General features: G+C 47.0%; 2 protein-coding genes and 1 non-coding gene across 9 annotated transcripts; all 3 read right to left on the bottom strand.

The window, feature by feature from the left end:
- Positions 1-1,936: 1,936 nt before the first annotated feature.
- On the bottom strand, positions 1,937-36,634 carry POLR3E (RNA polymerase III subunit E). Of its 6 annotated transcripts, none has more exons than XM_055561591.1 (21): positions 35,520-36,634; positions 27,124-27,197; positions 25,999-26,049; positions 22,550-22,627; positions 21,730-21,845; positions 21,220-21,302; positions 18,156-18,263; positions 17,778-17,824; positions 17,375-17,494; positions 16,185-16,270; positions 15,876-15,920; positions 15,692-15,783; positions 14,694-14,814; positions 11,740-11,821; positions 10,476-10,535; positions 10,212-10,369; positions 9,672-9,733; positions 8,570-9,096; positions 6,219-6,296; positions 3,864-3,989; positions 1,937-2,743 (listed from the first exon to the last, which is right to left on the bottom strand). In XM_055561591.1, exons 2-21 carry the CDS (start codon positions 27,157-27,159, stop codon positions 2,687-2,689), a joined length of 2,133 nt encoding a protein of 710 aa, XP_055417566.1. In that variant the 5' UTR covers positions 27,160-27,197; positions 35,520-36,634; the 3' UTR covers positions 1,937-2,686. The 6 variants fall into 6 exon arrangements, with proteins under 6 accessions (XP_055417566.1, XP_055417565.1, XP_055417567.1 ...); XM_055561590.1 differs by having other exon boundaries at positions 17,778-17,827; positions 35,520-36,633; XM_055561592.1 differs by lacking the exon at positions 18,156-18,263 and having other exon boundaries at positions 17,778-17,827.
- On the bottom strand, positions 35,836-35,917 carry TRNAL-AAG (transfer RNA leucine (anticodon AAG)). The gene has a single exon. It is a non-coding gene; the product is annotated as a tRNA-Leu (tRNA).
- An 11,394-nt stretch (positions 36,635-48,028) lies between the features above and the next one.
- On the bottom strand, positions 48,029-119,026 carry EEF2K (eukaryotic elongation factor 2 kinase). Of its 2 annotated transcripts, none has more exons than XM_055562453.1 (18): positions 118,692-119,026; positions 101,385-101,700; positions 85,242-85,342; positions 82,321-82,381; positions 81,370-81,407; positions 80,873-81,044; positions 74,892-75,041; positions 74,529-74,661; positions 74,178-74,305; positions 73,284-73,485; positions 71,246-71,313; positions 66,572-66,649; positions 65,691-65,753; positions 64,238-64,372; positions 63,937-64,125; positions 57,549-57,673; positions 52,631-52,809; positions 48,029-51,345 (listed from the first exon to the last, which is right to left on the bottom strand). In XM_055562453.1, exons 2-18 carry the CDS (start codon positions 101,622-101,624, stop codon positions 51,236-51,238), a joined length of 2,172 nt encoding a protein of 723 aa, XP_055418428.1. In that variant the 5' UTR covers positions 101,625-101,700; positions 118,692-119,026; the 3' UTR covers positions 48,029-51,235. The 2 variants fall into 2 exon arrangements, with proteins under 2 accessions (XP_055418428.1, XP_055418429.1); XM_055562454.1 differs by lacking the exon at positions 118,692-119,026 and adding an exon at positions 117,934-118,660 and having other exon boundaries at positions 51,100-51,345.
- Between the last annotated feature and the right edge of the window lie 9,443 nt (positions 119,027-128,469).

Raw genomic sequence — 128,469 nt, 5'->3', positions numbered from 1 at the left:
GAGTCTGCTCCACAAGAGAAGCCTGTGCACCGCAACTAGAGAAAAGCCCATGCAACAACAAAGACCCGGCATAGCCAAATGCATTTCTACATGCTAACAATACAAAGGAAATAAAAACAATTTGTGTTGACTTTGTATTCTGCTACTTTGCTTAACTCATCCAGACTTTTTTTGTGAAATATTTAGTTTTCTACATACAAGATCATATCATCTGCAAACATATTACTTCCTTTCCAGTTTTTTTCTTACCTAATTGCTCTAGCTAGTACTTCCAGTACTATGCTAAACAGAAGTAATTATGGTAGGCATCCTTACCTTGTTCCTGATCTCAGAGGATATGCCCTGCCTGATATCACCCTTGCATAGACATGAAAAGCTGAGTCACTGTCATGTCCAACTCTTTGCGATACAGTCCATGGAATTCTCCAGGCCAGAATACTGGAGCGGGTAGCCTTTCCCTTCTCCAGGGGATCTTCCCAACCCAGGGATCAAACCCAGGTCTCCAGCATCGTGGGCGGATTTTTTACCAGCTGAGCCACAAAGGAAGCCCAAGAATACTGGAGTGAGTAGCCTATCTCTTCTCCAAGGGTTCTTCCTGACCCAGGAATCAAACCAGTCTCCTGGATTGCAGGCAGATCCTTTACCAACTGAGCCATTAAGGAAGCCCTTGCATAGGCCTGGTTGACTTCATTCTTTACAAGGTACTGGAATCCACTGCTTATCCTTTTTATTTATATGCTACCTTTGTCAGACGTTAAGATCAATGCTTTGATAAGAATCTGGGGGACCATCACATGCTGTTACATCATAAAGATTTTATATAATTCAACTGTGATAATCCCTGGCCCTTTTCCTCTCTAGTAATTGCTCTGTTGCAATTTCTTTCCAACCACTTTTAGTAATTTATGTTTTAGTTATAAATCATCTGATTCCTTTAAACTTTCCCCATCTCATTGTCTATACAAGCATGTGTCATTTTCCTTCATTGATAGCTATTGGTGTATCTTAATTTACATTTTTACCTCAATTTTTATTTTTAAATATTTCCTTCTCTGTTCTTATTTTCCTAGCTGTTTGAATTCAGTGTTTAACTCATTTCTCTTTATTAGTGTTTAAGGCTTTGACTCCTCCAAGCCCCACCAGTTCCAGTCTGCTCAGTCTTTGCTTTACCACAAGGGGCCTCCCCTTGAGTAGAGCTATATGATAGCTGGACACACTCCAGAAAGATTTTAGGTTTTTACTCTTCAGCCTCATGTATGTTAACAATTAGAACCAAGAACATAATATACAATCAACCTGTTAAACTTTCATTACCAAATATTGTAGCTCTTTTTTTGTGGGGGGAGGGCAGAGTACATACACAGACACCATCATCTACATCTTCAGAGAGGAGTGGCTCTACCGCCCAACAGACCACAGCGAAAGTCTTATTTTAGCGAAATTTCCTGTCTCACCCAATCTAGCTTAATTCTTTAATTTTTCACAGTCCTCCAAGAGCTGACTACCACTGGTCACTATGGGCTAGCCACATGTGGCAACCGAGCACTCAAACTGTAGCTACTCCAAACTGCGAGTGTGATAAGTATTAAGATGAAAAGTGAAAGTGAAAGTTGCTCAGTCGTGTCAGACTCTCTGCGACCCCATGGACTACACAGTGTATAGGATACCAGATAGTAAAAACTTGGTACCAAAAAATTTAATATTTTTATTACATGTTGATATTTTAGCTATATTAGGCTACGTAAAATACATAAAAATGTAACAAGTTTCTTTGTACTATCTTTAATATGTGTACTAGAAAATTTTACAATTACACACGTGACTGTACAGTCCCACCAGGCAGTGCTGCTGGCTGCCGTCCCCCGATGTACATACAAGGCTGAGAGCAGACAGCACTGCCTTCTTGCAACCATTTGAAGACAGCAGCACCATGATGCGGGTTAGTGTTAGCATTTATTTTAAAAATACACAAAATATAAATTTTTTACATCAAAGTGTGATGACCTCACTTATACATTGTTCCATACTTACCTCGTTTTATTTGCATCCATATGCAAACATTGAGAGTAAATGTATTTGATTCTGATTTTTTGCTGTGGTTCATGTAAACAGTTGAGACTGCGACTTTTAAAGTAGGTTGTTTTAAAAGGTAAAATTGCCACAGGAAACCAACAGTGAAACAATTCGGTTTGGTTTGTTTAATGAAGTTGGCAGAAGTCTTAGCAGATAGGTAATTGAAGACTTAATATTGGCTTCCAGGCATTTTAAATATTAAAAACCTCGAGGTTTTCTTCATCTTGTAAACATAATTCAGATCTTGTTGGCATTAAGTTTGAAAGTAAAATATTAAACCATGATTTTCATCATCCTGCCGGTGACAGTGTACACTCTCTTTATTATGAGAATGAAACCAAATAATAAGCAAAATACATCACGAATTTCAAACTGTACTGCAAAGAAGGTCCCAGCTGGTCTCTTCTGGGAGCCATCTACCTTAAGGTGACCCTGCCACTGGCTGAGTATGATCCCCTCTGTCCATTGGACAGTGCGAGGCCCCAGGCCGAGAGATGGTCAGTTCCTCCTGCTCCGAGTCTTCTGAAGCAACCGAAACCCTACTTCCGCCTCTGCTGGCTCTGCCGTCCGTCCCTGGGCTTGGATTCACCGGGTTAGTGATTTGCAACTGTTGTCAAGACTGTACCGTCCCTTTAAGGTACCACATGCCACCGTAGCTTACACAGCAGTCCTGTGAATAAAGAAACATGATTTCCAGACATCAGCAGGAAAGGGACCACATTCTGTGCAGAATATCAAAACTTGATTTACGATTCATGGAGAGAACACAAACAGGAGATCAAGACCTGCCTGACACTCTGGTCATCACCACCCAGCCTCCTCCATGCGTGGGTCCTGACCCCATCTTTCCCCAGGGGTGTCTTAAGAGTGAGGGACTATAAATGAATGTGCTTTATAAACACAAGATACAAAAGATGTGAATAAGCTAACCAAAGAAAAGGTGCTTCACAAATTGCCTCAGCATCTATGGACCTGGAATATAAGAATACTAGAATATAGGGAATCTGTCAGCAGTTTTCAGTAAAACTGAATGCTAAATGCTAAAACTAAATGCTTCTGCGAGTATGGTATTTGTGCCACACAGTCAATTCAAAGACATTATGAAAAAAGTGTTAAGTCACTCAGTTGTGTCTGACTCTTCACAACCCCACGGACTGTAGCCCACCAGGCTCCTCTGTCCATGGAATCCTCCAGGCAGGAGTACTGGAATGGGTGGCCATTCCCTACTCCAGGGGATCTTCCTGACACAGGGATCAAAGCCAGGTCTCCTGCAGTGCATGCACATTCTTTACCATCTGAGCCACAGGGAAGCCAGTGCCTAATAGGAATTAAGTATTTTTATTTCTTTTTAAATTTGATTTAAAAATTGTTCTACTAAAAGCAAGGAGCACAAGAGTTAGTATGGGGTTACAGGGAAAAAAAAAGGGGTACACAATTCAAAGGAGGAGTCGGGGTACAGATTCTAATGTAGGCCCTGTCACTGTAAAGGATGATGACCCGCTAGACTATGAGTGGAGTTTACATCTTATTCAATTTCGTCCTTTTGCATAAACCCACCAAACCAATGCCAATTATCTGTTGCTGAAGACCCAGCAGGCTGGGGAGGGGTGCAGAGGAAGCCTGATGAGTAAACAGAGCCACAGGAAGGGTACCAGACGAGATCCGCTTCCACACAGTCAGTCTCCGCCTAAGACAGGCAGGAGCCAGCTGTGGGCGGCGTGGTTCTTAGTAGGCTCATGGTCAGAATGGAAGCTCAGAGCCTCTGCTTATTATACCAAAAATGGATGTACCTTTAGCACTTTATCCACCTCCTGTTTACTCAGATCTTCTCCACACTCTTGAGTCAGCCGAGCCTGGATCATGTTCCGGCGCACCCGGTAATTTTTGGAAAAAATTTCAAGCAAAACCTGTCGATGCTTTAGTAGCAAAAAAATGTTATTACGGGAATTATCTAAAACAGAAACATCAATAAATAAGAAATTTAGAGCTAAGGACCCAACTCCACACCGTAGTCTGTGATCAAAGTCCTTGCTTAGGACTTCTGTTAAAGACAAACACGTGTGGCCAGTTCGTCATCTCCTGAGAGAAACCTCAATAAAATGAAGAAATGAAGATATATGCACACAAGGACAAAAATGCCAGTGAAGCCATTAGCAGAGGAGCAGTTTTTAGACATACTTTTGTGGGACAGAAAAACAAGAGGGTAACTGAGCAGGCAGGGGAGCCACAACCTTGACTGCGTGAAGGCAGGACAGGATGAGGAGGGAGTGGCTTAAAGTCCTGATGCATACGTAAGACAGGATGCCATGAAAAGCATCGTGTCCCAGAGAAAAATAGGAAGGAGAGAGGACTGTCAAATCCCCCCACAAGAACAAAAGGTGTTGTATGAGAAAAGATTTGATGCACTATGTCTTAACGTGTGACCTAAGCATTCCAAAAGAATAGAGAAAAAACAGGTAAAGAGATTTCGGAACTTCGTAAGGATGACTCAACCGTCCGGCACAGTAATAACCCACACAAGGGCACATCTGGAGACGCACTGATGCGCTATATGCAGAATAAGAATAAAACCTGAAGCATGGTTTAAGGGAAGGATGTGGATCAGACTGAAAAGCCCGAGAAAAAGAGGGCCAAGGAACTGGACGACAACTCTGAAAGCTTGAATACGATGGAACAGTATGTTAAATTCAGAGGAAAATGCTTTGCCCTCCAAAACCCTAGTCCCAGACAAATAATACTTGAGGACAAAAGAAAGACATGGAAGAATGCAGACAATCCCTCTGGTCCCCTTAGAAGCTAAGATTAAGCAACAAGGAAGACACAAGATTGCAAACCAGCAAAAGACATGGAGCTGGTCCCACTGAAGAGGCGTCTGGGACTCAAGAACAGTACTCCTGATGGTGTGTCTATGTGTTCAGAAAACCATGCAAGTGAAAACAAGAAAAGAAGTATAAAAAAGAAATGGACATGGTAAACTACTGATATTTGTCTCCACAATGAACACATTTCTAGTCTAGCACTGATATGTGATGTAACTAAAAAAATACATCCCACACCTGTCCATTCTCCCAACATAGCTGAAAACTAAATCCTCAACCAATGCAACCAGAAACCCATTGAAAGTAACAAGGTGAGACACCAAATAGCAGAAGTACAATTTGTGTATATTTGTGTGTGTGTATATATAAAATGATACCTTGTAATTAAAAAGTGATTGCCTCTGAGGAGTGGGAATCAGGTCTGGCAAAGCAGGAGACCAGTTTCCCATACAGCTTTCAGTCTTATTTGTTTTGAAGAATACGCACTTACTACCTTTTTTTCCTTTTAATTACTGGACTAGTTCAAGAGGAGGAAACCCAGATGCCATCCACTCTGGCCAAAAGCACAAAGACCTGTTCGATGTCTCTCCACCACAGAAGGCCCTGCCCCTCTGGTGTTCTCAGCCTGCCTGTCAGTCTCCTTCTAAGAGGCAAAAGGGGACACAGACCTTAGTGGGGGTTTTTGCTCACTCCCTCTCTCCCAGTTCCTAAGGACAAGACCTGGAAAAGGACAGATCTATTGGAGTCTAGCAATTAAATCTTAAATCTTTAAAATTCAGGCAAGCTCATGATTTAAGGAAAACTTCTGGACCTCAGATCCTGCTGGTTGAATTCATATTCTGTTCATTCCTGTCCAGGTGTGATTAGAGGCAAAAGGACTGATTTTTCTGACATCTGATCCGACACCCGAGATTGATAAGAAATCCTTTTGATTCCTACCACCATCAGTCATCTGAGAAATGTGGTCCATCACCAGTCCACAAGCCTGGCTGGGCAGCAGAATCATCTAGAAGGCTTTGTAGAAACTTAAATACCTAGGACCCTACCCCATTCCTATAGAACTAAACTGAATATCTGGGGGTCAGTCCTCTACTTTTTAAAAGGTGTTTCTGATGCAGCCAGTCCAGTCTGACATTTGGGAACTACTGCTTTTGGCTCACACCACTGGCACATCCAGTATGTTTTGAAATATACGGAGACACAGAGACAGAATATTTAAAACCGGGAGTGGCTGGAAAATTTGAAATGGATACGACTACACTTTGGGTCTCCCCCCTGCAGAACACCGCCCTGCTCCCTCCAGGGGAGACGGGAAGGTCACCTCACCTGGTCACTAATGTCTCCAGACTCCCAGAGGGCGAACACCTTCTGCTCATCCGGGGAAGCAGCCGTCTGTGGGGGAAACTGACCAAGGCCCAGGTGTGAGTTGGCTGCTTGGCTCTAACACACGAAGCCACCCGCCTTGGTCCTGTCGGCCTGCACCCGCCCGTTCTGGGAACGGAGTTCTAGTCCTAGCCTCTGCCTCTCAGTAGCCGTGGGCAGCTGCAAACCTGCTGCTGCCGCTCCCTCCTCCCCAGCCGCGCGCGGAGACCGCTTCCATGAGGAGCGGACAAGCCCGGCCCGGAGCCACAGACGTGCTCAGGAAGGCGGGGAGGCGGCGTCTGTTTCCCATCAGCCTGCCACTAGCTCTCCCTTCTGCTTTAACATCCTCTGTCCTCCCACCCTCAACCAACCCTCAGATGTGTCTAAGCAGCACTCCCTCCCCCATAACGCCTTAGGAATATCGCGGGATCCCTTTTAATCCCTCCTACAAAAGCCGTGTCAACATGGGTTAGAGGCCCTGATCCACCTTAAGCAGCCCGTGCCACGTGGCTCAGCAGAGTCTGAAGATGGACCACAGAGAGGGCAGCCCAGGCTCCTGGTGCCTGGGAAAGGGGACGGTGGAAAGGGCACCTGGCAGAGTGGATTCCAGTCCTGGCGCCACAACCCAAGTAACAGTAACAATTCCTACCACGTATAGTCCCAGGTGGGCTTTAAATCTCATTTGCTACCAGAGAGGGAGCCACTCTCCACGAGGGAGGTCCATGCAGAGAGGTTTACTTAGTGTTCATGGTCACACCACGAATAAGCAGTAGCACTAGGAGCTGAGTCTTAGCGCGTATATTCGCTCTCCCTGGAACTCAGCTCCCTTGTGTAAAAAAAACGAGGCTGGACAGGTCTGAGGAATCTCCCACCTTGGACATGACTAAGACACAGAGGGAAGTCAGCAAGAGAGCTGGAAGAGAAGGCCAGGGTCTTCTCAGTAGGAATGCCGACCCTACTGAGAAGTGTAGGATGAGCAGGTCCTGGGGGTGGCCACTCATGTCCCTTGTCCTCTATCCTCTCCAAAAACCCAAGATGGCCTGGCTAACATCAGGCAGACACCCCTGCCTTGCCTGGCTCTGTCAGAGAAAGGCGAGTCTGCAGGTAACTGAACCCATTTGCTGGGTGGACAAGGGAGGCTCCAAATAGGGCAGGGCGCCCAAACCCCAGGTACCTTCTAGAGAGACCTCACCAAGGAGGCCCCTTGCCATGAGGGCCAGATCCCTCGGGACACGCCAGCCAGCCTGGGACCCAGGGCCTCTTGCCCTAGTTTCTGCTCCTCACATACACAGGGATGGGCCTTTGCCTCAGATCACCCGAGGCTGCACATGCTTCTGACCTTACGCTGCAGACGGCAGTGCTCCCTTGTTAAGAGGCAGACACAGCCCACTTCACCCAACTTGCTGATAGGTCTGGACAGAGCCTGGGAGGAGAATGAAGAGCGCACCCAGCCGGGAACCCTTGTACCCTGAGCTCAGAGAGGTGGTCTCCAAAGATCCTTCTGCTCCTGTATTTCCTCCCCTCTAGGACCCCTTCCAATGACAGGACAAGACAAGGAGCCCGGGGTGGAGGGGACCCACCCTGCAGCTGCAGGCCTGGCACCAGAAATGCTCACTGAAAAGCCACAGAGCTCGTGCTGGCCAGCCAGCTCTAGGACAGGGAGGCCCGCCGGGACCCAGGCGCAGCTGAGGGCTCTGGTGAGAGGTCAGCTCATCTCAGCTGCAGCAGAAAGAATTTAAGACTTGCAGCCACTGTACTGAGGTTCAACGTCCGGCTCTATCACTTCCTGGGTAAATGCATTTTATTTCTTTGAAACTCAGTTTCTTCATCTGCGGTTACAAGAACATCAAATGACACTAGAAGTGAAATCATCTTAAAAAATGGCAAAGCTGGCAGGAATGGGTGGGGTGCTGGCACAGGAAGGGGCTAGACCCCAGGACGGGGAGCTGGCATGGCCAAAGCCCTCCTGTGTGCCAGGCAACAGGTGATGGCCTACAGGCACCCACTCAGCCTTCATCAAAGCCCATGACACAAAACTTAACATTCACCCACTTCAGATGAGGGTGCAGGGCTGGGAGGCTGACCAGCCCCATGTCGTACACAGCAACCACGTGGGAACCTACATTTACCCCGAGGCCAACAGTCTCTCAAGCGCCCCTGCCCCATGCACCCTACCAACAGCTGTTTCCCCAAAGCCAGAGGGCTCAGGCCAGTCTGGTTGCCAGCCTCTCTCCCACAGCCACTTTCTCCTGGACAGGCGTGCGTGCCCAGGAGCCTTCCACGAAGCCTCGTCTGCTGCCGGGGACGCTACTTACAGGCACCAGTATCTGCTTGCAGCCGGCGGCCAGCACCGTGTCCTGCAGCATGCGGTCCGAGATGCCGCTGAACAGCATGTGGCCGGGGGGCAGGCTGGCCAAGTGCAGGTTGAAGAGGCGCTTGAGTTCGCTCAGGGTGAGCACAAACTGTTTCTGAAAGGTGGCCTGCACAAAGGCCCTGAGTTCCCGGGCCACGGGGGTGCTGGCAGAGCCAGAGGGCGGGTGCCCATTAAAGCTGTCCCCGCCTGCTGCCCGCCCAGCAGGCAGCCCGTTGGCCAGCCCACCGTGGAGGCCACCACTGGGCGAGGTGTCCATGGGCTCCTCTTCGTCCTCCGCCTCCCGCTCTTCTTCGTCCTCCCCTTCCTCACTCATGGGCTCCTCCTTGATCCGCACGCCGGGCAGGACCGCGGATGCCTGCAGCTGCTCCTTCCTCCTCTGCAGCTCCCGCTCCAGCAGCGCGTGGTTCTGCTGCGCCTGTCTTTTGGCGACTTGGACTCTCTGGTCCCCAGAGACCAGCCCCACAGGCCCTGGGAGAAGACACAGGGCTGCTCAGGACGGTAGAGACGGTGCAGGGAAGGACCTGGGGAGAGGCCCATGGCCCCTCTGCTCCACGGACACTCCCTGCTGTCCTGATGCGGACACTCTGCTGACCAGAGGAGGGGGACAGGAAAAATGCAAACCAGCTGGTGCAGAGCAAGTGGCCCAGTCTGGCCTCTCACCACCACCTTACCCAGAAGGGATTTGGCTACCCCAACCATGAGGGAAGAAACAGAACCAGAAAAATCAGATTTCCACATTCAGAGACCCAGTAGGTTACAGCTGAGTCCCTGCCAGTGGCCACCCTGCCAACCTGAGGGTGAGAAGTCTCCAGGCCTGGAACCCAGACACCGCCCTGAAGTCCAGAAGCCTCAGTCCCTGAGGCAAGGCTTTGCCACTAGACAAGCCTTCAGCTGAGGTCTGTGGGGAAGGGGAAGAGGCACAGAAGGGCGGCCACCACTGAGCCCCACACCCGCTCCAGGCAGAGCCCCAACAAGCCCTAGAAAAGGAGCCCTTCTGGAGCCAGTGTTAGGATGAGGGCCCGCCCAGCCAACGCCCTCCACACCTGATTGTCCATCCGGCTTCTTCGGCATGGCTTCCTTCACAAGATTATAAACTTTTTCTAATCTGAAAAGAAGAACAAACCCTCTTAACTGTAAATCATGTCCCTGGTCATCTGCCTCCCCAGAGAAACGTCCCCACAAGACGCCACACATGAGGAGCTTTGGTGGTCCCTGCCTGCAGCTTGGAGCCAAATGGTGGGGGTGTGCAGTGGCACCCACCCTCCCTTCCTCAGCCAGCCTCCCGCCAGCCTGTCTTGGGCCACACAAGCCTGGGACCTTGCTCCTGAGTGCTTTCTCTTTCCTCCCTGACCCCTCAGAATAGAGGCCAGTCAGGTTAGATCAGCAGGAGGGGCTGTGCCAGGCCTCTGCCAGGGGGGTTCTGGGATCACGCAGCAAAGTCCACCTGAGTGGAGGAGGGGTGAGCACAGCTCCAAACTGGCATTCATCATCCCAGCTGCACCAGGCTGTGCTCCCCACTGGAGGCAGGGTGGCTGGGGACAACGTGATAGTCCTTTCCCCTCGTCTGCCCGACAGGCTCTTACTTGGCCTGGATGCCTGTCCACAGCATGTGCTGCCGCTGCACCACGTCTGGATGCTTCTTGATGAACTCCCCGTCATAGGGCAGGATGAACTCCCAGCCCTTGTTGATCCTCACTACAGCCATGTGCTCCAGAAAGTCCTTCACGTCTTCCGTGCAGAGCTGCGGGAAGGGGGCCAGGTGAGGCACGCCCAGCCCGAAAGCCCCACTCAGCCCCCGCCCCTGCAGTAATGGGATCAGGCCTCAGATCAAGCAGGACATCACCTACCTTGGTCACCGCTGCCACCTCTTTCCTTACCACCCACCGGCTCTGTGTGAACTTCCACATCTGAGGGAGAAAAAGAGGTCTGTTTCCAGGACTCCTAGGACTGTCCCCCAAGCTCCTGCTGTTGTCCTGGGAGCCTGGGATGAGGGTGCAGAGCAGAGGCTCCTAGCCAGTCACTTTCACTCTAAGCCTCCATCTCCTGCTTTGTGAAGAAGCTCCAGGGCCACCACCTCCAGGAGGGCAGCTGGACCCACTCCACACCACAGACGCTTCCTGGGGTGGGGGATGCCTTGCCCGTATGTCACCGACAACAACTCAGATCTGACAAGACCCTCTCCCAGACAACACACGTGACAGTGTCTGCATGAACAGAGAAGAGCTGACAGGCGGCTGGGGTGAGCCGCGCAGGTGTGCCATGAGTGAGCGTGGAGTCGGTGCCGCTGCACCCTGATCCCCAGAGATGAAAGTAAACCACACGGGCATCTAGATGCTCAGTACCCCAAGGAGCCAGGACACCCGGGTGAGAAAAGAGAAAATGGAGACACTCTCCTAAACAGCTTAGGGCTGCCTGGTGTGATCAGACCTGTGCATGAGCTCACCAAGGTCACCACAGACAGCTCCAAGGCAACACTGCTGCAAACTCAAAGCCCACTGCCAAGGTCAAGGGAGGCAGTGCAGGCCACAGCAGCTCAGAGCCCAAGCCCTGAGGAGGGATGCCTTGGCTGGGACTTCAGCTCTGGATAAGCGCGGGGGTGGGGTGGGGGGGAGGACAGGGTGAGGGGTGAGGGATGAGCCAGCTCAGGAGTTGCTAAAGCCCACAGCCACAGTGCAGGGAACAGCATGCCAGGAACTGTGGTGAACGGGGAGTGTCAGCCGTGTTCCAATGGCTGCTGTTTGGGGGTTAGTGATACCAGACTGTCCAATTATTTATGACAAGGTAGAAATCTAGCATGAGGTCTGATTGCTTTTTGTAAAAATAGACAGCAAGTCAGTATTTTAAAAATACCACTCAGGTCAAATGGCTCCCAGGTCAGAATCTACCTATGGGCTTCTAGGCTAAGAACTCAAAGGTTCTTATGAAACTGAAGACTCCAGGGTCCAAGAGGAGGGAGGAGCAAGGCAGAGTCCAGAGCCCTCTACTCCCCACTGCCCCACCGGGCCCCAGGCTCCTGCCCTTTGCCCGCTGCCTGGGCAAAGGTCCGGGACTCTGTGCAGCCCCCATCCACCCCCCACGCTCTGCTGGGAAGCCAGAGAGCTGAGCACTTACCACAAAGTCTCGGCCCCTGCAGAGCACCTCGGCCGGCACACCGCTGTGAGGGCTGGAGGAGTCCTTGGGGTACAGGATGTCACTGCCAAGGGGACAGGGTGGCCGGTCAGGCCCTGTCCTCACCCCTCCTGCCTCCCACTCCCTCAAGCTCCAAGTGGAAGCCCAGGCCTCTTTCCCATGTGGGCCCCAAGGGCTCCCATCACCCCCGTTCTCCCTGGGAGCCTGGCTCCCTGAACCCGCATGGAGGAAAGCAGCAGCCTCCCCTACAGACCCGAGTTCCTCTCCCACCCCCTTCCCAATGCCTCCCTCACAGGGGCCCAGCCCCAAGGCCCCTGCGTGGTCGGAGGGTCAGGGGCTCAGAGACAGACAGGCTGAGCCCAGGACTCTGGAGGACAGTGAGCCCCACACGTAAAGCAGGTGAGACGCCAAGGGAGGCCAGCAATGAAGCAGCACCCAAGGCCTTACCCCTGGCCCGAAGGGAAGGAATAGGCAGTGTGAGTTGAGGCAGGAGGGGTCGGGGTTGGGATCAGACAGACCCCAAGCATGGGTGAGGTTGAAGCCCTTGGGGAGAATGGGACCAGCACTCAAGGCTCAGGGACCTTCAAGGGCAAATGACAGGCGCCAAAGCTTTAAAGCATTTCCACAGCAAAACCCTGACCCCACATCCAGACGCAGACCCTGCTGCCCAGGGACACGTACTCCTTTGCTCTCCTTGCCCCGCCTGCCCCGTCAAGCCCACCTGGCACCCACCTACTACTTTCCTTCAAGGCTGAGCTGTGCCCACCTTCCCACGAAAGCCCTACAGGACAGGGCCCTGGCCTGGGCTGTCCATCTCTGCCACACGGAAAGCAGGTGCCCACTAGTGAGTCAACGTGGTCCATGCGCTGGACTGTAATGGTGCCCACCCCACCCCTAGACCCCAGGCCTCGCCCCAATTTCCTAAGGACAAGTCAGCTCAGGGCAGGGCCCAGAACAACCATCCAGACACACTGCCTCAACAGGTGGGACTGCTCCCTATCGCAGCCTCACAGGGACACAGAAGGACGGGGCATGGAAAGACCACTACCCACAGGGCTGGCAGCAAGGCCAAAGCACCGAGCAGACGGAACACAGGAGTGCCCGCTTTCAAGTCACAGGAACGACAGGCCACGCGCAGAACGGGGCACGTGCGGCGCTGGGCCAGCGTGAGCCCCGGCTCTGAGGCTGCCTGGCTGCCCGGCGTCTGGCAAGTCTCTGTGCCTCCCGTGGGCGCGCAGCCTCCGGGCTCTGGTGGCGCGGCCTCTCCTGGCTTTCATCCACCCACAGCACAAACACACAGGCGAGGTCCCGTTAACAAGTGGCGTGCCATCCCAAAGGCCCTCATAATCAGACGCGTGCCACCCAGGACAGCAGCGCGAGGCCCCACAAAGCGCACCGCGCACGTCTGTCCTCCAGGGAAAGGCTGCCCCCATGCGGTTCTAACGTGAATACACTCTGCAGTTTTCTTGGCCAACCAACTGCGAAATGATGGACTTTTCGCAATGAACAACTTTTTAAAAAATCTAGAACAATTTACACTTTGACAGATTGCTCACTTTGTATCACATTCCTAAACAGTGAGTATTCAATGTGTTCTACCCTATACAATTTAGAAACAATATAATTCAAGCATGCATTAAATGTAGTCAGGTTTACCAAGGGTTGGCCATGTGCCAGCCATGACACCCAGCACCAGGGAAAAAGGGAGTCAAGACAGTCCCTGCCCCCTAGAAACTGACAGTCTAGGGAGGAGGCAGAGTCTGGAAAAGGAATCATGGAAGAGAAACTACTAAAAGGCAGCAAGCCACAAACCCAGGACCTACGCAGCCCGACAGGACACGTAAGAAATTCCCACTTAGGCACATCTTAATGAGCTGTGCAAAACCAAAACCAAAACGAGAAAATCTTGAACGCAGCCAGAGAGAAACAAAGAAATGTATGTTAGACAGTGGAACATACATTGGATAGACAATAAAAACAATGAAGGTCAGAATACAATGAAATTTTATCAGAGTGCGGAAGGAAAATAACCAAATTAAAACTCTATACTCAATAAAAAAATATCCCTAATATTGTAAATCAGCCATGCCATGCCATGTCATGCCATGCTAAGTCGCTTCAGTCGTGTCCGACTCTGTGCGACCCCACAGACAGCAGCCCACCAGGCTCCCCCGTCCCTGGGATTCTCCAGGCAAGAACACTGGAGTGGGTTGCCATTTCCTTCTCCAATGCATGAAAGTGAAAAGTGAAAGTGAAGTCACTCAGTCGTGCCAGACTCTTAGCGACCCCATGGACTGCAGCCTACCAGGCTCCTCCATCCATGGGATTCTCCAGGCAAGAGTACTGGAGTGGGGTGCCAAATCAGCCATACTTCAATAAAATTAAAAACAAAAATAACTTTTAAGAACAAAGGTGAAACAGACATTTTCAAACAAAGCGGAAACAAATTTATGACCTGTAGACCTCACTTTCACAGAATGAAGTCATGTTTAGGAACTCAGAGATACAGAAAGAAATGATGAGCAAAATAAAATTTTAAAGAATATTAACTGGATAACAATGTCTTTCAGGGTTTAAAACAGAATTAAAATATACAAATGTAATGACAAATGAGTTGAAAGGAAGATCAACATAAAATATCCTAAAGGTTGTTGAATTGACATGCATGAGGGTAAAAAGTTATTAATATTAAACTGAGAATCCGTAGGGTAATCACTGAAAGAGTCGAGAAAGCTAACTTCCAAGTTACTGGTGAAAACAGTAACAAGAAAAGAAGGTAAAAATGAATATAAAATGCAACGTAAGCAGGACAAACAGAAAGCACTAAGGTAGATTTAAGCCCAAAACTTAAGATTTTTTGTCAGTCAGTAAATCAGTACTTACATTCAATTTAACTGGGTTCAGCCCTCCCAACTAAGGGACTAGAAGGAACTTACCTCTTCACCACCCAGTTTCCTTGGACCAACATCGCCACCTTCTGGATGCCACGCAGAACAGCCACGGAGTCGACAGAGGGGCCCAGGAGGCTCATCAAGTTGGCAAAAGGCATGACCTTCACTGAGGAGGACACAGGAGGCATCAGACAAGCGGAGAGGGGCCTGGGCTCATGCAAAAAGTCCAGCAGGACAGTGGTAACCTAACAGCTGCCGTCACTGGTTTCTCACTCTGGGCAGGCACCCGCCTCTCACTGAGCCCTGGAGGAGTACCCAAGGAGGAAGGCAGGAGTGCCTCATGAGGAAGACCCAGCCCAAGAAGGTTTCAAAATTCACCCATGATCACTTGGCTAGTAAGTGACAGAGCCAGGACTTGAACCCAGGCCATCTGGGTCCAAAGTTCACACACTTGATCACTGTGGTCCGCTGTCCCCACCTCCCCACCCCCAGTGAGCAGCGGCAGGGCCTGGGGAGGCCCATGTGTTCTGGAGCAAGGCCAGCAGCCTGGACCCCGGGGAGCTCCCCTCTCCACTCTGGCCCCGCAGCCTTGGTGCTGGCATCTCAGAGAGGCCTCAGGCCTGAGACACAGCTCTGAGGTTCTAGGCTCACGTCCACTCTGATGGGTCTGGCCTCAGAGTCCTCACTGTGGGGAGCCTGGTGAGGGACCACAAAGCGGTGCAAGGGACACACTTCACTGTGACAAAGAACACAGCTCATGCTCACACGCAAGGCTCTGCACAATCCTTTAAGAAGCCTCACCTCTGAACCTTCACCTCAGCCCCGTAGCTACCTTAGTGCCTCTTCATAAATAAACAACACATCCCAGGAAGGCCAGTGGCCTGCCCAGGCTCACAGGGACCTGCGGCCCCGCTGACGTGGCCTGTAACCAGCTTCAGTGCACTTTCCAAAGGCCCTGGGCCTCGCTCCTTAGGTCTGTCCCAACTCCACTTCCCCAGGAGGTGGCAAGGCTGGGACCCCCCAGGGCAGGGCTGCCCACTCACCATTTTTCATCAGGATCTTGATCTGATCAGCAAGGGGCAGGGTGCGCAGCTGGGCCATGGACAGGACATTGCTGGGGGCCACGGGTTTGTCTCTATTGAAAACCAACGCCAAGGGTTAGGAGGCCGGGGCAGGTTAGCGGGTGGGAAGGGGCAGTGGGGAAAGGCGTCCGGCCCCTCTACTCACTTCTCCTCCTCCTGGCTGGGGGGCATCAGCATCATGAGGTACTCACTGTCGGGGGAGAGAACGGGTCAGCAGCTCGCAGGGCTCTGTCCTTGCCCCACCCCGGCCCCCAACCAGGTTGTATCCAAGCCAGCCCCCCCAAGTCCAACACGCCCTCCTGGCCCTCTCCAGAGGACGATGGACCCCTCCACATCTCCCCACTGTGTTACAGAAGGGGCCACAGTCTCAAGGCAGGACCCATGAGAGAGGGATGCTCCCGGGGCCAGTGTCAGGCTCAGTAGCCCTCCACAGCCCTGGCCTGGCTGATCTCACCTGGGGGACTTGACAAGCTCCGTGTTCTCAACCCCACTGGAGCCCTGGCACAGCAGGTACTGGCGCTCGTGCTCAGAGCGACTGTCCTGTGGGGGAGGAACAGGGAGTCAGAGGAACCTCAGCCAACATTCCAGGCCTCCCCCTGTAATCCGGTTCTCAGCCTTGTATCATGTTCTGCTCCAGGCACCCACTGTCCGGCTAGGCCGGCCACAGGACCACCCCAACTTCCTGAACAGAGCACTCAAGGCCTCTGCATGTGGCCTCAACCTCATCCCTTCCTGCCTTTCTGGCTGCACAGTCCCAGCGCACCTATGCCTCAGTGCCCTGTCTGATGCAGGAACACAGACAGCAATGATAAAAATAAAAACTAGCGTTCACTGAGCACCAACTGTGCACGCGCCAGGCTGTTCCTATGGCTGCACACATACCCCAACTCATCCCATCCCCAAAATAACATGAGGTTAGGTACCATTATTATTATTCCCATTGTATAGGTAAGGAAAGTGAGGTTCAGAGAGATTAAGTAACTTGCCGAAGGTTACACACTAGGAAACAGGAGAGCTTTTGGAAGTCTGACTGACCCAAAGTCTAAGGCTCTGTCAACACAAAAATCTCTTTCAGCAAGGTTCCAGAAGTTGCTCTACCTCGACAAAAATGTTGGGGATACAGAGCCTATGGTGTCTTTGTGAGCTAATAATTCAATTGCTTCCCTTACTCAATATAGTTCCAAGGACCGGGCTCTAAGTCAAGTACAGTAAAAATCACCCTTGAAGGGAGAGGTGCACAGCTAACTCAGCCATAGGCCAGATGGCTGCTTCTCCATGGAGCACCTGATGGGGCATCTGGTCTTCATTCAGGGCCCACGATGCATAAAGGTATGTAACCAAACACCAGCCTCACTGAGCCCAACAAGATGCTCACACTCAGCAAGAGCCCAGGGGCCACCACTGCCGCCAGTGACATGGTCACTCACTCCCCGGGGGCGCATAGGCAGGAAAGCGGGAACACAGGACAAACTGCCCCCAGAACCTAACCTCTCTCCTTGTAGCACTACCAAGTGGCTACAACTCAATCTGAGAGAAAGGGGAAGTGAGACAACGAGGCCACAGGTAACACTTCCGGGCACTGGGGCTTCTCTCCCAGAAGCCCACCGAGGCCAGTGTCCGCGCCGCCCAGGGACCTCGGCTCACCCTCAGGCCGTAGTAGTGCAGGTGGACCCAGGGCTCCTCGGCATGCTTCTTCTGCAGGAACTCGTACGACTGCACGCGGCGCTGGCGGGCCTGCTCCGACTCAGGCCGGGAGAACCGCACCTGGGGTGGGGGCCAGGACCTCAGGCCTGGGGCCCATGCTGTCATCCAGAGCCCACCCGGAGGCCAGAGAACCTGACACCTGGGGCATTTCCCACTCCCAGCCACCTCATGCCCGGCAGATTAGCCCTCCAGGTAGTCCAGCAAGAAGGTTCTAAGGGATGGACTCCGTTTCACCCCCAGAACCCATGCTCCACGCAGACCCGCCCACCCTTGCTGCCTCCAGACAGCCCAGTACAAAGCTGGCCCCACTGCCTCCCGGCGCGCTCTCAGAGCCTGGGCTCACCGTGATCTGCTTCACATCTTCCTCTGCCTCATCCTGGGAAGAGTCTCCTGCTGCAAAAGCAAAGGCCCTGCTCGCAGCCTCTGCGGAGGCTCTCCACCCCACCCACCAGGCAGGCCTCAAGCAGTCATGTCTGAATTCTCCTCCTAGACAGAGGTAGCTGCCTAAGTCAGTGGTTTTCAATTTCCCCAGGAGACTCTAGGAAATTCAGAGACCTTTTTGGTGGTCAAAATCGTGGGGGCGGGTGCTACCGGCATCAGGGGGTAGAGGCCAGGGATGCTGCTAAGGACCCTGTAATCCAGCCCTTCAGTACTTTTCCCACGACCGACCTCGCCCACTAACACGTACAGAGAGACGCAGGGCTGGGGGTCCCGAGCTCACCCTCATTGGCTGCCTCCCTCTCACGGTGCTTGGCATCTGCCTTATCCAGGTAGGAGAAGCTGGGCCGCAGCTGCAGGATGCCATGTAAAGGTGTCAGGTGGAGCTCACCTGGCAGAGGAAGAAGGGCTTGGACCTGACGCTAGGAGCTGAGGCTGACCCACCCAGCTTGGCTCACGGGAGTCACCAAGGGCCCCAGATTCCCTGAAAGGCCTCAGCTCACTGCCCAACTGCCTCCAGCCTCTGCTCCAGCCCCCAGTCCTAGAGCCTTGGGATCATCAGGCTGACTGCCATTCACAACCCAATCTGGCTGTGTTGGACACAGCAAGCACATAAACCAGACCAAGACGTGAACCCAGACTCTTGCTCAAAGTTGCTTTCTTAAGGCTTACCTGCAAACCCTCCTCCACCAACATTCAAGGGCCTCTCAACCCCGGCCCCCACTCCCCTCCCTGCAAATTGCTTGTTCTGGCCCCAAAGGCCACTCAGCAAACACACCCCACTCTCCCTGGCCCCCACCCAGGCCTCTGCCAGACCAACCTCACTGCCTCCCTAACCCCACAACCTCCAACCTGTCTCCCTGTCGAATCCCACCCATCTTTTAAGAAGCTGGCTAGTGCCGGGATTTCCCTGGTGGCATAATCGATAAAATTCCACCTGCCAATGCAGAGGTAACAGGTTCGCTCCCTGGTCTGGGAAGGTCCCACGTGCCGCGGAGCAACTAAGCCCATGCGACACAATTACTGAGTCTGCGCTCTAGAGAAGCTACGGTAACGAGAGGTCTGCGTGCTGCAACTAGAGAAAAGCCGGAGCAGCAACAGAGACCCAGCGCAGCCCACAAATAAACAAAAGGAAAATAGCCAACAATTGGCTCCTACAAACGGGCTGGAGAGAGGCCTGGCGGAGCCGGGTACAAGAGCGTCTACACGCCTCTGACTCAGATCCTAACTCTTCCTTGGGCCTCAGACCTGCGCACTGGGAGGCGGTGCAAAGATAATCAGTTTCAACCGAGTCAATGTAGGCTTGGAGATCAGACAGACACGGGGCTCGGTGGAGGTTCTCTGCGACACCAGAGGGAGCAGAGTGCTCGAGATGAGGAGTAAATACGTGACTAGGCAGAGGAAGGAATGTGGCTTTAAAGACTTCCCTGGCATCCCAGTGGTTAAGACTCCGTGTTCCCAAGGCAGGGGCCCTGGGTTCGATCCCTAGTAGGGGAACTAGCTCCCACAAGCTGCACACGACTAAGACCCAGCACAGCCAAATAAATAAAATTTAAAAAAAAGGGAATGTGGCTTTAAAGAATTATATCCTTGAGATATGAGTTCAAATCAGATGAGTATAGCTATTTGATATTACTTTTATTCTACCCCAGTTTATCACCTAAGTGTTCAAATTTCTTTATTGCTTTATAAACTCTAAATACTTATAGTAAGCTTGTACTTTTTAACAGCTTTACTGAGATAATTCACATAACATATAATTCACCCATTTCAAGCACACAATTCAATGTATTTTAACATATTCACAAAGCAATACATCCAGTACCACAATCAACTTTAGAACATCTCATCACCCCAAAAAGAAACCCTGTTCCCATTCCACTCTCCTCCCAGCCTCTGGGAACCAATAATCTACTGACACTTTGTGTCTCCATGGGTTTGCCTGTCCTGGACATTTCATACGCATGGCATCACGTAACGTGTGGCCCTTTGTGCCTGGCTTCTTGCATTCAGCTTAATGTTTTCAAGGCTCACGCATGTTGGAGTACATATCAGTACTTCTTTCCTTATTACGGCTCAATAATATTCAAATGTATGGCTATACCATACTTTGTAATCCATATATCAGCTTGATGGACACGTGGATCATTTCCACTTTTCTCTACCATGAATAATGCTGCTGCTGTGAACACCTATGTACAAGTTTTTGTGTGGCTATGTTTCATTTCTCTCGCATAGATGCTTTCTAGGAATGGAATTGTTGGGTCATAAATACCTTGTATTTAAGACAAAATTCTACTCCAGCCTCAAAGGTCATGCTGTGTGTGTGTGTGTGTGTGTGTGTGTGTGTGTGTGTGTGTGTGTCTGTGTCCCAGGAGGATGACCTTGGAGCCCCACCCCATCAGGTTTGGCAGTAACTGTACAAGTCCTTGGAGGTGGCAAACCCCAGTCCTCTGACAGCCTGGCCTCTGTGGCTGAGAGTGCAACAGACAGGAAGGCCAGGGGTCTCCAAACGGAGGAAACAGGCTGCACGTGTCCGATGTTTTTCTCTCTCTCTTAAGCAGCAGGAGGAAATAAACTGCAAGTGTCAGATGTTTTTTTCCTTCTCTATACAAATTTAAAAGGAGGTTTCTCTTACAATTCTGGGTTGCCATAATGGCACCTGGCTCCACCTGAACTTAACTTTTCTCAAACCTTGAGCTAACCAACGCGTTTTTCTTATGGAAATGTTTTTCTTAAGCTATGTTAATGAACTATGCATTTACCCTAGATTCTGTCTTTCTACAAGACGGTTCGCATTAGGACTCAGGGCTGGTAAGGGCTCAACAAACCAGTATGTTTTACTCATACATTGTTCTCCTAATCTATGTTAACGAAACTATATTTACTTGGAAACCTATCTTTCTTCAAGATTCATGTCAATGTTTTACGGCCCGGGATGACTCACCTTGTGCCCATGTTATCTCAAACTGCATGTTGGGGGTGAGGGGCCTGGTGCCAGGCTCTGAGTTCTGAGACATTCCCTTTCTCTAACTGGCAGCCTGTAGCTACACAACATCCGGCTGAACACTAGCAGGGGTGCACTCTTTCTTCCCCTTCTGATGTCTATGTCAGAAGCTTTCTCTCTTATACTTTAATAAAATTTTATTACACAAAAGCTCTGAGCAATCAAGCCTGTCACTGACCCTGAATGAATTCCTCTCCCCCAGAGGCCAAGAATCCTGGCGTCTTTCACGGCTCAGCAACAACCTTTCAGAGGCAGCCTTCAGGGCGTCCTCTCCTGGCCCCAGCCCTCACCCTGCTTCCCTCCCACCCACTCAGCCCTCGCAGCAGCCCAGAGTGGGTACCTTGCCTGTAGAGCGCAGCAGCATAACGGGACGTGTTACTGGTAGTCTGGGAAGAGCAGAACGTCTGCTTGTCCATCAGCTTCCTAGAAGCACAGGGAGAACGAGGGTCAAGGGGAAGGAAGCTCAGGCCTGGGCCTGGAGGCACAGCCCCCTCCACCCCGACACCTGAACTCCAACAGCCAGAGACCAAGGCCGCACGTGCCGCAGGAGGGGCGCTGGGATGAGGAAACTCAACTGTGGCCCGAGAGACACGCAGTAGATGGGAGCTCCCTCTCCCATCAAGGGGCCAGCTTTCCTCTCGGCCCAGTTAGAACTTGGTCAGAGGAGCCATCTCAGGAGGGAAGACAACTTCCCCGGCGGCCGAGCCCGTGCCAGGCCTAGTCATGCAAAGATGAGCCACTGGTGGGGAGCCTAGCTGCAGGGCACAGGGCCTCGGTGTCGCTGAGGGCCGTGGAAGGCTCATATTTGAAGAAAGCGAAGCTAGGCACCCTCGGGTCCTAGGACACTCACGAGGAATACGTGCTGGTCTCGTCAGCGCAGGCCCCATCCACGTTCAGCGCGATCTGCTCCCCTTTGCTGCGGCAATAGTTGGGATTCAGCGTGTCGATGGCCATCTCAAGCTCTACCTGGAGGCACCAAGCACCCCCACCAGCTATGGGGACCCCGAGGCACAGCGCTCAGGGGATACCCCAGCCCGACCACACCCACCTCCTAACCTCAGTCTCAGGACTGACCCCATCCCTCCCCGAAGGCCCCTGGACTTCAGTCCACACAAAGGCTACAGACCCACATTCCAAGAGAAGGGCCTGAGTGCTTTTTTTGGAGGGGGTTCATGTAGTTTTGCTTGCCGCCACATTCCACTCCCCAAAGTCTACATTAGGTACCCACATTTAAACATCAAGAGCTTTTCTCTTTTCCTTATTTCCAACTTCCTTTCAAATGTCAGCAGAATTGGCAATGCTGGTGTAGCTTTTTACATGACGACAGGGCTTAGAGCTGCAGCTGCCTGAGGACATGCGTCTCCTGGTCCCTGTCACCCCAGCCCTGAGAGGCATGAGATTCCCCATACCGGGCCCTCTTCACATTGGCCCTGCCCTGTGAACTTGAGTCCACCCCATCCCGTGTTCTAATTCAACTCAGGCCTTACTCCTGCCTGGCCTCTCTGGAGCTGCCCAACCCCTTTCTTTCTGGAAGTTTCCTTCTGCAGCTCTCAAGGCCCTGCAAGTTGCTGGCTTTCTTCCTTACTCTCCAATCACTCCTCTGGGCTTCTTCAGCTCCCACTCTATCACCTCTCCCATCCCTCCTCCTCTGCCCAGGAGGCCAATCCCACCTTCTGCTGCTTGGGCTTGATCTTGGCTGAGAGGTGCGGAATGTCATCATACGTCATCGAGGCTGGACGCACTGGGTACTGGGGAAGGGAACGGAGCCGTCAGTCCACCCCGCCCAGCCCTGCCCAGAGCTGGGCTCTAGGGGCGCTGGCCAAGAATCAATAGCTACTCTTCACTCCCACCCCAGACTGGAGGCCCCCGCTGGTCTCCTGCATCCCATCTCACTGGCTCCAGCGAGCCTCCTTCCAAAGAGCCACTTTTACACATCCGAGGGACATGCCCGAGCATTAGGAACCACAACAGGCCCCAGCACGCACGGCCCTACGGCCCCTAGGAACCCAGCATAATACCAAGGGAGTCAAGAGTAAGGGTCCAAAGTCTTAACTGCTCATTTACAGGCCACCCAGGTGGAGAAGGACAAGTAAAATGAGACCACAGGAAACAAAAAGAGAAAACAAAAACTGCTCGCTGCAGAAGCAACTGCCACAAAGGATGCTGTGGCCTTCAAACCCTCTGCCCCTGCAGCCACTCCCCCTACAGGGCACCCTAAGGGCATTCAGGAAGGAGAAAACAGGGTACCCAACAGTTAAGGTGCAGAACAAAGGAGCGATTTCAAAGAGCCCAGGCTGTTCCCACTTCCCACACACAGAGAAGCTGTTTGTATGCAAAAACTCCTATCTACCCTCTCCTCCCTTATCTCTTCAAAATAGTCCCGCAGGGCTGTCTGAGAGGCTCTCTCTGGGCTTTCCTCTTCAGTACATCAGCTGAACCAAATATAATTCTCATTCAACTGTTAGGTTGTGCTTTTTTTTTTTTTCCTCAGTCAATAAATCTATGGGAATCGCTATCCCATTCTCTCTCCTTCTGCTGATGGGCGGTGGTGGTGGTGAGTTAGTCGCTAAGTCATGTCCAACGACCCCATGGACGGTAACCTGCTAGGCTCCTCTATCATGGGATTCTCCAGGCAAGAATACTGGAGTGGGTTGCCATTTCCTTCACCAGGGGATCTTCCTGACTCCAGAATCAAACCCGGGTCTCCTGTGTGCAGGCAGATTCTTTACAGGCTGCAGGCTGATGCGTGGGCTTTTCCATAACGTTGGAAGGGAGTCGGTCTGCCAACTGACCTGCTCAGAGAGGCCTCTCTGGGCCCCCGTGTCATCAAGTATGAAGTTATTTTGTATCACACATGAGTGTACTGCTCTCAAATCGCTTCTTTTGCTCTGAACAAAGAAGACCGTGGTAACACCCTTCCTCACAGACCCACTTTTCCTTTATTTCTCCCGTGCTGTACGTACACCGCTGGGGGGATGGATGGATGAGTCACAGTTTGGACTCACTCTCAAAAGACTGTGGCCAACGCTGTGAGAAGCACAACAGCCTCCAGAAGGAGCCGGGCAGAGGTGTGGCACTGCGTAAAGTAAACCCTCCTTTGGAGGCCATCTGAGATCAGTTAGCTATATTCTAGCCCAAGGAAACGGCTGTTCCCTAAAAGCTCTCTTAAATAGCAATAGAGTGACTCCTCCCTGCTTCCTGGGCTGGAGCTCAGGTCCAGAAGCAGCCTGGAGCACAACTGGTCTGGACTGGGCCTGGAGCTGGGACAGACTTGCCCATGACAGCCTGGGAGGGCCCCTGGTCTGCGAAAATCCAGGGCAGCCCTGTGACCTCCTGACCGCTGGGAAGGGTGGTGGGGGAGGGAGCGGATCTGGAATCAGACAGTCCTCACTCTGCCACTTACTCCTCAAGTGCTCAGACAAGCTCCTTGCCTCCCAGGACCACCAGGAACAGGGAATGAGGCAAACGAAGCCAAGGCCCAGCACGGGGCCTGGCGCACCAGGAACTGTCACCGCCACCGGGTCCAGCACTCTGCAGTCAGTCGAGGAAGCAGGCGCAGAAAGCCCCGAACAACAGCCCCCAGCCCCCTGGGCCCAACGCCGGGTGTCTTCCCAGCACACCGGCATGTGCCAGGAGGGAGCTGCCGCCCTGTCCCAGGCCCCTTGTGTGAGATCCTACCCTCCCTGGGCCTTTTTCTCACATGCAACACGTGGACAAAAATACTGGGTTGGCCAAAAAGTTCGTTTGGGTTTTTCCATAAGACCTTATGGGGAAAACCTGAACTAATTTTTTGACCAACCCAATACTTAATAATCTTATTGCTGGGAATATAAATTTCCTCAAAATATTAAACATAGCTTCCACAGGTTCCAGCAATTTCAAGACAAATGAAAACCTCTCCACGCAAACACCTGGGACAGGAATGTTCATAGCAGCATTATGCATGATAGCCAAAACATGACAACAACCCAGATACTCATCGGCTGATGCACAGAGAAATAACATGTGGTACACATGTCCATACAATGGGGTATGTTCATCCATAAAAAGAAATGAGGTACTCATACACATTCTATCAAGAGAGAATCTTAAAAATATCTCGCTAAACAAAGGAGCCAGGCACAAAGGTCACATATTACATGACTCCATCTATATGAAATGTCCAGAAAAAGCAAATCTATAGACAGAAAATAGGTTAATGGTTGCCTAGGACTGGGGGGATGGGACGACAAACACTTCCTAAAATAGACTGGTGCTGGTGGTACACCTCTGTGAACAGACTAAAATTCACTGCATTTACACTAAAATGGGGGAATTGCATGGGTGTGAATCAGATCTCAAGAATTACATGTATTAAATTACAATAGCAATAACCACTACAGGCAACTATGGGATGAGATGAGTTAACATATGTAAAGTGCTTTGAATGATTCCTGCAGACAGTCTAGGGTTACAAGGAGGAGTGACCAGGATTAAACTACCGGCCCAGGGGCTTCCCTGGTGGTCCAGTGGTTAAGACTCTACATTTCCAGTATAGGGGGCCAGGGTTCGATCCCTGGTCTGGGAACTAGATCCCCATTCCCCAACTAAGACCTGGCACAAGCAAATAAAAAACTACTGGCCCAGCAAAGAGGGGAGGGGTTGGCTGATGCGGCCCTGGAGCTGCCGCAGAAAGCCCCTTCCTGAGTCTCAACTACGGCGGCAGCATCATTCGTGGTGCTAATGTTGTACCAGGCAGCGTTCTAAGCACTTTAATAAGGACACACTTGATTCCCATGAGGACCCTATCAGGCAGGTATTATTATCACCACTGTGCAATTGAAGAAACTGAGGCACAGACAGTTTTTTTAATGAACTTGCCCAAGGACTCACAACCGAGCCTCACTACCAGCAGGCTGTCCCCAGGCCCAAGCTTCATCCAATATGCTGTTCTCTTAGGGTTGTCTTGGTTTTCCCATCTTTGAAATTAGAGACTATTACTGATCCATCCATGAAAGCAAAGAGACTGTCTTAGCACACCCTTTGTGCCAAGAATTCTAAGCAACTGGAGGTTCCACATGGTTCCTTGTCTATCACTTACTGTGTCTCCCCCCCCCTTACCTTTATGTCTCATAATTACCTGAAACAGATAGAGCTTCTCTGCCAGACTTTTGGCCAAGTACACGTCGATCTAGGAACAAGAGAAAAAGACTTAACCAGGAGACAGAACTCAATGCCCAACCTGCCCTGGGCACATGCCTGCTCCTCAGATTTCAGCAAGAGTGGCCCTGAGGCAGTCTGGGGGAAGAAGAAATAGCTCAACTGATGCTAAAAGCAAAGGGGACCACATCTCCAACCTGGGTATGTCCCCCGCCCAGTTCACTATACCCCAGTGAAAATGTATTCCCTGAGGGTGCCCAGATCAGGTGCATCCTAGAGGAACCAATGAAATGCTTTTCTGACACAGGGGAGGGCCTCCCCCGTGCCCTCCACCTCCCGTCCTGGGCTGGCCTGTCTTAAGGTGGTCTGACTGGCCCTACTTTCTTTTCAACCCTCACTGCCCCTGCCGCACCTGGCAGTTTACCTTCCAGCTCCCTAGCTCTTCCTATGAACCATGGCCTCGCCCACCTCCAGGCCTTAAGGACAAGAGAAGGCTCATCAGGCACGGGGAGGCACACGTGGAGGAAACGGCATGTGCAAAGGCCCAGTGGCTCTAGGATGTGTCTTAGGCTGGGCCGACTCTGGAACCACCCCTTCCTTACCAAGTCTTACAGACCCTAAGCTTCCCGCGGGAGGGAGCACTGCCTGGCTCCCTGTTGTCACAGTCCCCAGCACGGAACGGATTCAGCGAACAACTGCTAAATGACCGAATCTGGGTAAGCCCATGCATTCAATAGTCGCTGAGTATTAGTTGCCAGGCACTGAACTTGGCTTTGCAGACACAGTGGTGAACAGAACAAAATCCCTGTCCTGAAGAGGCTTACACTCTAGCAGAAAAAGACTTATGTGTAGGGGCTGAGAAGTGCTGTGGCCAAACGCAAGACATGGCCAAAGTAAAGGGCTACGGAGGGCGTGCACGAGAACGTCACGTGAGGCAGGCTGGTCAGGGAATCCTCTCTGACAAGGTGATGCTGGATCAGACACCTAAAGGAAGTGAGGGGGTCAGCCAGGCAGGTATGAGGAAGCGGGTTCCAGGTAGAGAGGAAGCCAACAAGTCCTTGGCTGGCCTGAGGATGGATGGAAGGGACCCTGCCCTGGCAGTTACCTCCTGTACGACTGGGTCATCCTCTTCATTGGCCATACTAGGGGGGAGCCAGCCACGTGGTCCTCGGACTTGATCTGCAAGGATAGCAAGAGGCTTGTCAGTCATTCAACCAACACACCTGGACACCCATTCTGTAACCAGTCCGTCCTGCTCTGGGAAGGAGAAGCCTGAGGCAATCAGAAACAGATCTTATTCCTGTATCTCTCATGCAGTCAGAAGTGGACAGCCCACATCATTTTTGCTGATATACCCCATCAATCAAAACGATAAAAAGTAACAACAACAACAACAAAGCAGGCAGAAGGCACTAAGCAGTGGGTGCAAACCGGTGGACTCAAGACATCACACGTGAATTACACCCACGAGAAAGGGTAAATGACTAGCCTCAGGGGTTTTCTGACCAACTGACAAAGAAGAATTCACCACCAGGCAGGAAGATGGTGGCTGCCTGGTCCACAGCCACAAAGAAAACCCTTGGAAAGTAATCAGGTGCCGTGGGGAACCTTTAGAGAGCCCAATGTGCAGCAGGAAGAGCAGACAATCCCAAGGCCTGGATCCCAGGGTGACTCCGTCTCTGATAGCTGATTTTCAAGCTGACTTTAAACCCAACCCCAAGTGAGATGACCTCCTTTCTGTGATTTTCTCTGTGTGTGTGTGTATGTCTAAAAATGACCCTCTTCACGTACATACTCTTCTCTCACCTGTCCCCATTTAATCACAAAGAGATTGGAACTCAGACACTATTTTGTGTTTTACCAAAGCCACACAGGAAGCAAGAGGACCAAGAAGACATCAACACCACCCAACTTCAGGTCTCAGTTACAGTTCGGGGAGTTCGGGGGAGGGAAGGGGAGTTTGGGCTGGGTCTTGAAGGACAGAAGGATTTGGACAAGCCAGGACAGCAGAGGGGAAGAGGGACTCCAGGCAACAGGAAGCATTTCAGGTATCTGGAGGAGAGAAGGTAGGTCTTCATGGTGGAGGGTGAGTCCACTGTCCCTCAGTATCGATTGGGGAAGGGGTGAGCGGTCGGGTAGGGGGGAATACTGGGGGAATATCTTACAGAAGATGGCATAGCACTTGGATATAACCTAAGCATATATCCTATACTTTAAATCATCTTTGTGCTTACTCACTCAGTTGTGGCCGACTCTGAGACCCCATGGACTGTAGCCCACCAGGCTCCTCTGTCTGGGGATTCTCCAGGCAAGAATATAGGACTGGGTTGCCACGCCCTCCTCCAGGGGATCTTCCCAATCCAGGGACTGAACCCAGGTCTCCTGCCTGGCCAGTGCATTCTTTATCAGCTGAGCCACCAGGGAAGCTCTAAATCACCTCTCGGTTACTTATCTTACCTAATACAATGTAAATGTTATGTAAAACGTCATAAATACAATGTAAATACTATGTAAATAGTTGCCAGGGGCAAGGCAAATGTACTTTCTGAGGTTAGCTGAATCCAGGAACCTGGAGGTCTGACTATAATTCACCTTCATATTCCTAAAGGAAGTATATGCTCAGTTAGAAAGGCATCTGGGCAGACTTTCCTGGTGTTCCAATGGTTAAGAAACTGCCTGCCAAGGCAGGGGACATGGGTTCCATCCCTGCTCTGGGAACTAAGGTCCCTCGTGCCAAGAGGCAGCTGAGCGCGTGCGCACCACACCTACTGAGCCCGAACACCTAAACTACTGAAGCCCACATACCCTAGAGCTGGTGCTCTGCAAGAGAGGCCTCGCCTGGCACTGCAACTAGAAAGCTGCTTCTAGTAGCCACAACTAGACAAAGCCCGCAGGCAGCAACAAAGACCTAGGGCAGACCAAAAATAAATAAATAAGGCACCTGGACAGCCTCTGATCTCAGCCTTTCCCAGACCTCTTTCTTTTGGTAAGCCCAGCTCAATTTTTGTCTAATCCACTTAACATTGGAATGGTTTAATATTTAAAAGAGCATCCATACTTTCACCACGGGATTCAATGGCATCTAGGCCCCTGTCCTAGCCACCATGCAAAGTCATCTTGCTTATTCCAGATACACATTCCAGACACTAACAAGGCTCAGGCTGAAGCACTGGCATCATCCTCGACGTTTCTCTTCCTCTCATCCCACACCAGCAAATCCTGTAAGCTCCACCTTCAAAGTATGCCAAGCATCTGGGCACTCCCACTGCCACCTCCAGCTCCTGCCCGCTTTAGAGCAGCAGCCTCCTAACTGGCCTCCCTGCTTCCACCTTGAACTCATTGCTAGCGATCACACTACTCCTCCCCCTTAAGTCTCACCAGAAATAAAAGCCAACATCACTTCCATCCCATGCGAGGCCCTAAACAACCCTTCCCCGACCCTCTTCGTTTCAGATCTTATCTTCCACAGGCCTCCCCCCTTCCCCAATCCCACCTCTGGGTCTGTCACTGCTCCACTGGCCCCCATAACCTCACAGCGCCCTCCTTCACCTCTTTCAAGTTTTTGCTCAGACTCTACCTCATGGCTGAGGCTTTCCCTGCCCACCCAGTTAAAACCACAATATCCCCCCAGCCAGCTCCTTCTCCACAGCACGTATCACCACGTGACAGTTTACAGCTTCGTGTTAATCATCCATCCCCACCCCCACTGCCACACAGTGGTAAACTAGACAGAGGCAGAGATTTTCACCTATTGTGTCCCTTGCGGTACCTGCAGAACAGCAACCAGAGGTCAAATTGCCAACGTTCATTGGATAATAGAGAAAGCAAGGGAATTCCAGAAAATATCTACTACTGCTTCATTAACTATGCTAAAGCCTTTGATTGTGTGGATCAGAGCAAACTGTTTAAAATTCTTAAGAGATGGAAATACCAGACCACCTTACCTGCCTCCTGGGAAGCCTGTATGCAGAACAAGAAGCAACAGTTAGAACCTCACAAGGAACAACCGACTGGTCCAAAATTGGGAAAGGAGTACGTCAAGGCTGTATATTGTCACTCTATTTATTTAACTTCTATGCAAAGTACATCATACAAAATGCCAGGCTGGATGAATCACAAGCTGGAATCAAGACTGCAGGCAGAAATAGTACAGCTTCAGATATGCAGATGATACCACTCTAATGGCAGAAAGTGAAAAGGAACTAACGACCTTCTTTCTTTATGAGGGTGAAAGAGGGTAAAAAAGTTGGCTTAAAACTCTATATTCAAAAAATGATCATGGCATCTTGTCCCATCACTTTCTGGCAAATAGAAGGTGAAAAAGTGGAAGCAGTGAGATTTTCTTTTCTTGGGCTCCAAAATCTCTGAGGATGGTGACTGCAGCCATGAAATTCGAAGACCCTTGCTCCTTGGAAGGAAAGCTATCATTCCCCCACTCAAAACTCTTCAGCTGTTGTACAGGATAAAATCCAAATTCCTTTCCATGGCCCCAGAGTCCCATATGATCTTGCTGGGCCTCCAACAAGCTAAGCCCCAGCCAGTCTCAGGAACTTTGCACATCATCTATTTTCCTCAGGTCTTTTCAAAAAAAAAGCTGGCTCCTTTTCACTAGGTATCACCATCCCACCCCCTCCAGGAACAGACAAGTTTCCCTGACCAGGTTCTCAGATCAGATCAGATCAGTCGCGTCCGACTCTTTGCGACCCCATGAATCGCAGCACGCCAGGCCTCCCTGTCCATCACCAACTCCCAGAGTTCACTCAGACTCATGTCCATTGAGTCAGTGATGCCATCCAGCCATCTCATGCTCTGTCATCCCCTTCTCCTCTTGCCCCCAATCCCTCCCAGCATCAGAGTCTTTTCCAGTGAGTCAACTCTTCGCATGAGGTGGCCAAAGTACTGGAGTTTCAGCTTTAGCATCATTCCTTCCAAAGAAATCCCAGGGCTGATCTCCTTCAGAATGGACTGGTTGGATCTCCTTGCAGTCCAAGGGACTCTCAAGAGTCTTCTCCAACACCACAGTTCAAAAGCATCAATTTCTCGGCGCTCAGCCTTCTTCACAGTCCAACTCTCACATCCATACATGACCACAGGAAAAACCATAGCCTTGACTAGATGGACTTTTGTTGGCAAAGTAATGTCTCTGCTTTTGAATATGCTATCTAGGTTGGTCATAACTTTCCTTCCAAGGAGTAAGTGTCTTGTAATTTCATGGCTGCAGTCACCATCTGTAGTGATTTTGGAGCCCAGAAAAATAAAGTCTGACACTGTTTCCACTGTTTCCCCATCTATTTCCCATGAAGTGGTGGGACCGGATGCCATGATCTTTGTTTTCTGAATGTTGAGCTTTAAGCCAACTTTTTCACTCTCCACTTTCATCAAGAGGCTTTTGAGTTCCTCTTCACTTTCTGCCATACGAGTGGTGTCATCTGCATATCTGAGGTTATTGATATTTCTCCCGGCAATCTTGATTCCAGCTTGTGTTTCTTCCAGTCCAGCGTTTCTCATGATGTACTCTGCATAAAAGTTAAATAAACAGGGTGACAATATACAGCCTTGATGTACTCCTTTTCCTATTTGGAACCAGTCTGTTGTTCCATGTCCAGTTCTAACTGTTGCTTCCTGACCTGCATACAGATTTCTCAAGAGGCAGGTCAGGTGGTCTGGTATTCCCATCTCTTTCAGAATTTTCCACAGTTGATTGTGATCCACACAGTCAAAGGCTTTGGCATAGTCAGTAAAGCAGAAATAGATGTTTTTCTGGAACTCTCTTGCTTTTTCCATGATCCAGCGGATGTTGGCAATTTGATCTCTGGTTCCTTTGCCTTTTCTAAAACCAGCTTAAACATCAGGAAGTTCACGGTTCACATATTGCTGAAGCCTGGCTTAGAGAATTTTAAGCATTACTTTACTAGCGTGTGAGATGAGTGCAATTGTGCGGTAGTTTGAGCATTCTTTGGCATTGCCTTTCTTTGGGATTGGAATGAAAACTGACCTTTTCCACCCGGTTCTAGTCACTACCAAATCCTTGTTTTACTTCTTTCAAGGTTCTTATCATAACTTGGAATTACCTAGTCTATTATGTGTTGTGTGTCTTCTGCACTAGAATGTATGCTCCATGAGTGCCCTCAGTGCTTTAACTATAAAACAGAGATGATTTAATTTACTTTGCAGAGTTGATACGGGCATTATTATCTTTTTAAAAAATGCATGCTGTTCTCCCAATATCTAGAACAGTGAAGTAAACACTTGATATAGTACAAAGACTAACTGGGTAAATGAGTGCATGAGATCAGGCAGTGACAGACCCTTTACCCGGTGATCCTAACTCAGCCCCATCCAGGGACTGGTGGCCTCACGGTTTGGGCCTCCTGGACACTTGAGGACAGGGGTGTGGTCTGTACTTCCAGGCCACCACCACAAGGCAGCAGTGACCACCTTGACCTCAGCAGGGTTTCCTGTGACCACAAAGGTCTGTGGCAGTGGCTCTAAGGCACTGGGCACAGAAAACATCCCCACCAGGGGGCTGCTCAACAAATGGAAAGGGGACAAGGTAAAATCTAAGGGAGGGTCCAGAGCAGAGGAGATGCCTGAAGGCCATAGCTGGGTCACACAGGAATCTAACCTGTAGGCCAATCAGAACTACCGCACAACTACACTCATCTCACATGGTAGTAAAGTAATGCTTAAAATTCTCCAAGCCAGGCTTCAGCAATATGTGAACCGTGAACTTCCTGATGTTCAACCTGGTTTTAGAAAAGGCAGAGGAACCAGAGATCAAATTGCCAACATCCGCTGGATCATGGAAAAAGCAAGAGAGTTCCAGAAAAACATCTATTTCTGCTTTACTGACTATGCCAAAGCCTTTGACTGTGTGGATCACAATCAACTGTGGAAAATTCTGAAAGAGATGGGAATACCAGACCACCTGACCTGCCTCTTGAGAAATTTGTATGCAGGTCAGGAAGCAACAGTTAGAACTGGACATGGAACAACAGACTGGTTCCAAATAGGAAAAGGAGTACATCAAGGCTGTATATTGTCACCCTGTTTATTTAACTTTTATGCAGAGTACATCATGAGAAACGCTGGACTGGAAGAAGCACAAGCTGGAATCAGGATTGCCAGGAGAAATATCAATAACCTCAGATATGCAGATGACACCACCCTTATGGCAGAAAGTGAAGAGGAACTCAAAAGCCTCTTGATGAAAGTGAAAGTGGAGAGTGAAAAAGTTGGCTTAAAGCTCAACATTCAGAAAACGAAGATCATGGCATCCGGTCCCACCACTTCATGGGAAATAGATGGGGAAACAGTGGAAACAGTGTCAGACTTTATTTTTCTGGGCTCCAAAATCACTACAGATGGTGACTGCAGCCACGAAATTACAAGACGCTTACTCCTTGGAAGGAAAGTTATGACCAACCTAGATAGCATATTCAAAAGTAGAGACATTACTTTGCCAACAAAGGTTCATCTAGTCAAGGCTATGGTTTTTCCTGTGGTCATGTATGGATGTGAGAGTTGGACTGTGAAGAAGGCTGAGCGCCGAGAAATTGATGCTTTTGAACTGTGGTGTTGGAGAAGACTCTTGAGAGTCCCTTGGACTGCAAGGAGATCCAACCAGTCCATTCTGAAGGAGATCAGCCCTGGGATTTCTTTGGAAGGAATGATGCTAAAGCTGAAACTCCAGTACTTTGGCCACCTCATGCGAAGAGTCGACTCATTGGAAAAGGCTCTGATGCTGGGAGGGATTGGGGGCAGGAGGAGAAGGGGACGACAGAGGATGAGATGGCTGGATGGCATCACTGACTCAATGGACATGAGTCTGAGTGAACTCCGGGAGTTGGTGATGGACAGGGAGGCCTAGCGTGCTGCAATTCATGGGGTCGCAAAGAGTCGGACACGACTGAGTGACTGATCTGATCTGAGGCCAATCATTAAAACAGGCAAACAGAAAAACAGTCTCCAGCTACTGGAAGGAGAGAGACAACACAAAACTGAATTAAGGGGTAAGGCGCCCAGCGTAAACAGTCAAAGTCTGGATTCTTATTGGCTGTGTGCCCCTTCAACAAGGCATCTCCCCTTTTTGAGTCACTTCAGTTTCCACCTCAATGAAAGGAGAGAGGTGGCCTAGAGGCAAAAAGAATTAATTCTTAACTCATAAGCCCCTCCCTTCTCTAAGGATTAATACATTCATCCTCATGTAATCTGTAGCTCTATAAGTAAGCATGTATTGATACCATTCCCAATTAACCAAAGAGGAAACTCAAGTTCAGAGAGTAACTTACCCAAGGTCACAGTGCCAGAGAAAGGCAGAGCTAAGCCACAAACCTGGGTCTAGCTGATGTCAAATAGCCTTATTCTCATTCTTAACGACTATGCTGCTGGATCCTTTAGTTGGAAGGCAGGATGGTGTAGTGGGTAAAAGCCTGGACTCCGGAGTAAAACTGCACAGGTTCAAATCCCAAGTCTGCCGTCTGGTACCCCTAGCCCGTCTAGCATCGTTTGATCTTCACTATTTTCACCCCAAAAATGGGTATCAACAAAAGTACCGACTCAGAAAACTGTGAAGATTAAGTAAAGTAGAAACATAATCCCCGGGAAGGTTTGCTACTTACTCGGCACAACGTTTTCTTCCAATCTAAAAGGGCAGGAGACACAGCCACGAAACAAGCGCACAACCTGGAGCTTCTCCGGTTTTACCCTTAATTTAGCTCTCATCACCACCCTAGGAGGTGGGGGAATTCTCTTATCCCCAATTCACAGATGAAGAAAACGGTGACAACTGCTTTAAGATCTCCTTTTTCTGCCCCCCAAGGATTCTAAAGCTAACACAACAAAACGACCTTCTTTATTTACTGGTTTACTTGACGTGCTTACTGACACCTCGTCTCATCAAACCTTCAGGGCCGGCCCCATCGGCCGCACGTCGCTGGCTCCCAATTAGCACTGAAGGGTGGCTGGAATAAATGAATGGAGAATTCCGGGCCTAGCCGGACGCCAGCTGATCCGGTTCGGCGGCGAGGAGGGGGCCCCGGACACCCTCCCCCTGCCCATCGGGGCGGGCCGCCTGCCCCGCGCCACACTGTCCAATGGGTTTCGCCTGCCTCGCGGGTGGTCAGGCCCCCTTCTCACGCCCACCACAGAGCCACTGCCACGAGCCGCCACGCCGGCAGGACACCGGCTGCCTTCGGACAGGTGCTCCCGCAGGAGGCCCGCCTGAGCCGGGTGGGGCAAGGCGGCGGGACCCTGAGTCACCGCCGGTAGCCTCGGCCTTGGCGTCACCGACTGCCGGGCCGAGGCGAGGTCCGAGCCTGCGGCCGGCCCGGGTCTCCTGGGGCAGGCTGCCCGTCCTTCCCGCCGGAGTCCCAAAAGGCCCCCAGCCCCTAGGCACCGCGCGGCGCGGGCCTCCCGGCCTACTCAGCAGCCCCGCCCAGGCCCACCTCGTGAGTACGGCCCGGCTCCAGCCCGGGTAGGTACTGCCAAGACGGCACTCACCTCTCCGCGGCGCCCGCGCGCGGGCGGCAGCAACGGCCCAGGTACCCGCGGGCTGCAGAGGAGGCAGTGGCCAGACTCTCCTCTCAGGCAGCGGCCATGTTGCCGGTGGAGAAACTCGGGCGGACACGTGGGGGGGAGCGAGAGGGGCGGGCCCTAGCGCTTCCTTTTACCCACAATGCCCCGCCCCGGCGCGCGCGGACCCGCCCCCTCCGCCGCTCCATTCATGCGGGCGGCCAGCCCTGGCCTGGCAGCAGGGGGCGCTGATGCAGTAGCAAAACAGCTGGCGAGGAGGTAGCAAGGGGCAAAAAACAGACTCTGGCAGCGGTGGGATTCGAACCCACGCCCCCGAAGAGACTGGAGCCTTAATCCAGCGCCTTAGACCGCTCGGCCACGCTACCCAGTTGTGACTGTGGTTTTCCAGGAAGCTATTTAATACATTTACATGCACGTACATTTCTGTTTCTTTGTTTGATGTATGTTTTACTTCATCCCTATAGAACTATTTTAGAACGTGTCGGCTACTAAAAAGAAAATATTTGCTCCAATAGTTAGACCCACACTTCTTCCGAACAGATCTTAGAACGAAACGCAGTTTAGGAATCTGTTTTCTGAGTAGGACGTTTAACACGTTAAGCAGGTTAACCCACACCGGAGTAAATGATGGGCTTCAGCAGTAACCCGCACCAGGGGTTCCGAAAGCCAAACCCGTGGACTGGTGTAGGCAGTTTTCTCTACAATTATGTGTTTTAATTTTTAGTTACACAGATAATATGTGAATTATTGCAAAATATGAAAACGTTGTAGATAAAGTACTAATGTTCTTTTACCTTTGGTATCTAAGTCCCTTCCGCAGAGGTAACCATTATACAGCTTAGTATACTGCATATCCTTCTGGATCTTCTATTATGAATTTATGTGACTATATGTGGATATATTCATATGACCATATATATGATAGATATATCCATAGAAATAGGTGTTTTGTTTTTATTGTTATGGATTTTACATAAATATAAATATTAATCATACTAGTAGTATTTATTGCAACTGACTTTTTTCACCTGTTTTTTTAGTATCTATCTATATTGATATATATGTAGATATTTTAAAATATAGAAAAAATACAAAAAAAATCATCCATATTCCCACTACATAATATCGTGGCATTTTACTTCCAATTCTTTTCTTATGTATATGCTTTTCATTAAAAGTGTGAATGTGATCCTTTTAAAAATCCAGTAAAAATATATAGTGTGATCTTGCTTTTTATTTACATAATCCTTACTACATTGTACCAATATTATTCTGCAACTTGCTTTTCTACTCCAATATTACACTTTTTATTTATTCTGATATATATGGATCTAATTTATTCCATGCTATGAAGATGGACATTTAAGTGGTTTATATTAAGTTGTTATATTCAAGTTTCTGGTTAATATCCAGTTGGCACACACCCTGATATTTGGACATTCCATATTCCTCTGTCTCTTCAATTCCTCCTTAATGCATATTTTTTTCTCCATCTACCTTTAAAATAAGTATTGATGTACAAAGATTTTCATTGTAGTGGGAGAGTTTGTTACTTTTAAAGCAAGCTTTAATACATACAGAAGCAGCCATCTATCTTGGCCATCTATCTTGTGAGAGGATCAAAATCAAGTGAGGAATAGTCCTTGCAATCAATAGAAACCTTGACCTGCTCATGGTGTTTTAGTACCAGGAGGAACTGTAGTTGTTTGTGAGTTATGTGCTGGATTTTCCAAAAGGAAATATCCCTATGAAGAAGAATAATTGCTGGAATCTCTGCCTAATTCTACTTTTCTAGTAATTGCCTGACCAGCCCAGAGAGTGAGTCTCTGGCGGTCACCTTCCCCCCACCGTGGCCAGTGGGCTCTATGGTAAACACAGGACAGAGGTCAGACCAATCACGAGACATGGTGAGTTCCTGATTTGTTATTTTGACTGTACTAAGTGTTGGGGTCAGTCTCTGAGACCGACTGACTGAACTGGGATTTGGGGTGGCCAGATTCTGTGAGATGGACTGGAGAAGAAGAGAAAGCCAGTGAATGGAAAAATAATAATAAAATGAGAGGAAGCGTAGAGAGTCACAGAGAAATTCTGATGGTTTTGTGGCTCCCAGCTTAAGACTTTTCCAGAGCCCAGTGGCATTCACATTCTTGCAGACATCCCTTTATCACTGTAATAAATTCCTCTTTTCTGCTAAAGCTAGGGGTATCTGTTAACTTTAACAAATGAGCCCCGCCCTGCCTAGTGTGGAAAGTGCTCAAATAGAGGTAAAGATATTTCTGCCAGAACATTCTGCAGCAATTCACATCTGTCCCTACCAATATTGACTAAACAAGATGCCTAACAGGAATGCCAGCTGATCCAGGAAGGCAGAGCCCAGGGCCTCCTTTGGGCGTTTCTTGCAGACCTGCGGTGCCATCACACAGCTGTCTTGTGACTGTCAGATGTGAAACTAATAAGCAGGAGAGGCAGAATGCTGCACCGGAACTCGGACCCGCTGGGTCCCAGCAACTTTATGTAAGGGGAGAGAGGAAAGGGCTAACCCCCCACTGTCCTATGGCGTGTCTGCTCTGTCCCTTGGCTAATGGGGCGGATGGCCAGGACAAAGGGCAAGCACCACAGATGAAACATTGCCTCTGGCCCCCACCCCCTGTCTAGAAACTGTCAAGTAAAGGGTGTCTGTCTCCAGATCATAGCCCCTTCGGCTGGGGACAGAGGGATGGACAAGGTGGCTTAGTCCTGGATCCCCTGCAGTCTTCACTCCCTTGCCCCTGCAAAAGGAAATGCATCCCAAACCTGGTCTGAGACCAAACCGTACAGCCTGAACCTCCTTCTGGGAATTAACATTCCCAGTAAAATATTTAACCATGTTTCTTATGAAATTTACTAGCATTAAAATTTGTACTAGGAAACTAGTTTTATATCCATCCACCACTTGTTTGCCAGTCATGAGAGTAGTGAACTTTAATGAAACATCCCTGCCCCATCTTCCCGAATCTGACAATGATTGTGTAACCATTCTCTTGTCCTATAAAATGTCTTTACCAGAATAGAAGTCAGAAGAATGGTCACCCTTGTGTGAGTTGGGGTGGGATGTAATGCCAGAGGTGGGCGGGGGGGGGGGGGGGGGGGGGCGTGTCTCTGAGGGAGCTTTCTAGAGTGTGCAAATGTTCTAAAATTCATCAAGCTCTACACTTAAGATTGTACACTTTATGTAGGCGGTACTGTAATAAAAGGTAATTTTTTTTTTAAATGTCCCTACCAAATATGGATCTTTGAACTAGCCTCCCTGAGGATTTACACTTTCAGGAAGACTGTAATAAAATTTTAGCGTAGGCTTGCAACAAAACAATCGGAAAAGTTTTTTTTTTTTTTTAACATTTTCCTCTACTCTTCAGGGCCCTTTTCTTCTTCCTCCCCAAAGGGAATACTCTCTCTGGGTGGGAATGTGTTGTTTGTGCCTTCCCAGAATCCTTCCCCCCACTCTTCTGTTTCCAATACTGATTTTCCTTTGAGGAAACACTCCTCCCTGTGGTCTTTTTTTCCAGTTAGTTTTTATTGGAGTACAGTTGATTTACAATGTGGTGTTACTTTCTGCTGTACAGCAAAGTGAATCAGTGATACATATATTCACTCCTTTTTAGATCCTTTCCCCTTATATGTCATTACAGAGTAGTGAGTAGAGTTCCCTGTGCCATACAGTAGGTTCTTATTAGTTACCTATTTTATATACGGTAGTGTGTATATGTCAATCCGAGCTCCCAATGTATCCCTCCCCAGTTCCTCCCTGTGGTCTTGAAGGAACTGTCAATCAAAGCACCAGGATCCAAATTAGGCCAATCAGATGCTTCATCCTGGAAATCTGAATCTGGATACTAGAGCCAATTTAGCTCACTAGTGGCCCAGGGAAGGAAACTTTTCGACTGTTACCTTCTGCTAGATCCCCACACTTGCCCTGGGACCTCCTTTCTGAGGCCTGATTAATTCCCTTTTACCTTCCAAAGTGTAAGTTACCTCCTTCTCAAAAAAAAAAAAAAAAAAAAAGCTTTGCTAATGCTGCTGCTGCTAAGTTACTTCAGTCATGTCCAACTCTGTGAGACCCCATAGACGGCAGCCCATCAGGCTTCTCCATCCCTGGGATTCTCCAGGCAAGAACACTGGAGTGGGGTGCCAGTTCCTTCTCCAATGCATGAAAGTGAAAAGTGAAAGTGAAGTCGCTCAGTTGTGTCCGACTCTAGTGACCCCATGGACTGCAGCCCACCAGGCTCCTCCGTCCATGGGATTTTCCAGGCAAGAGTACTGGAGTGGGGTGCCATTGCCTTCTCCGTTGCTAATGTTGGTTGGTGTTAATTTCTATCACCTGCAACTAAGGATCCCCCAATCACCTAGGCCTTCCCAAGAGGAACCCTGTTTTTGCAGAGAAGACACTTTAGTTGCATGCAGGGTGATCAGAGCATTTCTGTCTAGAACAAATGCTTAATTAGAAGGAAAACTGGGACACAGGCATGAACTAGGACTCTCCTTGGCAGACTGGGACAGGCAGTCATCTTACACCTTGACCACTTAAAGGTCCACCCAAACTGAGAGACCTGGGAGAGGTTTCCTGTATTGAGTCAAGTTAAGCTGAAGACGCCACTACTCCTGGCACCCTCCCTCCAATACCTTTAAGTTTCAGCTTTGCAAACGCACTCCTGTGTCCCATGCTGGAGGTCATAGGAATGAGGCGGCAGCAGCAGCTGCAGGTGACATCATTTCTGCTGCAACTATGATGATATTTGAGCCTCAAACCTCCAACTTTCCTTCCTGATGGATGGAAACATTCTTATCAAATGTTTTTGCTGTGTCATACCTTTAAGCCTCATTTTTCTCATCTGTAAAACGTTCACAGTAATACTGAAGTTGGTTGCAGGGTTAGAGGTGACTGTGTATGTCCAGCCTAATGCCTGACAGGCCATGTATCATTATTTCTAAGACACGTTTTTTGTTTGTTTTTTTTTTTCACATTTTAATATCTCTAAAATTGGCCTGCATCTTATGATCCATGGCATACAGTTTATTTTCAGTGTTATTTTTTTCTCATTAATACAGAAAATAATGGTGGGTCTTAAGATCAATGATGTCTTAAGAGTCAACAAAACATAGTAGTGGATGTTCAATACATAAATTATCATGATGAATTTTTAACTTAGCAAATTTAATTTAGCATTTTTAGCTTAGTTAGTAAACATTTTAAATTGTTACTTTGAACTCTGCATGCCATCAGTCTCCAGAGAGGAAACAGGGCTAATGCCGCCTGCAAATTTCTCTTGTGGTTTCTCTTCACTGGACATGGTGGGAAGGGAATTTTGGAAAATGCAGTTTAGTTTAGCCCAGTCGACATCTAATAACCACCATAGGCCATTACTGAAAGCCTACTGAATGCAGGCTCTGTGTGTCTGTGTGCTGGTTGCTTAGTCATGTCTGACTCTTTGCAACCCCATAGACTGTAGCCCACCAGGCCCCTCTGTCCATGGGGTTCTCCAGCCAAGAACACTGGAGTGGGTTGCCATTTCCTTCTCCAAAAGGAACTACAGAAAGAAAGAAAGGGAAGTCGCTCAGTTGTGTCCGACTCTTTGCGACCCCATGGACTGTAGCCTGCCAGGCTCCTCCATCCATGGAATTTTCCAGGCAAGAGTACTGGAGTGGGGTGCCATTTCCTTCTCCATGGGGGCTCTAGCCTATGTGATCAGGCATTAGAGATGGAAGTCAACATAACTGATAGATTGTATCAATTTTCTAACAGCCTAGGAAGAAAAACAGACATAAAATGCAACAGGAAGCTGTGTTACTCCAAAAGTATCACAGCATCAGAACACCTGAAAACCTTCATGGAACTTTAGACTATGACACCATTCACATCTGGACAAGTACAATGAAGCAAACATCAAATTTACTAAAGGGAAGATAGCTTGCTTGATGCTCTGTAAGACTCAAGGTAGTATAAAACATGGCCTTTCTCATGACTGATCTTACCATTTCATTGACGAGCTAAGACACATGCTAGTGAAAAATTAAATTTAAAGAAATTTTAAATTCTTCAGTTCAGTTCAGTCACTCAGTCATGTCCGACTCTTTGTGACCCCATGAACCGCAGCATGCCAGGCCTCCCTGTCCATCACCAACTCCCGGAATTCACCCAGACTCACGTCCATCGAGTCAGTGATGCCATCCAGCAATCTCATCCTCTGTCGTCCCCTTCTCCTCCTGCCCTCAATCTTTCCCAGCATCAGGGTCTTTTCAAATGAGTCAGTTCTTCGCAGCAGGTGGCCAAAGTATTAGAGTTTCAGCTTCAACATCAGTCCTTCCAATGAACACTCAGGACTGATATCCCTTAGGAAGGACTGGTTGGATCTCCTTGCAGTGCAAGGGACTCTCAAGAGTCCCTTGAGACTCTCCAACTGGTTGGATCCAACTGGTTGGATCTGCTTGCAGTGCAAGGGACTCTCAAGAGTTCCAACACCACAGTTCAAAAGCATCAATTCTTCGGCGCTCAGCTTTCTTCATAGTCCAACTCTCACATCCATACATGACCACTGGAAAAACCATAGCCTTGACTAGACGGACCTTTGTTGGCAAAGTGATGTCTCTGCTTTTTAATATTCTGTCTAGGTTGGTCATAACTTTCCTTCCAAGGAGCAAGCGTCTTTTAATTTCATGGCATAAATTCTTACTTTGATAATTTTACCAAAGTTGTATATGATATTAATTCTATAAGGCATGTTATCAAAATGAATAGTATGCCTACCCCTTCCACTCCAGGCAACCACCCTCAACTTTTAGCTGATTCTTGTGTTTATCTCCATATGTCTAAACAACGTACTTGTATTGCTGCTTTTTTTTGTTTGTTTTAGGCATTTCCTATTGACGACTGAACTGACTGACTGACTGATTGACTTCCTACTAAGGAAGATAAGAATTTAACCTTAATCACCCGACTTCTGCCATCACAAACACCTCAACCCTCCTGAAAGAATCATACTACAATTTCATTTGAACAATAATCAGTACATGCTACTCATTTAAGCTTAAGCTTAACTATGTTCTCAACTATGATTATTTTTCCTCTTCTGGAAAATATTGTTTATCTTATTCTTTACTTAATAACTGCCTTTAAAAAAATTTACCTTTCTATGAATTCATCCATAACTCAACTTCAAACTGTCCATCCTTGTCACATAGAATCAAGAGGTGTTCTATTGCTTCAACTTTTTGAAGACATTTCTCCCACAGCCTCCTGAGAGATGCCCTAAACTCTGGCTCTTCACCCTCATGTAGGGACTGACTTTGCCTCATTCTTAGTCTGGAACCCATGCCTTTCTTATTTCCCCCAAAGTGGCTCTCTTTTGATAGAACAACTCTTCCAGTGTCTTCTGGAGAAAGAGTACTCAAGAGATTACTTTTTTGTGAATTTACACATCTGAAATATCTTTATTTGACCTTTATGCTTGCTTAATAGTTTGGGCATATGATTCTTCATTAAAGAATATTTTCCCCACAATTTAAAAGGCATCAACTTCCAACTTCCAGTGTTTCTATTGAGTTGTCTGATGTTTTTCTGATTCTCAGTCATTTGTATGAAACTTTCTCTTTCCCTCCGGAAATTTCCAGTATCTTTTCCTTGCCCTCAATGTTCTGAAATTTCAGGAAGATGAATCTTGGAATAGGTCTAATTTTATCCATTGTGTTAGATACTTAACGGGGCCTCTTGTTCTGGAGACACATCCTTCAGTCCCAAGGAATGTTCTCAACATTTAAAAAAGATTCTCTCAGGGATTTAATTCCCTGGCAGTCCTGTGGTTAAGACTCTGCACTTCCACTGCAGGGGCAAGGGTTTGCTCTCTGGTCAGGGAACTAAGATCCCGCAAGCTGTGTGGCTGAAATTTGGTGTTGGATAAGACTCTTGAGAGTCTCTTGGACTGCAAGGAGATCAAACCAGTCAATCCTAAATGAAATCAGTCCTAAATATTCTTTGGAAGGACTGATGCTGAAGCTGAAGTCCACCTGATGTGAAGAACTGACTCATTAGAAAAGACCTTGATGCTGGGAAAGACTGAAGGCAGGAGGAGAAGGAGATGACAGAGGATGAGATGGTTGGATGGCATCACCAACTCAATGGATCTGAGTTTGAGCAAGCTCCAGGAGTTGGTGATGGACAGGGAGGCCTGGCATGCTGCAGTGCAGAGGTCAGACACGACTGAGCCAGTGAACTGAACTGAACTGATGCTGCATGGTGTAGCCCAAAAAGACTCTGTCCTCTCTACTGTCTCTGCTCTAACTTGGTCTCCTAAAGTATCTTCTTTTTTTTTTCTTTTTTTTTAAGCCAGGCCACGTGGGAGCGTAATTCCCTGACCAGGGATCAAACCTGTGTCCCCTGCATTAGAAGCTCAGAGTCTTAAACACTGGATTGCCAGGGAAATCCTATATTTTGTTTTATTTTAATGAAGACTACATTTATTTTTTCCAATAGATACTATTAGTATTACTCTTTGGAATTAATTTCATTTATAATTGAGAAAACTAAAACTGTGCATGAAGTCAGAAAGAAAGATATGTATGTAGGGAGAAAAACAGATGGATTCCTCAGATGACTCATAAAAGGAGAGGGGGGGAAACACACCCAGTCATAACCAGACTTTGGAGTTCCTTTCAGTGATACTTTCTTTTTTTGGTGATCTTAAATACTAATAAGTATGTCCGTTACTGAGTCCAAGCTCACCAATGAGTTGGAGATGAGGTGTTGAGGCAAGGAACCCAACTTTATTCAGGAAGCCAGCAGCCTGAGAAGATGGCAAACTATTGTCTCAAAGTAACCATCTTGCTGCGGTCTGGATGCCAGGTTATTTTATAGAACAGAGATGGGGGGAGGTGAGGAAGAAAAATAAAAGGCCATTAATCTTGCAAGTATCTCCTGGAATGGCTAGCCTTGGGGAGGAAATGTGTTCATTTCTTCCTTCCTGTAGCCATCCACAGATGGACCTTGTCCTGAACAGAGGCACTCTGGTTCAGTATTCAGGCAGAGGAGCAGGGGTCCCAGAGGCAGGCCATTTCATATAAACAGTGTTGTTTTAGTGAACAAAAGCAATGGGAAGCAAAGGTTAAAGCAAAAGAAACAGATCCAACGTGGAGTCAGTTCTTTCCAGTAACGTGTCAAGATAGAAGAGAAACCAGATCTTTTTGGAAACTTCATGGTATTACAGAGAAAGCAATTTCTCACTTCTAAATGATTTGCATATTGGTAGGACCGAGTTAAACTTCTTTACATTTTAATCTACATACTGAACATAATTCAGTAAAAATGATATTTATATCTACATGTATGCTTAATTTCTATTAAAAGTCTATATGAAATTTTTAGCTATGAAACTAGGATCCTAGAATCCTGTCCCCAAATTTTAAAAAGCCAAGGAAAGATCCTCAAAAGGTTACACATACATAATCTCAGACTGTTCTTAGCTGGTTTATCCACAAAGCAAAAATGGTTAACAATTATAACTGTTTCACTGAGGAATAGTTTTGCAGCCCAGAATGCCTGTTCCTCTGGCTTCTAGAATTTCCTCTCCTATTCTTCAGCATTTTTATTCTTTTGTTTCACTTTCTGGGAAATTTCCTCTACTTCATTTTCCAGACGTTCTGTTAAGTTACTCATTTCTGTAAGTTATATTCAGTTTACAAGAGCCCTTTTACTATGTGAATTCTTAGAATCGCATCTTTTTCTTTTGGCATGGATACAATATTTTGTCTAAGGATATTGATAGCTTTTTATTAAAGTTTTCTTCTCTAGCCATATTGTTTCCTCAAAGATGCTGTTTTCTGTTGGTTCTGTTTGTTGTATGAAATACCTTCCGTATGTATGGATCTTTGGGTGGCTGTTCAAGTTTAAGAATGGGGCTCTAATATGTTGTCTGGGAATTTGTCTGTGTGGTTGTGGGTGGGACTTGATGGGTGAGACTTTTTTTGTGAGGTGCTCTGGCCAGCCCGTTTTGTTAGGGGGAAGTACTTTAAGTCTTTTATCTTAGGCTGCTAAGATTTACAAGAAATTTTTCCAGTTGTCTGCCCTCCACGAGGAGGGACAAAGTCAGCTGCCAGCGTGCCTGGGAGCACAGGGGCAAAGAAGGCTGGTGGACACTCTACAACAATACAGAAACTTCCACAACCCTCCTTTCAGGACAGTAGCCTTGATAGGGCCAGAGTAAATGGACAAAGTAGGTAATTAAATAGTTAATCCCACTAGAGAATTGTAAGTAAAGAAAAAGTATGGGGAGACCCCTGTAAGTTAATGATCACTAAGAAAGTACCGGAGAAGGCGATGGCACCCCACTCCAGTACTCTTGCCTGGAAAATCCCATGGATGGAGGGGCCTGGTGGGCTGCAGTCCATGGGGTCGTTAGGAGTTGGACACGACTGAGCGACTTCACTTTCACTTTTCACTTTCATGCATTGGAGAAGGAAATGGCAACCCACTCCAGTGTTCTTGCCTGGAGAATCCCAGGGACGGTGGAGCCTAGTGGGCTGCCGTCTATGGGGTCGCACAGAGTTGGACACGACTGAAGCGACTTAGCAGCAGCAAGAAAGTAGGCGTGCTTACCCACAAAACCAAGCAGGCTTGCTTAGCAACAAAATCATGCAGGAGAAGTATGAGACATGCCCCAAAACAATGTAACAACGGGTACATGAGACCAACATCCTGCCCGCTGGAGCTCAGTTAAGTTAATGAACCCTAGGACATGCTCTCTACACACATAAAAAATGTTTGGGCCTTCCCTGGTGGTCTAGTGGTTGAGAGTGCCTGCCAGTGCAGGGGACACAGGTTTGACCCCTGGTCAGGGAAGATACCACATGCCGTGGAGCAACTAAGCCCAAACACCACAACTACTGAGCCAACGGTCTAGAGCCCATGAGCCACAACCACTGAGCCCACATGCCCCAACTGCTGAAGCCTGCATACCTATGCTCTGCAACAAAAGAAGTCAGGACGATGAGAAGCTGGTGTACCACAAAGAAGAGTAGTCCCTGCTCATCACAACTAGAGAAAGCCTGTGTGCAGCAACAAAAACCCAGCATAGTTAAAAATAAATCAATCTTAAAAATAAAAAAGCCAATGATTTATGGAAATGTGACATTTCAAAGTAAAGACCCTCATTGTGCTGAGACCTGAAATAATTTTTCCATAATGCTATGCTAGTCCCAGCTTGACCACATAGGGATAAGAAAACTCCTCTGCCCAAGCTGGAGGAGGGGCTGATGATGGAAGAATGAGGAAGAAGGTGGTCTTTTTCCCCTCCCCGCTTTTTCCTTTGATTATGAAACTGTAGCCCACTGAGTTCTCAGGGTGGTGCTCTCTTGCCTGCCTGCTTATCAGCCTCACAGGCATCCTATTTGAATGTCACTTTCTATCACTTTGCCTCTCACTGAATTCTTTCGGTGCTGAGACACAAAGGCCTGGAGCTCCTCGGAGCTCCCCCAAAGTGCCACCTAGCAGTTCAGCCTCACGCTCTACCCTGCCTGGTGTCCTAAGCTTCTGCAGGGTGATGAAGGAGCAGCTGACTGGCTGAGTGAGTGGGTCTAGAGGTCTGATGCTTTGTCTTTCAACTGAACCTACCTTTTTAGCACCATTTCACTCCCACCTTCCAGAGGCTCCTGGTACCTATGGCTTATCATTTTGGGGGTGTCTTCAATGATGAACACATGGTTCTCAGATTTCTCTGCAGCTGATCTAGGATCCAGCTTTCTTGGGGCTGCTCATTCACAGTCTATCTCCTTTCCAGCATCCAGGATTTTGTTGTTGTTGATGTCTCCTCTTCATCCTCATGGGCTTATGCCATTAAGAAAATTTCTTTCCTGTCATTTTAGTTGGGACTTAAGAGCAAATGGACCAAAAAAATGTGTCCTCAATATACCATGTAGAGTTATGCTAATGTTCAAATTTCTTAATATTCTTAAAATTTTTAAAGAAATTCTCATTGAATTTCCTAAAAAGCAATTAGCTTGAAACCAAATGATCATGCAAATAAGCAACATTTTTTCAAGTTTTAGATCACAAAACATCTATTACATGCATTTTCTTTGAAACTGATGACAACTCTATTGGTAAAAATTATTGTTTTCTAGGTCAGAAAAACCAAAAAAAAAAGAGAGAGAGGGGTACATCCTTCATACAAAGCAAATGGAAAACATATGTGCCAAATCTGGAAGGTTTTTGTTAAGAATTTATTAGAAATATTAAAAATTGAGAAAACTTGCATTAAAAAATCAAATTTTCAGCAGTTTGAAAAACTGGAAAATGGGGCAACATTGAGCCCACACTCCCCATGGGGACAATCATCTGGAGCTGAATCTGAGCTGCTGCTCTCAGGTGGGACTAAGGCCTCCAATCCACTCTGTCTCCACTCACCTCCTTCACTCATCTGTAACCAGAAGACACTTGAATTTGAGACCAGAAAGAAAGAAAGAAATCACTTTATTTGGAAAGGCAAAATTGAACAATACATATGCAAAAATAAATCTATAATACAAGCCACTTCTCTGGGTCCCACCCAGTGTCCACCTTGTCCAGGTTAAATGGTTACCTCAGAGATTAGAAAAAATGAGTAGCAGGCACAATTGCAGAGAATATGCATATTTTGTCTCCTTCGCCCCCCCCCCCCCCACAAGCCGCACATACTTGTGTAAACATTTTGTTGATTTGTAACACATGTCTAGTACTGCAGACAAATGTGCTGGGATGAAAGGAAAGGAAGTCATTAAAATAGCAACAACAGTAGTTACCTGGCTTGATTCATCAAGGTTGCATTTGATGATAAATTCCCACAGGGCCTCAGGTGAGGAGGGAATAAGGACATCCAGCTGCACTGGGGGCTAGGGATTTTTTTTTCCTACTTCCATCCATAAAGCCTGATTTTTCTTTTTCTTTTTAAACCTATAGCAAAACTGAGAGACATTACACTTCAGTTCACTGCAGTTTAATTTTAAATTTTATTCCCAGGATCCTCTAACTAAGAGTAGCTGTCAGATCCTGGCTTCAGCTTAGCCTCTAACCAGCAGGATATTTGGAAAGAGTCTACCTTTCAGAACCTTGGATTTTCCATCTGTGATTGAAGATACTGATTATATCTTTGACTCCGATAATCTCCTGGACCTTCACCTGCTTCTTGTACTTGAAGATAGTCTCTGATGTCTTCCCAGTTGGGCTGGAATGTCCTGAGGTTTTTTTGCTTTTTGGATGCCCAGCATTTGTGGAAAAAGAAGATGCCCTAGCCAATTTTAGAAGGCACAGAACTATCTTTTGAAGGTGGAGTTAAGTTCTAACTAAGCTAACTAAGTTAGCTCAGAAGGATTTGTGTCTTACAGATCACTTTGCTCTCACTGATCCTTAAAGAAGCATTTGATTAGCTGTAGTACATCCAGGCCATTCCAGTCTCCTACAGGAGAAGGGGACCACCTGGTGACATTAAAGCCATATGGATGGATGGAATAGCACAGGTGACCAAGCCATTCCAGACAGGCTGGAGGAACTAGAGCCACAAACACTCCATTTTTTATGAATTTACTGAGTGCTTACTCAGTGCCAAGGCACTGTGTTTTTAAGCACTAGAGATTGAAGAAAAATTGAGTTAACATGCAGCTTCAGGGTTTAATATAGTAACTCTTCGTCAGGATTAGAGCAGGGGCTGGCAAACTATAGCCCAGGCAGGCTGTTTTTGTCAATAAAGTTTTATTGGAACACCAGCTGCACCCATTCATTTAGGTATCATTCACCAGTGTTTCTGCACTACAATGGCAAGGCTGAGTAGTTGCAAGAGGCCATAAGGCCCACAAAGCCTAAAATGTTTACTATCTGGCCCTTTAGAAAAAAGTTGCCGATCCCTGTGTTACAGAAAAGCACTGACATGTAACTAGGAAATGAGACAGGTGGTCAGGGAATATAAATGATTTGCATAATAAAATCTCAGAGTGAGGAGACTGGTGGAACTGACAACAGCAACAACAAAAGCATCAGTTAATGAGGTTTGATAACTTTGAAAAGTCAAAATAAAGTTGCTTCTAGCTTACATTTAACAAATGCAAATTAACTATATGCACTGGTTTAAAACACACAAACAACTTAAGGCAAGCCAACTACTTGATTTGTGCAAACAGCAAAAGGGTAATTAGTTCCAGCTTTTGGAGTAAACTGGTTATGGTGAGTCCAAATACAAAAACAGGGGTACCCGTCATTTATAGGTGATCCAAAGGACATTTCAAGGGTAATTTTGACTCTGCTTGATTTTTCCTTTAGGGCACACTCTTAACTTTGGAACCGAATACATGCAGAGGGTCATGACTCCACAGTACTTAACACTAACATGCTGAAGGACCTGTCTTAATGAACTGGTTTGTATGTTACACTCTGTTTTTTTTTTAATGTTTTGATTTTTAAACAAAGAGATGTTGCTTTAGCACTTGGGGTTGATCAAAGCAGTCTGTTTTCTTTGCTATTTGAAACATCAGTTGAAATCACACTGATGTTAAATCTGAAATCCTTCTAAAAAGAACACTTATTAAATACAGATAGCCATAGCCTGGCCCTGGGGAAACCACTGGAATTAATGAGTGTTTATAGTTCTTGCCCTCTCATTCTCCAACAGCTTAAACAAATCTCAAGGGACTGCTGCTGAAAGCATCCTACTGCAAATGACAAGAAAATCAGCCAAGCTTCAAGCAGAAAATGCCAAGGATGGGGGTTGGGAGCAGATTCTTCGTAAGGATGTCAGATGCTAAGAAAATATAGAGGAATACTGTACAAGGGGTACTTCAGTCATATTGTGGATGCTGCTACTGAGATGCAGAGTACATGTCTGTTTGGAGGAAAGGCTTCAACCTTCCAAGCCACAGCCCTTGCATATAAAAGCTTTGAGGTGCACCCACTTCCACACGAGCTGAGGCAGGAATTAGAGGTAGTAAAAGTGTGCATATAGAAATCAAACCTGTTTTGTAAAGCCCACTGTGGAAAACACACTTCAGAATGTAATTTGGTTGTATTCCACAAAATCAGTTGCATTTCAGGAAGGAAATTAAAAGATAAGAAAAGTGTGTGGGCCCTCCCCCATGGCAGAAGGGGTCCTGGGAGATGTACAGTCTCACACACACCAAAAAATGCCACACACATTCTTCCAAATGCTCTGAGAAAGACGGCTTTGCTCTAAGACAGACATGACAATACACACCTCGTGGAAAGTTAACACGCAGCTCTGCTCTTTCCTACCTCATCCTGACTCAGGAAACACAGGCTCTGTGGGCCTGAGATTTCAGCCCAGCCTGAAAAGGCTTGAGCTTTAATATTTTCCATCCAGAGCAGAAAAGATACATTTTCTTACATCTCATGACAAACAACAACAATAACCACAACAAAACACAGAAAAAGAACCTCAGAAAGATACATTGGTTCATTAGGCTGCTTTTTCAATCCCCAGTGCCCTAGGGGACAGCTGCAGTGTCTCCACTGGTAGCAAAGACATATTCAAGAGTCAAAAAATAACATACAAAAGTTGATTTACTAAAAACATCTGCCCCCTCCAGCCCCCAAACAACCCTCAATAAGAAGTCTTTTTCTTCCCCTTTCTCCTAGCCCTGTAACTTGGGGCTGGCTGGCAGTGGTTTTTTCCAGCAAGTTATTCCTCCATCTGGGCCCAGGCCTCCTCTGCTTTCTCGTAGTACTGGTTGGCCAGCCGGCCCTTCATGGCTTCCATCGCTGCCTCGGCTGCCTGGGTGTACAAGTCGCCTGAAAGAAAGCAAAGTAGGGCACAGAGAGGTGAAGAGCCTGTTGTTTTTGCTGCCTGGTATCCCTGACCCCTCTCCAGGAAGATCACCCTGAGGTTACTCCTTCTGGCCTATCCCTGCACATAACCTGGATGGGGCTCTGAGTATGCACGTGATCCAAGCCGGGTCAATCAAAGCACCTTCCCTGTTCTTCACCAGGCCACAGGGATTGGTCAGGACTTAGGCACAGCCACCCAGAGTCAGCCATCCCAGTAAGCACAGTGATTGGTTTAGGGGCCGTGGGTGATTCCAACTGAATCACTGAGAATCAGGCTGAGGATTTCTATTGAACAAATTGGGGCTGTATGAAAGTGGAAGGGATAAAGTGTCTAGACGGGTTTGGCCACCAAATGAATTTGTGGAGAACATATAAAAACACTTGGTTTTCAGTGCTTTTGGATTTAGAAGTTTCAAATAAAAGATTATAGAATTACAGTATTAGTTGCTTGATTTTGTTATACTACCTTAAAAAAAAAAACTTTTAAACTTAGCCTCATCCTATACCTGTGAAACCAGGAGTTCAGTATGTCTATCATGTTATTTAATATATATAATATGCATTAACTGATGAGTGAATAAACAAAATGTAGTATCTATAAAACGGAATATTATTCAGCAATAACAAGGAATGAAGTACTGACACATGCTACAACATGAATGAACCCTGAAAGAAGGAAGACACAAAAGGTCACATACTGTGATCCCAGTTATATGAAATGACCAGAACAGGTAAATCTATAAAGACGGAAAGTAGGTTAGTGGTCGCCAGGAACAGCAGGAAGGGGAAATAGGGAGTCACTGCTAATAGGTACCAGGTTTCTTTCTGGTGTGATGAAAATGTTCTGGAATTAGGTAGTGGTGATGATGGCATAACACTGTGAACATAAAAACCACAGAACTATACACTTTATTTTTTTTATTTATTTTTTTTGAACTATACACTTTAAAATGGTAAATTTTATGAAAATGTCAGCTCAATTTTTGAATTGCAAACAAACCTCCCAAATTTCTAATATGTGACTATTAAAAAGGTTCATCTGCATACCAACTTCATAAAGCCCCTTTCTAAGCATCATATGGGTATCCAGCCTTGCAAAATACAGGACCAGTATGAATCTTTCTCCCAACCAGAATGGAAAGAAGAGACTCAGTCTTACATCTTGTTGTGATTCCCAGTGAGACAGGAATTATGTCTCTTTCACTATCCAGCCCTGTCCCACCCCAGGGGCAGGTCTGCCAGGCCCTACCTGATCTCTGTGGGTCCTTCTCCAGCCCGCAGCCGCCTGTGAACAGCATCTCCGCCTCCCTGGCCAGCAGCATGTACCGGGGTTCGTCTTGCATCCCATCATACTCCCCACCCTCATCACAGTCAGTTGTCTCCAGGGCAGTGTTGTACCAGTGGAGGGCCTCTGGCCAGCTCTGGGACCTTGCCAGGAGATACAGAGGAAAAGAGGAAGTTACCATGGCAACAGGGCAGGAAGGAGGAGGCCCATCAGCAGGAGAGGCAAGTCAGGGATCGCAGTGCGGCCACTACCTATGCTTCAAGACCCAAAGTATCCAATGCCACCACATCTAAGGGCTGTCATTCACATTGTGCTGCTGCTGCTGCTGCTAAGTCTCTTCAGTCGTGTCCGACTCTGTGCGACCCCATAGACGGCAGCCCACCAGGCTCCCCCGTCCCTGGGATTCTCCAGGCAAGAACACTGGAGTGGGTTGCCATTGCCTTCTCCATTGTGTGAAAGTGAAAAGTGAAAGTGAAGTCGCTCAGTCGCATCCGACTTGTAGCGATCCCATGGACTGCAGCCTACTAGGCTCCTCCATCCATGGGATTTTCTAGGCAAGAGTACTGGAGTGGCTTGCCATTGCCTTCTCCGCATTCACACTGTAGATCTATATATTTATTACAATAGCAGTAAAGTTGTTTTCCCTAACAAAACTGGTATAGTACAATAATTTTCCAACAGATGGAAGTCGAGCATCTTGAGGAAGGGGAACATTTTTCTAGTCTCCATAAAATCACCCTACAGGAATTCCCTGGCAGTCCCAGTTAGGACTTGGTGCTTTCACTGCCATGGCCTGGGTTCAATCCCTGGTTGGGGAACTAAGATCCCACAAGCTGCACAGGGTGGCCAAAAAAAACCACACAAAAAAACTCCCCAAACCAAAAAAACTACCCTATGGGTTTGCATTAGCAGTGAGTGGTATCTCAACCAATTTGCCCTGTAACTCATGCAGGAGAAGAGGTGGGTGGGTACCCTTCAGCAAAGCGCCCAGAACCTTCTGACAGCAATCATTCAGCCCTTTCTTTCTCTGCCTCTGCTGGCCAGCTCTGGCTTTCCTCCAGAAAATGGAGGGCTTACTCCAGAACAGCTGACTTCCCCCTTCTGACTCTGCCCTTCACTCTCAACTCTTTCTCCTACGGCCGCACAGTGGCCAAACCCGCAAGGGCAGACACAAATTCCAACCCAATCTGAGCAAAACAAAATAAAGAGTAAACAGGGCAGGGGGGCTCTTTTCCTTGGGGTGTAGTAATGCATATTACCAAACACGTGAGTAACTACAGGACATCAGGAAAGAGCAAAGAGAGACACAGATAAGAAGGTCTACGTGCCTCATGAAATGTTCCTGGAGCTACAGCTGTATATATATATACACATATACATGGACCCGGCTTCACCCTCCAGTCTTAGCTCCTGTCAGCCGTGCCAGACTCTCTGGGTCACTTTCTCTTCCTTGAACGTGCCAGCTCCTGTCCGCCCTTTGGCTTTTGCACCTGCTGCTCCCTTTGCTTAGAACATCCTTCCTTTAACTCTTCCCATACCTGGCTCCTCATCTCTCCAACCTCAGCTGAGCTTCTTCAGAGATGCTGGCCCCAAATACTCTATTTGTTACCATTACCTCAAACTGTAATTCTCCTGTTTACTTATTCACTTGTTTATTGTTTTTCCTGGCTAGAATGTAAGCTCTAGGAAGGCAGGGACCGTGTCTGTTTTATTCACTGCTGCATTCCCAGGGCCTGGCAGACAGCACAGACTCTATAAATGTCTGCTGAAGTGGCTGGCTGGGATGGTGTCAGGAGATAATCTTGACTCCATTTTATTTTATAAAGAATGGAAGTTATTTGAAAATTATTTGTGGCACATCCAGAAGACTGGGGTTTGAACAGTGGATTGGAAACCACTAAACTAGTTGATCTCAATTCTTTCAGCTTTGGCCCTCTCTGGTCTTGAAAGGCAAGGCAGAACTGCTCTCAACACATTAAATGTAAAAGAAGGGAAAGGGCCTGCTCTCTCCCCACCCACCCCACCCAACTCCGCACCCAGTGGTTAGTATGTCCACCCTGCCTTGAAATTTCCAATGACTCTTCCTTCTCCTATGAGACGGTAACTTCTGGGTGGGGGTCAAAACCCCCTAAATGAAAATAGCTGACTCTCATTAATGCTCCCTGAATGGAAGAGGCTGGGGCTGCTTGGAACAAGGAAGAAGAGTAAGAGAAAGACTTTGGAAGATGTTACGGAAGAAAATCTTGATTGATTTAACTACACAGATATTAAAAACCAGCAAGTCCCCAGACCCAATAGTCAATGGGCATTGTGTGGCATCTGTTCTCCCTGCTGCCCCAAATCTATGGTAGCCATCTCTGAAAAAAGGTTTTAAGTCAACTCATATACCAAAGAGCTAATAGCCTTAAGAAAATAAAAATTTTTACAGGGAATTCCCTGATGGTTCACTGAGTAGGACTCTATGCTTCCACTGCAAAGGGCATGGGTCTGATCCCTGATTGGGGAACTAAGATCCCACATTCCACAAGGCCAAAATATATATGTGTGCTGTGCTTAGTCCTCAGTTGTGTCCGACTTTTTGAGACCCCATGGACTCTAGCCCTTCAGGCTCCTCTTTCCCTGGGGATTCTCCAGGCAAGAATACTAGAGTAGGTTGCCATGCCCTCCTCCAGGGGTTCTTCCCAACCCAGGTATCAAACCCATATCTCCTGCATTGCCAGGCAGATTCTTTACTGTCTGAGCCACCAGGGAAGCCCATGAATACTGGGAGTGGGTAGCCCATCCCTTCTCCAGGGGATCATCCCAACCCAGGAAATGAACTGGGGTCTCCTGCATTGCAGGCAGATTCTTTACCAGCTAAGCTACAAGGGAAGCCCATATATATATGTACCATTATTAACAAATCAACAACAAGAAACCGATCATCTCAAATAAAAAAGAGAAAGTAGACAGAGAACATAAAGAGAAAACACAGATAGTCAAGATTTTTTAAGAGCCTCAGATACAGATATTCAATGCCTAGTACCAGCTCTTCACGCCCACATGGTCGTTCCCCACTGCACTCAATGGGCATTGTGTGTGTGTGTTAGTCGCTCAGTTGTGTCTGACTCTTTGCAACCCCAAGGACTATAGCCTGCCAGGCTTCTCTGTCCATGGGATTCTCCAGGCAAGATTACTGGAGTGGGTTGCCCTTCCCTTCTCCAGAGGATATTCCAGACCCAGGGACTGAACCCTGGTCTTTTGCATTGCAGGCAGATTCCTTACCATTTGAGCTACAGGGAAGTCTCAATGGGCATCATTGATGTTGGCATTTGATTTCAGACAAAATCATTTCATGTTTGTTTTGTTTACCTCCCCTCCATGCCAGTGATTCTGAGCCTCCCAAGAAGCAGGCTAATATACAGTCCACTGGAGAACAGATGAGAAGACCTAAGTTTTGGCCCTGCTACTTACTGGCTACTTAACTGCAGACAAGCCCCTTCACTTCTTAGAACCACACATCCATAAAATAAGCCCCTAAATGCTACCCAGTCTGTGTCAAAGAGATGTGTTGATTCTTTCATTCAAACAACTACTGAGCCAGGCCCTGTGCTGAGCACTGGTACTGAAGAGATGCAGGAAACCCAATTCTAGTTCTCAGTGAAGTAAAATCAGATATGAAAGTGCACCCAAATACAAGGGGCATTACAGTCACACAGCAGGTAGCTGACAAACGTTTGCATGATATGTAATTCAGACATTTTAGACCCTGAGAGCTTGACATGACAGAGCCACAGTCTTGACTTTGCTTCTAAACTCAGTGAGAGGGAGATGAAAACACGACCCACATAGGAGGGAAGTGTCACGCTGCCCCAATCCTGGCAGTTTGGACACGGTCTCTTCCAGAAAGCCACAGGTGCCTGAGAACAAACGGGGAGGCTGAGATCCACTGGGAGCCAGTGAGCAACAGGTCCCACTAAGAGCTGAATTCCCTCGACCGTTCTCTGCTCCTGGACTTCTGGGACCTCCCACCAGCCAAGCCAAAGACCCAAGATGAAGCTGCCATTCTCCTCTCTTGCCACCAGACAATCCAATCCTGGCATCTCTGCCAGAGGCATAAGGGAAAAGCTGTTAACACCTGTAGGGTTGTAGCCGTCAGAGATTTAAAAAAAGTGAGGGAAAAAAAAAAAAGAGTGAAACTGTTAGTTGCTCAGTCTTGTCTGACTCTTTGCGACCCCATGGACTGCAGTCCGCCAGGCTTCTCTGTCCATGGAATTCTCCAGGCAAGGATACTGGAGTGGGTAGCCATTCCCTTCTCCAGGGGATTTTCCTGACCCAGGGACTGAACCTGGGTTTCCTGCATTGCAGGCAGATTCTTTACCATCTGAGCCACCAGGGAAGCCCAAATCACTCTGGAAAACTCACACCAGGACTGAACTCCCCTGGAGCTCATTTCTGTCCCTCCACTCCCTCTTAGAAGTGAAAACAGTAAAAACAAAAATAGGAAGAGTCAATTAAAATCACTCCTAATCCCATCATCTAGAGACAACTGGCTCTGGACCTGATGCTACATATCCCTTCAGACTCTTTCTCAGACAAATCTACATAAAATGGCTAAGATGCCATTTCTCTCTCTCTATTTGCCAGTGAAATTACAGGCATCATCTCATCTAACCCTCACACAACCACACACTCCCGCCCTAGCGTGCAGGTTCTATGGGTATTCTGACTTGACACGATGGAAGAAACTGAGGTCAGGGAGGTAAACCTACTTGCCCACGGTCACGGGGCTGGTACTCGGGGGAGGCACACCTGGAACCCAGGTCTGTTCTGATTCCAGAGGGGAGGCTCCCACCTGCATCCCAGGTTCCCACCAGCTCCACCTGAGGCACAGCCACAGTACCTGTCAGGGCTGAGGTTCTGGCCAGTGTCAAAGGCTCGTGCCACCAGAATCATGCACTGTCTGTCCCCAGCTTCGGCTGCCTTCAGTAAGTAATCAAATCCTTTGGTTTTGTTCTCTTCTGTCTCCTGTTAATACAAACCAAAGAAGGGGAGAGAAAAAAATGAGCTGTGAGGGGCTGCCACAATCTCATACGTCAATCTTTACCCTGTTTCTTGAATTGAGAGCTTCAGGTTGGGGCTGCTGAAGAACTGCATATTGTGAGAAAGAGAACAGGGCTTACCCTGATGCAAAGAGCTCCCTGGGGGTTCCCATCAGGCAGGGAGAAATGGAAGCTTAGTCCACTCCCACCTCTATCTGATGTGATTCTGCCCGAGACCACATCATCTATCCACTTCCAACAGGGGCTCCCGGCTTCCAATTCTTTTAAATTTTTTAGCAACTTTATCGAGATATAATTCATATAACTCATTCATTTAAAGTGTACAACTCAGTAGTTTTTAGTATATTTACAGATTGTACAACCATCACCATAATCAATTTCAGAATATTTTCATTAAGTCAAAAAGAAATCAAAACACCATACCCTTTAACTATTACCTCCCAATTGCTCCCCATCCACCCCCACCCAGCCCTGGACAACTGCTGATCTACATTCTGTTTCTAGAGATTTCCCTATTCTGCGCATTTTATATAAATACAATCATATAATAAGTAGTCTTTTGTGCGTGGCTTTTTCCACTTGGCGTAAGGTTTTCAAAGTTCATTTCATACAGCTTCTATCAGTGTTTCATTCTTACTTATGGCCAAAAAACATTCCATTGTATGAAGATACCAAAATTTGTTTATCTTGTTCATAAGTCATCAGGTGATGGACATTTGGGTTGCTTTCATTTTATAGCTATTCTCTATGAACACCTGTGTACAAACTTTTGTGTGGATGTATGTATCTATTTTGGGGGGTTATATACCCAGGAGTGGGCTTCCTGGTGGCTCAGTTGGTAAGGAATCTGCCTGCAATGTGGGAGATCTGGGTTCATGCCCTGGGTTGGGAAGATCCCCTGGAGGAGGGTACGGCAACCCACTCCAGTATTCTTGCCTGGACAATCTCCGCGGACAGAGGAACCTGGCGGGGTACAGTCCATGGGGTCGCAGAGGGGAACATGACTGAGGGACTAAGCACACATACCAGGGAGTGGGGAAGCCCAGGTGGCACAGAAGTAAAGAATCTGCCTGCCAATGTAGGAGGCACAAGAGATGCAGGTTTCATTCCTCGATTGGTAAGATCCCCCGAGGTGGGAAATGGCATCTGACTCCAGTATTCTTGCCTAGAAAATTCCATGAACAGAGAAGCCTGGCAGGCTCCAGACCAGAGGGTTGCAAAGAGTTGGACACAACTGAGCAAGTGGGCATGCACACACAAGCCTAGGAGTAGAGCTTTTGGGTCACATCCAACTCTGTGTCTAGCCTCTTGAGGAGCTGACTGTTTCCCACAGTGGCTACACCAGTGTATATCCCCATCTGCTTTTATTATGCTTCTCCAAGATCTATCCAGAGAGAGATTTTAAGCTCAAGTCGGTCATACTACTCTATCAAAGCTGCTCTTATCTCACTTGGAGACAAATACAAAGCTCTCATATCAGTCTATGAGGCCCTTCTCAACCGTCAGGCTTCAAGAAGTGTGGCAGGGACTACCAGTTGCCCCCCATATCCATTCAGTTCAGTTCAGTCGTGTCCGACTCTTTGTGACCCCATGAATCACAGCACGCCAGGCCTCCCTGTCCATCACCATCTCCCGGAGTTCACTCAAACTCATGTCCATCGAGTCGGTGATGCCATCCAGCCATCTCATCCTCTGTCGTCCCCTTTTCCTCCTGCCCCTAATCCATATCCATTATCCCCTGCCATATTTTTGCTGGCACATGGCTGACCAGCTAAAAACTACATTTCCCAGCCTCCCTTGTGCCTGGAATCAGTCTCTTAATAACAAGCGGCCTATTCATAGAGACTTCCCTAGCAGTCTGGTGGTTAAGACTCTGTGTTTCACTGCAGAGGGGGACAGGTTCAGTCAGGGAGTCAGTCAGTTCAGTTGCTCAGTCGTGTCTCCACAGACTTCAGCATGTCAGGCTTTCCTGTCCATCACCAGCTCCTGGAGCTTGCTCAAACTCATGTCCATGGAGTCAGTGATGCCAGGATGTTCAGTCAGGGAACTAACATCCAAGAAAGGAGGCCTATCCAGTTACTCATTCCCTGTCATATTATCCCATCTCTCACTTAAGAACAATGCTTGGCACAGGAAGTACTCAATAAAGGTCAGTTATTTTTACTTCTGTTGGAAATATTTTCATTTGTTAATTATTACCTGTATTTATATTCTTTTCCATCTGAAAGGTTTGCTGTGGTCAATAATAACCTAGGACACTGCCCAGAGGGTAGGAGCGCTCAACAATATGTGCTGGATGGGTGGGCTTTCCAGGTGGTGCTAGTGGTAAAGAACCCTCCCGCCACCATGGGTAGACATAAGAGTCGTGGGTTCGATCCCTGGGTCGGGAAGATCCCCTGGAGGAGGGCATGGCAACCCACTCTGGTATTGCCTGGAGAATTCTATGGACAGAGGAGCCTGGAGGGCTGCAGTACATAAGGTCACACAGAGATGGACATGACTGAAGCAACTCAGCATGCACTTAGCATGGATGAGTGAATGTCTTAGCAAGATAACACGAAAAGGTCCAAACAATGGGGGCTGTGGGGAAAGTGGGAGATGGGTGAGCAGCTTTTCAGGGCACTTGCCCATGTTTTTTTGGCTGCCAGAGCTGGTCCTAGAGAGAAAGGCCTTTGAGATGCCTTCAGATAAGAAAACTGAAATAGCTTCTACATCCCTTTACAAAGGGGCTTGGGTGTGACTGGTGTAAATAGCCTGAGATCATAAGAAGAGTTAGCAGGGAGTCTCAGAGAGAAGGTGTCCCCAGTCCTGGCCCCTCACCACTCATTCTGGGCCTCGGCATTCCTTTATTTAGGCCTCAGACACTTCTACATGTCCTCTCTGCGCCAGATGCTGGGAGAATAGGCCAAATGTGGCAGGAATACTGGAGCTGGCTCTACAAGTTTGTGAAAAATGATGTGAAAGCAAACCAGTCATAAAACACAGTTGCTGCTGCTGCTATTAAGTCACTTCAGTCGTGTCCGACTCTGTGCGACCCCATAGACGGCAGCCCACCAGGCTCCGCCATCCCTGGGATTCTCCAGGCAAGAACACTGGAGTGGGTTGCCATTTCCGTCTCCAATGCATGAAAGTGAAAAGTGAAAGGGAAGTCGCTCAGTTGTGTCCAACCTTCAGCAACCCCATGGTCTGCAGCCTACCAGGCTCCTCTGTCCATGGGATTTTCCAGGCAAGAGTACTGGAGTGGGTTCATAAAACACAGACTTTATTAAAAATTAAATTATGTTAACTTACAGTTAAATGAAAGGTAACAAACACCCAAAGCTCATCACTTCCTAATTATTTTACTGTGCTTTAGTGTTATCTATGCTCTTGAGGTTATTAATATCCATTGCAGGGCTTCTCAAACTCAGCACTAATGACATTTTAGACAAGATAATTCCGTTGTGTGGGGACTGGCCTATGTGCTGTAGATATTTGGCAGCATCCCTGGTCTCTGTCCACTAGAAGCCAGCTGAACTCCCAGAGCTGTGACAACCAAAGGTATCTCCTGACACTGCTAAGCATTCCATGGAAAAGCAGGAAGCAAAGATGCCTGCTTGAGAGCCACTGGCCTACGGAATCTGCATAGTGGAAATGCTATATAATGGGAATGCCATGCATTCCTTCCAACTCCGTGCTCAGTGATGTCATGTTACTACCCGGACACTGGCCACAGTGGGAGCATTTACACCAAGAGATGGCAAAAATATTAATAGTGCAGATTCATTTAAAAGTATGCTGTGTCTGTAGCCATTACATTGTGATGAGGGCAAGAAACTGGAGTCTCTTCGGTATTTAAAACTATCATCTGATTCAGCAAAGGAGTCTTGCTCATGTCAGCAGCAAATAAATGAAGCTCCAACTCTGACAAAGAGCTTGCTTACTGCATTTCCATTTTACTCACTAAAGTAAGTAAAATTATCAACCAGTATCCACGTCACAACTTTACTCCTTCATCAACCACAACCAGAGGGAGGCTACAGATATGAGCACCACAAAAATTAGCGAAAGAATCCTATGAGGATAAATTGACCATATGGAATTCACAACAGAATAGTTTTATTATTGTTTGTAAACTGTATGCTCCACTTTCTTTTATCACTAAACGTCTAATAAGCTTACATACATATATGAACAAACATTCCCTCCCCACCTGCAAGAACCAGTCATTAAGTATTTGCCAGCATACCACTGGCTAAATGAGATATATTCAATCCACCCTCAGGGAGCATGGAGACTAGAGAATGAGGGACAATTCATCTACCTGTCAAAACCCGCTCCCCCCAACCAAACTTGCTCTTTCACCATCTAAAACAGGAAATAAAAATGGGTGTAGGGGCTTCCTTGGTGATCCAGTAGTTAAGAATCTGCCTTGCAATGGAAGGGACACTCGTTCAATCTCTGGTCAAGGAAGATTCCACATGCCACAGAGCAACTAAGGCTGAAACCCACAACTACTAAGCCCACGTGTCGTACTACTGAAGCCCGCACGCCCTAGAGCCTGTGCTCCACAACGAGAGAAGCCACCACAACGAGAAGCCTGCACACCCCAAAGAAGAGTAGCCCCCGTTCACCGCAGGTAGAGAAAGCCCGCGTGCAGCAATGAAGACCCACCAGAGCCAAAAAATAAAACAAAGAAATAAATGTATCTTTTAAAAAGGCTTTGGGTTATCCCTGTGCGTGCATGCTCAGTTGTTCAGTCGTGGCCAACTCTTTGCAACTCTCTGGACTGTAGCATGCAGGGTCTTAGCAAATAGACAGATTTAATTAGTTAAGATGACATCATACTGGAGTAGGGTGGGCCCTAAACTCCACAGGACTGTCATCTTCATAAGAAAAGAGACACAGAGATACAGACACACAGACAGAAGGCCATGTGAAGATGGAAACAGACTGGAGTGATGCGCCCACAGACCAAGGAACACCCCGGACTGCCTCTACTCACCAGAAGCTAGAAAATCATGGGTATGTCGACACCTGATTTTGGACTTTGGCATCTAGAACCGTGAGAGAATGAATTTCTGTTGTTTTAGGCCACCCAGTCGGTGGTTATCCCTTATGGCAGTTCTAGGAAATGAATACCCTCTTGGAATTACATGTGAGGATGAGAAGATGGAGGAAAAGATAGGAGAGGCTTTTTTACTGTAAACTTTTCTATATTAAAAAAAAAAAGCTTTTTAGCCACGGGGCTGTCGGGTGTCTTCCCATACCCTCTTCCAGTCTGAGACCCATGACCCTCTGGGCCATGGCCAGGCCCACAGAGAGGGCCTGGTACCCTGTGCCCATGACACGCCCAGCCTCATCCAGCCACAAGCCTGGCCTACATGACAGAGAGGATGGGGACAGATAGCTGGGAGCACACGCAAACCAAGGGCCCCTCACCTTCTCCAAGGACAGAATCACACTCCCTAGGCCTGGTCAGTCCTGTCCACTGTGCCCACAGAGCAGGGAGACCAAGAGGGAGAAGACACCCTCACGGATTCCTATCACACCCATCCTGTCTGGGCCCCCTCTCCGGCCTCATCTCCTCACCTCCTCCTCAACACCCCATGCTCCAGTACACTGATGGCCTCCTGTCCTTCAAACCCCACCCTGGCTGTCTCCCCAGGACCTAGACCCACACTGTTCCCTCTGTGCACACTGCTCCTCCCACCCTGTGCCTGGCTGACTCCACTGGGTCTTCAGGTCTACCTTTGGGATCACTTCTTTCATTCGCTCCACAAATGAATGCTGAATATGGAGTCTGTGCCAGGTCTGTTCTAGCCACCAGGGAATGACAATCAGGAAACCCCAGCTAAGGCCCTTCCCTCATTTGTTTGCAGCAGCATCTTCTGCTTCTCCCATCGCACCCTATTGTAATTGCCTGGGAACATGACTGTCATCTCCAATTCTATCGGTGTCAGTTAACTTGGAAGTGCCCGGCCCCAAAGTGACGCTCAGGAAATTTCTCGGGCATAAACCCAGGGAGGGAAGGATGATGGGTTGACTAAGCTCCTCGGTCCATGGGATTCTGCAGAGGAGAATATTGGAGTGGGTTGCCATTTCCTTCTCCAGTGGATCTTCCCGACCCAGGGATCAAACCTGGATCTCCTGCACTGCAGGCAGATTCTTTACCATCTGAGCCACCAGGGAAGCTCACAAACCCAGAGAAGGGCGGATGATGGGTTGACTGAGCCCCCACCTGCTCACCTTCAGAGAGACATCTGCCAGGATGTGGTGGGGAAGCTGCGAGTACATGAGTCCCAGGCCCACAATGGCCTCCAGCTCGCCCAGGTCGGCTGCGTGCTCCAGGTGGAAGACCGCCGACTCCCGGTCCCACTCCTCGTCCTTCTCGCAGAAGCGGCCAGCCTCGTGGTAGCGCACCATGGCCAGATGGACCTGCCGCACAGACGGCAGGTGGGCCTGGCTGCCTGCAGGTCGCAGCCACAGCCCAGGGCCCCCCTGCCAGCTGGGGAAGCTCCGGGTTAGTGCAGAGAGGGCATCATCATACCTTCCCCAAAATGGACTTCCCGATTTTCTTCTCGAGGTCCAGAGCGTTGAGCCTCTGCACTTCCAGGGCCACAGCCGAAGGTCTTGGCAGGTGGAGGCGGGAGGAGTTGAAGAGATTCCACTTCTCCACACAGACCTGGGGAGGACCGAGCACTTACAGGCCAGAGAAGCGAGGGGCTGGGGATGGACCCACCCTCCCAGCTACAAAAGCCGGCCTGGCAAGACAGGGGGCATGGACCCGTGTGGTGTCAAGTTTTCTTGGACAAACGGGGTCTACTTCCACCCTCCCGAATGATGCCAGCTTGTGGGCACTGAGGCAAAGCTGAAGCAATAGGACGCAGAGGCTAGCACCACACACTGAGCAGTGTGGAGAAGGGTCCCCTCACTTAACCATCTGAGTCGGTCGGGTAGGTTCGACCCTGCTCCCCACACAAGGTTCCAGAAGAGCCTGACTACAGAGCCGGCAGCAAATCCACTGTGGTTTCTCTGCACAAGCCCAGGGTGCTTCTGCTGTTGGGCTGAGAAAACACGCCATGTCTCCCAGCTAAAGACACCCTTGTCCCAAGTTCTCACAGGACAGAGCCAGGCTGCCTGCTGTGTGCATACATGAGTGTGTGTGCACGCATGTGCTAAATATTATACAGTGCCCAGGGCAGCCCCCACAACAAAGAATGACCTAGCCCAGAGTATCAGTGGTGCTGTGGTTGAACAACCACTGACTCCACACCATGCTGTGGCCTTGACCTGATTGACAGATACCTCGTGGTATTGCATGGTAAGTAAATGCCACGTGATAAATAATCTGTGTTCTGGAAGCAGCAAGAGTCAAGCCTGCCCTGGTTATCAGGGAAGGCCCCTGGGGGAGGTGCCACGGGGGTCCAGCCTGGGAGAGCAGACAGGCTTTGAGGAGATATAACCATGGAGGAGGAAGGACCTTGCAGCCTTAGTAAAAGCTGGAGGGCCAGAGGTTCAAAGTGTGACTCAGAGTCAGCTAGAGAAGAGGGTTCCCAAAGCTGGTCTTTCCCACACTTGCCTGATGATAATCACCTGAGCTGCTGCTTAGAGCTATTAGCCAGGTAACCTGGGGAGAGTTGCTTAAGACCCTCATTTTCTCATATGTCAAAAGGGGATGAATAGGGTTAGCCTGTCTCAATGGGTGGCCACAAGAAGTATTCATAAATTAATGTACACTGGAAGGAGCTGAGGGCATGGCCTCCAGGACGGGCCATCCTAATCTCCTTTAATCCTCCCTGCTGATCCCTCAGCACCTCACCCAGGGCAGAAGCTCGAAAAGTATTTGCCAAAGGGATTGGCTCCTTTGCAAAATCTTCTTTTAGGAGATGTATGAATTGCCCGGGCAGGCAGAAATGATGTGACATGAAGGGGGAGAAACAGAAAGAGAGCCTGGAAAAGATAAGCAGCAGCCATGACGAGGATTCCTGGGCGTGCATTACCCGTCCAGAGCTGCCCAGGCTGTCTTCATCCGACTCGTACCTCCGGTTACCGTTTGAGTGGCCCTGATGGAGGCAGAGATTAGAGTGATCCAAAGAGCGGCCCTTCCTTCCCACAGCCGCCTCCTGGGGAACTGGCCCAGCCCTCCCAGGGGCCCTCCTCAAGGAACTGGCTCGGCTCCCCCCCAAGGAAGCTGGCACATTTGCCAAGCAGAGAGGATGCTGGGAGACAGGCGGGACTGATGTGCTGGTCTCACATGTGCATAGATGGAATGGATTCAAAGGCATAGGATCCTGGTAGGTAGGCACTGAGAAAACTGGGCCAAGTGCTTCTTCCCTTAGCCAAAGCTCCCATCACTGGTCTATATTCACGGTATCAAAGCTGAGACCAGAGGCTCCCAGAAGGCTACCTTGAAGGCATGCTCCATTTTGGCACTGGGCAAAACTTAAGCAGCTGATACTACCTAAAATGGCCCTCACCTGAATGCTGCTGGGAAGACAACTTAGGGCAGTCTCCATCCTCCGGAGCCCTCCCGAGGGACTGCCGGAATCCTGTGCCTTTGAGCTGGGCCCGCCCACCTATACCAGCACCATTCTGGCCCACTGCCCAGCATCCTCTCTGCTTAGCAACCAGAGGTCCCAGCTTCACCATGCGATGTGTCCGCCATTTTCAACCTTGTGTCTAATCCCCCATGCTTGTCCCCTTACTAAACCTACTAGTCCCCATTACCTGTTTTATCTTTCGCCCTGCATTTATCTGAAATGATTTATATATTAATTTACTTTATGCTCTTAAGATGCACTCACATACCACCCTAGTTCTCTATCCTTCTGGACAACTAGGCAACAGGGGACTCTGTTCTCATTTCCTGGGGGTTCCTTACATGTTCTCTGGGCTCTGGGTCATCCAGGTCACCCCGCTTCTCACTGGGGTATCCACTGTCCCCACCGTTCTCAGAGTCCTGTGGAGAGAAGATGGTCCTACGGTCTCAGAGGTCTTCTGAATATCTGGTGTTGATACCTGGAACCTCATCCATTTGCTCTCTCTCCTTTGCCCCATCTCCTCACTTAACATTCTCTTTCTCCTACTCATGTTGGCTGGGTAACAAGGCAGCAGTAAGAAAGAGTGGTGAAGAACGTGGGCTTTAGACGCAGACTGCCTAGGCTCAAATCCAAGCTTTGTAACTTGCCAGTTGTGACCCTGGACAGTTGTTCAGCCTCTCTTGAGCTTGGTTTCCTGAGCTGTGGGGATTCATTATAGCACCTATATCAAGGGGCTCTGAGGATGAAATGAGGTGTCACACTCAGAGTGTGGATCATAATAAGTGCTATTATTAAGTGACTCACCCATTTCACAGGCAGAAAAACAAAGGCTGGTTTAAAGGATAAGATCCAAGGATAAATCCAAAGAATGCTCAAGCTACCGCACAGTTGTACTCATCTCACACGCTAATAAAGTAATGCTTAAAATTCTCCAAGCCAGGCTTCAGCAATATGTGAACCGTGAACTTCAAGATGTTCAAGCTGGTTTTAGAAAAGGCAGAGGAACCAGAGATCAAATTGCCAACATCCACTGGATCATTGAAAAAGCAAGAGAGTTCCAGAAAAACATCTATTTCTGCTTTATTGACTATGCCAAAGCCTTTGACAGTGTGGATCACAATCAACTGGGGAAAATTCTGAAAGAGATGGGCATACCAGACCACCTGACCTCTTGAGAAACCTGTATGCAGGTCAGGAAGCAAAAGTTAGAACTGGACATGGAACAACAGACTGGTTCCAAATAGGAAAAGGAGTTCGTCAAGGCTGTATACTGTCACCCTGCTTATTTAACTTATATGCAGAGTACATCATGAGAAACGCTGGGCTGGAAGAAGCACAAGCTGGAATCAAAATTGCTGGGAGAAATATCAATAACCTCAGATATGCAGATGACACCACCCTTATGGCAGAAAGTGAAGAAGAACTAAAGAGCTTCTTAATGAAAGTGAAAGAGCAGAGTGAAAAAGTTGGCTTAAAGCTCAACATTCAGAAAACGAAGATCATGGCATCTGGTCCCATCACTTCATGGAAAATAGATGGGGAAACAGTGGAAACAGTGTCAGACTTTATTTTTCTGGGCTCCAAAATCACTGGAGATGGTGATTGCAGCCATGCAGACGCTTACTCCTTGGGAGGAAAGTTATGACCAACCTAGAGAGCATATTAAAAAGCAGAGACATTATTTTGCCAACAAAGGTCCGTCTAGTCAAGGCTATGTTTTTCCCAGTGGTCATGTATGGATGTGAGAGTTAGACTATAAAGAAAGCTGAGCACCGAAGAATTGATGCTTTTGAACTGTGGTGTTGGAGAAGACTCTTGAGAGTCCCTTAGACTGCAAGGGGATCCAACCAGTCCATCCTAAAGGAGATCAGTCCTGGGTGTTCATTGGTAGGACTGATGTTGAAGCTGAAACTCCAATACTTTCACCACCTGATGCGAAGAGCTGACTCATCTGAAAAGACCCTGATGCTGGGAAAGATTGAGGGCAGGAGGAGAAGTGGGTGACAGAGGATGAGATGGTTGGATGGCATCACTGACTCAATGGACATGTGTTTGGGTGGATTCTGGGAGTTGGTGATGGATAGGGAGGCCTGGCGTGCTGGGGTTCATGGGGTCGCAAAGAGTCGGACACAACTGAGCAACTGAACTGAGCTGAACTGAAAGCCCTCTGCCAAAACTGCACAGATCAGTTCGGCATATTTTTTATTCTTCTACATCTGAATTCTGCTGTAAAAAGGAATCTGGTATAATTTAGAATTTCTAAAGCTTCAGTCATTTGTCTATCACTGTTGAGTTGTGGTCATATCTGCATGTCACCTGCACCACTATTGAGCTAAAACGTTTATTTTTTTCCTTATAAATTCCACTTAGAGACATTTCAAATGCACCAATAAGAACAGACAATTCTAAAATGAACTCCTGTGCCCCTGTTGCTAAGTTCCAACAGCTCTTAACACTAAGCCTTAGTTACTTTAGATCTTTTATTTCTAAAAGGAATTGAAACATTTCTGTTAAAATGAAGACTTCTTATGAGTCTCCTCCTGACTCCATTCTCTTCTTCCTTGAAATAAAACTCCTCTCACGAGTTCATACTTCTCTTTTATTATTTTTCCATAAATAAACCATTTTATTTTACTTAATATATTTTTAAAAGCAGCTTGGTATCACTACCATGAATGTAAAACTTGGATCAGTCTCCTAGACAGATGGGAGCCATGGGACACACACAATGGAATCCTTGGCTTCTGGTCTGGCCAGGAATCTGCTCCACCCCAAGGAGCTGTGTTACCCTAAAAAGGCCTCTGCCCTGGTTTCTAGACGCACCCCAGGCTTCCCACTGCCCTCCCCCAGGCCTTGCTCTCTGTGAGTCAAATAGCTATTCTATGTTTTTAAACTATTTCAATTTTAAAAATTGAGATGTAACTTACAGACAGCTAAAGTGAAGTGTTCAGTGTGCTGAATGAAAGGCTATTTTTGAAATCAGATCACAGGCTATACTCAAAAGCTCCAGACAGCCCCCTCCTCGCACCTACTCTCTGCAAGACCTTGGGCTACATGTCCCATCCTTGGTAACCACCCCCAAGCGAGGCAACAGAGTGCCTCACTCAAACCCCAGCCCTGCACTTGCCAGCTCTGGGACCCTGGACAAGGCAGCTAACCTCTCCGAAACACAGTGTTCTCGTCTGAGAAATGGTGGAGAATAACATGAGGGATGGCAGTACGCAGAGGGTTCAAGGCCAGATGGCCTGGGTTTGAATGCTGGCTCCATCACTGATTGACCAGGAGCAAGGAGCTTACCTTTCTGTGCCCCGGTTTCCCCATCACTAAATCAGGGATAATGAGAGCACTGCCCAAGCAGAGCTGGGGACAAGCAAGTGGCTGAGGCAACAGGTGGGAGGGAGACTTTTCACCTTACTAACTGAACCTTTTCCTTTTCGACCTACTCTGAATTTCTAAAATTCATCCTGATTCTAGAAAGAAAAGTGAAAGTCGCTCAGTCGTGTCTGACTCTTTGCGACCCCATAGACTATACAGTCCCTGGAATTCTCCAGGCCTGAATACTGGAGTGGGTAGCTGTTCCCTTCTCCAGGGGATCTTCCCAACCCAGGGATCACATCCAGGTCTCCCATATTGCAGGTGGATTCTTTACCAGCTGAGCCACAAGGGAAGCTCTGATCCTAATTCTAGTTCTAGAGTAAAAAAACATAAAAGCTATTCTGAGAGGAGTAGAAACTATTATCTACCTCGCAAGTTATCTGAGAATTAAATAAGAATTATCTACCAGACTCTTAAAACTGTCTGCCCAAGTGACCATTCCATATGTGCAGCTCTTCCTCCTTTTTTCTGTCACTCGGGAACTCTGCAAAGCAGTCAGGAGTGAAGCTGAACCTTCGGAGCTGAGAGGGCAGCTTAAGGTGCTATTGGCCTGTGCAAGTGAGACTTCTGCAAAGTCTGTTTAAAAAATGCTGATGAACTTTTTTCACATAACTTCTTTTTTTCTTATGTCACATAACAACAGGCATATGTGAATTTACTCTTTCAACTGTAAATTCTATGAACTCCAAATGCAGAGTAAGTATTTCTGATGAAAATAAAGGGTTTAGATTGAGATATGCTGCTGCTGCTAAGTCGCTTCAGTCGTGTCCGACTCTGTGCGACCCCATAGACGGCAGCCCACCAGGCCCCCCGTCCCTGGGATTCTCCAGGCAAGAACACTGGGGTGGGTTGCCATTTCCTTCTCCAATGCAGGAAAGTGAAAGTGAAGTCGCTCAGTCGTGCCCGACTCTTCGCGACCCCATGGACTGCAGCCTACCAGGCTCCTCCGTCCATGGGATTTTCCAGGCAAGAGTACTGGAGTGGGTTGCCACTGCCTTCTCTGTGAGATATGCTAGTAAGTATAAATTATTCAATGGATTTCAAAGCCTTAAGAAAAAACACACACACTTTTATTTTGGCCCCACCATGCAGCACATGGGGTCTTAGTTTCCCAACTAGGGATGGAACCCATGTCCCCTACGGTAGGGGTGTGGAGTCTTAACCACTGGACTGCCAGGGAAGTCCCTCTAATGAATTTTTAATTTGACACTATAACATATGTTCCTCTGAATGCAAATATGTCATCTGCAGTGTCTTACAGCTGAATCACGAAGAGGCTGTAGGAAACCTGTTCTGCTCATCCGACCTGGGAGCATCACAGCTGCGTGTGCTGCGCGTTACACACTGGACACCCAGCATAGCCCCTTCTGCCCCAAGACACACACACATGGCAAATCAAACCCAGGCCCGAGCCCAGCATGCACCAGAAGGTCACACTGTGGCTGATTTGGATTCTCTGCTCTAACCACCTCCGGAAACTGAAATGGACCCTGCTCTTCCCAGAGGCTTCTGCCTGTGCCCTCCTGCCAGTGCCCCAAGCAGACCTGGGCTGCCACCTCTGAATCTGTGGACTCACCCTCAGTTCCCAGAGGAGGGCGTCCACTCCTACCCACCCCCGCTCCCCCAACCCCTCCACTCACCCGGTGGTTGTCCAGAGGGTCCTGGTCTCGCAGTGCCATGTTATCGAGGTCGCTGAACACAGGCCAATCTGGGCAGGGAGAAAACAGAGCAAGGCAGCAGTTCCACAGCTGGAACAGGTCACAAGGTCCATCTAAGCTGCCACCAAACCTCTCTTATTTTAAATTTATATTTATTTTTGGGGCCACACCATATGGCTTGCAAGATCTTAGTTCCCCAACCAGAGATGAAACCCAGGCCCTCGGCAGTGAAAGCACAGAATCCTGCAGAAGGCATCATTGAAAGCACCAATGGGCCACTAGGGAGTTTCCAAGCCTTTTTTATTTGACATTTATAAAGTACAAAAACGGGAGAAGAATGTTGTTGGCACCTGAGAGGCCACAGTTCTTCTTTGAGAATTTACCTAGACTCTCTACTTGCCAGCTGTCTGTACTTGTCCTGATGAGCAACTAGCTTAGCTGCTGCGCTGCCTTGGGGTTTCCATAAGGCAAATAGTGATACGATTGTGTAACGTACTGATTAGCATCATGTGCTTGACCTATGGTCAGCCGTCAATGAGGTGCAGTTGTGAATGAAAAAAGAGGCATTTGTCCATTTGGGGTACAAATGGGAGGTAGCTACAAACGGGAGAAGTCTTAAGATGGTTTAAAACCCAACAATTTCCTGGCAGATTCCAGTCTTTATCTCCTGTACCAAACTCCCACTAACCAAATCTGGCTTGTCTGCTGTTTTTATGCTTATTTTAAATAATCTTTTTTTTTTAATATGTATTTATTTATGTTTGGCTGTGCTGGGTCTGTGGCCGTGTGCGGGCTCTTTCTCTAGTTGCTACAAGCGGGGGCTACTCTCTGGTTGTAGAGGGAGGGCTTCTCCCTGCAGTGGTTTCTCTTGCTGTGGAGCAGGACCTGTAGGGCAATCAGGCTTCAGTAGCTGTGGTGTGGGGCTCAGCAGTGGCGGCTAGCAGTACTGAGCCTTCTGGTGCACAGGCTCAGCTGCCCCGGGGCATGTGGGATCTTCCTGGACAGGGATCAAACCGGCTTCCCCCGCATTGCAAGGTGGGCTCTCAACTACGGGACCACCAGGGAAGCCCTCTTAGATAGTTTTCAAGAAAGTTTTTCATATTTTTAAATGGTTGGAAAAAATCAAACCTACTTTGTAACATGTGAAAATTACATGAAATTTAAAATTCAGCAACCATACAGTTTTTTTGGAACACAGCCACACTGATTTGTTTTAAATATTGTCAATGGTCGTGTTTATGTTGCCCACAAAGAATAAAATATTTACTCTCTGGCCTTTTAAGAAGGAGTTTGTCAACTCCTGCTCCAGACTATTCCCAAGGCCTTTTGGTGGTGATCTACAGGCTTCGTTAAAAGAGCGTCCTCTCCTGCTCCCCTGGGGCTTCTTTCAGCTGAATAACTGACCACAGAGTCCTGCCAGTTCTTCAGCTCAGAACCATGGAGTCAGTCTTGCCTCTCCTTTTTCCTGCAGTTCCCACATTCATATCATAAGTAAAGTCTGTCCATAACATGAGTAAACTCTGTCACTTCAGCTTCAGAAATAATGATTGCTGTTTTTCTTGTGACCTAATCACATGATACTAATTGGTTTCTGAATTCTGAACAACCTTCAGATTCCTGCAAAAGCCCTCTTTGGCTGTGACAGACTTTCTTTTAAGATACTAGTCTTTATTTGCTAATACCTTATTTAGAATTTTTGCCTTGTATATTTATAAGTGAGGTTTGGATAAAAGTTTTCTTTTTTGGTGTTTTGTCAAATTTTGGTGTAAAACTTTTTGCAAATTTCAATCACCCTGAAAAATGTTACCTTGTTTTCTACAATACAGGTGGTTTTTATGGCATTTGGATGACTGGATCTTGAAAGTTTATTAAAAGAACTTATCTATAAAGCCATCTGGGCCATCAGTCTCTTTGGTTGGCATGTCTGATTTTCTAACAGAAGTGAAAGCCAGTTTAGCCCTGTTCTACCTGGTCCTTGCCCTCTCCAATCACAATAACCAGGGGCCAAACCGTTACTCACGGAGGTGGTCCAGTTTCTGGCTGTGTGGTGTGGCTGAAGATGGAGAGGAAGGGAGAGAGTCAAAGGTCACGTCGCTCATGTTGTCATCTCCGGAGTTCTCTGAGAGGCGAAGGAGCAGTGGGGGCCGGCTCCCTGAGAGGGTCCTCACACGGGGGCTCCCGCACTTTTCCTCTGTCCCCCTTAAGATGGTCTTGGCTGATTGCTGGAGAATTAACAGGGACATGCACATCACATAGGCACCTTTTGGGAACAAGAGGTTCTTCCTGTTGCCTGTTGGTCCCTCAAAACTTGAGGCCCTTTCAGCCACAGAGGCCTTAGGGACTCGCAGAAAATCTAAAAAAATAAGTGGGGGATTAACCCGAAGGCCTCTAAGAAGGGGCATCTGGAACAGGAGCTCAGAGTGCCAGCACTCCCAAGGCGATGGCCACCATTCATGGCCCTGAGCTGGGGGATGGCCTGTAGAATCCCAAGCTGGTCTTTGCCAACATGGTCTTATAGCTGGTCCACGTACTGGGGGTGGTAATGGGGGTACAACAGGGACACAGAGAGGTGCTCAGTGAGCCAAGTCCAAGCCTCATTTGTCAACACAACAGACAAACCACATACCACACACCCCACTCACTTATCTGTACACACCTGGTCTCCTCACTGTGGGCAAAAATGGGCCCAACTCAAGCAGACCCCAATTCCTCTATTAGTGGGGATACTCAGGAGGGCTGTGTACACTGGTTCAAAAGGGGTAAGGGACACAGATGGGACTAAGATTCTTCCAGCCACAATACTCTTCAATTAAGCATCGCAGGGCCTGGGCCACCAGCATACAGGAAGCACAGTTTTCTGGTCCTGCAGCAGAAGGCCCCTGCCAGTCCACATGTGCTCATACTGGGTACCTACCAGCAGCTTGGTGTTCTGATTCACTGCATCCCTCTCTCTTGGGGACAGGTCAAAGGGAGCGAGGCCCATGCTCTTGCAAATCCGGTTGCAGGCATGCGAGTGGAAGAAGAGAGCCATCCCGCGAACACCTGAAGAGAGTTGGGGGTCTGGAGCATTGCTCTGCTTTGGGATGGGGGCAGGGCAGCGCTGAGCACCCTAAAGATGGCATGGGCCAGACATCCCAGGCTCCCATCTCCACAGTCTAGGGCAGGCCCATATACCACCTTGGCCTGCTTGCCCGGGTGAACAAAAAGCCTGGAGATTTTGCAAGGAAGCGTGGTCGCCGGGGCCATGCTGGCTTTCCCAGCCTACCTAGGTTTCCATCTCCAAAGTCAGTGCCCCTCTCAGTGTGGATCTGTGGGTCGGTGTAGAGGTCACCCACGCCCTGGATGTCCACCACAATCAGCTGGTGGCCGGAACGCTCAAATGTGAAGTGGCTGAAGGCCTGTGGGGCGAGAAGAAGGAAAAGGTGACCGCAGAGACCAGGCTGTGGGCTGCGTGGACATCAGCAGGCACTGCTCTGACGGGCTGCGGTACTCCAGCTCTGCCCACGTTGGGGGCCTTTCTCTGCAGGGAGGAGTGTACAGAGGCAAGGACAAAAGAAGGAGCCCTATTTTAATTTGGAGGGGCCCAAGGTCTGCTGAGATGGGACACGGGGCTCTGCAGGGGCCTCACCTGTGGCGTCAGGCGCACGTTGTCATCGCGGACGAAGCCTGAGTTGGAGTTGTACTTGATGTACTTGCCCTCGATGTAATGTTCCAGGTGGAACAGCGGCCGGCCCGGTCTCTCCTTCAGCTCTATGACGCACATCTGCATGATGTCCACCTGGCGGGAGGGCAGGAGGAGTCAGGGGAAGGGCAGGGCCCAGGCGGCACCCTCCTCTGATAAGAGGCTGGAGCAGAAAGGCTGAAACTGCTGATCGTCCCCAGAATCCATCCCCCTTTTTCTTTAGACTGAAAACCCCTGCTATGGCGTGAATGGATCCCTCCAAATTTCATCTCAAGGCTTAAAATCTCAAGGCTCACAGGTGATGGTATTAAGGAGGTGAGGCCTTTGGGAGGTGATAAGGTCAGGAGAGAAAAGCTCTTGTGAATGGGATTAGTGCCCTGAAAAAAAGAGACCTCAGAGAGCTCCCTCACTCCACACACACTGTGAGGACACAGCAAGAAGGTGCCAGCATGAACCTATAAACCTGTTCTCCTGTATTTTGTTACAGCAGCCCAAATGGACTAAGATAACCTGAGTTGTAACACGATGCACAGCCATCCAGCAGCGATGACATGGCTTGGCTTCCCTTGCAGCTAGATGTGGCCATGTGACTAAGCCCAGCCAATAGGAAGCAAGCAGCAGGGATGATGCAACTCCAGCCTGCCCTCTCCTTCTCTGGCCTTCCTGAGGCTGTAAGGTGGACATCTGCCAATGAACCAGAACTGACCATGCAGTCCAGGGCAACTCCTGGCAGATGGCAAACAATAAGACAGAAGGAACCAGGCCTCTGGATGACAAGGAGGTGAAGCAGCAGCCCACCCTGAGCCCCATCTAAGAGGCTATTCGATGAGATGGAAGGAAACCATTTTGAGTTAGCACACAGCTGTGAGTCTGCCTGCTAAGCAACTTAGCCTACGCCTCGTGCTAATACAGAGAACTTGAGCAAGTTATTTCCCCAGTTTGTGCCTCAGTTTCCTCACCCGTGGAATGGGTAAAAGGGTGAACTCTGTTGGTGCAGGAAGCAGTCTACCAGTGTCTGCTGATGTCATTATTATTAGCAGACACAAATTCTCGAGTGATACACACCAAACCATAACAGTGGTTCTTTCCCTACAAAGGGGAATCACAGGGAACTCAGACATTCCCTGCTAAATTTTGCACCAAGCGTATGTTTAATTTTGTACTCAGAAGAAACTGAGTAAGTACTGTGTACGTTTGTAACATAGGATAGGGAAGACCACACCCATGGTACCCTGGCCCCACCGAAGCCACCCACAACAGGGGTCAGGTCTGGGTTTCCCAAGGAAATGACCACCCAGGAAACTGTTTGGCTGAGTCAAGGAAGACAACAGCTGCAGAGGCCAAAGGGGTCCAGAGCTGGGAGCTGAGAACCTCCCCAAATGTGGCTTCAGTTCTGAGAACCAGCCAGAGGGGAAGGAGCAGCTGGTTCCCAGCAGATTCCTGTCCCCAAAACTGGCTCTATCCCTACAAGGAAGCATGCAGCAGGGCCACTGGCTTGGCCAGGAGGCAACTGGGAGAGGGTCAGTGGCAGAGACACATCCTCAAGGCGACAGCCAGTTCCTCCTCAAACAGCCACATTCCTCTCCCTTCATCAATTCAACCACCTTATTATTCACTGAGCACCTAGGCACTGGGATACAGCAAACAAGACAGATAAAATCCTTGTCCTCAGGGGAGAGAGGCAACCGAAGTATACATGAATAAATACATGAATAACACTCTTTCAGATACTGCCAGCTGCTCTGGAAAAAAGAAACCAAAACAAACAAAGTGACATGTCAGAGGGTGCAGCAGTGGAAGGGTTACTTCATCTTCATTTAGGATGGTCTAGCACAGCCTCATAGCTCAGTCAATGAAGAATCTGCCTGCAATGCAGGAGACCTGGGTTCAAATTGTAAGTCGGGAAGATACCCTGTAGAAGCAAACGGCAATCCACTCCAGTATTCTTACGTGGAAAATTCCACGGACAGAGGAGCCTGGTGGGCTACGGTTCATGGGGTCGCAGGAGTCGGACATGACTTAGCAACTAAACCACCACCACCAGCACAGCCTAGCTGAGGAGGTGACATGAGCTGAAACCTGAAATCTAAGGACTGAGGGGATCCAATGATGCAGCCTTGGGGCACAGCCAGTTCAAAGGTCCTGAGGCAGAAACAAGCTTAGGGAAGAAGGGAAAAGTGGCCAGGCCTGAGTACATGGAGTCACAGCCCCTGAGCGTGGGAATGTGGCTTCCTGTGTTCACACCAAGTATGCTTAATCAAGAGCTCTGCAAACACTAGGCACTCAATAAATTCTGCTGTTTGCCTGAAAATGCGGCTCTCCTGAGGCACTCAGACGATGGTACCTTATAGCTAGCAGGTACACCAACAGTAGGAGAGCTGAGCTGTGAATTCAGGCAGAGCAAAGGCCTAGCTCTATTTTCTAGCTATTTCCTCAAATGCATGCAGGCAACAGGAAATTCTGCTTGGCCTCAGGTCACCAATACCCTGGGGGCTCAAGTGAAGAAGCCAAGAGCAGGGGCTTGGAAAGTCTGAGCTTTCCAGGAATAAGTCCTGGCTCCATCCCTGCCTGTTTGGGCAAGAAACTTTACCCCTTTATGCCCTAGGTTCCCCAGGGACAGATAAAGAATCCATTCCCTATGCCCTCTCCTGCTTTTTCTTGGGAGACACCAATCTCAGCCCAGCTAGTCTAAGAGGAAGAACCCATAACCCTGGCTCTAAGGGAGGGTACAAGGCTCAGGCCTGCCCAATCTGCATATTCCCACCTCCTGGCCATCATGATTGGCTCAGTGATAGGCATCTAACCTAATCAAGCCAATGAAATCCAGTTCTGAGACTTTGATAGAAACTTATGGAAAAACATGTCATTCCATCAAGGTTGCTAAGAAATTTAAAGGGAGCCTGCAGCTACTGGGGTCAACATGTCACTGCAAGTTGAAAAGTTGCCTAAGTGATGCCAACACAGAAGAACATTGAGGCTAGAGCTGGAGGAAGACTTCCAACAACCTCAATTTGGTCCTGGATCCAGCTGTGTCTGTGTGTATGCATGCTAAGTCACTTCAGTTCAGTTCAGTTCATTTGCTCAGTTGTGTCCGACTCTTTGCGACCCCATGAATCGCAGCACGCCAGGCCTTCCTGTCCATCACACTCCCGGAGTCCACCCAAACCCATGTCCATCAAGTCAGTGATGCCATCCAACCACCTCATCCTCTGTTGTCCCCTTCTCCTCCTGCCCTCAATCTTTCCCAGCATTAGGGTCTTTTCAAATGAGTCAGCTCTTCGCATCAGGTGGGCCAAGTACTGGAGTTTCAGCTTCAACATCAGTCCTTCCAATGAACACCCAGAGCTGATCTCCTTTAGAATGGACTGGTTGGATCTTCTTGCAGTCCAAGGGCCTCTCAAGAGTCTTCTCCAACACCACAGTTCAAAAGCATCAATTCTTCAGCACTCAGCTTTCTTTATAGTCCAACTCTCACATCCATACATGACCATTGGAAAAACCATAGCCTTGACTAGACGGACCTTTGTTGGCAAAGTAATGTCTCTGCTTTTGAATATGCTATCTAGGTTGGTCATAACTTTCCTTCCAAGGAGTAAGTCACTTCCGTCATGTCCAATTCTTTGTGACCCTATGGACTATAGCCCACCAGGCTCCTCTGTCCATGGGATTCTCCAGGCAAGAATACTGGAGTGGGATGCCATGTCCTCGTCCAGGGGATCTTCCCGACCCAGGGATTGAAGCTGGGCCTCTTACGTCTCCTGATGTAGGTTCTTTACAACTAGTGTCACCTGGGAAGCCTCAGCTGTACCTGCTGCTGCTGCTGCTGCTAAGTCACTTCAGTCGTGTCTGACTCTGAGCAACCCCATAGACGGCAGCCCACTAGGCTCCTCCGTCCCTGGGATTCTCCAGGCAAGAACACTGGAGTGGGTTGCCATTTCCTTCTCCAATGCATGAAAGTGAAAAGTCAAAGTGAAGTCACTCAGTCGTGCCCGACTCTTAGCGACCCCATGGACTGCAGCCTACCAGGCACCTCAGTCCATGGGATTCTCCAGGCAAGAGTACTGGAGTGGGGTGCCATTGCCTTCTCCACAGCTGTGCCTGCAGTCAGCCCTATTTCTCAATTATAGGAAGCAATCCATTCCCCTTTTGGTTTAAGCCTGTTTGAATGGATTTCTGTCACTTGCAAACAAAAATCCTGATGAATAGACCCCATGTGTAAATGAAATAAAAACATTCCAACTTCCACCAACCTCAGAGCTCTGTTTTTTTTTATTTTCTTTTTCTCCTATTTTTTGGCCAAACTGTGCAAGCATCCAGGATCTTAGTTCCCCAACCAGGGTTTGAACTCATGGCCACTGCAGTGGAAGCATGGTGTTTTAACCACTGGGCCACCAGGGAAGTTCCAGAGTTCTGTTTTTAAGAATAAATAACTTTTGGTATACAGAGCACTTTTCATACTGTTCAAAGAATGCTCAAACTACCACACAATTGCACTCATCTCACATGGTAGTAAAGTAATGCTTAAAATTCTCCAAGCCAGGCTTCAGCAATATGTGAACCGTAAACTTCCTGATGTTCAAGCTGGTTTTAGAAAAGGCAGAGGAACCAGAGATCAAATTGCCAACATCCGCTGGATCATGGAAAAAGCAAGAGAGTTCCAGAAAAACATCTATTTCTGCTTTACTGACTATGCCAAAGCCTTTGACTGTGTGGATCACAATCAACTGTGGAAAATTCTGAAAGAGATGGGAATACCAGACCACCTGACCTGCCTCTTGAGAAATCTGTATGCAGGTCAGGAAGCAACAGTTAGAACTGGACATGGAACAACAGACTGGTTCCAAATAGGAAAAGGAGTACGTCAAGGCTGTATATTGTCACCCTGTTTGTTTAACTTATATGCAGAGTACATCATGAGAAACGCTGGACTGGAAGAAGCACAAGCTGGAATCAAGATTGCCGGGAGAAATATCAATAACCTCAGATATGCAGATGACACCACCCTTATGGCAGAAAGTGAAGAGGAACTCAAAAGCCTCTTGATGAGAGTGAAAGTGGAGAGTGAAAAAGTTGGCTTAAAGCTCAACATTCAGAAAACAAAGATCATGGCATCCAGTCCCACCACTTCATGGGAAATAGATGGGGAAACAGTGGAAACAGTGTCAGACTTTATTTTTCTGGGCTCCAAAATCACTGCAGATGGTGACTGCAGCCATGAAATTAAAAGACACTTACTCCTTGGAAGGAAAGTTATGACCAACCTAGATAGCATATTGAAAAGCAGAGACATTACTTTGCCAACAGAAGTTCGTCTAGTCAAGGCTATGGTTTTTCCTGTGGTCATGTATGGATATGAGAGTTGGACTGTGAAGAAGGCTGAGCTCTGAAGAATTGATGCTTTTGAACTGTGGTGTTGGAGAAGACTCTTTCGAGTCCCTTGGACTGCAAGGAGATCCAACCAGTCCATTCTGAAGGAGATCAGCCCTGGGATTTCTTTGGGAGGACTGATGCTAAAGCTGAAACTCCAGTACTTTGGCCACCTCATGTGAAGAGCTGACTCATTGGAAAAGACTCTGATGCTGGGAGGGATTGGGGGCAAGAGGAGAAGGGGACGACAGAGGATGAGATGGCTGGATGGCATCACTGACTTGATGGACATGAATCTGAGTGAACTCTGGGATGGACAGGGAGGCCTGGCGTGCTGCGATTCATGGGGTCGCAAAGAGTCGGACACGACTGAGCAACTGATCTGATACAGAGCACTTGACCTGTCAGGCTCCATAAACGATGGGTTTTATTAGCCGCTGCTAAGACAGCAAAGAAGGGGACCTGTGACCAGCACTGCCATCGCCCTCAGCTCCAGATCTGGGCTACGCTGCCCTGGGCTGCACTGGTGTGGGAATGTGGAAGGCAGGGGTGCCACACACCTGCTTGGGGGGCTTGTGCCGATTATACTCCTCTCCCCAGAGCTTGGCCTCCATCTGTAGACGCACGTCCTCGAAGTACACATCCCTGTCCACGGACTCGATGTAGCGCTTTGCCACATAGTTGGAGGCCCCCTTCCACTGCTGGGTGTGCAGGAAGTTGGAGAGCTTCTTCCTGAGGGGAGAGGCATCAGGGAGCCTGCCCAATGCTCTGGGGCTCACTGGGACCCCAGCCCTAGTCCTCAGGATGGGGATACCCTGCCTGATCTGACTGACAGAGTCAGGAATAAAATGCAGGAGGTGGGAGGGGCTTCCCTACCCCGCAGCATCCTTCAGAGATCTGGGAAGGGGGGTCAAGGGACAGACTGCCTGTTCTGCCCACTCCCATCCCTACAGCCTGGCCCAATGTGCGGTCCAAGAAGAGAATGTCACAGAGCCCCTGCTCTCAGGAGCCTGAGGGCATCGGGGCAGGATCCCCAGAGGCAGGCTGAGTCACTTACGTCCTGAAGCACTCCCTCATTGCTCCCCGGCCGAAGGGCTGAAAGACATGACATAGATATGTACAAACCTCATGGACAAAACAGTGAACTATGCATGCACTGCATGTGTATGGAGCTCCATTTATACGGAGTACAAAAATAGGGAAACCAATCTCAGGTGATAGAATTCAAGGCAGTGCCTACCCTTGGGAATAAAGGAGTAGTAACTGGGGCTGAGAGGGTCTTCTGGGGGTGCCGGTGATTTTCAGTGTCTTGATCTGGGTACTGGTTACACATGTGTTTACTTGGTGAAACTCATCAAGCCATACACTTTTCTGAGTGTGCAACACACTACAAAATGCTTCACAAATCGACCCTGCTGCTTCCTATGCAGGAACTGCTCTATTTTCTAGTTGATTCTTTTTTTTTTTTTTTGCAACCCACTGAGTTCATCTTGTTAGATGAACAGTATTAAGTGGTGACTTGCAATTTTTGAAAACTGATAAACATGTTCACAGTTCATTGATTTTCAACAAGAGTGTCAAGAAGAATCTTTTAATATATATGATCAATATAGGAAATGTCCAGAATAGGTAAATAAACAGAGACAGAAGTTAAATTAGTGGTTGCCCAGGGCTGGGGAAGAGGAGGGAATTGGAGCCTGATTGCTAATGGGTATGTATGAGGTTTCTTCTAGAGATGGTGAAAATGTTCTGGGACTGATCGGGGTGATGGTTGCACAACTCTTGACTGTACTAAAAACCACTGAGCTGTACACTTTAAATAGGTATGTGGTATGGTGTGTAAATTATATTCAATAAGGCTGTTATAAAAGATAAAATAAATACACATCAGAGAATTCCCTAAAGCTTAAAAAAAAAAAAAAAAAAGAAAGAAAGAGGACGTGGAGGAGAGGGAGCGGGCATTGCAGCTGGTCAGCCTGGACCGCACTGGGCTCGAGGCTCTGCTTACCTGGGATGCCATCTTGATTAGGACTTCATCCTCCACCCACTCGCCGGTGACAGCGTTGTACCTGCAGAGACCAGAACCCACCCCAGGGCGCAGTGTCCATCACCTGATCCTGTCACTCACTGGCTAAAAGCAGAAGACTTTTCTGGGCTTCCTGCTGCTCTCAGGATCAAGTCCACTCTCTACCTACAGGCCCAGCTGACCTCCTGGGTTCGGTCTGTGGACACGCTCCCTCCTTCCCAGGCTCCCACCACACTGGCCTCCTTCCCTTTCTTCAAAGGCAGCTGTTCCTTCACCATGTCCCCCACCCAACCCCATGCTACTGCTGTGCTGTGGGTAGGCTATGGTTCCCCACTGGACTGTAACTCCACAAAGACAAGCCATGTCTGTGCTGTGTATTGTAGGGCCTGGTACTGGGGTTTCTTAATAAATGCATGCTGGATGAACAACTGAATAAATAAATTTCTTTATTATAACTGGTCTAGATAACGTGTCCCAGGAAGGAAGGTGGCAGCACCCTCGGTCTTGCCAGTGTGAGGCCCAGCCCAGGTTGCTAGGCCAGTCTCCTGAAGCCTGTCCCAGTACAGAGAGCAGTGGTGGAGGGTCCCACCTCTGAGTCCAGCCAGGAAAGGGGCTGCTGGCTACACACCCAAGACAGAGAGGCATGGAGAGGGTTCCAGAACATTTCCATCTCTCTCTTTCCCAGGGATCCTCTTTCCCAGAGCAAATCTGCCCCTAGGCCTGGCTGGGCCTTAACAGGTTTGTCTGGTAGAAAGCTCTTCAGCTCAGTAAATCCCGAAAATCTAAAACCTCCCCCAGGGCTGAGGTGTTCTCAGCTCTAGCAGATGCCTCCCTGGTCCACCCTCAGTGGGGACAGACTCCAGAACCTCCCAGCTCATGAGAACAGCCTCCTCAGAGCCTGAAACCTCTACCAGGACAAACAAGCAGAGGCTTGGCAGGTAAGCTGCCCCAGGCCTGGAGCGTGGGTTGGGGGAGGAAGGCTTGTCAGAGCCGCGCACCTGCTGGCAACAAGCTCATGGCAAGTATTGTCGTCAATAAATAATGGCCATCATTATTATTAATTTTATTACCATGTAGGTGCCAAGGTAAACGAAACAGTCTTCCCTCACTTCCAAGTAGACTGAAAGCTGAGAGGCACCCAGAAGGTAGGGGAGGGTGGAGACATGCAACACGGGAAGGAGCTTAGCTGTCCCTCACAACCACTGACCTCATAGAGGACAGAGGCGCTCTAAGTTCACTGAGCATTCACTGTATGCTGAGTGCTTACACGGAACTCCTCAAGAACCACCACTCAGCCCAGTGAGATCCAAACAAATACTGTGTTCATTTTCCAGATGGAAGAACTGAGGTTCAGAAAGGTGAAATAACCTTCCTGAGAGCCAAGATTCAAACCCAGATCAGTTTCAATTTGACCTTTGCGCTTAACCAGTCTGGGGACAACTCACATGAATAGGAAATCTGTCTCAATAACGGGCCAGCTTGCAGCAGAGCTCTCTAAAGACCAGGAGTGGAGGAGGAAGCCTCCAATCTAGAAATCTCTGGTCATTCTGAGCATCAATGTCTGACCTCCCTCTGCTGGTCGTCAGAGCAGTTGAAATCAGCAAGTTTAGTTAGGAAATCAACACAGTTTGGTGTGGCCCCTGGTCCCTGTTCCTCGGGAGCTCTGGGATTCACAGAACTAGCCCAGCATGTGAGTCCTGCTTCCCAAGGGCCTCCCTGTTGGCCTGGTGTCCTCAGCCTGGAAATCGCATGTCACCAACCAGTCACCACACTGCCCTTACAGGCAGGAAGAAACAGAGTTCCCATCCTGGCCTTCTGGGGCACCCACAATGCTCAGCTGCTGGAACAGACCCCAGAGCCTGCTAGGTCACCCTCCAAAATGGGGAAGGGGTGCACGCCAGGCTCTAAGCCATCTCCTCACAAGGTGTGAGCAGGAGTATGTTGCAGAAAGGTGGAGAGGGCTCCACTGTTTCTGCCTGCCCAGCATCCACTCTTCTTTCTTCTGGTAACAGCACTCCAATTTTCCTTTGGGGAACCACCATCCACCATTCTCAGAACGTATGGACTGGGTGGAGCTGATCCCCCAGCACTTTCTGGTGTGTGGTATGTGATCTAGACTTGGCTAATCAAAGCAAAGCTCCTGGCACAATGACTGGTTTAGTGGTGGGCCTATAACCAAAGCCAGCCCAATGAGATTCAAATGTTAAAAACTGAGTAAGATTCTTTTCCATTTGGTGAGATGAATCATGGGGCTCCCAGGGGCCATCAGTACCATTAATGCAAGAGAGTCTATCTGGTGAAGCCAAAAGCATCCTTGGAGCACCTGGAATAAGCTATACCTGAAGTCCACATAGATAGGTCAACCATTCCTCTTTGCTTAAGCCACTGTGAATTGGCTTCTGTCACTTGCATTTGGGCTATTTGTTACTGCAGCGGAGCTCACCCTAGCCTGTTGAATACTGTCTTATAGGAACACTGTGAGGATTAAATGAGATAATGCACAGTGCTTGTCTCTGTATGTGTGTTAGTTGCTCAGTTATGTCCCGACTCTGCAACCCCACGGACTGTAGGCCACCAGGCTCCTCTGTCCATGGTATTCTCCAGGCAAGAATACTAGAGTGGGTTGCCATTTCCTCCTCCAGAGGATCTTCTCAATCCAGAGAATGAACTCAGGTCTGCTTCATTGCAGGGGGGTTCTTTACCATTTGAGCCTCCAGGGAAGCCCCGCATGGTGCCTAAACATGCGTAAATACTCAAATATTGACCGATATTATTATTATATTCCCTTTTCCTTGATCTCCAGGGGTACTTAAGCCTCACTGATTACAAGCAGAAAAAGGACCCAACCCCCAAGGACCCCTAGAGAACGGGGGTCATACAGCACTTGCAGACAAGGAGCTGACCTGTGGCGTGTGGCGCATTCCGTGGCAACGTCTTCCAGGTGGAACTCAGCCCAGGGGTCAGGCATGTGCTTGGCTTTCTCGATTGCATGCTTCCAAGCTTCCTGCAGAAGCAAAGGGGAGTGTTAGGCTTCTGGGACAGTGCAGGCCAATTCCTACCGCCATGCGATTTCCCAAGTGTGTCCAGCCTCTTGGGAGGCAGACAGCATTATTCAGTCAGAATTATAATCACCTATTATCCTTGTAGGAACACAGTTCCCAAAAGACCTCACAAGGACATAGCTTTCCCACGGCCAGAAGTGACCTGCCTCAACTATAAAACTGAAGAAAACGTAAGACGCATAGAAAACACATACTGCTTTGCTTGTTACCAAAGAGTTGAGAATGAAAATATTATTCCCCACCCCTTTGTTCAGACTGGAAGACGTTTTAACAGCTGGTAACCAGGAGTCTGACCAGGATGTGGGAAAATGAGTTCTCAGATACCGTCAGTGGGTATAAACCTTTTCTAATGGTGGCCTGGCAATGTACTAAAATGGGGAAAAAATGTATTCCTTTATTTTTTTAATTAATTAATTTTTACTTTTGACTGTGCTGGGTCTCTGTTGCTGCAAGCAGGGGCTACTCTCCAGTCGTGGTGCGTGGGCTCCTCATTGCAGTGAGTTTTCTTGTTGTAGAGCACATGCTCAGTACTTATGGTGCTCAGGCTTAGTTGCCCTGCAGCATGTGGGATCTTCCCAGACCAGGGATCGAACCCCTGTCCCCTGCACTGGCACACAGATGCTTCACCACTGGGCCACCAGGAGAAGTCCCTATATTCCTTTATTTTGATCCAGCAATCCTATATCTAGGAATGTACCATATAGGAAAACAAACACAGGGACTTCTCTGGTGGCCCAGTGGTTAAGAATCAAATCTGCCTTCCAATGCAAGGGACCGGCTGGGGAACTAAGACTCTACATGCCACAGGGCAACCAAGCCTGAACATCACAACTAGAGAAAGCCTACGCACCACAAGGAAGAGTGCACATGCTGCAACAAAGGCCCAGATAATACAAAAAAAGAGAAAGAAATACAAACGTAAGTGTCCACACTTGTGTACGAGGGGTATTGTGATTGTACCAAACTGAATTCAACCCAAATGTCTGTCTGTGGAGACTGGTTAATACACTTTGACTATATTCATTTAAAATGTGAAATAGCCCTGTGGTGAGAACTCTGGACTCTTACCAGGTCCAATGTCACTTTTTTATAAATATTCTATAAATCATAAATACACCCCATTTTACTGCCCCCAAGGAAATTTATAGACAATATAAGCTTCTCAATCTCAAGAGTGTATCAAACTATGCAAAATATACATTGCCTTTTACATTAACAAAAGGCTAAATTCTCAGTTAATTACGAACAGATTCCCAGGAGACATTCCAAGGTCCTGGGGTTCAGGACCACTTCTTGTGCAGACCTGCTCTTCCGTTCCGGGGCTTAGCATCCCTGCCCTCCACCCATCCAGTGCCTCAGTGCCCGCCACTGTTGTGCTGCCCCAAAACACGTGCCCCCAAATATTCAAACCCTGTTGAGAACTGGGCCTCTTGAGCACTAACTGGGAAAGATGACCAAGGCATGTGATGGAGAGAACTCACTGAGTATCAAAAGCATCACCGTATGGTCCCACTTTTTTTTTGTTTTAAAAAGCTCATTTTACTGCTTTTATAATCCCAAGGTGGAATCCTTACCTTTCCCCTCCAAACAAACACTCTGACACTCAAACTGATAGTTATCCCCTCTCCATCTTTTCCTAGAGCCTGAACTTCTGCCTGATAGCCTCTACAGAATCCATGAGACCAAAACTCCCTTCCAGGCCACAGGTCTGAGCCACAGGAAGGGGCTGGCTACTGTCCGGGCCAGACAGATTCTAGACCTCCTCTTCCCACAACAGCCTCCCTCAGCCTCCCCGGCCAGCTCTTAGGAGCTCTTCCACAGACTTGGGTTCAAACAGGACAGCTCCCCAGCCATGGCCCTGCCTAAGCTCCACCCCTGGGAGCTGCTCAGAGGACAGGAGGTAGAGGGGCTGAGCTCATCAAGAAACTCACACAGAGGACTTTACTGGGGGTCCAGTGGCTAAGAACCCGCCTTGCAATGCAGGGGATACAGTTTGATCCCTGATAGGGGAACTAAGATCCAACATGCCTCAGAGCAACTAAGCACGTGAGCCCTAACAAAGATCCCAAGTTAAGATCCAACACAGCCAAATAAATAAACATTAAAAAAAAAAAAAAAAGAAACTCACACATACAAGTACACACACACACATAGCCCAGGGCCCCCTTACTGTGGCTTTGTAATCTCTGCAAAGTCTAAAAACTTGGAAGCTTAATAATTCACACTTAATAAAGACTCTTGGGAAATACAGAAGACAAACAAAATTCAAATTTGCCACAGGCCATCCATTCAGAGCAACTGTTAACATCATCGATGCTTTGGAAATTAGTTCTTTTCCAGATCCCTTATGTACATTTTTAAATAAAATTGGAATCACACTGCAGCTACAATTTACAGCCTTTCAGGAGAGTGTTCTGCATCCTCCTGTGCAAAGTGTTCTCCACTTTGCATAGGATCTTGGATCCAGTCTTTCCATGTCATACGTGCAGACAGGCTGGGCTGACCCCATTTCCTTTCCTTGGTTGTAGGATATAATATAATTGTACAAATGTACCTTAAGGGAGGGCTTCCCTTGTGGCTCAGCTGGTAAAGAATTCGCCTGCAATGCAGGAGACCTTAAGGTATTTCTCAGATCTCAGTTGATAGCTATTCGGATTCTCTCCAATGATCTCTAGTATAAACAGTGCTGAAGAGAACATTCCCTTATCTATATCTCCGTGCGCTTGTGCAAGAGCTCAGTAGGACATATTTCATTGGAATGTAATTGCGAGATCACATTTAAAAATTAGAAGTTTGGAGTTCTTGTCCAAAAAGATTCTCCTAGGTTACACTCCAAGAAGCGGAGAACAAACCACTCAAATTTTTTGACACAAACATTACATCATGAATTTACAAGTTAGCTGTAACAGCTGCATAGTAATCCACTGCATGGCTTTATCATTATTGACTTAACTGTTCACTCACCTGTGGTTCTCTGCAGTGAGACTGAGCTTGTCACTGATTTTCCCCTATTATACATAACCCTGCAGCAGACATGCGTACAAGGAAACCAGTTTCTGGATTTCTGTAATTTAAAAATGTGCCACAGTCCCCTCTTGTATTCCAGCCGCTGTGAATGGCAGTAACAGCCTTCTGATCCCCGCAGCTGCCAAGAAGCCCGCAGAGTTCTGTGTAGTCTGCAGGCCACCCTTCTGGGTACGTCAGGTGCCCTGTCCTCTGCCTGAGACACACAACTTTCCAAATGTACTTCTCTCAACCAGTGACTAAGACATGCCCTAAGCCACCTAACCGAGAAGGCAGTGGCACCCCACTCCAGTACTCTTGCCTGGAAAATCCCATGGATGGAGGAGCCTGGTAGGCTGCAGTCCATGGGGTCACTAAGAGTTGGACACGACTGAGCAACTTCCCTTTCAATTTTTCACTTTCATGCATTGGAGAAGGAAATGGCAATGCTCTCCAGTGTTCTTGCCTGGAGAATCCCAGGGGCAGGAGAGCCTGGTGGGCTGACGTCTATGGGGTCACACAGAGTCGGACACGACTGAAGTGACTTAGCAGCAGCAGCAGAAAGCCACCTAAGACAGGGCCCCTCAATCAACGAGGATTATCAACAGAAATTATCAACAGGCTGAGTACTGTAACATGAACCAAAAAAAGTCAAAGAAAAAAGTATTTAAGAATCGGAGGGCATGATATGTCACAAGGTCAAAATTATCCTTTAAAAAAAAATCCAAAAAAGAATCAAGCCACACCTTACTGGCAACAGGTATGTTTAATGTAACTGACTTTTTTTTTTTAAGCACAATATAAAAAGTCCTGTACTAAGACTCAGTTCTCTGAGTTCTGGTTCCAGCCCACTGCTAACCCACTGGGGGAACTTCCATTTCCTCATTTACAAAAGACAGGGAAGAATGTTTTGACTACTAGTGGTCAACTTCTTTCCTGTCCCCACCCCGGGGACAGACATGTTCCCACTAGAAATAGTGTCTCACTGAGCCCGGAGTGATCTTTACAGGTGAACAAACTCAGCTGAGCTGAAATCACTGGTCCTGCTTAATCCCATCATGTTAGGGAAAACAGGTGGTAGCTGCGGCCTGGGGAGTGAGTGCTCTCAGACACTGTGAGTGGAAGCAGGTATCGCCACTTTGAGGGCCATCTGCTTGCGCTAGATGGTTGGCCAGCAATAATGAACCCTCTTCACTGACTTCTGGCCCATCCATTCTGATCACCTACCAGGTGTGCCCAGCTAGCCGCCCAAAGATGGCTGGTGCTCATAATGCTATGTAACAGGCAAGCACTGAGAACACCCTGCTTATCCACAGTGGGATGATCACACACACTTGGCAAAATCCTACGCAGCATTAAAAAGATGATGGCACTGATAGGGGCAATCACTAAAAGCTATTGTTTGGGTGGAAAAAAACAAAGTGCCGAGTAAAGCAAGCAGTATGACACCATTTACTGGTGGAGGAAATCACTAATCACTAGCTTTCTTAGACTCACAGATAGAGATCAGACTTGTGGTTGCCTAGAGGGAGGAGGCGGAGAAGGCAATGACACCCCACTCCAGTACTCTTGCCTGGAAAATCCCAAGGACGGAGGAGCCTGGTAGGCTGCAGTCCATGGGGTCGCGAAGAGTTGGACACGACTGAGCGACTTCCCTTTCACTTTTCACTTTCATGCATTGGAGAAGGAAATAGCAACCCACTCCAGTGTTCTTGCCTGGAGAATCCCAGGGACAGGGGAGCCTATGGGTGTCTATGGGGTCGCCACAGAGTCGGACACGACTGATGCGACTTAGCAGCAGTAGCAGCAGCAGCAGAGGGAGGAGGGGAGGAGAAGGATGGAATGGGACTTTGGGGTTGGCAGATGCAAACTATTACATTTAGAATGGATGAACGACAAGGTACTACTGTATAGCACAGGGAATTATAGCCAATCTCCAGGGATAAACCATAACAGAAAAGAATATATATAAAAAAGAATGTATAGTCACTTTCCTGTACAGAACTGATTAGCACAACATTGTAAATCAACTATACTTCAATAAAATATATGTATGTGTGTGTATGTGTGTGTGTGTGTGTGTGTGTGTGTGTGTATATAAATAAATACATGGGCTTCCTTCATAGCTTAGTTGGTAAAGAATCTGCCTGCAATGCAGGAGACCTGGGTTCAATTCCTGGGTCAGGAAGATGCTGTGGAGAAGAAAATGGCAACCCACTGCAGTATTCTTGCCTGGAGAATCCCATGGACAGAGGAGCCTGGCAGGCTACAGTCCATGGGGTCACAAGAGTTGGACACGACAAACCACCACCACTGTGTGTGTGTGTATATATATGTAATATATATATATATATAAAATACTATCAGATTTCTAAGGATGTGTGTGTCTGTAGATATATATAAAAACATACATTTATATATAAATGTATTTTAAAAGGTCTGAAAATCGTACAGCACAGGGAATATGGCGGATATTTATAATGACTTTAAGTGGAGTATAATCTACAAAAATACTGACTCACATGTTGTACACCTGAAATACAATATTGTAAATAAACAATACTTTAATAAAATGTTTAAAATAAAATACATTTGAAAGGTCTGAAAAATTATTTACACTGAGCTGAACAATGGTTGTCTCTGGGAACAGAACAGGAATAAGAGGTTGAACGAGGTGAATTCAGCTTCATCTACGTTGTTTGCGTTTTTTTACCATGAGAATGTCTTCAGGTATCGCAGGTGTAAGTCAACGTTAGTAAACCAAGATCACTGGATTAGACGATCTTAAGGTCCTGACAGCTCTAACATTCTCTAGTTGCAAAGATCCTAAAACTCAGTTAAGTGGACTAATTACTCTTCTATAAAACAGAGGCCTAGGGGTTTTCATGAAGAGGGAAACATAATCCTGGAAAGAGAACAAAATGACTTTGGTTCCTCAAAGCCTGCGAGTACAAAGTAAAAATAAATAAATACAAATACAACGATAATAAAGAAACTTCCTGCTGTGTGGGTCATGTGTTTGTACAAGCGATGTTATCAGCTACTGCTGCTAGGCTTTTTGTTTTTGTTTTGTTTTTAGTATTTACTGACTGTGCCAGATCTTAGTTGTGGCACTCAGAATCTTTAAGTTGTGGCATTCTAACTCTTAGATGGGACAGTTCCCTGCCCCATCTTAGATCTAGTTCCCTGCCCAGGGATCTAACCCAGGCCCCCTGCATTGGGAGCACAGTCTTAGCCACTGGACCACTAGGGAAGTCCCTATTGCTGCTGGGTTGCTTTTTAAAAAAGATTTATTTAAGTTTTTGGGCTGCGCTGGGTCTTCGCTGTTGTGCTCAGGCTTTTCCCTAGTTGTGGTGACGGGGGCTACTCTCAGGCTGTAGATGTGCAGACTTTTCACGGCGGTGGCTTCTCTTGTTACGGCACCCAGGCTCGAGAATTGTGGCTGAGGGGCCCTATATGTGGGCTGGGTAGTTGCGGTTCACATGCTTAGTTGCTCCTCCACAGGTGGGATCCTCCCAGACTGGGGATTGAACTCATGTCCCTTGCATTAGTGGGCAGATTCTTAATCACTGGAACACCAGGGAAGGCCCTTTTTTAAAACAATTAATGAAAATGTTATTCTTATCCTATTTTACTCCCAGATATTACCAAAGAAAAAGGAAAACCTTTGTTCACTCAAACTTATATGTTGGAATGGCCAAAAACTGTTCAGGTTGAAACCCAAACTTTTTGGCCAATCAAATATGATTTGTTTTCTTATCATTGAGTTTTGAGAGTTTTTCTATATATTCTGAATATAAGTTCCTTTATGAGATATATGACCAGTAAATATTTTCTCTCCATCTATGGCTTGTATTCTCATTCTCTTAATAGTGTTTTTTTCAAAGAGCAGAAGTTTAAAATTTTGAAGTCCAACTTACATCAATTTGTTCCTCTATGGACCTTGCTTTTTGTGTCATCCAAGAAATCTTTGCCTTACCCATATTCACATAGGTTTTTCTCTATCTTTATTTTTAAATTTTATTTTACTGAAGTATAAATGAAATTGTAGATAAGCTGACTTACAATTTGTGTTAATTTCTGCTATACAGTTAAGGGATTCAGTTATACACACATACATTCTTTTTCATATTCTTTTCCATTGTGACTTAGTACAGGATATTGAATAGAGTTCCCCGTGTGAAGCTTTGTTCTTAAAACAACTGCTACATTCACTAAGTGTTAGTCTATCAGTCATGTCCAACTGTATGCGGCCCCATGGACTGTAGCCCACCAGGCTCCTCTGTCCATGGGATTCTCCAGGCAAGAATACTGGAGTGGGTAGGCATTTCCTTCTCCAGTGGATCTTCCTGACCCGGGGTCAAACCCAGGTCTTCTACACTGTAAGGCAGATTCTTTACCGTCTGAGTCATCAGAGTGAGCATTAAAAGAATGTTATAAAATGTTTTTTTGCCCATCATCACTTCTGTAGCCTTATTTGCCTCTCCTGACTAATAGTAAAAAAAACTTAAACCACAGCCAAGGGCAAATAAAAGAAGCGGGAAGAAGTGGGGATGCACAGTCACGCTCTGTGATGGGAAGAGGCCTCTGTGCTGTGTGGCTGCCCCACCCTGGGCCACATGCATTTAGAGGTTTTGTGCAATTTCCATGGAACCCAGCATTGACTATAACAGCAAAGACTTGGAAACTTCCTCAGGGTCCTACAAAATAAAATGCTTAAAAAAACAATGGGCTGCCATGGGGCCACTAAAAAAATAATGGACTAGACCCACATCTACTGATGTGGAAAAATAGACATCATTTCTTGTTTGCTGAGGAAAAACTATTATTAGAAAGCATACATGGCATAATCCTGTTATTGTAAGAAAATGTCCCTGTTTATTTGGTTGTGTCTGTATACTGAAATACACACTAAGATCTTAATAGCAACTGTATCTGCACTTCCATTGTTTTCTGTAAGGAACATACATTACTTTTATAAGTAACCAAACAAATAAGTATAAAAAAAACAAAGTTAAAAATCCTCAAGGAATCTTTGTTGAAAACAGTAGCTTCAGTTCATCTCCCCTGACCAGTGGGATTCAGAGAGGACAGGATGAGAAGGGTGGGAACAATAACCAGCAAAGTCATAACACTCCCTACGATTACAAAATGCCCTCTTCTCCTGGAAATCTTTCCTCCGACAGCATCCTGGCTGGCACCTCATGACAACCTTGCCAAGGACGGACAGGCGGGTAAGTTAGTTTTCTGATCCACTGATGAGGTACCTGACGCTCAGAGAGGATGGAAGTAACTCATCCACAGACCTGCAGCAACCGCAAAATGGCAAACCCAGGACTCAAATCCAAGCCTGTCAGGCCCCAGTTGCAAGAAGGTGGGCCAAACATAGAGTTATCACATGCCAGCCACTCCATTCCCAAGTACCTACTTGACAGAAATGAAAACATGCCCACACAAAGACTTGTGTAGCATTATTCGTAACAGCCAAAAGGGAGAAACAACCAAAACGTCCATCAGCTGACAAATGGATAAACAAAATGGTCTATCTATCATCAATAAAAAGGAATGCAGTACTGACACACACTTCAACATTGATGAGCCTTGAAAACACTATGCTGGAGCTTCCCTGGTGGCCCAGTGGTGAAGACCCCACGCTTCCAAAGCAGAGGGTCTGAGTTCGATCCCTGGTCTGGGAACTAAGATCCCATGTGCCATGCAGTACAGCCAATAAATTAATTAATTAACAGATTTTTAAAAACACAACAATAAAACTATGCTAAGTGAAAGAAGCCAGACACAAAAGGCCACATATCACATAATTCTATTTACATGAACTGTCCGAAGAGGCAAGTCTATGGAGAATGAAAATACACTAGTGGATACTAGGGTCTGTGTGGAATAAGACGTATGGGGTTTCTTTTAGGGTAATGAAAATGAGCTAAAATTGGTTGTGGTGATGTGGATGCATAATTTGATAAATATACTAAAAGCTACTGAATTGAACATTTTAATTTTTTTTGAATTGAACATTTTAAATTGGTAAATTGCATGGTATGTGAACTATATTTCAGTAAAGCTCCTAAAAAATTACAAAATAAAGTTAAAGAAGGGGGACCCCCACTAATGAATATCTAGCATATTTCCATAAAAGGTCATGTGCTTCAAAAAGATGAATCCCTCCCACCAGGCTTGACTCTCCTCAGCCTCTTCCCGTTTTCCAAACGACAGGTCACCGATTGCCAGAAGCAATCTCTTTTTGCTTCCACCACCCAGCAGGCCCTTGTTTTGCTGGAAGTCCAAATCTTTGTGGATCCAGGACACACCTAAGTTTCCCCTTCCAATTCTGTATGCCCAGAGCAGTGGGCGGAGCACCAAAATGGTCACCAGCTCTTTGTATGCACAGAGCTTCCTGCGGTCAGTGGCCAAAACCTGCCAGGCGAGGGCCTTCCAGGGTTCAGGTGAGCAGGGACACCTCTCTTCCCAGTGAGTCATCAGACGTTCATCTACCTCCTTCTGGGGTGATCAGTGTACTTTGACCAAGCTGCCAGAGCCACCCTGGGTGGGTTCAAAGTATCAGTTTAATCAGAAGGGCGTGGGAAGCAGGCGTGCCCATGTATCATGGGAGCACCAATGCCAGCGCAACCTCTTTGAAGGGCAATGGCCAATGCTCAGCCAAGTTGAAACCCACGAACGTTTTCTCCAGCCATTCCACCTCTGGGGATTTAGCCGGCAGGTGCACCCTGCGTAGGCACCAGGACACACACACACGTAAGAGACACAAATAAGACATGCTTATGGAAGCACTGTTTGTGGTAGCAAACGCTTAGAAATGACCTTCACACCTACCCACGAGGGACTGGCTAAATATATGACAGTGCTTGCAGATAATGTCAAGATATTCAGCCATTAGAAAACTAAAACAAAATAAACAAGACCCAGAAGGATGGTATGGGGAGGGAGGAGGGAGGAGGGTTCAGGATGGGGCACACGTGTATACCTGTGGCAGATTCATTTTGATATATGGCAAAACCAATACAATAGTGTAAAGTTAAAAAATAAAATAAAAATTAAAAAAATAAAATAAAATAAACAAGACTGCATAAGCATACTGCACTCATGAAGGGTGCCAAGCAATTACGATCTCAGAACCTCGGTTTACTATATGTCAAAACATCAATCAGAGCGCTGCTGCACAGATTCAATGAGTTGATATGAGTAACCGCATACAGAGCGGGCCTGCCCGACCCACAGAGCCGGTTATGTAAGTTCTAGCTGATGTCAGCTCATGCGTGCCAAAATGGGAAGACGGCACAGGAGTACAAAACAGGTAAAATAACATTTCTGCGAAAAAGACAAGGAAGAGATTTACATACGTATATACGCTTATATTCACAAGAACATTTCTGGAAGGACATTCCTCACGGAGACAGGGTCAGAGGTGGGAGGATTGCTTTTCACTGTTTATCATTTGTCCAAGTTGAATTCTTTCTACAAAATAGGTATATTATTTACATATTATAAAATATATGTATTTCAAAGTTTGCTCAGATATACATATAGGAGATTTATTATAACACTGTAATAGAAAAAAAGGGGAACAACCTAAGTGTCCCTTAAGAGGAAGGGCTTCCCTGGTGGCTCAGACTGCAATGCAGAAGACCTGGGTTTGATCCCTGGGTTGGGAAGATCCCTTGGAAAAGGGAACAGCTACCCATTCCAGTGTTCAGGCCTGGAGAATTCCATGGATAGAGGAGTCTGGCAGGCTACAGTCCATGGGGTTGCAAAGAGTTGGACATGACTAAGTGATGGACTGGCTAAATAAACCCCTGTACATCAAGTGATGGAATCCAACTTAATTCACTAAAACAAAACAAAACAGGTGATGTCTATGTTTTGATAGGAATAATCTCCAAGATATTCTCAGACCAGGAAAACAATTCTTTTAAATACAAATTTCCACTTCATTAAAAAACTGAAAACATACTATATGCTACATATGTTAATGCTAGAAAATGCAGACATTGTGAAACAGAAGCAGAAAAGGAATAATCCCATCCAAAGACAATCTCTGTTGGCATCTTGATGTACTTTCTTTTTTTTTTTTCTCTTCTACAAACTTTATTAGCGTAATTGAAGGGAAGTTAGAAAAAAGCCCAAGTCTCTTCCAAACAAAAATGTCACATATAAATGATTTTGAATTATTGGTAAAATATCTGGAACATATTTTAGAGCAAATGTTTTATTTTATATGAGTAAATCTGATTAGTAAAAGAGGGTAATTCAGAGTTATGAAAAAAAATTGAATGAGAACTATGAATAACAAACAAAAACATTCAACAAAACAAGATTGCAAAAACAAGTCTATATGCAAGTACCTGTGAGAGCACATATATTGCCATATGCATATATACATAAACATACATCTATACATGTGAAAACAGCATATATATACATACTGTGAGCAAAAATTGGAAGAAAAAATATGTCCATGTAAAAGCACTTATATAATATTGTACGCAGAGACTTGATGTGCTTTCTTTTAGGGTTTTGCTCTGTGTGTGTGTGTGTGTGTGTGTGTGTGTGTATTTACAGAGCTATAATCATGCTCTATACCCTGTTCTTTAAAATCAACTCCAGAATGGAAGCACTTTCCCATGTTATGATACATCCTCTATAAACATCCTTTTGTTGGCTGTCGGATATTCTACCCAAGGCAGGGCCCCCTGAGCGAGTCTGCTACCATCCCCCTGGGGATTCAGGCAACATTCCCTGGCCTTGACAGTGACAGACTCAACAGTTCACAATACACGCCTGGTACCTGCCAGGGTGGCGCCACCTTGGAGGAACGCCAGGTAGTCATTTTGATTCAACAACCCAAGTTGCCATGTCAACAGTAAATGAAAAACCATGTTCGGTTTGTTGAGTGCCAGGGACAGTGAGGTTTGGAAAACTGAGCTGCTGCCTCCCTCTGAAGTCACCACTGGCAACAAGAACCCCATAGAGCCTGCCTTCTATCACCTAGGAGAGTGGGCAGCCAAGAGCTACATCTCGTCCTTAAATGGCCCTTCCGCTGAGTACAGGGATGGGAAGTGCAACGGGACACAGGCCCTCGCCTTGCGGTCAGGGGCTGATTCATAAACAGAACGACATTCAAGAATGACAGATGTACAGAAAGGCCTGCTATGAGCCTCAGAGAATGTGGAGGAGATAGCCAGGGTAGGATGTCAAGGGAGTCGGACCAGGAGCCCGGTCATTTTAACAGACCTATATGTCAGCTGAAAGAGGTTTCAGGCAGAGGTGAGAACAGCAATGCTTGTTGCATGAGCAGGGAAAGGTGGGGTCCCTGGAGGTCATGAGCTCCCATCCTCAGTGAGGATTTTGACTTGCAGAATCTCTGAGTTTTGTGCTCACTCAGTTGTGTCCAACTCTTTGTGACCCTTTGGACTGTAGCCCGCCAGACTCCTCTGTCCATGGGATTTTTTAGGCAAGAATACTGGAGTGGGTTGCCATTTCCTCCTCCAGAGGATTTTCCTGACCCAGCCAGGGATCAAACCTGAGTCTCCTGCATTGCAGGCAAATGTTTTTACTGCTGAACCATCGGGGAAGCCCATGAGTTTTAAGGACAGCCAATTACTGATGTTTCTTTGGGCGAGGAGTGGTTACCTGGCTGTGATGCTCTCTTTATTTTTCTTCTTCTAAAACATCCTTTTGGGTACACAAGTGATGCATACATGTAGTTTTATAAGTTTCAAATGTTTTAAAATGTATACAATGTAGGGACTTCCCCGGTGGTCCAGTGGTTAAGAAACAGGTTTGATTCTTGGTCGGGAAAGATGCTACATGCCGTGGAGCAACTAAGTCCCTGCGCCATAACTACTGAGCCCGTGCTCTAGAGCCCAGGAGCCGCAACTACTGAAGCCCACATGCCCTAGAGCCTGTGCTGCGCAACCAGAGAAGCCACCGCAAGAAGCCCGAGCTCCACAACTACAGAGTAGCTCCTGCGGATCGTAACTAGAGAAAGACCATGGGTAGCAATGAAGACAAAGTGCAGCTAAAGATAAATAAAAAATTTTTAAGTAGCATCTGTTTAAAAGATATATATACAAAATATTTATATGCAATGTATTAGAATAATCACAGTCCCCCCTCAAGATCACTCTCTCCCCCAGAGAGAATCACCACTGATTCTCTGTTGGATACAAATTCCCTCTTCTCATTAGTAATTTTTAAATTTGTTTATAACGTAAGTGTTTGCTAAGAAAATACTGATATATGTGTATCTATGTTTTCTGATACAATAGGAATCATATTATATATTTCAACTTGCTTTTTTACTTCTCAGCACATAAAAATAAAAATAGCTAACATTTTGTTCTTGTTATGGACCATCACTATCCCAAGAGCTTTTCATGGATTTTGGTTTCACCCCACAAAAAAATATATCTTGTGCATATCTTGGCACTGTTTCAAGTCAATTCACATAGAAACATCTTTGCTTTAATGTAAATAAAGCATTCTGCCAGGACCATAGTCTATAATTAAACAGGCCCCTTCTCAATGGAGTATTTTAGCAGTTTCCATTCTTTCTTTATTACAAACAATATTGCAAAACACATCTTTGAATATGTAAACCTCAACACTTGCACAAATGTTTCATTGCTTGTTCTCAACTGAGGGTGGTATCCTCTCATGTGGCCTTAGCAAATGTACAGTGGGGAACATTCTGGGCCATCATAATAAATAGGGAGGAATATAACATAACGAATAGGTGGGAATCTGACATTTAGTGAGCTGGGATGAGACATGCTGAAAGTCCTACAATATAAGGGACAGTCCCACCAAATAAACAGTTGTCCCCACCTGAAACTAACAGTCTCTGTTTACTATAACTCTGACATATAAATACTTTCTACTTTAATAATGATTGTCAAATGGCCCACAGAGGTTTCTGTTTTATGTAAATACCATCTATCTGTCCTCTGATGAGACAGCACCCACAGTAAAGTGAGTTTAGCACTCATCCATCTCTTCACTGATTCCAAATAAAGTACCTACTATGTGCACGGCACTAGGGCTGAGTGATGAGCAGGCTACAGGATCCTGCCCTCGTGAAGCTCCCTTCCTAAGCCAGACCTATAGACAAATAAGTCTGGATTTGCTGGATCACTCACCTGTGTTTCCTTTAAAGGATTCACCAGACTGCGTTTTGGGGTCACACTGTCTAAGACCCTCCAGCTCTTGGGCCCACAGGCAGCTGCTGTGGGTAGAGCCCTTCTGAGGGGCCTGCCCCGCTAGGAGGCCACCAGGATCCCGCTTCTCTGGAAGCAGCCCCCTGTTTTGCGATCCCCACCCCCCACCCCATGCCCTGGGCCAGAGGTGACTGGACCAGAGACAGTGGATGCCTGACTCAGGCTGGACCGAACAGGTTTTCTCCTCCCGCAGCTGAAATGGAAGAGGGTCAAATCCATCTTTGCATGTGGCTCTGTCTGAAATAAAGGGACCCTTGGGGATCCATTTTCCCACCATGTAGACTGAGGGGCAGAGAAGAATCAAAAATAGACAAGGAGATGGAGGAAGGGGCCAGAGAGGCAGTCCTGTGGCCTTCCAGGCTCCTGGATCTGTCCTCAGAGACCAGACATCGCTTCTGCCCCTCGGTCTCAAGAAATACTTCTTGACTGTTAGAACAGATTTCCTCTTTTTCCCCCTTGAGCTGGTTTCTGCTTCACAAGCCCCTCTGGCACCTGGATTCCCTTGCACATGGTTCAGGAGCTGCAGGGATCAGGGTTTCCGTGCGCCTCCCTGACCACGCAAACAGACTGGGGGCCAGGCTGCTCTCCTGTCTTCCCACGCAGCCCTCTGTGGGTGGAGTGTGTGTTTCAAAAGCTGCCTTAGGACAGGAAGGCAGGGCAAGCCGCAACCTGACCCTTCAGGGGGCCCCCAACCTCAGAGGGGACCCACAGGCCTATTTCTGGAGCTGCCTGCCCCTGAGAGACTTAAGCTAGAACTCTGGCCTGAAAGGAAAAAGTATCCAACTGTTTGAGAACTAAGATTATTAATTTTCTAAAAACAGATTAATTCTGCAATTAGAGAAGAACGACTCCAATTTCAAATCCCAAAGTGGTAATCAGCCTTCTGCTCACAGTACGAACTGATACTTATTGTTTGTGAGGATTAAAAAAGGATAACAGTATTGCATTTTTAACTTTTCACCACCACAATTGTATAACAATTGTATTGTTATACAATAATGTTTGTATAACATTATTATATAAAAGTCCAATAATGTTTGCCTTCCTCCTTTATCTCTATAACCAGCTTTGCCAGGGTATGAACACAAATTCCTAGTAAAATAAGCACTCTATTCCTCAATCCAACCTATGGATCAAATCCATGCTCTGCTTAGGATGTCCAACCCTAAGCAGAGACTCTTTTGACCACAACCAACATAAAAAACTACATTTTACCCCCTATCTCTGGACCCACATACACACACACAGGGAGGAAATAAAAATACTTAACAACCCTTATGTCATGAGAACCTGGTTAACAACCAATTTGGTCACTGCGCATGTGTGTGTAAAGGCATGTGTACATGTCCCTAAAATATTATCACGACTGTCAGAGCTGATATTTTTTTCCCTCTCTCTTCCCTCTCCAATATTTTCTACTCTGTTCTATTCTGGGTCTTAAAAAACTGGCCAAGGTTCCCACAACCCACACTAGTAGGCCCAGTGCAGATATTGGTAAAACACTGCTGGAAAGGAATGAAACTTGTATTGAAACAATGATTCAACGATTGAAACAAACAAAAAACTTGTATTGAAATCTTCCCACTTAACAGACACTGCCTCAGATCTAGAATTTAGAGCACTGGCAAGAGTCTGGAAACGACCTCAGCCAGCAACCCCAACTCCCCATTCCTTACGGCAGGTGAGCTGGGGCTCACCTGGGGTGGAGAGGGTGGCACCAGGGACCACTCACCTTGAAATGGAAGGAGCCAGCTGGGGACCCGCTGGAGCCGTAGCGCTCGCTTTTTGCTAGGTTGCTGTGGCAGTTATTAACCTTGAAGTTGCCATTCTGGTGTGCCCCGGGGTCATCGGTGATGGAGCAGATGAAGTAACCCTCCTCATCATCGTCGCTGTCAGTGTCTGAATCACCAGCCCGGGAGGCTGGGCCGCCATCCACGCCTTCCAGGCGGAAGATGAGGTCTTCCTCGGCCATGGTCCTGGGGTGCCCGTCTTACCCGAGGGCCGGGCGGCACAGCCAGAGTTACAGGGCAGATGCAGAGCTGAGGGTCCTGCGAAAGAGGCCAGAGAAAGGGGGGTGCTGGGGCCCAGGGGCTGAGAGGTCGCTGGGCACCTCATCCCAAATACCACTGGCACAGAAGGAGCCATCACCCTCAGACAGAAAACGACCGCTAGCAGGGGAGACACTTGGCAGGCAGCAGCGAGGAGCGTTTTAAAGGTACACACACCCCTCCACCCAGTAATGCCACTTTGAAGCGCTCAGAGCTTCAAACAGAAAATAAATGCTTCTTAAGTCACAAGGCTGAGCTTTTCAGAACATAAATTACATCAAACCATTTTTCTGCCTAACACCCTGCAGCAGCTTCTCTTCACATTCTTAACAAAACCCAAATGCCTTTTAAGGCTACAAGGCCTGTGTTGGGCTGGCCCCTGTCCACTTCCCCTCCGGCCTTGGTGGCTCTCCCAGCCTATGGGCTTTTTCTTTGTGTTCTGTGAGTACTGGGCGCCCATTCCCATCTCAGGGCCTGGGTACTTGCTGTCCCCTGTGCCTGGAAAACCTTCCCAATCTTCCCACTGTGGGTCTTTCTTATCATTTGGATCCCAGTTCAAAAGTCACCTTTCCAGAGACATCTTTTCTGATTCAAGTCAAAGAACCTCTCTCAAACACACATCCAGTACTCTCAACCACATCACCCCATTCCATTTTCTTCAGAGATTTCCCCAAGCTGAAATCCTCTTATTTACTTCTTTATCATCTGTAGCCCTGGTGCCTTAAATAGTGCCTGGCACAGAGCAGGACCTTGGCACACGTCCCCGGAACGGATGAGTGGTCTGAAGAAGTGTTCTCCACAGCATAATTAGTAACAGCAAAAAAAGGGAAGAGCCCACAATGACCATCAATGGAGGCCTGTTACATAAACTAGTTTTTCTACACCATGGAGTACTATGTGACTGTTACCAAGAAAAAGGAATATAGATATACAAAGCGTCCAAAGACTGTCAAGAAAGAGTTCAGCAACACTGTAGGATACAAAAACCAACAGTATTTCTATGCACTAGCGATGAAAACTCAAAAATGAAATCAAGAAAACAATTTCATCTATAATAGCATCAAAAAGAATAAAAACTTGGCTAGGGAATTCCTTGGCAGTCCAGTGGTTAGGACCCCATGCTTCCATGGCAGGAGGCATGGTTTGTTTTGATCCCTGGTCAGGGAACTAAGATTCCAGAAGGCACTCAGCCAAAAAATTAAACAAAAAAACCCGACAAACAAAATAAGTACAGGACTTGAAGAGTGAAAAACAAAACACGTCAGAGAAATGAAAAAAGACTGAAGTAAGTGTAAAGACATCCTGTGTTCATAGATCAGAAAATTTAACATAGCTAAGTTTGAAATACTCCCCAAATTGATCTACAAATTCAACCCAATCACTATCAAAATTCCAGTGCCTTTATTGAATAACAGACTGGTCTTAAAGTTCATATGGAAATTCATGGGGCCCAGAATAACCAAAAGTATCTTGTAAAAGTTGCAAGAATCATACTTTCTGAATTCAAAGCTAAAGCTAAAGTAATTAAGACAGTAGTGGCAAGAGGACGGACACGGAGATCAACGGAATAGAATTTAGAGTCCGAAAATGAACATTTACAGCCAACTGATTTTTGAAAGGGGTGCTAAGAGAATTCAATGGGGGAAGAATTATCTATCCATTAGGACTTTTTTCATTTTTGCTACACCACGTGGCGCGTGGGATCTTAGTTTCGCAATCAGCAGTGGAACCCACATCCCCTACGTTGTAAGCAGAGAGTCTTGACGACCGGACCATCAGGGACGTCCCAAGAATACTCTTTTCAACAAATGGTGACAGACCAAGTGAATATACACATGCAAAAGGATGAAGCTGAACTCCTTCCTTACATTATACAGATTAACTCAAAATGGATCAAAGGCTTAAATATAAGAGCCAAAACTTTGGGAAGAAAACACAGGAGAAAATCTTTGCAAAGCTGAGTTAGGCAAAGCCTTAGGACACTAAAATTACAAGCAACAAAAGAATAGATACGTTGGACATCATCAAAATTAAAAACGTTTGCGCTTCAATGGACAGCACCAAGAAAGCGGAGGGACAGCTCACATATTGGAAAAAAAATTTTGGAAATCGTATGTCTGATATGGGACTATGACTCATACTATTGTTGTTGAGTCGCTAAGCTGTGTCCAACTCCTTTGTGACTCCACAGACTGTAACCTGCCAGGCTCCTCTGCCCATGGAATTTTCCAGACAAGAATACTGGGGAAGGTTGCCATTTCCTTCTCTAGGGGATCTTCCCGACTCAGGTATCAAACCCCGTGTCTCCTGCAATGCAGATGGATTCTTTACCACTGAGCCACCTGGGAAGCACCAGGACTCATACTACTTAACAATAAAAAGAAAAATAACCCAAATAAAAATGGGCAAAAGATTTGAATACACATTTCTCTAAAGAAAATACACATGGCCAATAAACACATGAAAAGATGCTTAACATCATTAGCCATTAGGGAAATACAAATAAAAGTCACACGCAGTAGGACAGTCCAGTGGTTAGGCCTCCAGACTTCCACTGGAGGGGGCAAGGGTTCAACTGTTGGTCAGGGAACTGAGATCTCACAAACTGTAGGGTGCAGCAGTCAAAAAAAAAAAAATTTTTTTTTTAATGCAAAGTGACAAGTTTTGGTGAGGATGTGGAGAAACTGGAAACCCTCATACACTGTTAATGGGAATGTAAAATGTTGCAGTCACTTTAGAAAACAGTCTGGCAATTTCTCAAAAAGTTAAAACACAGAATTACCACTTGCTCCAGCAATTATGTCTATGTGCTAAGTTGCTCATGCACGACTCTTTGCAACCTTATGGATTAAAGCCAGCCAGGCTCCTCTGTCCATGGGATTTTTCAGGCAAGAATACTGGAATGGGTTGCCATCCCCTCCTCCAGGGGATCTTCCTGACCCAGGGATCAAACTCATGTCTCCTGCATCGGCAGGAAGGTTCTTTACCACTAGCACCACCTGGGAAGCCCTGCAGCAACTATACTCCAAGGTATAATATACACAAGAGAAATGAAAACAGGTCCACAACAAGAACTTGTGACATGTGTTTCACAGCAGTATTATACGAAATAGCCAAAAGGGAAAACAACCCAAATACCCATTAACTGATGAACAGATAAATAAAATGTGGTCTATCTATACAACAGAACCCTATTCAGCCAGGAAAAGGAATGAAGCACTGATGATACTACGTGAAAGAAGACACTTCAAAAAAAGACGATAAATTGAATGATTCCATTTACAGAAAAATTCCAGAGAAGGCAAATCTATAAGAAAGTGGTCGCCCAAGGATGGGAGAGGGGCGAGTTGGGAGGAAATGGGGAACAATCTCAAAAGGGTTTCTTTTGCATTGATGAAAATGTTCTAAAATTGATTGTGTTGGTTGCATCACTCTAAATAGATTTAAAACCACTGAACTGTACACTGTAAATAGGTGGGCAGGAAGGTTTGTGAATTATATTTCAATAAAACTAAAAGTTAAAAAAATAAAAAAAAATAAGATAAACAAGAAAAACCATTACATTTAAAAAGCAAGTTGCAGAAGAACAGTTACATTATGGTGACCCTATCCGTGCTAAAAAAAAAAAAAAGGTACATTTGTAGCTCTGTTAAAACTTCCCTGAAGGGCCCATAAGAGCATTACCAGCACTGGGATGGGCAGTGGGACTGGGAGCTGGGGGTGGAGGAAAAGTTTTTAACATTTTGTACACTTCTATACTGTTTTAACTTTTTATAAAGCTGGGTTGCTTTCAATATAAAATATAAATAAGTGAAAGACAAAAAAAATTTTTTAGATCAAGTCAGTAATTCCAGTTCTTCTTAACAGCTCTTCCCATTAGCAGGCAGGCTTATTGACCTCAGGCTTCAGCACTCTTTCTTTCTTTTTTTTAAAAAAAGAGGCTTACTTAAATTTATTTTTATTCATTTATTTTTTGGCTGCCCCGCACTGCACCTGTGATCTCAGTTCCCTAAGGAGGGATCAGACCTGTGCCCCCTGCCATGGAAGCACAGATTTTTTAACCACTGGATCGCCAGGGAAGTTCCCTTCAGCACTTTCTTGACAGTCATAACAGAAAGAAATATATTTATAATCTAACCCAGTGCGTACCTATAAAATGTAAGTTAAAATGTCAGGAAACTGTACTTAGCCTTACTCTGTACAATGCACTCTGCTATTTTCTATTCTTCTTGTTTTGCTTTTTTCTTTCTTTTTTACACTTTATCCTTAACGCACCACCCACACTGATTTCTCAACTCAGTTTGAAAATTGCTGCTCTGGGTGTCAACTGCCAAGTCTGTCTCTGATCCTCTGGGCAAGACAGTCACTGCCTGGATCCGATGCCAGAGCCACCTGATCCTGCTTGTTACCAAAATCGTCCCCAGGCCCTGTGCCCACTTCTCTCCACCCTCGGCCACTCCCAGCCCCAAGGCCTACTCTGCCCTGGTCAGCCCTTGGCCACGGTCCCTGCTGACCAAGACAGATGGTTGCCTGGGGCTGCACCCAGCCAGGCCACTGGCCTCTGGGGCCACACCCGTGCCAGGGGAGGGGCCAGAACCACAGCTTCAGCTTCAGACTGCCAGGCAGTGTAGCCCAGCAGTTAAGAGCCCGGGCTCAGAAGCCAGCCTGCCAAGGGTGCAAATTCCAGCTGTGTTGCTGGCGACCTGGACTACGTTAGTTCATCTCACTAACTCCCCCATCCGTGAGGGGAGCTGAGTGGGAAAATGGCCAAACTGAGGTTCCACGGTAGTTCACAGGGAAATTCAGACCAGCACCCCAGCCCTTGGCCACGTCCTACCGCCGATCTGACCTTTTCCTCAGTCCTGGGAAACAAAATGAGCTGCAGACAAGCAGCTGTGACCCTAGCTGGCACAGTGCCTTGTACTCGGCAGGCACTTGATAACGGATTCCAGAACTGAGCGAGGGGGGTCTGTTTTAAGGCTGTTCGGTGATCAGAAATTTGCTCTTAAGGCAGCTGTGGCAACGCCTGCCACCTGCCCCCCAACAGCTCTTCTCTCCTTAATAACAGAACCATGGCTTTTCAGCCAAGCATGTGGCCACTCAAAACAAAGTCTACATTTCCCAGATTCCTTTGCAATTAGGGGTGACCATGTCACCAAGTTCTGGCCAAGGGGATATGAGCAGAAGGGCTGTATGCAACTTTAGGGAAGGGTTTTTAAATTTTATTTTATTCAAGTACAGTTGATTTACAATGTTGTGTCAATTTCTGCTGCACAGCAAAGTGATTCAGTTATATATAAAAATTCTTCTTCATATTCTTGTCACAGGATATTGAATATAGTTCCGTGTGCTACACAGTAAGACTTGCCTGGTGGTCCAGGGGGGTTAAGACTCTGCATTCCCAATGCAGAGGGCCTAGATCAGGGAACCAGATCCCATACGCCACAACTAAGACCCAGCACAGCCAGATAAATAAATAAATATTTTTTAAAAACATTAGGAGAAACTATCACAACATTGTTAATCGGCTATACCCCAACACAAAATAAAAAGTTAAAAATAAATAAACAAATAAAAATTTTAAGAGAGGAAATATACCTTTCTGCTCTCTCTCCTTCCTGCTGGCTGGAATGCAGGTATGATGGCTGGAGCCCAAGCAGCTAAATTTATCCATGAGAAGGAAGCCATGTGCTGAGGATGGCAGAGTCATGACATAGAGAGAGCCTGGAACAGCATAATCTTACATCATGGGGAGCATAATTATCCTGGACTCACAATCTTCAGAATTTGCTATCTAAACTTATGTAACATATTATAGTTTTCTTTTTTTCCTACAAGTGGCTAATTCTATCTGGTCCAGGAGCCCCTTCTCTTCCCTGTCATAAAAAGTCACATCATATCTCTTATGACAAACGGATGCCTGGGGAGGTCAGCCTGGGAAAACTGTGGTCTCAGTCCAGAGTCCTAACGTGGTAGCTGCTTCCACATCTGCCCATAAAGACTGAGCCCCTGGAGGATGGTGGATTCCTGTAAACAAGCAAGGAGCCCTCACTGGCCCATAACTCAGCCTCACGATGCCTGTTTCAACACCTACCCTCCTAGGAATCTCCATCAAACCTGGGCTTTGTTTGGCCCACAAAAGGCTTCTGTGTGAGCAGAGAGACTGAGACCAGGAGCAGAACCTTGGTTCCCAAGACATCAGGATTCTCAAGAAGCTCTCCTCTGCCCTCACTCAGACATCCACATCTTTCCTTCCTAGTTTGTGACACATCCTGGGAAAATACTTCTATGAAGAGGCAGCTGAGCAGAGCTCTGAGTCGGGCCTAAGTTCAAGTCCCATCTCTGCCACTTCTTAGCTGTGTGACCTTACCTCCTGGCCTCAGGGTTCTCACTGTAACCTGGGATGCAGAGCTGCACTCACCCCTCCGACTTGACAGTGCCAGCACAGAGCAAGCATTAAGGCTATAATTACCATCATCATTTTTATTACCATCACTAAACAGGGCCGAGTCCTGGGTCCCAGCCAGACTGGTGACCTGGATGCCTGGTTAGCAGCCAGGCCAAGCTTCTTCAGGGGGCCTCAGGGAGCAAGCTATCTTAGGCTCTGACCGCCGAACCACTGCTCACTGTGTCCTGCCATAAAGGGCTTCTCTGGCAGCCACAGGGGAGGAAATGATGACTGCAATGCCTAGGTCAAGTCCCATGGGCCAGGCCACAGTGACACCAGCCCTCCCTGGGGCTCCCCTCACCCGCTGGAGCTGACTTCCTGCTGTAGAAATGAGCTGGAATCTCCCACCTGCCACTCCTGGGAGCCAGCACCCCAGAGCCAACATGGGCCATGCTGAGCTGCCAGGATACCCACTAGTACATGCCCAACACAGCAGAACTCACCAGTCCTTAACTGAACCACAGTGGACCGGGTGACTTGTGGGTCACCTCATGTCATACACCTGTTTCTGTTTGGGGATCTGCTTGTCCCCAGCTCTCAGGTCATGTGGTTGGGGTTGGGGATTCAGCCCCAGGTAACGGGGTATGTCACATGACCCTGCTAAGCCCATCACAGCGTGCATGTGCTGTTCAAAGTGACTGACTCAGGGATGGACATGTGACTCAAGTCAAACCACTATGGCCCAATCCCAGGTAAGCCTGGGGCTTTTGCTTGAGCAACTAAAAGAGAAGATCAATCATTTCCTGCAGCATGTTAATCTGAGACAACGGCTGAGGTCATCAGAGAACATCTGGTTGACATTTGGTGAAGAGCAGAACAAGAGATGCAGAGAAAAATGAATAGTGATGATACCATTTGAGATCCTGAATCCAAACATCCTTGAAGCCAAACTGCCTGCCTGAACTTCTGGATTATATGACACAATAAACCCTTGCCCTCTGGGGCATGTGGGGGCCAATCTGGTTGAGTACACATAGGTTTTGTGTCATCTGCAACATGAAAAGTCCAAAACCCAACCAGGACTTAGGGTCACTGTATGTTATTTACACATAATTTAAAAAAATCTTTCATTAAAGCACTGGAGAAGGAAATGGCAATCCACTCCGGTATTCTTGCCTGGAAAATTTCATGGAAAGAGGAACCTGAAGGGCTACAGTCCACGGGGTCGCAAAGAGTTGGATATAACCAAGGACTCACACCCAGCTTAAAGCACAGAGTTAAAAGCAACACCCCTTTCCTATGAGGGCCACTGTGTATGAGCACACAGGTTAGGTATGCTCAGCTCTAGTGAACAACCTGTGCAGCAGTACATGGGCAGCTCTGCTTCCCACCTCCAGGGGCAGCCACTTCCAATTTTCTAGACGTGACTCTTAGTAGATAACAGCATATCTCTAAGTAATAGGCTTTCTCTGTTATTTCTTAATTTTAATTATTTATTTTTGGCTTCACTGGGTCTTCGTTGCTGTGCATAGGCTTTCTCCAGCTGCAGTATGTGGGTTTCTCATTGCGGTGGCTTCTCTGGGTGCAGAGCACAGGTTCTATGGCACATGGACTTCAGTGGTTGTGGTGCACAGGATTAATTACCCTGTGGCATGTGGGATCTTCCCCGTCCAGGGATCGAACCTGTGTGCCCTGCCTGAGCAGGCAGATTCTTAACCACTGGATCACTAGGGAAGTCCTCTCGGTTATTTGTTATCTACTGATTTTCTGAAATGACAAATGAAACTGAAGTTCCACTTCCCCTCATTACTTCCCTCCTCCATTCCGCACTCCCAGACTGGTAGGTCTTCTGCTGCTTCCTTTAGATACCATGCCAAGAACTCTCTTTTTTAAAATATTATGAGTATAGTTGATTTACAATATCATGTTAGTTTCAGGTACACAGCAAAGTGATTCAGTTGTAATATGTATTCTTTTTCTGATTCCTTTCCATTATAGGTTATCACAAGATACTGAATGCAGTTTCCTGTGCTACACACTAAAATCCCTGTAGTTTAGCTAGTTTATATATAGTAGGGTGTATCTGTTAATCCTAAATCCCTAATTTATCCCTTCCTTCCCTTTCCTCTTTGGTAAGTGTGTTTTCTATGTGAGCTTATTTCTGTTTTGTAAATAAGTTCATTTGTATCTTTATTTTAGATTCTACCTATAAGTGATTTCATATCATATTTGTCTTGCTCTGTCTGACTTACTTCACTTAGTATGATGATTTCTAGTTCTATCCAGGAGCTCTCTGTCTTATCCCACCAACCAGAAGGAACGATGGGTTTCTCATGAGTTCATCTTACCCTAGACAGATGTGGTTTTTATGCGGCAAATGAGTGATAAGAAAGCAGAAGAGGCCTTTGCTCCCATTGGCCACAAAAATGCACAATGTTTACTGAACTAAGACAGACAAGTAACACATGTGGACAGCTTGCTGTGTCCAAGGCACCGTGCTAAGCTCTCAATGTGGACTCTCCCTTCTGGCAATGACAGGTGACACTGGGCAGAGAAATGACTGCCCATCTCCGACAGGGCCACTCCAAGGAGGGAAACTGAGCAGACCCAGGCTGCCCTGGACTGCTCCTGGCTTGTTCCAAGGATGTCCTGGGCTCTAGCTTGAGTTCTCGGTTTCCTTCAAACAAGAAACAGAAACTTATCTTGGTGCATTCCCGTGTTCACTGCAGCGTTATTCACGATAGCCAAGGTATGGAAACATACCTAGGTGTCTGACACATGAATGGATAAAGAAAATGTGGTATATCTATTTGTTGTTGTTGTTCAGTCGCTAAGTCGTATCTGGCTCTTTGTAACCCCACGGACTGCAGCATGTCAGGCCTCCCTGTCCCTCACTAGCTCCTGGAGTTTGCCTAAGTTCATGTATTATGTACACAATGGGATATTACTCAGTCTTAAAAAAGAAGGAAATCCTGTCATTTGCAATAACATGGATAACTAGGAGGACATTATGTTAAGTGAAACAAGCCAGACACACAAAAATATTGTATGATCTCACTTACACGTGGAGTCTGTAAAAGCCGAACTCAGAGAAGAAGAGAGTAGAGTGGTGGTTGCCAGGGGCTGGGGGTGGGGTGGCGGAAGTGGAAAGAGAATGTCAAAGGCCACAAAGTTTCAGTTATACGATGAACTGAGGCCTGGAGATCTAGTGTACAGCCTGGTGACTATAGTTAATAATACTGAACTGTGTACTTGAAATTTGCTTAAGAGAGTAAATCTTAACTGTTCTCTCACACACACACACACAAAACCAAAATAAAACAAATGGTAACTATATGAGATTATCGATGCATTAATTAGGTTGATTGTGGTAACCATTTCACAAATATATGTATATTAATTCATCACATTGTATACCTTACTGCTACTACTAAGTCACTTCAGTTGTGTCTGACTCTGTGCGACCCCATAGACGGCAGCCCACCAGGCTCCCCTGTCCCTGGGATTCTCCAGGCAAGAACACTGGAGTGGGCTGCCATTTCCTTCTCCAATGCATGAAAGTGAAAAGTGAAAGTGAAGTCCCTCAGTGGTGTCCGACCCTCAGCGACCCCCATGGACTGCAGCCTACCAGGCTCCTCCATCCATGGGATTTTCCAGGCAAGAGTACTGGAGTGGGGTGCCACTGCCTTCTCCGATTGTATACCTTAAATATGTACAATTGTTATTTGTTAATTATACCTCATAAAGCTGGTGAAAGGCACATAGGGTGCTCAACATCACTAATTGTTGGAGTGTGTGTGCTTAGTCACTCAGTCATGTCCAATCCTTTGCAACCCTATGGACTGTAGCCCACCAGGCTCCTCTGCCCATGGGATTCTCCAGGCAAGAATACTGGAGTGGGTTGCCATGCCCTCCTCCAGGGGATCTTCCCAACCCAGGGTTGAACTCGCGTCTGCCAGGTCTCCTACACTGCAGGTGGATTCTTTACCCACTGAGCTACCTGAGAAGCCCAATCACTGGAGAAACGTAAATAAAAACAACAATGAGGGACTTTTCCAGTGGTCCAGTGGATAAGAATCCACCTCCAATGCGGGGAACGTGGGTTTGATCCCCGGTCAGAGAACCAAGATCCCACATGCCACAGGGCAACACAGCTCACCAGCCACAACTAAGACCCAACACAGACAAATAAATAAATAAATATGTTTTTAAAAACCCATAATGAGATACCACCTCACACCTGTCAGGATGGCTGTCATCAAAAAGCTTACAGATAAAAATGTTGGCAAGGATGTGGAGAAAAGGTACACTTTTGTGTGGGAATTTAATCGGTGAAGCCACCAATTACAAATTTGTAAGTATGTAATACAGTATAGACTGTATAAATATGGAATATAGTATAAAAGCTAAAAATGGAACTGTAATAGGATCTAGCAATTCCACTCCTGGGTATATATCCAAAAAAAAAAGAAAACAATTCTAAAAGATACAAGGATCCAATGTTCAACATTCACAGCAGCACTGTTTACAACAGCCTAGATATGGAAGCACCCTGTGTCCATCAACAGATGAACTGATAAATAAGATGTTGTGTGTGTGTGTGTGTGTGTGTGTATAGTGGTGCTGGTTTAGTTTCTAAGTCAAGTCCAATTCTTGTGATTCCATGGACTGTAGCCCACCAGGCTCCTCTGTCCAGAGGATTTTCCAGACAAGCATACTGGAGTGGGTTGCCACTTCCTTCTCCAGGGAATCTTTTCCACCCAGGGATCAAACCCAGGTATCCTGCATGGCAGGTGGATTCTTTGTACTGAGCTATCAGGGAAGCCTATATAAATATATAAAAACATACACATATATACAATGGAATATTACCCAGCCACCAAAAAGTAAGGAAATTCTGCCATTTGCAGTAATGTGGATGGACCTAGATATTATTATGCTTAGTGAACAAGTCAGAGAATACTGTATGTTAGCACTTATTTGTGGAATCTAAAAATATAACAAATGAATGTTTATAGCAAAACAGAAACAGACTCACAGACACAGAAAACACAGCGGGGAGAGGGTTAAAATGGAGAGGCACGTTAAAAGATCCAGACTACTATGTATAAACTAGAGAAACAACAAGGATATATTTACAGCACAGGGAATTATAGCCATTATCTTGTAATAACTTTCAATAGAGCATAGTCTATAAAAAACATTCAATTACTATGCTGTACACTTTAAACTAATATAATACTGTAAATCAACTATACTTCAATTTTAAAATAGTTGGAAAAAAAACAAAGCTCAGTGTTGTGCACAAGACCCTGCATTCTGCAGTCACAGGACCCAGCTTGAATCCTGGTTCCCCAGCTAGGAGCCCGAAGTGCTCATCAAATGCCTTTCCAGGCTGCATTTCATTTATTTGCTGGGGGTAGGGATGATAACAAAAGTGTCGTATCAGGAGTTACTAAGTCAAGCCTCCAGCTAAAAATTAGGTCAGTGTCTACCATATCCCCGGCATACGGTTGGTATTCATAAATAAACAGTTATTAAAACTATCTCAAGAAAGAATACAGTTCATGTCAGAATGCCAGAGTAAAAGGACTGATTTACAGATGTCCCCACCCAAGAACCACTCACTATTCATGACCAAGTCCTCATGTCCCTGCCCTGCACCTGAAGGACCCTCTTTCTGGAATGCCTCTCCCAACTGCTGCCAAATCCTTCTGTTCCCTTCAAAATCCAGCTCAAATTTTTACCCTCTCGAGAAAGACTTCTCTGGGTTTCCATTATACCCAGAAACCCAAAAGTCTATTCGTGGGCAGACTAATGCCCCCCTCCAACAAAGATATCCACACCCTAATTTCCAAAGCCTGCAAATATACTCCCTTATGTGGCAAAATCAACTTTGCAGGGAGGACTAAATGAAGGGTCTTGAGATGAAAGATTATCTGGGATTATCAAGTGAGTCTTTATAAAAAGGAGGCAGGAGTCAGAACAAGAGACGTGACAATGAAAAAGGAGTCATAGAGAAAGATTTGAAGATGCTATGCAGCTGGCCTGGAAGACAGGGGAAGGGAAGAGAGGGGAAGTTATGCCATGCTGGAGGCTTGTAGAAGCTGGAAAAGGCAGAGAAACAGATTTTCCCTGCAGTCTCCAGATAGAACATAGCCCTGCTTTTGAACTTGGCTATCCTGGCTTTTGAATTTCTCACCTCCAGAACCATAAGGAAAGAAATCTGTTGTTTTAAGGCACTAAATCTGTGGCAATTTGTTACAATAGCAACAGGAAACAAATACAGTCTAGACAGTAGGGCAATTTTGCCCTCTCAGGGGAACTTGGCAATGACTGGAGATACCTCTGGCTGTCACAAGATAGATCCCACTACAAAGAGCTGTCCAGCCAAACTGTCAATAGTCCTGAGGCTGAGAAACCCTGCTCTAGAATGACTCTGGTGGCATTCCAAGGAGACGTCCCCATCCACCTTCCCTCCTCTTCTCTTTTAAAAACACATCTCCATGCATACCAGAAAGAGACAGAGAAATCAGCTTACTCACTGACGAGAGCAGCAACCCACAGCTGAACCCAGGAAGACAAGTCAACATTCACTCTGCTAAGGCTCATAAAAACATCACTGCAATTCACTGTGCTTTGTTCATAGGAAGCCATTATGATTCAAAGGTTATTGTTTTAAAAACCAAAAATATGCCTTTTAGAATACAAAGCACAATATTGTAGGTATAGCTTCAATGAACAAAATGCACAAGAGGGCCTGAATTTTAATTTTTAATTATTTGCACCCTTCTCATGTTCCCAGGACACTCTGTACTCTTGGTGGGTCAGACCAGAGAGACAGCGTGTCTCACTTCTCAGGGCAACTCTGTGTTTACATAGCCTCTCCGTGCCCAGACCATGTGAGTGTCTGGAGCAAAAGGGGCCGTGTCTTAGTCCTTCTAGTTCCTAGCCCCGAGTACAATGTCTGGCACACACAAGGTTCCCTAGAAATGCAGAGTGCATGAACGAATGAGTAACTGGAGAAAAGTGGGCCATTTCTGCAGATATAATGGGCATTGTAGGCATGGAGGAATAGAGAGACTATCAGGTTACAATTACAAGCCATCTAGGGTTTACTTAGCCAGGAGACACAGCTGAGTATGTGGGAAAACCCAAGTGGGAAAGCCTGAATCATGGGGAGGCCCTCAAAAAGCAGCCAAGACCAGGATTGGGCCCAACAAGCTTTGGAGATGAATGGATCTGGGTTCAAGTCCAGGCTATGCCACTACTAGCCAAGTGCAGTTGGGCAAATTACCTAACCTCTCTGAAACTCAGCTTTCTCATCTGCATAATTCACTCATCTATCAAAGTGGGGCAGTGTGAGCAAGGTGGAGAAGAGGTGAGAGAGCTGGTCTGTGGCACAGAAGCCAGCTGTCCACTGTGTTTTGCGCACCCCTGCCCAAATCCTTTTGCATCTAGGTGAGGCCAGGGGGCTACGTGGAATGTGGACAGAAGTAACTTGCGCTGCTATCAGGCCCATCCCATCCCTGAGGCCCGTTTTCGGCACCCTGGTCAGCCTCCCCTGCACTGCAATCCTGTCCTGAGACACGTAGCCCAGAACAGAGTCACAGCTTTCCAGCACCACGCACAAAGCTCCTGCTCCATCACTCCTCTCAGCCCCCTGGAGAGCAAGGGTTCCCCGCTCCCTGGGCTCACCCACACGGTGCCATCTGTTTGGCACACGGCCTAGCCTGCTCTCCCTACCCATTCCCGAGCCAATTCTGCTCATCCCTCAGGTCTCAGGTTAGATAGATGTCACCTCCTCCAGGAAGCCTCGCTGGAGCTCCAGGAGTTTGGCACCATTAGCTTCATCCTACAGATGAGGAAACTGAGGAACAGAGAGGTGAACTGTCTTGCCCCAAATCCTGCGGCTAGAAGGCAGGGGAGGTGGGTTTGCAGCCACTGCAGATCCATCCAGGGTTTTGCTCAGCCCTGACTTGCTAAACCACTTTTAAACTGTGATTCCTGGGACAACTAGCAGGTCCCACTTTGTGCTTGTCACATGTGCAAATTCTGGGGCCCCCTCCCAGTCCTACTCAAGTAAACTCTGGGGGTGGGCCCGGCAAGCCATGTTTAAACAATTCCTCCAGGTGGTGTGGATATGCACCAAAATTCAAGAACCACTGGCCCAGAGACATGTTCTCAGTTGAGCCTCCTGCATTTTGGCCACTTCCTGTGGAATCCTTGTGAGGTCTAGAAAGTGTCCCAGCTGGAGAACTGAACATTGTCTGCCCTCTGATTTTCTAGCCATCTGAAATGCTTCTCTGGGTGTTCCGCAACCCTGGGTCTTTGGGGAACAAGAGACTGTCTTCTACTTTATCATCAAGCCTGTTAGTGACACTTCTTCCTTTGTTTGAAGCCTGCTTCTTGTGCCCATCAGCCTTGGTGGCAGGAGTATAATTCAGCAACACTTGAAGGGCCAAGCCACTTTTATCCTACAGTGAGCACTATAGCCACTTTCTTCTAGAATATTCTCAGTTCACTGGGGTTACATCTGCAGCTTCTTGATCAGCAGAACTGATCTCCTCAGCACAAAAATGTTTATTTTTAAATCAGTCCAGCAAGCCACTATTACATTGAATGCGGTACTGGTCATCAACACTTCCTGTATCAGCTTTAAGAATCAGACCAGAAAGAGTAAATCTTAAGAGAATGAGCCTGGACAAATCCAAGTTTCTGCTGGTGACCCTCAGCTTTCTTCCACACTGCTCTCTGTGTCCTGGCACCTAGATGTCAACCCTGCCAAAGACTGGACCAGATTTCTTTGGGGGAATCTGATCAGTGTGAGAAAAAGGGCCTAAAGACACTCCCCTGTGGAACACCAGATCACCCCGAGGGGAAAGCCGCAACCAAGAAGCCCCTCTCATACCCACCAACTTTTCACAGGGCTTCCTGAAGCCCCAGTTTCTTCAGCAGATAGTCACAGACCACCAGAGAGGTGGAAAGGAGAGCTCCTGTCAATCAGAGGCCCAGCCTCCTTCCAGGCTGTGGCTCTGCCCTCTGCCAGGCCCTCACAGTCCTCTCAACTCTGCGGGTAAATGGGAGAACGGGGGAGGTTTTTAGGGTCCAGCCTTGGGGAGACACACACTATCTCTGCTCACATTCCAACAAGCCCAAACTTAGTCATGTGGCCCAACAAATTGTAAGGGAGCCCACGAAATGCAACCAGGATGATATCCCAGGAAGAGGAGGACATGGTGACCAACAGCCATCTCTGCCACATAATACATTAAAAATGTTTTAAGATCATATCAGTGATACATCCTTAGTCAGCCAGAAAGTACTGTCCTGTCACCCAAAGCACACGTGCGCACACACACACACACACACACACACACACACACACACCACCCTGCTGCAAATCACAGAATGTACACAAGTGATCATATGTAAACAGATCATTTCAAGGGATCCTCAGACCCTGACTTCCTCTCTCCCCACCCCCTACAAAAGATAATTTGGGACAGCAGCCCACATCCTTTCTTGAAGAAGAACAGGAGAGGAGCTGGGATGGCAATCCCAACCATCATGTTACCCCTGAATCCCAGTAGCTGTATTGTATGTGTTGAATAAATGCCTGGAGTGAAAAATGAAAGGTGCTGTGGAGGCCAGGGAGAAGGACACCTAGGAAACTCTAAATCCCACCTCCTCCCACAGGCATCCTTTCCATCACCACCTCCAGGAAGCCTTCCCCAATGACCCCCCACAAGGCCTCCCCACCCCCCACGCCACACACAGGGCATTATCAGCTCCCACCTGCTTGCTCTGTATTCCTTCACTTAGCCCACCTTACTCATTAGTACCTGCTCTTAGATTATCCTGGGCCTCAGTTTCCTTCTCTGTAAAATCAGAGGGGTAGACAATTTCCTGGTTGAGCGGCCCCCAGGCAGCAGCTTCCAGGGCAGAGGTCCCAGAAGTCAGGCTCCCACAGAACTTCCCCTCCGGCAGACTAGCCACCTCCTCCCAGCAGCCCAGGTGTCTCACCCAGGGCGCAGCTGGGCGGGTTCCTCGCAACCCCCGAGGCCGGCGCAGCGGATCTAGGCCGGGACTCACCCGGGGAGGCCCCCGCCCCGCCACTCCGCATACTGATGCCCGGCCCCTTGGCGCACTTGTCGACTAGGCCTGCCAACACCCGAAACTCTCGCAGTCAACAGTGCAGCAAGGGTGCGTCGACACTGTCCCTGAGGTTCCTGGAACTGGGGCCTCTTGTTCGGGGGCCCAGGTGGGGGATGAGGCTTCGGGCCCCGCGGGGAAAGGAAGGCAGCCTTCCCCCACCTCTGCGGGCCCCGAGGCGCCCCAGGCGGAGGCCCCCAAGCTGCCTCCCCTACACCATCGAGTGCCAAGTATTTTCCCAATAGGCTCTGCCGTTAATCGGCACGACGCTCCCATTTTACAGAAGCAAACAGTGAAAGCCGAAGAGCTGAACCCTCACATTCTCCTTCCGCCTCGAGCCCCGCTTTTAAGCACCGGACCCTGAGCGCTCCGGGCGCCGGCGGCACCGGGGCGCGCAGGTTTGCAGCGCCGGATCCCGGCCCCCTTGACCAACCGCGGCCCCACCTACCTGCCTCGGGCGGACCGGCGCGGCAGCCGCTGCCCACGGCCGCGAGGATCCAGAGGAGCTGGCAGAGGCTCGTGGCCCGGTGCTCCAGGGTGCAGGGCGGGCGGGCCCCCCGAAAATGCCGGGGAGCGGCGAGCCGGGCGCGCGGGCCGGCGCTCCGGGGAGGCGGCGGTGGCCGCAGGAACGATCCCGGGGCGCGAGGGGTGCGCGGAGCCGCTGGAATGACCCCGGGGCGCTAGGGGAACGTTCCGAGGGCGACCATGAGAGGAGCTGGGGCAGCTGCAGCGGCAGCGCGGCTTGCGGGAGGCGGATCCCCACACTGGCAGAGCTGGGGCTGGGGCCGGAGGCGGCGGGCCGGGGCGGGGCCGCGGCGCTCACGTGGCCGCCCCCAGCGGCCGCCCAGGCTCCTTCTGCCGCCGCGTGGACCTCCCGGCGCTGCGTCTGCGGCTCACTAGCCCGCTGAATACAGAGCTTCCGGATCTAACGCCTGGGGCGGGCCTGGCCACCTACTGCAAAGGGGCCCCCCCTCCCAGCGGGTAATTTGAGGGGGGGCAGCTAACCCCTTGCTCTCGTACCGCACCCTCCGGTTCTCCATCCGCTGCCTGTCTAGTTCCTGTATTCGAATCCTTTCCAAAATCAGTAATGATCCTATCTCATTGTACGTCTCTTAAAATATTTTTTTAATCAGAAATCGCTTTTTGTCTGATCTCTGCTTTGCAAAAACTTAGGCATGTATGACTATGGCAATTGTTTGTGTAATTATTTGTATAGTACGTTGCTGTAGTCCTCTTAGCAACGGCTAAGAGGCATCTGCGTGCGTGCTAAGTTGCTTCAGTTGTATCCGACTCTGTGTGACCCTATGGACTGTAGCTCGCCAGGCTCTTCTGTCCATGGGATTCTCCAGGCAAGAATACAGGAGTGGGTTGTCATGCTCTCCACCAGGGGATCCTTCCCGGCCTGGCACCTAGCAAGTGCTTACCTGGGAAATGAACGAATAAATATGGAAAAGTATAACGAAAAAAAGGAAATAAAACTAATGATAACCACTGTGAACAAGTTCATATTATATTCTTCCTATTTTCCTAGTGAAATTTTAGAATTTCATAACTCTTAAATTTAGAATTAAGACTTCACTGGCTGTCCAGTGGTTCAGACTCTGGGCTTCCACTGCAGGGGGCACAGAAAAAAAGAAATAACAGTGATATGTATCAAGCGTTTTTTCTCATACTATCTTCATGTCAACCTTTGTAGCTGTACTGTACAGATCATAAAACTGAGGCTTATAGAGATACACTTGCCCAGAAGATTTCCAAGGTAGGAGCCCCAGGCAAACACAGAGAAACAAGTGTATGCAGGCAGGCCAGAAACACAGAGACAGGGTTATCTAGGTATGATTGTGGGAGTGTTTACATTTTTCCTAACAAGAGTGGACTCTTACCTATTTCTCCTATCCATTCAACACTAGGTTGTAAATATGTTTCTGTGGTCAAGGGCTACCTGTCATTTGCAATGCCTTTTTGATGAGCCTTTTTGGAGTTGTGATCAGATCAGATCAGATCAGTCGCTCAGTCGTGTCTGACTCTTTGCGACCCCGTGAATCCCAGCACGCCAGGCCTCCCTGTCCATCACCAACTCCCGGAGTTCACTCAGACTCACGTCCGTCGAGTCAGTGTAGAACTGATATTTACAGGACATTCACTTTGTGTCAGGCAGTGTGGTAACTGGTTTATCAGATCAGATCAGTCGCTCAGTCGTGTCCGACTCTTTGCGACCCCATGAATCGCAGCACGTCAGGCCTCCCTGTCCATCACCAACTCCCGGAGTTCACTCAGACTCACGTCCATCGAGTCAGTGATGCCATCCAGCCATCTCATCCTCTGTCGTCCCCTTCTCCTGCCCCCAATCCCTCCCAGCATCAGAGTCTTTTCCAATGAGTCAGCTCTTCGCATGAGGTGGCCAAAGTACTGGAGTTTCAGCTTTAGCATCATTCCTTCCAAAGAAATCCCAGGGCTGATCTCCTTCAGAATGGACTGGTTGGATCTCCTTGCAGTCCAAGGGACTCTCAAGAGTCTTCTCCAACACCACAGTTCAAAAGCATCAATTCTTCAGCCCTCAGCCTTCTTCACAGTCCAACTCTCACATCCATACATGACCACTGGAAAACCATAGCCTTGACTAGACGAACCTTTGTTGGCAAAGTAATATCTCTGCTTTTGAATATGCTATCTAGGTTGGTCATAACTTTCCTTCCAAGGAGTAATCGTCTTTTAATTTCATGGCTGCAGTCACCATCTGCAGTGATTTTGGAGCCCAGAAAAATAAAGTCTGACACTGTTTCCACTGTTTCCCCATCTATTTCCCATGAAGTGGTGGGACCGGATGCCATGATCTTTGTTTTCTGAATGTTGAGCTTTAAGCCAACTTTTTCACTCTCCACTTTCACTTTCATCAAGAGGCTTTTGAGTTCCTCTTCACTTTCTGCCATAAGGGCGGTGTCATCTGCATATCTGAGGTTATTGATATTTCTCCCGGCAATCCTGATTCCAGCTTGTGTTTCTTTCAGTCCAGCGTTTCTCATGATGTACTCTGCATATAAGTTAAATAAACAGGGTGACAATATATAGCCTTGACGAACTCCTTTTCCTATTTGGATCCAGTCTGTTGTTCCATGTCCAGTTCTAACTGTTGCTTCCTGACCTGCATACAAATTTCTCAAGAGGCAGATCAGGTGGTCTGGTATTCCCATCTCTTTCAGAATTTTCCACAGTTTATTGTGATCCACACAGTCAAAGGCTTTGGCATAGTCAATAAAGCAGAAATAGATGTTTTTCTGGAACTCTCTTGCTTTTTCCATGATCCAGCGGATGTTGGCAATTTGATCTCTGGTTCCTCTGCCTTTTCTAAAACCAGCTTGAACATTTGGAAGTTCATGGTTCACATATTGCTGAAGCCTGGCTTGGAGAATTTTGAGCATTATTTTATTAGCATGTGAGATGAGTGCAATTGTGTGGTAGTTTGAGCATTCTTTGGCATTGCCTTTCTTTGGGATTGGAATGAAACCTGACCTTTTCCAGTCCTGTGGCCACTGCTGAGTTTTCCAAATTTGCTGCTTTATAGACATTATCTTTTTAGATTCTGGTCATAATCCTCTTATCGTCCCCACTTCATACGCAGGGAGACTAAGGCAGGTTAAGTGACTCTCCCAAGTTTACATAGGAAGTTGCAGATTTTGACCCAGGTCTCGGTATATATTGACCAACCCCTAGAGTGTCCTGTCCATAAATAAGTCTTGACTCTTCAGTTTTGTGTGTGTGCTCAGTTGCTTGACATGTCCAACTCTTTGCAACCCTATGGACTGTAGCCCACCAGGCTCCTCTTTCCATGCGATTTCCCAGGCAAGAATACTGGAGTGGGTTGCCATTTCCTATTTTAGGGGATCTTCCCAACCCAGGGATCAAACCCCTGTCTCTTGTGTCTCCTGCATTGGCATGAGGATTCTTTATCATTGCACCACCTGGGAAGGCCCAGTTTTTGTGGCCCCTGAAAATTCAGATTCTGTTGGGAGAGTGAAGTACTTCAGCTTACCAGCTGCAGTGGTCTCTGTAGGGAGTAGGTACAAGTTTATGAGGCTTGGGGAGAGGGTGACATTCAGGCAGTACCTCATAAGGTGGTGAAGGGAATGAAAAAAAAAGAAATGGTCCTGAAACCATTGGTCATCGAGTGTTTTACCCTTTGGCCTAAATACTACAAGTTTCAGAAAATGCAAGATCTAGAAGATATATATCATTTTTTTTTTTGAAATATTGGTTCCATTAGTCACCCAAAACACTTTGGCTTTCAGCATAAAAAAATTATACCTGGAAATTTTAACCACGGGAAAGCTGGACAAGAACAGAGTCTGAGCTAGTCTGTTCAAGCCCAAAGAAAGGCCAAAAAAAAAAAAACAAAAAACTGCTCTACTTATAGCTCTGTGGCTCTGGACAAGTAATTTGGCTTCTTTTTTCCTCTCTTTGGTGTATGAGCATCTTTTGTCTTTAAGGAACCAGTACACCCTATTCTCAGTTCATGAGAACAGCCCTCTCCACTCTCCTGGCTCTAAGATTGGACACATGACTAGACCTGGTCAGTCAGTATATTCCATCCCTTTTGCCCCGTTCATTGGTTCTGGGAAGAGAATGTGACCGAACTCAAGCCAATGAGATACCAATTTGGGTCTTTTATAGCAGCCATTTTAAAAGAGAATCTCTTTGAAGTAATCTAAATGTCCATCAGCAGATGAATGGATAAAGAAGATGTGGTGCGTGTATACATACACACACATATGGGCTTACCTGGTGGCTCAGATGGTAAAGAATCCTCCTGCAATGCCAGAGACCCGGGTTCGATCCCCCGGGTCTTATCTGGAAGATCCTCTGAAGAAGGGAATGGCTACCTACTCCCGTGTACTTGTCTGGAGAATTCCATGGACAGAGGAGCCTGGTGGGCTACAGTCCATGGGGTCACAAAGAGTTGAACAAGACTGAATGAGTAACACTTTCACTTTTCATATATATACATATGTAATGGATTATTACTCAGCCATAATAAAGACTGAAATAATGCCATTTGAAGCAAAATGGATGGATCTGGAGATTATCATACTAAGTGAAGTAAGTCAGAGAAAGACAAACATGATATCACTTACATGTGGAACCTAAAAAAAAAAATTGTACAAACGAACTTATTTACAAAACAGAAATAGACACACAAACATAGAAAACATACCTAAGGTTCAGTTCAGTTCAGTTCAATTCAGTCGCTCAGTCGTGTCCGACTCTTTGCGACCCCATGAATCGCAGCACGCCAGGCCTCCCTGTCCATCACCAACTCCCGGAGTTTACCCAAACTCATGTCCATTGAGTCAGTGATGCCATCCATCCGTCTCATCCTCTGTCGTCCCCTTCTCTTCCTGCCCCCAGTCCCTCCCAGCATCAGGGTCTTTTCCAAAGAGTCAACTTTTCGCATGAGGTGGCCAAAGAATTGGAGTTTCAGCTTCAGCATCAGTCCTTCCAATGAACACCCAGGACTGATCTCCTTTAGCATGGACTGGTTGGGTCTCCTTGCAGTCCAAGGGACTCTCAAGAGTCTTCTCCAACACCACAGTTCAAAAGCATCAATTCATCAGCACTCAGCTTTCTTCACAGTTCAACTCTCACATCCATACATAACCACTGGAAAAAACCATAGCCTTAACTAGACAGACCTTTGTTGGCAAACTAATGTCTCAGCTTTTCAATGTGCTATGTAGGTTGGTCATAACTTTCCTTCCAAGGAGTAAGCGTCTTTTAATTTCATGGCTGCAGTCACCATCTGTAGTGATTTTGGAGCCCAGAAAAATAAAGTCTGACATTGTTTCCACTGTTTCCCCATCTATTTGCCATGAAGTGATGGGACCAGATGCCATGATCTTCATTTTCTGAATGTTGAGCTTTAAGCCAACTTTTTCACTCTCCACTTTCACTTTCATCAAGAGGCTTTTGAGTTCCTCTTCACTTTCTGCCATAAGGGTGGTGTCATCTGCATATCTGAGGTTATTGATATTTCTCCTGGCAATCCTGATTCCAGCTTGTGTTTCTTCCAGCCCAGCGTTTCTCATGATGTACTCTGCATATAAGTTAAATAAGCAGGGTGACAATATACAGCCTTAAGGTACTCCTTTTCCTATTTGGATCCAGTCTGTTGTTCCATGTCCAGTTCTAACTGTTGCTTCCTGACCTGCATATAGGTTTCTCATGAGGCAGGTCAGGTGGTCTGGTATTCCCATCTCTTTCAGAATTTTCCACAGTTTATTGTGATCCACACAGTCAAAGGCTTTGGCATAGTCAATAGAGCAGAAATAGATGTTTTTCTGGAACTCTCTTGCTTTTTCCATGATCCAGCAGATGTTGGCAATTTGATCTCTGGTTCCTCTGCCTTTTCTAAAATCAGGTTGAACATCTGAGTTCATGGTTCACGTATTGCTGAAGCCTGGCTTGGAGAATTGTAAGTATCACTTTACTAGCATGTGAGATGAGTGCAATTGTGTGGTAGTTTGAGAGTGCAATTGTGCGGTAGTTTGAGCATTCTTTGGCATTGCCTTTCTTTGGGATTGGAATGAAAACTGACCTTTTCCAGTCCTGTGGCCACTGCTGAGTTTTCCAAATTTGCTAGCATATTGAGTGCAGCACTTTCAAAGCATCATCTTTCAGGATTTGAAATAGCTCAACTGGAATTCCATCACCTCCACTAGCTTTGTTCGTAGCAATACTTTCTAAGGCCCACTTGACTTCACATTCCAGCATGTTTGGCTCTAGGTAAGTGATCACACCATCGTGATTATCTGGGTCATGAAGCTCTTTTTTGTACAGTTCTGTGTATTCTTGCCACCTCTTCTTAATATCTTCTGCTTCTGTTAGGTCCATACCATTTCTGTCCTTTATCGAGCCCATCTTTGCATGAAATGTTCCCTTGGTATCTCTAATTTTCTTGAAGAGATCCCTAGTCTTTCCCATTCTGTTGTTTTCCTCTATTTCTTTGCATAGATTGCTGAAGAAGGCTTTCTTATCTCTCCTTGCTATTCTTTGGAATTCTGCGTTCAGGTGCTTATATCTTTCCTTTTCTCCTTTGCTTTTCGCTTCTCTTCTTTTCACAGCTATTTGTAAGGCCTCCTCAGACAGCCATTTTGCTTTTTTGCATTTCTTTTCCATGGGGATGGTCTTGATCCCTGTCTGCTGTACAATGTCACGAACCTCCGTCCATAGTTCATTAGGCACTCTGTCTATCAGATCTCGGCCCTTAAATCTTTTTCTCACTTCCACTGTATAATCATAAGGGATTTGATTTATGATATGATTTAAAACCACTGAATGGTCTAGTGGTTTTCCCTACTTTCTTCAATTTCAGTCTGAATTTGGCAGTAAGGAGTTCATGATCTGAGCCACAGTCAGCTCCCAGTCTTGTTTTTGCTGACTGTATAGAGCTTCTCCATCTTTGGCTGCAAAGATTATAATCAATCTGATTTTGGTGTTGACCATCTGGTGATGTCCATGTGTAGAGTCTTCTTTTGTGTTGTTGGAAGAGGGTGTTTGCTATGACCAGTGGGTTCTCTTGGCAAAACTCTATTAGCCTTTACCCTGCTTCATTCTGTACTCCAAGGCCACATTTTCCTGTTATTCCAGGTGTTTCTTGACTTCCTACTTTTGCATTCCAGTCCCCTATAATGAAAAGGACATCTTTTTTGGGTGTTAGTTCTAAAAGGTCTTGTAGGTCTTCATAGAGCCATTCAACTTCAGCGTTACTGGTTGGGGCATAGGCTTGGATTACTGTGATATTGAATGGTTTGCCTTGGACATGAACAAAGATCATTCTGTCGTTTTTGAGATTGCATCCAAGTACTGCATTTGGGATTCTTTTGTTGACCATGATGGCTACTCCATTTCTTCTGAGGGATTCCTGCCCGCAGTAGTAGATATGATGGTCATCTGAGTTAAATTCACTCATTCCAGTCCATTTTAGTTCGCTGATTCCTAGAATGTCGACGTTCACTCTCACTATCTCTTGTTTGACCACTTCCAGTTTGCCTTGATTCATGGACCTGACATTCTAGGTTCCTATGCAATATTGCTCTTAACAGCAATAAAAAGGAGTGAAGTACCGATAAATGCTAAAACATGGATAAAACTTAAAAACAACATGCTAAGTGAAAGGAGCCAGACACCAAAGGCAACAGATATATGATTTCATTTATACGGAATGGCCAGAATAAGGAAGTTCTTTGAGATGGAAGGCAGATTAGTGGTTTCCTGGGGGGCTGGACTTTGCTTCTATCACCAGTCACATCCACAACTGGGTATTGTTTTTGCTTTGGCTCCATCCCTTCATTCTTTCTGGAGTTATTTCTCCACTGATCTCCAATAGCATATTGGGCACCTACCGACCTGGGGAGTTCCTCTTTCAGCATCCTATCATTTTGCCTTTTCATAAAAGTTACCAAAGAGGAAAGGGATAAATTAGGAATTTACAGATATACACTACTATATATAAAATAGAGAAACAATCTGAAAAATAATATGTATATATGTGTGTAACTGAATCACTTTGTGTAACAATTGTGTTAGTTTCAGGTGTACAGCAAAATGATATATATATATATTTTTTTTCTTTTTCACATTCTTTTCTATTATCAGTTATTATAGAATATTGAATATAGTTTCTTGTGCTATCCTTGTTATTTATCTGTGGGTATTTGTTCTTAAAGCAATTAAGCAGTTATGATTCCCAATACAAACTGCAGGGTTTGCTATGAGAGAGAATTGTAAGGGGTAATAAGAGATTATAAAGGCAAATGCAGTTAGAAAGGATTCTCTGATGAGATGACATTTGAGTTGCACTCTGAAGGCTTCCGAGGTGGCTCCAGCGGTGGAACTCCAACTTTCAATGCAGAAATGCGGGTTTGATCCCCTGGAGTAGGAAGATCCCCTAGAGTAGGAAATGGCAACCCACTCCAGTGTTCTTGCTTGGAGAATCCCATGGACAGAGGAGCCTGGCGGGCTATAGTCCACGGGGTCACAAAGAGTCTGCACTGAAGGTATCATTTCCAGGAGCTTCAGGTGCCCCAGACCCAGAAGCAAGGCGATGTGAACCAGATCATTCTTGGTTTTAACTTGATCCTTAATCACCCCAGTTAACCACCACATAAAGCTGTTCGGACTTTACTGAAGAGTGTGGAATAACAGAATTAAACATAGAAGGGTAGAAATGAAACTGTACCCTCATTTTGATAGTATCCAAGAGGAAAAATAAACCGCTCACAGTGTTTCTTGGCGCACTCTAGTTCCAAGCCTTACTCCATGTACTGAAGCCTGCCCTTTCTTCTCTCATGTGGACAAACATCTCCTCTCCAAGCACTGAAGGACAAAATCCCCACTTGTATTAGAAAAGCCCCTCTCCCTGCCCCCAGGATTTTTTTTCCCCTCTCTTTCCCTCCAGCAGAGTAATCACGGGACTCACTAACCCACAGGATGCAAAAAATATCATCAAGAAAGTGAAAAAACAATTCAGAGAATGGGAGAAAATATTCATAAATCATATATCTGATGAGGGATTTATAGCTAGAATATATAAAGAACTCATAACTCAAATAATAAAAAGATAACTCAATTTCAAAATGGGTTAAAGATTGGAGCAGACAGTTCTACAAAGAAGATATACAAATGGCTAATAAGCACATGAAAAGATCCTCAACATCATTAGTCATTGGAAAAATGCAACTCAAAACTGAATCCGCTAGGATGGCTATACTCAAAAGTCAGATAACAAGTGCCAGCAAGGATGTGAAGAAACTGGGAAACTCATTCACTGCAAGCAGGAAAATGGAAAACCACTTGACAGTTTCTCAAAAAAATTAAGCATGGGGTTACCATATAACGTAGGAATTCCACTCCCCAGTATATATCCAGGAGAAATGAAAACATATGTCTGCACAAAAACATCTGTAAAAATGTTCACAGCAGCATTATTCACAATAGGAGAAAGGTGAAGACAACCAAATGTCCATCAACCAATGAATGGATAATTAAAATGGGGTATATTATTCAGCAATAAAAACGAGTAAAGTACTGATAAATGCTAAAACATGGATAAAACTTAAAAACAACATGCTAAGTGAAAGGAGCCAGACGCAAAAGGCAACAGATATACGATTTCATTTATATGAAATGGCCAGAATAAGGAAATTCTTTGAGATGGAAGGCAGATTAGTGGT

Source organism: Bubalus kerabau, chromosome 23 (genome assembly GCF_029407905.1).
Source record: "Bubalus kerabau isolate K-KA32 ecotype Philippines breed swamp buffalo chromosome 23, PCC_UOA_SB_1v2, whole genome shotgun sequence".
In the NCBI taxonomy this organism is placed as follows: Eukaryota; Metazoa; Chordata; class Mammalia; order Artiodactyla; family Bovidae; genus Bubalus; species Bubalus kerabau.
Note: the sequence above shows the minus strand (reverse complement) of the source record. Positions and strands in the feature narration are given on the sequence as shown.

Bases quoted from the DNA above. Each gene is read 5' to 3' on its own strand.
- POLR3E (XM_055561590.1), bottom strand. From the start codon at position 27,159: ATGGCCAATGAAGAGGATGACCCAGTCGTACAGGAG. The intron at 16,271-17,374 runs GTGAGCCGAGGT...CCTCCCCCACAG, and splicing joins TGCACTACTACGGCCTGAGG to GACAGTCGCTCTGAGCACGA. The intron at 2,744-3,863 runs GTACATCCATTT...CTTTATTCACAG, and splicing joins AGGTGGATAAAGTGCTAAAG to GACTGCTGTGTAAGCTACGG.
- EEF2K (XM_055562453.1), bottom strand. From the start codon at position 101,624: ATGGCCGAGGAAGACCTCATCTTCCGCCTGGAAGGCGTGGATGGCGGC. The intron at 81,408-82,320 runs GTAAGCAGAGCC...CATGTCTTTCAG, and splicing joins TAATCAAGATGGCATCCCAG to CCCTTCGGCCGGGGAGCAAT. The intron at 74,662-74,891 runs GTGAGGCCCCTG...CTCGCCCCACAG, and splicing joins ACGTGCGCCTGACGCCACAG to GCCTTCAGCCACTTCACATT.